The sequence below is a fragment of the Equus caballus genome, chromosome 6 (genome assembly GCF_041296265.1).
Source record: "Equus caballus isolate H_3958 breed thoroughbred chromosome 6, TB-T2T, whole genome shotgun sequence".
Taxonomy (NCBI): Eukaryota; Metazoa; Chordata; class Mammalia; order Perissodactyla; family Equidae; genus Equus; species Equus caballus.
Genome location: NC_091689.1, coordinates 48,931,877 through 49,076,055, shown reverse-complemented (window position 1 = coordinate 49,076,055; position 144,179 = coordinate 48,931,877). Strand labels below are relative to the sequence as shown.

General features: G+C 38.4%; 4 protein-coding genes across 13 annotated transcripts in view; 2 read left to right on the top strand and 2 right to left on the bottom strand.

Moving 5' to 3' along the window:
* LOC100061656 (alpha-2-macroglobulin) overlaps nt 1-53,700 on the top strand; it is a 71,935-nt gene extending 18,235 nt beyond the window's left edge. For 2 of the 3 annotated variants that reach the window (XM_014740695.3, XM_070270987.1), the window contains 26 exons: nt 138-299; nt 1,438-1,668; nt 1,881-1,944; nt 3,761-3,903; nt 4,769-4,918; nt 10,982-11,149; nt 11,625-11,706; nt 21,368-21,485; nt 22,091-22,319; nt 23,278-23,404; nt 23,671-23,792; nt 24,312-24,363; nt 25,988-26,071; nt 26,342-26,518; nt 26,750-26,837; nt 27,692-27,848; nt 28,168-28,242; nt 28,716-28,896; nt 29,673-29,896; nt 35,564-35,782; nt 36,041-36,168; nt 37,170-37,260; nt 37,908-37,976; nt 38,917-39,019; nt 39,999-40,040; nt 53,483-53,700. In XM_014740695.3, coding sequence (XP_014596181.1) covers nt 138-299; nt 1,438-1,668; nt 1,881-1,944; nt 3,761-3,903; nt 4,769-4,918; nt 10,982-11,149; nt 11,625-11,706; nt 21,368-21,485; nt 22,091-22,319; nt 23,278-23,404; nt 23,671-23,792; nt 24,312-24,363; nt 25,988-26,071; nt 26,342-26,518; nt 26,750-26,837; nt 27,692-27,848; nt 28,168-28,242; nt 28,716-28,896; nt 29,673-29,896; nt 35,564-35,782; nt 36,041-36,168; nt 37,170-37,260; nt 37,908-37,976; nt 38,917-39,019; nt 39,999-40,040; nt 53,483-53,538 — 3,342 coding nt within the window. In that variant the 3' untranslated portion in view covers nt 53,539-53,700. Of the gene's footprint in view, nt 1-137; nt 300-1,437; nt 1,669-1,880; nt 1,945-3,760; nt 3,904-4,768; nt 4,919-10,981; nt 11,150-11,624; nt 11,707-21,367; nt 21,486-22,090; nt 22,320-23,277; nt 23,405-23,670; nt 23,793-24,311; nt 24,364-25,987; nt 26,072-26,341; nt 26,519-26,749; nt 26,838-27,691; nt 27,849-28,167; nt 28,243-28,715; nt 28,897-29,672; nt 29,897-35,563; nt 35,783-36,040; nt 36,169-37,169; nt 37,261-37,907; nt 37,977-38,916; nt 39,020-39,998; nt 40,041-40,372; nt 40,518-53,482 lie in introns of those variants that run through there. The other variant, XM_014740696.3, reaches the window with a different exon arrangement.
* Nucleotides 53,701-69,412: 15,712 nt separating this feature from the next.
* Nucleotides 69,413-111,972, bottom strand: KLRG1 (killer cell lectin like receptor G1). Its single transcript, XM_023643107.2, has 7 exons — nt 111,881-111,972; nt 111,280-111,488; nt 86,900-86,950; nt 84,142-84,243; nt 81,965-82,134; nt 70,948-71,048; nt 69,413-70,595 (listed from the first exon to the last, which is right to left on the bottom strand). Exons 1-7 carry the CDS (start codon nt 111,970-111,972, stop codon nt 70,484-70,486), a joined length of 837 nt encoding a protein of 278 aa, XP_023498875.1. The 3' UTR covers nt 69,413-70,483.
* Nucleotides 111,973-112,033: 61 nt separating this feature from the next.
* Nucleotides 112,034-121,800, top strand: M6PR (mannose-6-phosphate receptor, cation dependent). 2 transcript variants are annotated; one of them, XM_001493463.6, is made up of 7 exons: nt 112,034-112,391; nt 116,879-117,058; nt 117,821-117,987; nt 119,300-119,409; nt 119,699-119,829; nt 120,665-120,791; nt 121,269-121,800. In XM_001493463.6, exons 2-7 carry the CDS (start codon nt 116,880-116,882, stop codon nt 121,389-121,391), a joined length of 837 nt encoding a protein of 278 aa, XP_001493513.2. In that variant the 5' UTR covers nt 112,034-112,391; nt 116,879; the 3' UTR covers nt 121,392-121,800. The 2 variants fall into 2 exon arrangements, with proteins under 2 accessions (XP_001493513.2, XP_070127086.1); XM_070270985.1 differs by lacking the exon at nt 119,300-119,409 and having other exon boundaries at nt 112,070-112,391.
* Nucleotides 121,801-122,958: 1,158 nt separating this feature from the next.
* PHC1 (polyhomeotic homolog 1) lies at nt 122,959-143,847 on the bottom strand. Of its 7 annotated transcripts, none has more exons than XM_023643106.2 (15): nt 143,688-143,847; nt 140,723-140,880; nt 139,552-139,662; nt 138,385-138,465; nt 137,712-137,861; nt 136,958-137,113; nt 131,122-131,617; nt 128,908-129,686; nt 128,183-128,330; nt 127,719-127,930; nt 126,991-127,105; nt 125,889-125,997; nt 125,524-125,674; nt 124,823-125,054; nt 122,959-123,979 (listed from the first exon to the last, which is right to left on the bottom strand). In XM_023643106.2, exons 2-15 carry the CDS (start codon nt 140,834-140,836, stop codon nt 123,825-123,827), a joined length of 3,009 nt encoding a protein of 1,002 aa, XP_023498874.1. In that variant the 5' UTR covers nt 140,837-140,880; nt 143,688-143,847; the 3' UTR covers nt 122,959-123,824. The 7 variants fall into 7 exon arrangements, with proteins under 7 accessions (XP_023498874.1, XP_005610971.2, XP_070127082.1 ...); XM_005610914.3 differs by having other exon boundaries at nt 136,958-137,089; nt 143,688-143,836; XM_070270981.1 differs by having other exon boundaries at nt 136,958-137,089; nt 142,453-143,739.
* Between the last annotated feature and the right edge of the window lie 332 nt (nt 143,848-144,179).

Here is a 144,179-nt window from a genome sequence, read left to right as displayed (position 1 = left end):
CAAGCTGAAAAAGCAGAGTTGGGGGAATGGGGGAATGTTTAGTTTTTAGACAATGTCAAAAAAGGGTTTGGTTCTTGTATTCCTTATGGGTGGTATCGTCAGATGGAATCTACAGCTTATTCCTTGTTCTATTATAGGTATGCCTAGTGGATGGGAAGGGAGTCCCTATCCCAGATGAACTCATCTCCATCCAAGCAAATGAAGCTAACTATTCCTCCAACGCTACCACCGATGAGCATGGCTTAGTGCAGTTCTCCATCGACACCACTAACGTTACGGATTCCTCCCTCACTGTCAGCGTAAGTCTGGAAGTGAGGACGTAAGAAACAAGGAGAAGCCTTGGTAGCAGAGCTGCAACCCAATCGTGCTTAGCTCAAGGAGAAGAAATTCATATTCCAAGTTGTCGTATTTTAGGGTGAAATACAAGAAGTTCTTGATAAATAATAAAGGTACCAGGGGAAGGACTAGAGAAATAACTGCCACACAACAAAGATATTCTTTTAAATATTATATTCCCAGTAAATAATTTCCTTTTATTTTCGTTCTGCTCTATATCTCTCAAGTTGATACCCTCAAACAAAGAAGGGTAAGAGAGTATATTTTATTTCTTTAATCAAGGATAGACGACACACGTATTCTCAAATTCATTACTTCAAAATATGATGTTCATTTTCTCAACCCACAAATGTCCACTGCATATTTGCCTGTACTGGGGACTGTGCTAGTGCCTGGTAAGAAAAATAATCATGGTTCATATTCTCATGGAGCTCATATCGTTGATGGTAGAAAGCTCCATTAAGTATTACTGTAATACCTGTGAGTGTTATAATCAAGGTATGAACCAAGTAGAGGAAAAGCGAGGAGAAAGTCTTCTGGGGGGGGTTAGTAAATGGGAAACATGAATCCTGAAGTATGAAAGAGCAACTACTACATGAGAGCATAGATAAAATTCTCACTCAAACCACTCCTGCAGAGAGCTTGCAGAGACCTTCCATGATCAGTCCAGAGTATCACAGTAGGGGTAACTTTTACCCATGCACAGGTTTTGCCATTCATTTATACAACTTAATAAACCCAGCTGGATAGAGACATCTACTTGCTGAAGATCACCTTATCGATTTATCACAATTATTCTCCTCAATGAGATTTCCTAGTTCCTTTGGTTCTGGTCTGTCTAGATAAACAGTCTATACGAAAGATACGGTTCACTTTTCTCTATTCAAAGGTATAAATACTTTCCTCAAAATCTTCTGAAAATCATGGATACTGTCAATTAGATCATTTAATCAACATAAGGGGGACTTTTCCCCCATTTTTACTAAGAAGCACAAAATTTGTAACTATTCAATCATATGGGAGAGTAAGCTTATCCAGCTTAGAAGAGACGTTGTTTGTAACAGGTTGTCTACAAAGTAGCATTTCTTTTTGTTTCTCCAGGTCTACCACAAGGAACAGAGTCCCTGTTTTAGCTACTATTACTGCATGACAGAAAAACATAAGCAAGCATACCACACTGCTAATCATGTTTTCTCCTTAAGCAAAAGCTATGTCTACCTTGAGGCTGTGGCTGGTCCCTTGCCCTGTGGCCAAATTCATACAATTCAGGCACACTATATTCTGAATGGGCAGGTCTTGGGGGAGCTGAAGGAGCTCGTCTTCTATTACCTGGTAAGTATTGACTCTTGAGTGGAGGATTAGAAAGGTGTATATGAGGCCAAAAATTATGAAATCCTTTCATTTCTTAACCATGCCTCTTTTGATACCTTGACTTTTCATTGGGCTAGATATCACCACCTGGGTCTCAATGATAAGTATGTTAATGGGGGACAAGCCTCATGATAAGTATGGTGATAAACTGAGAAAATAACTTTTATTTTAAGATCATGGCCAAAGGCAGCATTATCCGAACTGGAGTCCATATTCTCCCCCTGGAGCCAGGAAAGCGTGAGTGTTCCCAATTTACCAATACATCTCTGACTGAACTCCCTAGACACTCACCAATGGATCCCCAACAATTGAGCAAAATAGGGATGCTATGATGCTTCTTGTGTATCAACATTACATTCTCAACAGCCATAGCTCAATGCTCCACTGCCTAATGTAGGCTATACTATCATTAACTCAAAGACGGAAACTTCTCAAACATCTCAAACTGAACATCACCAACAATATTAAACACTTATCACTGGGGCTAGAATATCTGAAAATATAAAATATTCCTACATATACCTAAAATTAATAATCCATGTAGTCATACTAGGATTAACATCAAAAAGGTAAGATGTGTCATTTCAGTTTCTTTTTCCAATAAGATCTGGAGGCCGTTCACTTTGAATTTGACCATTCTGGCCACATCAATTTTTGACTGATAAAAAATGACGAGGAAGAACAGAACTATAAAGCATAATAGATGGAAGACTGAAATAGAAAGATTTTAGAGAGGAATAAAAAGTTGGGGAATTTAATGCAGATTAGATATTCTCCCACCACGTGTATGTCGATCATGATCTTTCATGTCAGTGAAATGTGTGTCTTGTTTGTTCATGTTTATTTAAAAAGCCCCCCTGAATTTTATTCAAATAAACATAAGCATCTTCTTAAATCACCAAGTATTTCTTCCTGCCTTGTTACTATTTCCTCTTTAAGAATGCTTTTCCCCTAAGTATCCACATGGCTAGTTCGCTCACCTCCTTCAAGGCTTGACTCAATTGTCACTTCCTCAATTAGGCCTATTCTGGATGTCCCTATTTAAAATTGTAACTTACCACTCAACCCTGGTATTCCCAATGTCCTTTTCTCCTTACCCTGCCCTATGTTTTTCTCCAGAGCACTTATAACATGTAAACATATTATCTATAATTTACTTATTTATTCTGTTGATTTATTGTCTTTGTCTTTCCACTACAATATAAACTGGATGTGGGCAGAGATTTTGGTTGGTTTTGTTTCACAGATATGTACCAATTGCCTAGAGCAGTGCTTGGTAAATAGTAGATGCACAAATTTGTTGACCTCCTTGTTGTTGCCCAATTTTAACAATCATTTAGTTATTTAACAAAAGTTTCAAATAAGCTATTTTTAAAAAGCTAAATAGAAATCATAAAGTACATTATTAAGAGATTATATAGCCTCAGGTTGGCCTAAAACAATAGAGACTTCTAATAGAGTATAATTTTCACTCAAAAAATATAAGCCCTCTGAAAATTGGTTCACACAAAAGATTTTTTAAAAAATAAGCCACAAGGTCAATAAACCAACTAAATGAGCAATAAACATTCACTAAAGAAAAAAATAAGCATATGTGTATTTGTAAGTGTTGATTGTTCCACTAAAAGAGTCTATAATTTCCAGTTCCATCTCTGAGTTTCACCACTGCCAGATTATCATCTTTTATTTTCCCTCCTCTTATCTGAGTTATAAATGTAATGACAATCAAGGTGGTTTCATTACTTGATATAAACAATAACTTCTAGCTAATGATGTTTAGGCTTGCTAAGCTTTCAACCAGATAGGAAATCACCATATGATTGGTCAGAAAGGATAAATAACATGGACAAACTTTTCAACAGTAAACCTTCTTAGTGGAAGATATCCTGCACTACTCTTTTCATACATTAACCATTAACACCCAGGCCATTAACAATGGATAGATGCAGAAACATCAATGTGAAGATATAGGTCCCCAAATCCCTATGTGTCCAGGTTTTCCTGTCAGTATCCTGGCCCCTAACCACTCCATCTCATTCTCTCTGTGCTCCAGTGAGAGGCCATTTTTCCATGTCAGTCCCTGTGGAGTCAGACATCGCTCCTATCGCTCAGTTGCTCCTCTATGCCATTTTACCTGATGGGGAAGTGTTTGGGGACTTTGCAAAATACGAAGTTGAAAATTGTCTGCCCAACAAGGTAGGTGATTTATTTCCTAAAATTAAAAAAAAGAGACGTGAGGGTAGGAAGGACATAATTTATTTTATAGACAAAGAAACTGAGGCAATAATAACTTAGTAACTATTGCAAAGTCATAAAATAATTTAATGGCAAGACCAGAACTAGGATCCAGGTCCCCCAATTCTTGATTTGTGCACTTTTTTTTAAGTCCCATCCTCTTTATTTATTATTTTTTGTGTGTGTGATAAAAACACAAGATCTATCCTTTTAGCAAATTATTAAGTATACAATACAGTGTAGTTAACTAAAGGCTATATGCTGTACGGCAGATCTCTAGGACTTATTCATCTTATATAACTGAAACTTTGTACCCTTTGATTAATGCCCACTGTTTTCCCCTCTCCCCAGCCCCTGGCAACCACCATTCCACTTTTTACTGCTTCAATCAGTGCCTTTCAATCACATTGTGCTGCCCTTAAAACACATCCAGTCAAGAGCCGTTCACTTCATTCCCCTGAAATGAGAGGAGAAGCATAGGTAAAGAGATAGATAGACAGACAGATAGATAATTGATAATTATATTATACTATTAGAATGACTGACATTTCACCTGAAGCAAATATATAACTGGTCAGTAAAAATAAGTAATTAACAAGAATATGTATCACTCCCGGTGCTCATCTGTTGCTCCGGCATAAACTGGCTTGTACACTAACTGCTCAATAAACCTCAGTGAGCAAAGACCCTCAGGACTAACTCTCTGACAATCATAATTTAGCAAAACAGATGTATGTTGAATAGGCAAATGACTGAAAAAATGTGAAGGGTTTTAGGCTGGTGATACCAGGTAGCTTTCTAACCTGATGATTACCCTTTCTCACAGGTGGATTTGAGCTTCCACCCAACACAGAGTCTCCCGGCCTCACACACCCACCTGCGAGTCACAGCTTCTCCTCAGTCCCTCTGCGCCCTCCGGGCCGTGGACCAAAGTGTGCTGCTCATGAAGCCTGAGGCAGAGCTGTCCCCGGCCTCGGTGAGTTCCCAGCAGCCTCGGGGGTCACGAAGGATCACGCAAGGATCCCAGAGCAAGGAGAACCCCCTGTTCAGTAAGGGGAATATTAATTTTAAATATTTCACATTTGTTTGAGGGTTAATAACTGTCAAAGTTCTTTAACATGTTATCTTATTCAATGCTCATGGCATCCCTGAAACATATCTTCATTTTAAGATCTAAAAGTATAGTTCAGAAAAATGTACCATTTATTAAACAGAAACCAAGAACAGCCAGTAAATTGCAGAGTTTAAATCTGATTTCAGATGTTCTGTCTCTACACCTATAGTCTCTCTGTTTTACCACTGCTGTCTCGATAGAGTCAAATGTATATTTTAATAACTTTTACTCTTAAGATACTCAGTATAAAGCCTATGAGAGTAATATTGGTTTTCGGGCACCAAAGCAAACTTTTTATAAAAACAAATTCTTACAAATTTCAGGAGTAAATAGGAGTAAAACAAAATAATAAAAATAAAGAAGGAGATTCTCAAACTTTTCAAAATTCTCAAAAGCACAACTGAAATCATAAGCTATTGGCAGTAGTCTTTCCGAGGTTAATTAAAATGTGAAAGTCTATTGGTTTTTATATTGGATTAAGACGAGCATTTATGAAGAAGAGTTATAGCTCTAATAAAAGAAAAAATTTTTTAAGAATCATCATTGGCATTGGTTGACATCATAATTTAAAACATGGAGTTTATACATAAATTTAAAAATGTATTTATTAAATTTTATTTAATTATTTATGGAATTATTTAACCAAGATAAGGCTGGGAATTTATCATTGTTTAATTCAAACAATGTTTAAATCAAACTAATGCTTAACTTAAACTAGTGTTTAAGCAATGAGAGTTTATGTTTCATATATAGCAAATTCTTTGGAAAACATATTACTAAAGTTCTGTCATTTATATTTTAACTTCCCCAAAACATGCTTGTAATAAAGGCTCTCTTGAGTAATTATTTTTATCCAAGAAATATATGCACTTAGTTTAAAAATGCAAATACTGTTAGAAGAGTTAGAACCAACAGACAACAGTTTTCAGGCTCCCTACCCTCTTCCTCATTCCATTCTTTGGAAGCATACACTTTCAACCATTTCAGTTATTTCTTCTGATATTTACTTCCATATTTCTGAAGTCTATATCCTTTGTTTATTCTTCATGTTTAACATTATCTATTGATGCCTATTATGAAGTAACATTTTAACTCTTATTATTCATCCTCTCTCCTCTCCTCATCTTGCCAATATAGTTGTATGATAATTTAGGTTAAATCCTTTCAATTTTCCTTATTATGACTATATAAATATTGTTCATCACTAAGCTAAATAGTATATTATGATTATATTTCACCTCTTACTTGTTTTTGTCTTTCCTAGAGTTTAATCATTGCCTTATTTTCATATTTCTTAGCGGTTTTTTTCCTTCCATTCTCTGTCTGTCTCCACATTCTCTCATGATTCTGTAAATAGTGTTCAATTCAATTCTATTAACTTCACTTCTTTTTTTCTGTTGGAGCCCTCCATCTCTTCTCTGTTCCAGACTGACTGTTTTCAAGGCCTGTTGCTCACTCTCATCCTTGAAGATCCCCTTCAAAGCTCTCCTGGTTTGGCCTACTGTGTCCCAGATCCCAGGACTTCTTTCTTCGTTTGCTTCTTCCTTTTGGGAGGGCATATCCTTCAGTAATTTTCTGAGAAAGAGAGCATGGGAGGTAAACTTTTTTGGGAACTGTGAATCTCTTTATTTACCCTAACAATTAATTAATACTTTGACTTAGTAAAGAACTTTAGTTAGGTAATCATTTTCACAGAGAGTTTTGAGGACATTAGCTCCATGGCTTTCTAGATCCCAAAATTGTTACTGAGATGCACAATGCCATTCTAATTCTGTCTTTGTACTTTGTATTGTTCTTTATTTTCTCTCTGGAACCTTTCAAAATCTTTTTTTATGTCTGGTGCCCTGAGAAGCCACAATCATGGGAAGGGTCTTGCTTCATTTATTATGATGGACATTATTATACTGAACATTCAATGAGTTATTTCAATCAAGAGCATAGATTCTAACTTTTTTGAGAGCCATGGACACTGACTACAGTCTGGTGAAGGCTATGAATATTGTTTAAATGCATAAAATAAAATACATAGGAATACAAAAGGAAGTACAATTTTCAAAATATTTTTATTTGATGAAGTAACATATGTGCTTCTTTATTATCACATTAAATAACACAATTCATCTAACATATGAGTTAGCAAGTGCTGAATATGAGTAAATATGGACACTGTCATGTCTTAGCCTAAATAGCAACACTACACCATGGGGTTATCTTTAACTCACATCCTTCCACATATTGGCTAACAACTAATTGTGGATAGGAACTACTGGAAAGCCACGTAAAGTCAGGGTCACCAGTGCAAGAACGTGCAACTTCAGTGTTCAGTGGTTGAAAGACGACTTGGTGCAGAGTTGCCTAAATGTTGGCCAGCCATGTTGCATAAGTATTTTTATATGGGAAGATAGCAATCAAAGACTTGTTTAATAGCTACTATAATTTTGAAGAAGCGATGAGTGTAGATAATTTTTCAAGATATCTGATCAACTATAACATAATATAAAAATATCCATGATTTCTGTTGGTAACAAAGTCATGAGTACTGCTGACACTCCTGTGGCCTGTAACTTAGATTAATAATTGAAAGAAATGTTAAATTTCAGTTAAATATTTAAGAAAATAAAGATGTAGTTTTCCCATCCAAACTTACAAACCTCTAAATTCTAACCCTGAACCCCTCTAGAGTCTGTGGATCCCAAGTTTAAAAAATCTGATCTAGAGGTTAATATCCTTTGGTTCTAGGACATTTTCTTTTTTTTTTTAAAGATTGGCACCTGAGCTAGCAACTGTTGCCAATCTTCTTTTTTTTCTTCTTCTCCCCAAAGCTCCCCAGCACACAGCCATATATTCTAGTTGGAGGTCCTTCTGGCTGTGCTATGCGGGACGCTGCCTCAGCATGGCCTGATGAGCAGTGCCGTGTCCATTCCCAGGACCTGAACCAGCGAAACCCTGGGCCACCAAAGCAGAGCACGTGAACTTAACCACTCAGCCACAGGGCCAGCTCCCAGAAATTTTCTTTATTTTTTATTTTCTCTTCTCAATTTCTCTGCTTTTTTTGTCTGAAATTGCTGCTAGTCAGATATTGGATCTCCTGGATAGATCCTCTAATATTCTTATCTTTTCTCTCCTATTTTCTTTTTCTTTCTGAGAGATTTCCTCAAAATTTACTTTTTATCACTTACAGATTTTGTTTTAAATTAGGTTTCTCATCCCTAATTTTCAAAGTTACTTATTATTCTCTGATTATTTTATTTTGAGAGTGTCATATTCTTGTTTCATAGATGCAATATCTTTTTCCATCTCTATGAAGATATTATAGGGTTTTTCTTTTCCTTTTGGAGTTTTCTTTTGCTTTCTGCATTGCCATTGTTTCCTCTGACTTTGTTTTGTCAGCTTGTTTTGGTCTCTGTCATTTATGTTGGAAAATTTACTGATGATCATTATCTGTTTATGCATAGTTAAGACTGAAGCACGTGTGTGTGTGTGTGTGTGTGTGTGTATGATGTAGTATAACATGAGTCAGACAACAGACAATCTCAATTTGTAGCTAACACACTGACGACTGTTGACATAAAATTATTTCCATGGTTATCTATTCATTTAAGTATTGTCATATCTAGAGCTATCCCCCAAATGCTTTCCAATCCTTACCTATCATTATCAGTGACTCCTAAAAGCATAAAAATAGTCCACAAAGGAAAAGAGAGTTCATTATGGCAGCAAAAAGTTCCCTTGAGATAAATGACAATGGAGAATATGGGATGAGGAACTTTCTCTTTGGGAGCTATCTTTGGGCCATTGATTGGTTCCTCCTAATATTAGGGTACATCTTTCAGCACATTTGTATCTCTGTTCTTATTAATACTCCCCACGATATTAGTGGAATAACCACTAAAGTCATGTGCCTGGGGACATGTCTGAATGCCAAATATAAGGTGACTTGGGATATATATTGATTCTATATTTTCTTAATGAAAAGAAACCAAAAAAGAAAAAACTCTGCCAACTTAAATTTATAAACCTTGATAATCATAGATAAGTTATTTCAATATCCACTTATAATTTGTTTATATTATTTAACCACACATATTCAAAATCAACATTACATTAAGATATTTACTAATTTAGAAATATGGTTTTTCCCACTCTTACATTTCATGAAACAATTTTATTCAAACTCTTCGCATTAATTTCTGATGCCAGTGTCTTCAACTTGATGATATTATATTATCTAATAATTTTCCAGAGCATATCATCTTTATTTCCACCTAAATTGTCTAAGATATGGCACTTTATTATTTTATTTATTTTTTTATTGAGGTCACATTGCTTTATAATATTGTATAAACTTCAGGTGTACATCATTATATTTCAACTTCTGTATAGACTGCATCGTGTGCATTGTGTTGACCAACAAAAGTGTAGTTGCCATCCATCATCATACACATGTGCCCCTCTGCCCTTTTCACCCTCCCCTCACCCCCTTTTCTCCTGGTAACTGCTAACCTGGTCTCTGTATCCATGTGTTTGCTTGTTTGTTTATCTTCCACATATGAGTGAATCATACAGTATTTGTCTTTCTCTGTCTGACTTATTTCACTTAGCATAATAACCTCAAAGTCCATCAAATATTTTGTATCTTGACATTTTCATTTTTATTTCAATTTAGTCTGACTTTTTACATCTCTTAAGAATAAAATACTTTGAATCTTAAGTCTCTATTTTCTATCAAGAAGGTTACACAAAGAGAAATTTTTAGATTTCGCATTTTTCAAAAGTGGAAATGCAAATTTTTTTACTATTCTTTGGACACGGGAAGTCTGTGTAACACTAATGGATTGCCAGCCAGACTGTTTTGTTAAGCATGTAAAAAGCAATAAACAATTCTTAGCTTGCATAATTCAAGTTATTCAACAAATAGCTACATTTCTCAGTAGTCCTTGAGAAAATTATTGCTCTAATCAAGTCTCTAAAAAGCAATAGAGTAAATGTTTATATGGTTAAGATCATGAATATACACCTATATGAAGAATGAAAAGTAAAACACCCAAACAGCTTATTTTTTATGTGAATGAGTACTACTAGTGGCTTGAGGTAAGATGACCAGCTAGAGCCATATCTCAGACAACTTAGGTGGACATAAAGTATTTGAGAGAAGGTTCTATACTATGAAAAACGTTGTAAAGACTACTAAAATATAAGGTGAAATTCTCTTTTCTGAGCAATAATTTGGCGGAAAACAGAAAATCACATCTTATATTTGAGCATTTATGAAATAACTGAGACTTTTGGATCATCATTGGATAAAAAAATGGTAGACTTCACATACCATGAATAATGTCTTGGATTACACTGATCTGACATAGATAGATGACAAGTGATGATTTATTTCCCATTAGAACAGGAGTTCATTTTTCCTATACGTAAGGGTAAAAGTAGGTGGATATAATCCTTTTAATAGTGGCAAGATTACCTTCTGCCTATTTAGATTACAAACCTAACTAAATCTATGTGTTTCTTGAGGATAAGACTCACAAAACTTGTTTCACTCTTTCACATAGTGAAAGTCTATTACTGACCGATTTATATTATATTACAAACATATATTATTGAATTTAAATTTTACATTAAATTTTATTAGAAATAATATCTCTCTCAAACATAAGGTACAGAATTTGTCTTTGAGCTCTCTCTTAATGTTCCTGTTAGTCTTGGGTACTTGGAATATTTTTAGTCTTTTCTTGAGCATGGTAAACACCTTTAGAACAAAACACTGTTCAAAAGAAAATATCTACAAATCTTTTTTATAGATCATGGATACACTCGAGAAATGATTGGTAGTGATCATACTGGCTCTTTTCTTTTCAGTGAGTATCATTCAAGAAAAGACAAGAAAGAGTTTTCCCCCTCTTTCCTCATTTTTTATAGGTATATAATCTGCTACCTGCAAAGGATTTTGCTGACTTCATTCATAGTTCAAATCAGCAGAAAGAGGACCAAAAAGACTGTATCAAACGTGATAATGTCTCTATTGATGGACTCATGTACTCTTCAGTGTCACACAGCAATGAAGAAGATGTTTACAGCTTCATGAGGGTAAAGCCCATTTTATCCATTAATATTCTGCCTTGTGAATTATTTAAGATTAATAGAATACTATATTAATAAAGAATATTAGAAAGTGCCCCTTCTGGGTCATTGTTTTTCTGCTGAGGAATCTGAAACATAGGTTAAGTGACTTGCTTAAGTGACATAGCTAATTATAGCAGAGCCGAGGCCAAGACACACTTCTGATGAATCTTGTGTTCCTTTCAACATCCTCTGTGGCTTTACAACACTAACTTTACAATGGTCAGCTTTGCCATGCTAAAGGATATGAGGAACAAAATTTGAAAAGTCTTCAAAGAATAAATTTCTATTATCACACTACTGCATCAAGTATTCTATTACTCTTCTTGATTATGTAAAATTATAATGTTATTAATTGGGTATGATAATTTTTTTATACAAAGGGGGGTTTTTATGTAATTTTAAATACTTATGTTTGATTTGATAATCGTTTTCTTTCCAGAGCATGGACTTAAAGGTATTCACCAACTTGAAGATTAAACATCCCAAATTTTGCCCTGATGATATAATTCACCAACCTCCAGGTAAAATAACAAATTAGTTTAAGTTTTGTATTAAGGGAAATGTTAACTATTTAGCAAAGATGATGAAAATGAAATGGTTGAGCAAGCATATTGTCCATACCAAGGAGAAATAACCTAAGATTACATGGGCCAAATTACTTGCCCAAAGTCATGGAGATAGTAAGTGGAACAACGAGAACTGGAGCCACTTCTTTTGATTGAGGTGAACACTACATTGCCACCCAACAACCAAAACGATAGACAGTAAGGTAAAATGTAAAAATTACTACAATAGGTGGACAAACAAGAATAATTCTGGGGAGTCGGAAAATTTTTCATAGAAGAGATGTGTCATATGGAAGGAAGAGAATTTTGACAATGCATGAGAGACAGGAGAAAAGAAAAAAAGACATTTCAGGCAAAGGAAAGAGTAACAAAGGAAAAGAAAAAAGTTTTAAGTCAAATTGCACTGCAAATGAAGCACCCTGTAGTCATTCTATTTTCTAACCACGTCTTCAATTTTTTAAAACTTCAGTCTTACTCCCAGGTTATTTATTTTCAGAGTTCACAACCAAACATTTTCCTTTCTGATTCTACCCACCCTTTTCAACATTCTCCAAAATATTGTCTTTCAATAAATTATTTTCATTGGCATAGTAAAAAAAAAAAAATTCAATTAGGAGCCAAAAATCCTGATGTGTGGCTTGCGGCAAGTCAATTCTCTTCTTTCAGCCTCAATTTTGTTTGGTAAAATGAGGGAATTAAAATAAATGTTCTCTAAATTTCCTTATTACATTTTACATTAATATGATGTGAGATATTCATATGAGATATTATGTGATGTGATTACAATATAGTCTTAGGATAACAACTACTTAAAGAATTGTTTCTTATAGTCTTTGATTTCTAACCAAACTTAAAGTGCTAGTCTATAAATAAACTCATAGCACAGCCAACCTGTTTTCAAAACATCATTCCTCTATTCCAAAATAAAATAAATGCATTCAAAGTATAAAATGCATTTCAAACAGAAGATGATACAGATTTTGAACATGTGCTTCTCAAAATGATTGGATCACAAGGATACACATATGATCAAGTTTATAGATAAAGAATAAATGAAAAGAAAATAATAATGGGAGTCCAAGGCCAGAAGAGACTATATTCAATATAAGAAATTTTCTAGGGTATGCGAGTTTACCAGAATTATTTTGATTTATATATTTCATTAATGTTTAATGAGAATTAAACATACAATGATGTAGTATGAGATAATCTGAAATCCCTAGGGAAATTTCTTGAGAAAACATTGCTTAAACATCTTTAAGAGAAACCACATATTACATTTGCACATGACACTGTATGGTGTAGATAACTTTGCTCTTGAGGATCAGCTAAAGAAAGACAATCATAGAGGAACCAAGCCCAGTGAAGGGGGAGAAAAAGCTGAGCTAGTGAGTGATAGAAATAATAAGATACAGATATAGCTTAAGCATGAAAATGAAAGTGTTAATTTAGTGCTTTCTGTCTGTGAATAGTGAAGATAATCTAAAGTATTTATGAGGGTAAGATAAATTACTCATCTTGATCCTACTTGAACAGTAAATAGAAAATCATTTGACACTATTTTATGGACAACAAGGCACCGAACTTGATTTGATAAGTTAAGGGTCACATTTAGCTGGTGAAGAAAAAAGCTAAAAAAAGTATTTGGGAGAAATACTTAGGAAGTTATTATCAAAGGAGTTAGCCATTTTTCATGCAACAATAATACATAAGACTGGACATTGTAAGAGAATTGGACAGGAAAACCAAAGTAACATAGTTAGTGGAAGATAATAAGAGAAGAAAAGGAAAGTGATCATATTACAGAGGAAGATTAACTGGTTGTAAAAATTATTACAAATTATAAACTAAGGCTTGTAATATGCTGCTAATGGCAGTGGTCTGGAGAAACTGGAGAAATTGAAAATAAATATGCAAAATATGGCATCCATGCAGGATACATTAAGACTTTCTTAAGCCCCAGATTTTCTTGCCTTTGTGGGTCCCTACTTTCATAAAAAAATATTAAAAATTGTTTTACAACTATGTTGGTATAAAGACAAATATAATTCAGGCTGGACTGTATTCATTTTTTCATCTTGATTTGAAAAGAAATTAAAACATTTTCATGGATCCCTAAACGTTTCAGAGGCCTAGGCACTGTGCCTACTGTATGTAATAGATAAATTGGCCAGCACATCTGCAGATACTTAAGCTACTGAGTGGAGAACTGAGGCACTAGAAAACACTGAAGAATGAAAGGTAAATAGAAAGTCAGAGGCCAAGTTAAGAGGTCAGTGGCCATGGTAGAATATCTAGAGAAATGAAGCTGTACAAATGCAAAAATTTCAAAACAAGAGAGGAATGGGGAAACAATCTCTGTATAGAATCTTTTTGTTATATCTGCTCTTTCCAAGTTATTTCTGAAAATAAGTCAAGTTATGAAGGAAATACTTTGTTAAAGGCCTTAATGCTGAATCTATACGTGTACATGTTCTGAGAAAATGCAGGCCAGAGAACCTCTGTTACTAATTCTAGGATTTTCATTTCCTGCCAGTACAACTCAAAGCCAATGTAATGATTCTGGTGTCATGATTTTCCTTTGCCCTACCAAAGGAATATACTTGAGGGGAACTTTTCCCTTTTGTCTCTTTTTGGTTCAAAAGTTCGTGCTTTTTTCTTTTCTTGCTTTTTATATGAATTAAAAGTAGATGTCAAAACATTGTGTTTGACAGCACGCCAACTAGCCACAGCAGTCACAAACATGACTCGCAGATGGGCAGGGGGTCAGCACAGCCCAGCAACATGCCCCAGAAGTTGTGACTCTACCCCACAGCTGGTCTGAGAGTGAGCCTCGCACACCAATGCACCACAGCCACAGCCCTGCCACAACAGAAGGGCACACACAGCCCACACAGGGGACATCTATTGAGTCCCTGGCCCAAGTGACCAGGGAAGATTGCACTTCTGGACCCCACAGGAAATCTCCTACATAAGGCCACACTTTCCCGACCAGGATAGGTAAATGATTTAGCTGATACATAGAAACAAATACAGAGAATTAGGCAAAATGAGAAGACAAAGAAATATTTTCCAAACAAAGAACAAAGCAAAACATCATAAAAAGAACTAAACTAAACAGAGATAAGCAATCTACCAGACAAAGAGTTCAAAGTACTGGTCATAAAGATGCTCACTGAACTCAGGAGAAGAATGAATGAACAAAGCAAAAACTTCAACAAAGAGAAAATATAAAAAGAATAAATCAGAACTCAAGAATACAATAACTGAAATAAAAAATGCAGTAGATGGAATCAACAGCAGAATAGATGATACAGAAGAACAGATCAGCAACTTCAAAGACAGGTTAGTGGAAATCACCCAACCAAAACAGCAAAAGAAAAAAGAGTTATGAAAAATGGAGACAGTCTAGGGGACCACTGGGACAATATCAAGTGTAATAACCTTTGCATTATGGAAGTCCCAGAAGGAGAAGAGAGAGAGAAAGGGGCAGAAAGCTTACTTGAAGAAATAATGGCTGAAAACTTCCCTAACCTGGGGAAGGAAACAGACATCTACATCCAGGAAGCATAGAGAGTCCCAAACAAGATGAGCCCAAAGAGATCCACAAGACACATCAAGATAATTAAAATGTCAAAAGTTAAAGAGATAATCTTAAAAACAGCAAGAAGAAAAACAAACAACAACTTGTTATGTACAAGGGAACCCCCCGTAAGACTCTCAGAGGATTTTTCAGCAGAAACTTTACAAGCCAGAAGGGAGTGACATGATATATTCAAAATTATATATTCAAATATATATTCATAGATGCTGAAAGGAAAACACTTACAACCAAGAATACTTTACCCAGCAAGGTTATCATTCAGAACTGAAGGAGAGATAAAGTGTTTCCCAGACAAGCAAAAGCAAAAGGAGTTCATCACCACTAAATCAGCCTTACGAGAAATGTTAAAGGAACTTCTTTAAGAGGAAAAGTAAAGACCATAACTTGAAATAAGAGTATACATGAAAGAGAAAATCTCACTGGTAAAGGCAAATATTTAGTAAAGGTACTGGATGAACCACTTATAAAGCTAGTATGAAGGTTGAAAGACAAAAGTAGTAAAATCAATTTATAACTATATTATAAAATTATAACTACAATAATTAGTTAAGGGATATACAAAATAAAAAGATGTAAAATATGACATCAAAACCAAAAATTTGGAGGAGGGAGTAAAAATGTAGAGTTTTTAGAATGCGGTCAAACTTAAGCAACTATCAACTTAAAGTAGACTGCTATATATATAGGTTAATATATACAAACCTCATGGTAACCAGAAACCAAAAACCTATAGTAGATACACAAAAAATAAAGAGAATCCAAACATAACACTAAAGAAAGTCATCAAACCACAAGGGAAGAGAAAAAGAAAGGAATAGAGAAGAACTACAAAGACAGCCAAAAAGAATTAACAGAATGGCAATAGCACATACCTATCAACAATTACATTAAATGTAAATGAACTAAATTTTCCAATTAAAAGACGTAGCATGGCTGAATGGATAAAAAAACAAGACCCATTTTTAAAGTCTATATGCTGCTTACAAGAGACTCACTTCAGATCTAAAGCCACACATAGACTGCAAGTGGAAGGATGGAAAAAGATATTCCATGCAAATGTAAATAAAAAGAAAGCTGGAGTTGCAATACTTATATCAGACAAAATAAATTTTAAAACAAAGGCTGTAACACAAGATAAAGAAAGATATTACATAATAATAAAAGGGTTAATCCAATAAGAGGATATAACATTTGTAAATATTTATTCACCCAACAGAGGAGCACCTAAATACATAAAGCAAATATTAACAAACTTAATGCGAGAAATTGACAATAATAGTAGGGGACTTTAATACTCTACTCCCATCAATGACTAGATCATCCAGACAGAAAATCAACATGGAACCAGTGGCCTTAAATGACACATTAGACCGGATTAACTTAATAGATATAGGCAGAACATTCCATCCAAAAACTGCAGAATATACATTTTTTTCAAGTGCACAGGGAACATTCTCCAGCATGGATCACATGTTAGGCCACAAAACAATCTCAATAAATTTAAGAAGACTGAAATCACATCAAGAATCTTTTTTGACCACAGTGTTATAAAACTAAAAATTGATTATGGGAAGAAAACTGGAAAAAACACAAACACGTGGAGACTAAAAACCATGCTACTAAACAACTAATGGGTCAATGAAAAAATCAAAGATGAAATAAAAAAATACCTTAAGACAAATGAAAATGGAAACACAATGTTCCAAGATCAATAGGATGCAGCAAAAGCAGTTCTAAGAAGGAAGTTTATAATGATATAAGTCTACCTTAGGAAACAAGAAAAATCTCAAATAAACCACCTAACCTTACATATAAAGGAACTAGAAAAAGAAGAATAAAGCCCGAAGTTAATAGAAGGAAGCAAATAATAAAGATCAGAGCAGAAAGAAATGATAGAGAGACTGAAAAAAAAAAGGAAAAAAATCAGTGAAACTAAGAGCTGGTTCTTTGAAAAGATAAACAAAATTGATAAACCTTTAGACAGACTCATTAAGAAAAAAAGAGAGAGGGCCCAAATAAATAAAATCAGAAATGAAAAAGGAGAAGTTACAATAGATACCACAGAAGTACAAAGGATCGTGAGACTACTACAATTATATGCCAACAAATTGGACAACGTAGAAAAAATTGATAAATTTCTAGAAATATATAATCTTTCAAGACTGAATCAGGAAGAAATGGGAAATCTGAATAGACTGATTACTCACAATAAAATTGAATCAGTATCAAAAAATTCCCCAAAAACAAAAGTCCAGGACAAAATGATTTCACAGGTTTATTCTACAAAACATTTAAAGGAGAGTTAATACCTATGCTTCTCAAACTGTCCAAAAAATAGAAGAGAAAGGAATGCTTCCAAATTCATTTTACAAAGCCAGAATTACCCTGATACCAAAACCAGACAAAGACACCACAAAAAAAGAAAATTACAAATCAATATCCCTGATGAGCATAGACCAAAAATCCTCAACAAAAGTTTACAAAATGAATTCAACAGTACATTAAAAGGTTCATACACCATGACTGAGTGGGATTTATTCCATGAATACAAAAATAGTTCAACATCCTCAAATCAATCAACATGATACACCACATTAACAAAATGAAGAATAGAAATCATGTGATTATCTCAATAGATGCAGAAAAGTATCTGACAAAATTCAACATACATTTATGATAAAAAGTCTCAATAAAATGGGTATAGAGGGAACGTACCTCAACATAATAAAGGCCATATATTACAAACCCACAGCTAATGTTACACTCAATAGTGACAAGATGAAAGCCTTTCCTCTAAGATCAGGAACAAAACAAGAATTCCCCCTCTTGCTGCTTTTATTCAATATAATATTGGAAGTCCCAGCCACAGCAATTAGACAATAAAAAGAAATAAAAGGCACCCAAATCTGAAAGGAAGATGTAAAACTGTCACTACTTGCAGATGACATGATACTATATATAGAACACCCTAAATACTCCACCAAAAAAACACTATTAGATTAATAAATGAATTCAATAAAGTTGTGGATACAAAATTAATATACATAAATCTATTGCATTTCTACACACTAATAACAAACTATCAGAAAGAGAAATTAAGAAAACAATCCCATGTACAACTGCATCAAAAAGAATAAAATCCTTAGGAATAAATTTAACCAAGGAGGTGAGAGATCTGTACTCTGAAAACTGCAAGATATTGATGAAAGACTGAAGATATCACAAATAAATGAAGATATACCATGCTCATGGATTAGAAGAATTAATGTTGTTAAATGTCCATACTACCCAAAGCAATCTACAGATCCAATGCAATACCTATCAAAATTCCAATAGCATTTTTCACAGAACTGGAACAAAGAATCCTAAAATTTATATGGGAACACAGGAGATTCTGAATAGCCAAAGCAATCTTCTTTTTTTAATGCTTTTTTGGCAAGGAAGATTGGCCCATAGCTAACATCTGTTGCCAATATTTCTCTTTTTTTTTTGCTCCCCAGAGCCCCAGTATATAGTTGTATATCTTAGTTGTAAGTCATTCTAGCTCTCCTATGTGAGATGCTACCACAGGATGGTCTGATGAGCAGTACTAGGTCCACGCCCAGGACCAAACCAGCGAAGCCGGGGCCACTGAAGAAGAGCACATGAACTTAACCTCTTGACCACAGGGCCGGCCCCAACAAAGCAATCTTGAGAAAGAAGAACAAAACTGGAGGTATTATGCTACCTGATTTCAAACTATACTACAAAATTATAGTAATCAAAACAGTATGGTACTTGCAAAAAAACAGACACATAGATCCATGAAACAGAATAGAGAGCGGAGAAATAAACCTATGCATATATTGTCAATTAATCTATGACAAAGGAGGCAAGAATATACAAGGAGGAAAAGACAGTCTCTTCAATAACAGTGTTAGGAAAACTGGACAGCTACATGCAAAAGAATGAAACTGAACCACTATATTATACCATATACAAAAATTAATTCAAAATAAATTAAAGACTTGAATGTAAGACCTGAAATCATAAAACTCCTAGAAGAAAAATGGGCAGTAAGCTCTTTGACATAGCTCTTAACAATATTTTTTCAGATATGTCTCCTCAGAGAAAGGCAACAAAAGCAAAAATAAACAAATGGGATTACATCAAACTAAAAAGCTTTTGCACAGCAAAGAAAATCATCAAAAAAATGAAAACGCAACCTACTGAATGGAGAAAATATTTGCAAATTATACATCCAATAAGCAGTTAATATTAAAAATATATAAAGAACTGATGCAAGTCAATATCAAAGAAATAAACAATCCAATTAAAAAATGGGCATAGACCTCAATAGATGTTTTTCCAAAGAAGATATACAGACAGCCAACAGGCACATGAAAAGATGCTCAACTAATCACTAACCATCAGGGAAATGCAAATCAAAACCACAATACAATATCACCCCACACATGTCAGAATGGCCTTATCAAAAAGACAACAAATAACAAATGTTGGTGGGAATGTGAAGATAAGAGAACCCTCGTGCACTGTTGGTGGGAATGTCAATTGGTGCAACCACTATGGAAAACAGTATCAAGGTTCCTCAAAAAATTAACAATAGAACTACCATACTATCCAGCAATTCCACTTCTGGGTATTTACCTGAAGAAAACAAAAACACTAATTCCAAAAGATATATGTACCCCTGTGTTCATTGCAGCATTAATTACAATAGCAAGATATGGAAACAAGCTAAGTGTCCATTGATAAGTGAATGAATAAATAAGATGTGATATATATTTGTGCATATACATACATACATACATACACACATACACAATGGAATATTAGCCATAAAAAAGAATGAAATCTTGCCTTTTGCAACAATGTGGATGGACCTAGAGGGTATAATGCTAAGTGAAATAAATCAGACAGAGAAAGACAAATATCATATGATTTCACTTATATGTGGAATCTAAAAAGCAAAACAAACTAACAAACAAAACAAAGCAGAAACAGACTCAGATAGAGAAAACAAATTAGTGGTTGCCAAAGGGGAAGCTGATGGGTGAAATAGGTTAAGGGGATTAAGAGATACAAACTTCCAGTTATAAAATAAATAAGCCATGAGCATATGATATATGGCATAGGAAATATAGTCAATAATATTGTAACAGCTTTATAAGGGGACAGATGGTAACCAGACTTATTGTCATGATCGTTTCGTAATGTTTATAAACATCAAATCACTAAGCTGTGCACCTGAAACTAACATAACATTGTCAATAATATCTCAATAAAAATGTTTTTTAATTTAAAAAAAGAAAGAAAAACATTGGGTTTGATTCTATGGATCTATAGAAAGAAAAATATTGCAAGAATTTCTCTGCTAATAATAGTGTTGGTGTTGTTCAGCTCTGGTCATTTGTTATTCAAATGATTCTTATCACAGCCACGTGGTATGTTGCCTGAAGGGCATTCTTATGGTTCTTGCCTCCTTCTAAGGTGAAAGTTACACCCTCTTTTTGGAAGCCCTCCCCAGCTACCCCAACTCAAAAGATATCCACCATTTTTCCTTTCAGTTCCAGCTTCACTAGGTCATACTTTCCCCTTAGTTTCACCATTTTACTTTTGACATAGATTCTACCCATCCAAAAAATGAGTGACTCAACACATTGTTTCCAGTGCAATTGTTTTAACACTTTAATTTTAGCAAGAAAACTAAATATTTAGCCACATTACAGTCATAGGTCACTTAATGACGGGGATACATTCTGAGAAATGTGTTGTTAGGTGATTTCATCATTGTGTGAACATCACAGAGTGTATTACACAAACTTAGATGGTATAGCCTACTACACACCTAGGCTATATGGTACTAATCTTATGGGACCGCCATCGTATATGTGGTTCATCATTGACCAAAACGTCAGTATGTGCCACATGACTATATTCATACATGTCACATTCTATGGAAATATCTTTCTCAGAACAGTGTATTCTTTTCTTCCATTGCAATATTCATAGTGGCACTTCCTTTTGTGGAATATAATGAGGTGATTGAAAATTTCCGGGTACAGCCATTTACTGAGACTGTGCGAAACTATTTCCCTGAAACCTGGATCTGGGACTTGGTAGTGGTAAAGTGAGTAACTTCCATTTTTGCATTTGCTTTGGATGTGAAAACATGATTTCATTATTTTCAACTATTTTTCTAATTAATTTCTGTCATTTCAAGGCAGGACCAGGCTAATTTATAAAACTCTGGTCTAATTATATTAACTCACTAATTAGAGACATATTTGTATTCCTGGCACTTCCAGAAAATTAACATGGTAACTAATTATAATCTAGCTTTCTCATGTTTAACATCGTTCAAGGACACATTGAACAGCAAACTTGAAGCAATCCTACAGGGAATAAACCATTTTTAGAATTATAATTTATAAAATTGTCAAATGGTATTTTAGAGAGGGAAGTTCAATGACAATTTCAAACCCATAGTCAGATTTCTAATGGTAGTACAGATTTTGAGGTGGTGTAGGGGGCATGACTGTGGTTAGGGAAACAGAACCATTGAAATACCTTTTACTTTTCCATCTTGGGCCCTGATTACAGTGTTAATTTCTATACCTTTTTTTTTTGAGAGGACTCAAAAGTATGACATTGGGTCACACTCATCAGTTACCATCTTGGAAATAACCAATTCACTTGCTTACTTTCTGTTCTTCACATTGCCATCCTCCCCAGCTCATCAGGTGTGGCCGAAGTAGGAGCAACAGTCCCCGATACCATCACTGAGTGGAAGGCAGGGGCCCTCTGCCTGTCCAGTGGTGCTGGACTTGGTCTCTCTCCAACTGCCTCTCTCCAAGCCTTTCAGCCTTTCTTCCTGGAACTCACAATGCCCTACTCTGTGATCCGTGGAGAAGCCTTCACACTCAAGGCCACTGTGTTGAACTACCTTCCCAAATGCATCCGGGTAAGGACCTTACCAAATTAAGCATGAACAAAAGATTGCACTTGGCCCATAACACCTCTTCCAGATCACTGAACTATCCCCTAACTCTGGTTGCATATATTACCGCAACAATAATAATCAGGTTCTAAGTTAGAAGGGACATAACTGGCATTTTTTTTCCCAAAAATATATGACACTGATTGTGAAACTATTGCTTGCAAACTCCAGATCTCAATTTTCTTTCATTTCTAAAGTTTTCAAAAATATTTTATTATAATCTAGGCTGAATGCCTAAAAATGACATAAGAGTCAGTACTGTTCAATCCTTTTACATGGGTTTTCTAAGTCTTCCTCTAAATTCCCATGACACTTTCTTAACCTCTAACTCTCATCACATTTACCCTGTGTAACATAATTCTTCTTTTTGGCATCTTCTATGTCCTGCAACCAAAAACACCTTGAGGACAGGAGCCACTTATATCCTAGAAGTGCCTTATATACATAAAACTTGCAACATGTTTTTAATTGAGTGAATGCATGAGTGTGTGGATTAAAAAAAAAAAAACACAAAGGAAGGAACTCCAACTGGACTACAGCCCCACAGTAAGCTGGGAGAATTCTCATGAGTCCAAACCAGTAGATAAACTTCCTCAGGACAACATGCTGTTGTAGATTTTTCCTATCCTCCATTACTGGCACCAAAAAACTTACTATATAAAAAATAGACAAATACATATATTTATATTGAAAATATTTATAGATATATATATGTTCTATATGAAGTCTATATAATTTTTTAATGTATATAGTAGCAGCTTATGTCATTTTCTCCTCCATACTTTCCAAAAGTGTTCTTCCTAGTGTCTTTTTAACACCAAAATTCACTCCAGGCTCTTTCACTTGCCCCATCACATACCTCAACTTGTTACCCTTCTAAACTCCTATCTCATGTGTTGCTTTGTCCCATGTGGGGCTACAGGTGAGTGTGCAGCTGGAAGCCTCGCTTGACTTTATGGCTATCCCAGTGGAGAAAGACCAAGATTCTTACTGCCTCTGTTCAAATGGGAGGCAAACTGTGTCCTGGCTGGTAACTCCCAAATCACTAGGTGAGTGAAAGTTCTCTGAAGGAACGCTCTCTACTCAAACATAATGAATATATGAAGGTTCCTTAAATTAGGTTCTCGTTTTTGGGCCCCACAAGCAGAAGACTCCAGCTGTTGCTTCTTTTGTACCTGTACTTGCCAGCCCCTTAAATAAGGAGCAAGCTTTTGAAGTGCTCACAAAACATAGGACACCTTGTAGATATTGGGGACTTAAATAGTACCAAGTCCCTGGGACATCTAAGCTCTGATCTATAGGTCCTTTCTTTCAGGGAATGTGAATTTCTCTGTGAGTGCAGAAACACTACAGTCCTCAGAGCTCTGTGGTAATGAAGTGGCCGTGGTTCCTGAAATTGGGAGGAAAGATACAGTTGTCAAACTTCTATTAGTTGAGGTGAGTAAGCCTGACTTGCTTGATAGCCATACTGAGTCCAGGAAACGGTAGTATTATTGACTTTATTATTGATCTTTGGGTAAAAAAGAATTAATAGGATAATACATGAACTCAGCATATTTCACAGCATATGACAAGTCCATGCATTAAAATAAAGTCAGTGTTTTGTTCTGTTTTTCCACTTGCCATTTAGCTATTTTCCCATTAGCTAAAAGTCGGACTAGATATATTTTGTACCTATTTCTTTTCCTTAGTTTGCACCTCTCCCCTCTGTTCCCATGACCCCTCTCTCTTTTTTCCTCTTATCTTTTTTTATTCTTGTTTCTATCACCTAGGCTCCTCAAATATCTCATACTTTTAGGCCTTTACTGCTGTGATAGATATTAGAAATTATCTAACTCAAGCCCATCACTCACAAGTAAGGAAGCTTTAGATCCCCTCTCAAAACTCATATTATTTTTTTTTCCCTTGGATGCTCAGTCCCTTCTCATCTCTGACTTTTCCTTCTTTCCACACAAGCCTGAAGGAATCAAGAAGGAATATGCCTTCAACTCCTTACTCTGTGCTTCAGGTAAGAGTCATTCAAAACAGTGATAAGAAGATAATAGCATTTTAAGTTACAACAAATTTTTTTCACACAAATCGTCTCATTTGATTTTTGCAATATTCCCATGAGAAAGCCAGGACATCAAGTACCTCATGCCCATTAGACAAACAAAGAAACTGAGTGCCATAGGATCAAGGTTCTTAACTGTATTAACGTAGCCATTAACAGCACAACGAGACTCAACTGAGACATACTCGTTCCTCACTTGTAGCTCTTTTCTTTAGAGTACAGGAACCTCTTCATCCAGCACAAGCAGGGCTTCAAAAGGGACCTCAGGAATAGCTAGGAAGAGTCAGAGTCAAAATGTATCAAGCTAATGGGAATAATATACAGAAGATGTGGTGAAGGGACATATATTTCTGATCTTAGAGCTTATGTAAAATCTAAGCTTTTTATGGTAAAAGACATTTCATACATAAACTGTACCAAATCATGAAAATATGGTTGTCATATTATTTTTTCTCTCCTCTTTGTGACATTATTTGTTCTTTTACCACTGTATACATAACAGTGAACTAGCCATTTGATATGATAGGAATTTATCATAAAAGATAAATCTTTCACTGAATGCAAACTTAACAAGGGCAGGAATCTTGTCTATTCTTGTTCATAACTGTATTCCCAGTGTCTAGAACAATAACTAGCACAAAGTGGTTGCTCAGTACACATTTGTTGAAATAATGAATAATTTTGATTAAAGTTTTTCATTATAAAGTAAGTTCATGAACTAAAATCTATTGTGATAAGAAACTTATAGTAGAGGTGAGATAAAGCAAATGATTTCACCAAAAGTGACAAACTAACATCATACTTGCATGTAGTACATTGGAGAAAATTGTTTTATAATTATTGAAAATCATAAAACATTTTTGTGTGAAAGGTAGAGGTATGAAGGGAGTCACTGGAGGTTAATGAGATTTGCTTATCTCTGAAATTTCCAAGAGTAGACTTTGTTGTTCTTGGTGCCGACAAGTCTATTCTGACTCTTAGCGACTCAGTAATAATAAAGGATATATCCTTACTCTGGTAAATTCTGCTTTCATGAGACTTTATCACTACAAACTAATCTACCTACCACCCCTCCCACACACACACTCATATCAAGGACTTCCTTGAAAGTAATATCCTTGAGTAGCTAGGGAAATCTACTGAAATCATAGCAACTGAGAGAAGTACCCTAGAACAGTAAAGAATCATATTTACTTTAAGCATTCAGTTATTCTTACATGTTGGATGTCTACTTATACATAAGCTAAAACTCAAGGCAAAAAAAATGCATTAGCTTCATATGGCTTTAAAACATTTTAAGAAGGCTTCAATAGGAGTAGATAATCATATATCACAGAAAACGCGGAGCTTTCTTTTGGATAGCTGCAGTGCAATGGATAATAAAAGATGATGAGACATAGCTTGGAAAGCCACTCAATACCAGGAAATGTAAATTTGGAATATTAGAATCAAGGACATTTTCTGAGGAAGTAACAAGTCCAAGTTTAACCTGCCTTCCTAAAACCACTGGCCCTGGACTTTTCAGAAAAGCAGACATCATTGATAAATCCTCTTGGGTCTGATTTGTTTGTTTACCTAGATGTCGGAGTATCTGAAAAATTGTCTCTGAAACTCCCATCAAAAGTAGTGGAAGAATCAGCCAGAGCCTCTTTCTCCGTTTTGGGTGAGTCACTTGGCCTCTGAAGAACTTGGTACAACCACCACCCCTCAGCTTTTTTTCAAATATTACTTTTAACTGCATTTTAGCTTTTCAACTTCTTTCTCATATCTCTATTTCTTCCCTCAATTTCTCTTTGGTTTCCAGCAGACCTGACCCTCCATTCTAGTTATAATTCCTTCAAGTCAGCTATCTTTCAGATGTGACTCTAATATGAATGTCTTTAATGATACTAGCCAGTTATAGTAGTTCTGACTTCTCATCTTTCATTTCCAGGTGACATACTAGGTTCTGCCATAAAAAACACTCAAAATCTCCTCCAGATGCCCTATGGCTGTGGAGAACAGAACATGGTCCTCTTTGCTCCTAATATCTATGTACTCAAATATCTGAATGAAACCCATCAGCTGACTCAGGAGATCAAGTCCAAGGCCATTGGTTATCTCAATGCTGGTGAGTAAAAGACAGAAACTTCACTTTGTTATGGTAAATATTCTCTCCACAAATAGGTTTCACATTCACTGGGCAAGAAAAGCAGTGTTATTGGTGGGTCCTGCATGCCCGAGAAACTAGGGCATGTCAGTGACCTCTGGCTTCTCTGGCATCTGCTTGCACATTTGGGAAACTTCTCTTTCTCTGCTGTGTCACTGGTACTTCATGGGCCATCTGAACCTTCTGTTCCAGGTTATCAGAGGCAGCTGAACTACAAACACAGAGATGGCTCCTATAGTGCCTTTGGGGACCAACATGGCAAGAAGAAAGGCAACACGTGGTAAGAAAAGGGTCCCATATGACAGACTTTGTACAAGCATTACACTTCTTATTCCTCATGGAAACTCTACAAATTACATATTATGAACCTCATGTTATAGAGGTAGAAACTTATGCCTAGTATTATTTAGTAAGCATCATCAGGTTGCACAAATAATTAGTGGCAGAAGTGAGACTCATCTCAAAGTTTATCTGCCTTGACTGAGAAATGCCTTTTGGATTCAACACTGTAAACTATTCTTTTTCATGTCTAAGACTCATCATAAGTAAAAAATCTGGCACTTTAAGTTATTTTCCAGCATCCAGAGATGGTAGAAACTGAGACTAGAAAGGCTACAGCCATTCTTCACACTCTAAGACAAAACACACAGGCAAATAAGAGGTAATAAATGAAAAGGAGATTGGTGGAAGGAAGGTGTGGAGGGAGAGTATTTAATTTTTTGAGGCAGAAAACATTGCCAAGAGGTTGATTCATATAGCAGGAGCTGCAAAAGAGACGGTTTTTCTCATCTACAATAGAAAATCCATGAAAGGGAGAAAACCTAGCATGAGCACGCACATGTTTTAGTCAACCACCTGAAAAAGGAAGATGGAGCCTGAATCTGTGAAGCAATGAGAAAGTGAACAAGAAAGTAAGGATCATTTGAAACCACTCGATAGTGAATTGACAGCAGATAGAGCCCAAAGACAGTGAACAGTGTCCTGGAGTAACAAAGAGAGATTCTCCAGCTCTAAGCACTCAGAGCTCCTCATACTGACTCCATGAGTGCTGAGCGGTCCCCACGAAGCCTGTGCATGTAAAGGTGCTACACGAAAACAAGTGGCCTCATCCCCCCACTCTTCTTCCTCCATCAGGCTTACAGCCTTTGTGCTCAAGTCTCTTGCTCAGGCTCGAGCTTTCATCTTCATCGATGAAACACACATTACCCAAGCCCTTACCTGGCTCTCCAACAAGCAGAAGAACGATGGCTGTTTCAAGAGTTCTGGGTCACTGCTCAACAATGCCATTAAGGTGACTGCTTTTGTAAGCTAGTTCTGAGCCTCCTGATCTCACTAATCCATGGCAATTTGTCCAAGGGTGAAGGTACATAAGAAGAAAGCACATGGGAATTCCTGAAGGAAAGGACTGGGGAGTATGAGAGGGCAATAGGGTGGGGAAATAAACCCACATGAGGAAAAAGAAATGAATCTTGGCTGGGAGTAGGGATGGATATAGATGAGAACTTCCAAGGAACCATGCAAGTGAAAGGACTGACCAGGAGGATAGTGGATATCTTCAAAGGGTTTTCTGAAGTAGAAATAATCTCTCTTTCTCTCTCTTATACTTACAGGGTGGAGTAGAAGATGAAGTGACCCTCTCTACTTATATCACCATTGCCCTTCTGGAGATTCCTCTCCCAGTCACTGTAGGCACCACATTATGTCCTCAGTTTCCCAGATTGCTATGAATCCATTGACCTATGGTTATAATAATGCTCCTCTAAAAGCGAAGTGACAGCTTTCCTTCTTCATGATGCTGATGGATTTGACAAAACAATAGGGACTTTAATCAATTCATCAAGGAGGATTCACTTATTCAGTAAAGACCTGGACTATGTGCCAGAGCTCATCCTGAAACACAAGGGCTCTAGCCCTGCCCTTATCAGTTTACATTTTAATTAGAAAGTAATTTTTTTTTAAAAAAAAAGAATGATTTCTATTAGGTTATGTGTTTTTTACCACTATAAAGAATGATTTCTAAAAAGATGGTCAGGAAATGTATAGAGAGATGAATGGATTTGAAAAGCACTGATATCACTTATCCTGTGGTCTTTATATTTATTCCAGGACCTGCTAAGACCCCTTTTCACTCAGTATACCCATTGTTCTCCCTTCACAGCACCCTGTTGTCCACAATGCCCTGTTGTGCCTGGAGTCAGCCTGGAAGACAACACAGGAAGAGGCTCATGGCAGCCATGTCTACACCAAGGCACTGTTGGCCTATGCTTTTGCCTTGGCAGGTGACCAGGACAAGAGGAGAGAGATACTAAAATCACTTGAGGAGGAAGCTATAAAAGAACGTAAGAGCATACATTAAGTTTTCCTCCTCACCCACCTCCACTGGATGGAAAAGGGGAATACTGAATTCCTGAAAATAACCTCCCTTTTGGTCTGCACCACTACAAATGCCAAGGTTTTTATGCAAATCCATGCATTAAGAAATCAATACTCCTTATATACCCAAACCTTCCCTGGAATATTATATTATAGACAGAACAAAACAGATAAAAGTAACATCACAGGAGAATTCGGGTGTTTCAATCTCCGTTTATTTACAAAGACAAATACAACTGACATTTATACTTTTCTGTATGGTACATGGATATGTATCAGAGTAACTAGAAGCTACTAAGAGCCATAGCAAAGAAACTGTCATCCATAATAATAGCTTCCATGTTTTACTATTTCTAACACAACTTTCTGAAATAAATTAGTAGGTTTTTAATTTTTTTCAACAAAGCCAAAACAATGACCAAATCATTTTAGGGTGGGAGCAAAGGAACCAACCAGTAAGGAAGTCATAGCTGCCTTTTCCTCTTCCAACTCTACCAGATCAACATTTGAAGTAGCTCAGTTCAAATCTTATAAATTTCTGTCCCTGATATTTCCCTCAACCACAATAGACAGATCATAGCAAGTTCCGATTTTCACTCCGGAATAATAAATCTAGGGATATGATGATTGAAGTATAAAACTTACTTCAGCTTTTGTTATATTGTATTTATTTCTAGATAGAAACATACAATCATACATTAAATGCCAATATTTTAATTCTTTCTTTATTCTTATCCTTAAGACAATGCAACACATTGGGAACGACCTCAGAAACCCAAGGCATCAGTGGAGCATCTTTATGAGCCCCAAGCTCCCTCTGCTGAGGTGGAGATGACATCCTATGTGCTCCTCGCTTACCTCACAGCCCAACCCACCCCAACTTCAGAGGACCTGACTTCTGCAACACACATTGTGAAGTGGATCACAAAGCAACAGAATTCCCAAGGGGGCTTCTCTTCCACCCAGGTCTGTGGTTCCCCCAGGATTCTTCCCCTTTAGAGTTAGGGTGCAGTGGGGAGACTTCAACAAGAGAGAAATGGGTTGCCTAAAAAATGATGTATGAAAAAAAGGGACTCACCTAAGTCTTTGTTCCCACTGCACCAGGTAGAACCTTCTTTCTCTCCTCTCCTAACAGATTCTCCTAATCTTATTTATAAATATATCCTAAAGGGAAAACTATTTTTCTCTACTCTCAACACTTCTGACAATGACTGCCTGGAGTCAGCAAAGGCCCCACAGGTTAATGGCTCAGTCCCACAAGATTGCCACTCACTTCAGATGCTAGTCTCAAGTCCAGGCCTCCTGACTTCCAACCAACCAGCTAGAAATTGCAGGTTGCCACGACCCCCTCCTTGGGTTTGATAATTTGCTAGAATGGCTCACAGAACTCGGGAAACCACTTTATTTACTAATACCCATTTATTATAAAGGATACAACTCAGGAACAGCCAAATGGACGAGATGCAGAGGGTAAGGTATGTGGGAAGGGATAGAGAGCTTCCATGTCCTCTCTGGGCACACCACCTTCCCAGCCCTTCTTGTCTTCACCAACCTGGGAGCTCTCTGAACCCCTTTGTTTAGGGTTTTTATGTAGTAATGGGTTTTACATAGGCCGACTGATTCAATTATTAGCCACTGGTAATTAACTCAATCCCCAGCCCCTCACCACCCTCCTTCAGGGGATGGGGGTGAGGGAAGGAGGGAGGTTGAGGCTGAAAGTTCCAACACTCTAATCACATGGCTGGTTCCCCTGGCAACCAGCTCCCTCCGAGTCATCTCATTAGCATACAAAAAGACATTCTTATCACTCCAAAGATTCCAAGGGTCTTAGAAGCTCTCATATCAGGAACCAGGTGCAGAGACCAAATCTATATTTCTTACTATGCCACAGATCCCCTTTGAGTTTTCTTAAAAGTAACAGAAACTCATACTTCCTCTCTCCATTCCCTACATTGGAGATCAATCAGGACTACAAGCCATTAACTTTATCATCCAGCCTGTCAAATATTATTTCTGAAAAAATACATCTAAGCTAATACCTTGCAATTTCCATTCTCAGTATTCTGAGTGTACATTGCAGAACTTATCTTCCGAGAAGTTTGGTGAAATGGTAGACACCTCTAAAGGAGAAGTTAAATATAGAGAAATGAAATTTCTGTTACCTGTGCCACCACAGTTTACAATTCACTTCATTCTCTCACTCTTCCCTCTGAAATGGATAATCTTCTTTATAATATTAAAACGCCCTCTGCACATTTTTTTTCTCTTTCTTTCAGTCCTATTGTCTGAGGGACAGTGTCAAGACTCATTTTTAACAAGAAATAAAAAGGAATTCTTTTTTTTTAATATCCAAGATCTTTCTATTTTTTATTTTTAAATTTTTTTACATGATTTTTTTATTGCCATAACATTGATTTATAACATTATATAACTTTCAAGTGTACATCGCAATACATTTTGAATTCTGAGTAGTTTACATTATGTTCACCACCCAAAGACTAATTATAGGGGCCGGCCCCGTGGCAAAGCGGTTAAATTCGCACATTCTGCTTCCGCTGCCCAGGGTTTGCCAGCTTGGATCACAGGTGCAGACCTACGCAGTACTTAGCAATACATGCTTATAAGCCACATATAAAGTGGAGGAAGATGGGAATGGATGTCAGCTGAGGGCTAATCTTCCTCAAAAAAAAAAGGACTAATTATAATCCGTCACCACACGTGTGCCTACTCACCCCTTTCCCCCTTTTTCCTCTCCCTTTCCCCTCTGGCAACCACCAGTCCAGTCTCCATTGCTATGTGTTTGTTTGTCATTGTTTTTATCTTCTACTTATGAGTGAGATCATATGGTATTTGACTTTCTCCCTCTGACTTATTTCACTTAGCATAATACCCTCAAGGTCCATCCATGTTGTCACAAATGGCCGGATTTCATAATTTCTTATGGCTGAGTAGTATTCCATTGTGTATATATACCACATCGTCTTTATCCATTCGTCCCTTGACCTGCATCTAGGTTGCTTCCAAGTCTTGGTTATTGTGGATAATGCTGCGAGAAACAAAGGGGTGCATGTATTTTTATGCATTTGTGTTTTCAAGTTCTTTGGATAAATATCCAGCAGTGGAATGACTGGATCATATGGTAGATCTAGTCTTAATTTTTTGAGTTAACTTTATACTGTTTTCCATAGTGGCTGTACCAGTTTGCACTCCCACCAGCAGTGTACGAGGGTTCCCCTCTCTCCGCATCCTCTCCAACACTTGTTTCCTGTCTTGTTAATTATAGCCATCCTGACGGGAGTGAGGTGATATCTCGTTGTAGTTTTGATTTGCATTTCCCTGAGAGCTGATGATGTTGAGCATCTTTTCATGTGCCTGTTGGCCATCTGTACACCTTCTTTGGAGAAATCTCTGTTCAGATCTTTTGCCTATTTTTTAATTGGGTTGTTGGGTTTTTTGTTGTTGAGACGTATGAGTTCTTTGTATATTTTGGAATATTAACCCCTTATCTGATAGATGATTTGCAAATATATTCTCCCAATTGTTAGGTTGTCTTTTCGTTTTGTTGATGGTTTCCTTTGCTGTGCAGAAGCTTTTTAGTTTGATGTAGTCCCGTTTGCTTATTTTTTCTTTTGCTTCCCTTGCCCAGTCAGACATGGTACTTGAAAATATGCTGCTAAGACCGATGTCAAAGAGCGTGCTGCCTATGTTTTCTTCTAGAAGTTTCATGGTTTCAGGTCTTACATTCAAGTCTTTAAACCATTTTGAGTTAATTTTTGTTCATGGTGTAAGATAATGGTCTACTTTCATTCTTCTCTTTTTTTTTTTTTTTTTTTTTGAGGAAGATTAGCCCTGAGCTAACTACTGCCAATCCTCCTCTTTTTGCTGAGGAAGCCTGGCCCTGAACTAACAACCATGCCCATCTTCCTCTACTTTATACACGGGACACCTACCACAGCATGACTTTTGCCAAGCAGTGCCATGCCCGCACCTGGGATCTGAACCAGCGAACCCCAGGCCGCCAAGAAGCGGAATGTGCGCACTTAACTGCTGCGCCACCAGGCCAGCCCTACTTTCATTCCTTTGCATGTGGCTGTCCAGTTTCCCCAACACCATTTATTGAAGAGACTCTCCTTCCTCCGTTGTATGCTCTTGGCTCCCTTGTTGAATATTAGCTGTCCATAAATGTGTGGGTTTATTCCTAGGCTCTCAAGTCTGTTCTATTGATCTGTGTGTCTGTTTTTGTGCCAGTACCATGCTGTTTTGGTTACTATGGCTTTGTAGTATGTTTTGAAATCAGGGAGTGTGATACCTCCAGCTTTGTTCTTTTTTCTCAGGATTGCTTTGGCTATTTGGAGTCTTTTGTTGTTCCATATAAATTTTAGGACTCCTTGTTCTATTTCTGTGAAAAGTGTTGTTGGAACTTTGATTGGGATTGCATTGAATCTGTAGATTGCTGTAGAAAGTATGGACATTGTAACTATATTAATTTTTCCAATCCAAGAGCATGGAATATCTTTCCATTTCTTTGTGTCTTCTTCAATATCCTTCAACAATGTTTTATAGTTTTCAGTGTATAGATCTTTCACTTCTTTGGTTAAGTTTATTCCTAGGTATTTTATTCTTTTTGTTGCAATTGTAAATGGGATTGTATTCTTAATTTCTCTTTCTGCTACTTCATTCTTAGTGTATAGAAACGCAACTGATTTTTGTATGTTGATTTTATATCCTGCAACTTGACTATATTCATTTATTATTTCTAAAAGTTTTTTAGTGGACTCTTTAGGGTTTTCTATATATAAAATCATGTCTTCTGCAAATACTGACAGTTTCACTTCTTCTTTTCCAATTTGGATCCCTTTTATTTATATTTTTCTTGCCTGATTGTTCTGGCTAGGACTTCCAATACGATGTTAAATAAGAGTAGTGAAAGTGGGCATCCTTGTCTGGTTCCTGTTCTTAGAGGGATACCTTTCAGTTTTTCTCATTGAGTATGATATTAGCTGTGGGTTTGTCATATATGGCCTTTTTTATGTTGAGGTATTTTCCTTCTATACCCCCTTATTCAGAGTTTTTATCATAAATGGATGCTGTATCTTGTCAAATGCCTTCTCTGCATCTATTGATATGATCATGTGGTTTTTATTCTTCATTTTGTTAATGTGATGTATCACATTGATTGATTTGCAGATGTTGAACCATCCCTGCATCCCTGGAATAAATCCCATTTGATCATGGTGGATGATCTTTTTAATGTATTTTTGTACTTGATTTGCTAGTATTTTTTGAGGATTTTTCATCAATGTTCTTCAGTGATATTGGCCTGTAATTTCCTTTTTTTATGTTGTCCTTGTCTGGTTTTGGTATCAGGATAATGTTGGCTTTGTAGAATGAGTTAGGAAGCCTCCCCTCCTCTTCAATTTTTTGGAAAAGTTTGAGAAGGATAAGTATTAAGTTTTCCTTGAATGTTTGGTAGAATTCCCAGGGAAGCCATCTGGTCCTAGACTTTTATTTTTGGGGAGGTTTTTGATTACTGTTTTGATCTCCTTACTGGTAATTGGTCTATTCAAATTCTCTACTTCTTCTTGGTCCAGTTTTGGAAGGTTGTATGATTCTAAGAATTTTCCATTTCTTCTGGATTATCCAATTTGTTGGCACTTAGCTTTTGTAATATTCTCTTATAATCTTTTGTATTTCTGAGGTGTCCATTGTAATTTCTCCTCTTTCATTTCTGATTTTATTTATTTGAGTCTTCTCTCTTTTTTTTCTTGGTGAGTCTAGCTAAAGGTTTGTCAATTTTGTTTATCTTCTCAAAGAACCAGCTCTTAGTTTCATTGATTTTTTCTATTTTTTTAAAAAGGAATTCTTAAAGGAGAGATCCTATGAGGCATAAAGTACATTCCCATAAAATGGTACTAATACAGCAAGTGATAAACCATGGGGAAGACTAGCATTATAAAGTTTTTCCTTTTATTTGATCAGAGTGCAGATGAGAGACTAATACATACTTATTGATCGCCCTGGTATCTCTCAAAGGCACATCAAAAGTAGCAGTTTAGAGGCTGGCCCCATGGCCAAGTGGTTAAGTTTGTGCTCAGTTTTGGCAGCCCAGGGTTTCACTGGTTCAGATCCTGGGTGCAGACATGGTACCACTTATTAGGCCATGCTGAGGCAGTGTCCCACATGCCACAACTACAAGGACCCGCAACTAAAATATACAACTATGTACTGGGGGGATTTGAGGAGAAAGTAAAGCAGAAAAAAAGAAAGTAGCAGTTTAGTGATGAGAAAGAGCAAGACTAGTTTTGTGGGAAGATAGGAGGTGTCATTGTGGGTTAAAAGGCAGAGGAAGAGGAATAGCAAATACAAATGAGATGAGCCTCATTCATATATACATTTCTCACTTGCTGTGGGAGAACTTGCTTGCTCTAAAGCGAGATGTATAGGGAAATGATGTGAACATTTTGACTCTGAGATATATCAAAGATTGAAGTCAGACTTGGAATTAAGACTCCACAGTTCAAATAATGAGGGAGAAAACTCCACGGCACCTTTGGAGTAGTAAAAATGAACTTCGGGAAGAGTCCAAGCCCCCAAAAGTTGACCTCTCCTGGATTTCTCATGCATCTCTTCCAGGACACAGTGGTGGCCCTCCATGCTTTGTCCATATATGGAGCAGCCACTTTTGCCGGAACTGGGGAAGCTGCTTTGGTGACCATCCAGTCTTCAGGGACATTTTCCACAAAATTCCAAGTAGAGAACACCAACCGCCTGTTACTACAGCAGGTCTCGCTACCAGACATTCCCGGGGAGTATAGCATAAATGTGTCAGGGGAAGGATGTGTGTATATTCAGGTAAGACTCTATTTGTTCCTATGACTAACAGCAGAGCATTGTCTGATGTAGCAACAGAAGGTGAGAGGATGGCGCAAAAAGACCGGGCAGGAGTCCACTGTGCTGTGCACAGGGTCACTAGGAGTCGGAATTGACTCCAGGGCACTAACAATTTATTCCTACCTGGGCAATAAAAGGACAAATCAGGAGAAATGAAATGGTGACAGATTGAAGGATCCTGTGGACCAGGAAACTGTTTCTGTTCATAACGTCCTACAGGCGGCTCTGAAATACAATGTTTTCCTGGAGAAGAAGGAATCTGCATTCGCTCTACAAGTACAGACAATACCCCAAATTTGTGACGGACTCAAAGTCCACACAAGCTTCCAAGTCTCACTAGAAGTCAGGTAAGACTGTCTGTCTCTATTATTTGGTTCTGAAAATATTAGCTACCTAGAACTCTTCAGTAAATAGACTCAAGGAATCCTAAAGTAACCCTCTTCATTAAGTTTTTGCTTTGTAGATGAAAAAAATTAGTGTCTTCACCAGTGTAGTCCATGAAGAACTTGAAGAGTTATGAGCTTGATTTGTCTGCCGCCAGGATTCTTTTATTACCCACCACCATTGTTGAAGAATAAATCATTTCTTTCAATTATACTTTAACATGGGCTCAATCTTCCTTCTCTCTAAAAGAAAGTCCTCCTAATCTTGTAAATTTTCATTTTTCTAGAGAAAAAGCATTCGCAATTCAATAATAGTCTTCAAAAGCTTTACTTGGAATAGAATCAGTGACTCTAGTTATAACTACAAAATCGAATGGATCTCAGATGAAAAGAGAAAGTAATATTCACAATCTGATCCATCATCAATAGACAAATAAACATATTTCATAAAAGCAAGATGTGTTAATTAAGCAAAGATATATACAAGTAGCTACAAGGAATATAAATAGCAGGCACAACTCTTATCTAACGGAATCTTATAATCTAGTTGTGAAGATAATCTCCAAATGGAAAAAAAAGATAATCACTAATCTGAAATACATAAATTAAAAAGAAGTGTCATATACCAGCGATTCTAAAATCTGGTTATTGTCCTTTATAGAATTTGTTTAAAAATGCCTATTTCCAGGTCCCACCCTCAAAGATTTAATTCATTATTTCTGGAGCTGTGCTCAGGCCTCTATGTTTCTAACAAGCTCTGTAGGTGATTCTGTTACATAGTCAGTTTTCAGAACCATTCACATTTACTAGAAAGGCAATATGTTTCCAGGGATGGAAAGGTCACTGAGGAAAAAGACAGTAGTTAGGAAAGCTACTTAAAGACGCCAGGTCTTGTGCTAGACCTTAACGGAGGGCAGGACTCAAAAGACAGCAGGGCCTATTTCTTCTCTTTTTTGTGTCCATAGCTACACAGGGAGCCGTCCAGTCTCCAACATGGTGATTGCTGATGTAAAGATGATATCTGGTTTCATTCCTCTAAAACCAACAGTGAAAATGGTAAGTAGATGCTAGGTATTTGAATTTTCTGTATCCCTAGTTTAAAAGCATATCAATAGCATCCTAATAATGTCAACTGTATCAAAGTAACATTGGTCCTAATCTAAGGAATCAAATTTATTTGGTACCAGATACATATTTAGCATCGTGCTAGTGCCAACACAAGAAATATAACAAAGATGTCTACATTCTAGTTAAGAACACTTAAAAATAGGCAAATGAAACTGTGAAATAACATTTTAGAGCAAGATATAATTAAATACCAAAATTATTGGTATAGTCTTTAAATACTGTGGGAATTCAGAGAAAGCTGAGATCATTGTTAGTTAGGGTGGAAAAAGACACCATCACAGATAATCTCAGATGAAGAGCTATCCAACTTGAGGATTCTTCTCCCTTACCTTCAAACAAAAGCCAAGGACATTTATTATAGTCACATGAATATTCTATCTTGCATCTAACATATTGGTATTCACAATTTTCTGTGTATGTTCCCACTTTATTAAACAAGTATCTTTAAACTCATTTAAAGGAATTTAATCCCAGCTTCTTTTATATAGATTTCAGTCCCACAGTCTGCTTGTCTCTTAGTACCCCAAGGGCTTCATTTACTCCGTAACACTGGTGATTTCTCTCATTTTCCTCAGCTTGAACTATCTAGCCACGTGAGCAGGACAGAAGTGAGCAACAACAATGTCTTGATTTATGTGGAACAGGTAAGGGCCCTGCAGGCCTGCTAGACACATGAGGGCAGATAGTCCTTTTAGGCAGCTCTCTGCATCTGGGAAGTGCATGATATGAGAAGAGCAATCATAAGGAAAGCCTTTTGGAAAAGCACATCCTTTCTGTTCCACTAGATAATATTTTAAATTGTCTTTCCTCGTTGCAGGCTTCCCTGGAACTTGGAATGTCAGAAGCAAGGGGGTTGGGAGAGGCTAGAGGATACAGATTTGTTCATACTAAAATGGGAATATGAGTATTTCTGTTTACTTCAAGTAAACACTGTCTCCCAAAAACAGGCCTGATCATTTAGAAGCGGTGTTGAAAGTTGCCAATTAAGGATAAGAAGGGTTCCCAGAAGTTGGTCGGTGATTATATCAACCTCACCTTAACATACATATACACAAAAAATAGACAGATAGATGGATGGATAAAAGGTGGTGGATAGCTATGCTATCAGTATAGATGTATTAATCACCGTCAGTTTTATCATAGAGTAATGCGATTGATTTCATTAGCAAAACAAGAACACCACTCTGATTTTGCATATGTACATTTATTTCTTGAAAAATGTCTGTTTTGTAGATATTTGGAAATATTAATATGGATAGAGTCAGTCTGCCAGTATAAAGAATGTCTTTCTTGCTATGAGCAGAGCCATGTATTGGGCATTATGGAGGAATACGAGTTGTCTTGTCTAAAAGACTGGTAAACTTTTCATTACCCTAAGGAGCCTCTTCTCTAGTTCTTCAAGTTCCTGCCCTAAAATCCATATCGCCATCCACGATAGTGAGCAGTTAGCAAGCACAATTGGTTTGAGATTGAAAGCTATCAGCCAACTAAGAATTGTTCTTCAAAGGAAGAAGACTGAATCATGCCAAAGAAAAAGAGACGAGGCCTCCCTGATTCTGGATTATTCTGTCTTTCTCTATTCAGGTTACTAGTCAGACACTGAGCTTTTCCTTCACCGTTGTACAAGACATCCCTGTAAGAGACCTGAAACCTGCTATTGTGAAAGTCTATGATTACTACGAGACAGGTGAGTAAGAGAGGACTAAGAACCCTCCATAAACTCGATTCATAATAAAGGAATAGAGTGTCACAGACATTTGGGAGTAAGTCCTGTTTTCAACGTTTTCTGTCACCCGTCCTTTTCACCTGTTACCTTGGCCTATAAAACTACTACAAAAACTACCTACAACATAAGCCTATCAATCCTGCAAAATTTTCCAAGGTACTAAGAGTTTTACAAAGAAGTGTTTACAGTTAGAGAGAGATATATAAGTCTCCTTAAAAAGATACTACAACAATGCGAAGCAATAAGCAAAAGCCTAGAGAATTATACCAATAATTACAGTAGGAAATTAGAGAGAGAGAACTATTGCCCGAGTGATCAAAGACCAAAGAAAGTAAAATTTGAGTTGGAAGATAAAGGGTAGGGGCATTCTGATTAATAAAGAGGAACATGCTGAGTGTTTCAGACTAGGTGAAAAGTATAAGAAAATATCATGAAGGAAAAGAGAAGCAAATATCAAAAGAGAACTGAGGGGCCAGGCCAGTGGTGTAGCAGTTAAGTCGGTGCATGCCGCTTTGCTGGCCAGGGGTTCACAGGGTCGGATCCCAGGCACGGAACTAAGACTGCTTATCAAGCCATGTTATGGCAGGCATCCCACATATAAAGTAGAGGAAGATGGGCATAGATGTTAGCTCAGGGCCAATCTCCCTCAGCAAAAAGAGGAGGATTGGTGGAGGATGTTAGCTCGGGGCTAATCTTCCTCAAAAAAAAAAAGAGAGAAAGAGAACTGAAAGGATACATGCCTACAGTTATCCCTCCTGTACTTTGCTTGAACAACTGTAGTATGAACAGCCTTTTATTTTTCTCCAGAGAAGGGAATTATGTCAGTGGTATCAAGAGTGGAAATTCAATAAAGCTTGCAGCCCTAAGTCAAAGCCTCTCCGTGAAACCTTGTCCCACTGAAGCTCCCATTCTTCAGTTTGTCTCCCATTGTGTCTTTCAGATGAAGCAGCTTTTGCTGAATACAGTGCCCCCTGCCACACAGGTAAGCAGTTTGCATCCCATTTTGCTCTCAAAGCCAGTCCTCCTAATACAAAATCATCTACGTCTTTTTTAGTTGATCTCAGATTCCTCACACTGCACAATAACACAGGAATATACATCTTGGAGGAGGAGCACTAACTCTGGAAGATTTCTCTAATTCCTTTATCAGAAGAGTCTATATTTATTAGAGGGTAGATATTTCATGGATCTTATTCTCAACCATAGCCAGTTTGGTTTCCTTTAGCAAACTCTGCTATTCATATCCAGTTAGAATTACATTCACTCCTTGTCAAGCCCTAAATCATCCTATTTACTCTCCTCTTCTCTCCACAGATACAGAGTAAGGAAAATTTGAGGCCCATCTCTATAAACAGGGATTTGCTGAAATCCCCAGAACCAAGACTCTTTAAAAGGATTGTTTTGTCTCTGCAATATAGATACTAAACAAGCTTGGTAAATAAATATATATTTTCAGAGAGCATTGATTCCTCACTCAGTACAAATTTACTCCAAGCTCACTCAGTGCCTTGCTGTGTATCCTGTATTTCCAATGAAGAAATAATGACATTCTAGTTGAGGTAATAACATATAGTATAAAACCGGGAATAACTCAAGATAGCCTCAATGTTGCAGAACCTCAGAATATTCAAAATAAGGTAATGGCAATCTGAGAAAGCTTTACATCCACAAAAGTTTGGGGTTTTTTTTTTTTTTTTTTTTTTTGGTGAGGAAGATTGTCACTGCACTAACATCTGTGCCAATCTTCCTCTATTTTGTATGTGGGATGCCGCCACAGCATGGCTCGATGAGTGGTGTATAGGTCCACACCTGAAATCCAAACCCATGAACCCTGGGCTACCAAAGCAGAGCATGCAAACTTAACCACTACACCACCAGGCTGGCCCCTCAAAAAAGTTTTTTGATGCACAGATTAGTGACACGAAGAATATAAAGTATGTCTAGTGGAAACACTTCTACAAAGGCAAAGAGTGTACTTTATGCCAGGTAAAATGACCAACCTGACTAGATAGGAGCTCCACATTTCAGAATTCTTAAGAGTTTAATTAATTAATTATGTTAAGCTGGGAGACAGAAAAATATTATGGTAATTTGAATTATGAATTAGCTTGCCTGACTTCTGGTCCAAAATTTGCCACTGACCTTTTGTCTGACTTTGGGTCAATCAGCTGAGCTCTGGATATCAATTTCCTGTATAAGAAAGAGTCTGATGTTATTGAAGTGATAAGTAAGTATGGGAACAAGTTTTCTGAGGAGATAAGAAAATGTAGAAGCATAAAAAGAGGTATAAGGGTTAACTTAATTTTTTAAAAAAGCTAATACTGAGTGTCTACCATCTGCTAGGCATTGTTCTAAGCATTTTGCTTGTATTATGTAATTCCATCCTCACACTCTATGATGTACATACTATGAGTAATGCCGTTTTTAAAATAAGAAAACAGGTTCAGAGAAGTTAAGAAATTTTCCCAAACTCTAAGTGATGAAGAAAGCAAGATTTAAACTTAGGCATTCTAGTGTCAGAGTTCATACCTTAACTACCTCCCTCTATGACTTAGCTGTGGGAAGGAGATCATTGTTTCCTCTTTTGAGATTTCAGATGATGGTGGGAGGCTAAAGGCAGAAAGAGAGATGTGTTCAAAGGAAGAGAAATGTACACAGGAGCAGAGAAAAGCGGGGGAAAATGGGGCAGAGGAAGCAGGAAGAGCAGAAGTTAGGGAGACCTGGGAGACCCTCAGGGAGTTCACATCTGAGACCTGCTGGTGTCATCATGTAGCATTTGTCCCTTTCTTGTGTGAAGCATATGGGATTGGTAGACTGTGACCAGTGTGGCCCAAGATTTGAATATGCCTTCCCAAAAGTCAAACTAGACTGTGGGAGGAGAATAGGAAACACCTACAAAATCTCTTGCTTAGAGCCTCTTTATTTATTTAAAGATTATGTTGGTTTCTTTTCTTTCTATAGTACAGAAAGGACAGAACGTTTCAGTATTCTGAAAAAGCTGGTAGACTTAGATGGGATAATACTATGGGATCCAAGATTCCTTCTCTGAATGATCACAATAAAAGGGTCAGAGAACCTTCACCCTGAGACTGGATCTGGCCTTACCCACAGGCCGTCTTATAAGAGGCACACACTAGCCCTCTGCTGTATGCCCCCATTGCAAGAGAGCTACATCAGCTTGGAGCCCAGATGTGTGGGGCTTCCTCCAAAATAGACACAAAGGAGAATCCCAACTTCATGCAATGAGTTAGAAGCATTCCAAGTGAATAACCAAATACCATTAACGTTGTACTTGGTGGGGAAGAAAGGAACAGAGAAAAGCCTGTCAATTGGTCTGACTCTTGATTCTGTGATATTTTTGTCTAATCACAATGAAGAAATGTAAGTGAGGCCCAGGACAGAAAGTAGAAGCAGCTCCTAATTTTGGTCTATGCTGAGAGAGTTAGGCCAGGCTAAACATTGAAAAGTCATGACAGTATTTATGAGAGTGATAAAAAGTGAGGCTAGAAAGAGCTCTTGAGACCGATTCATCAAAGGTCTTAAAAGAAGTCTGCATTTCATCCTATCAGTAATAGTAAGACAATGGAATCTTTAAAAACCGGATAGTGGCATGATCAGATTTGATTTAGGACAGTAACAAGCGGCAGAAAGGGGCTAGAGAGGTGGGGACAGGTGATCAGGTAGTTATTACAATGATCCTTATTTATCATGAAACATGTGCCTGGAAAATAGGCTGTGAGTATATTCTACTTCTTAAAACTGTATTCTTAATTCTTACCACTTAGGGAAAGCCAAAATGCTTTGCACCAATATGCCAAGTTCTAGACCAAAATGAAAGTCTACAAAGAAATTTTAAGACACTGGCCTGCTATAGATATCAGGTTCAGCTTCCTATGCAGTTTTTTCCAGAGTTTATTAAAAGCCATAACTGACACTAAGTAGCACTCGGGATCAACAATTCATGTGTTCCCAGATATGTGTCTTGATCCAAACTGGGATGAGAAATGCGGGATTACTAAATACCAAAATAAAGTTAGACACAGACTAGTAGGATTTTAAAGGGAAAACATTGAGACATCAGAGACACACAGAGCATGTACTAGATTCGTGCCTCAGATCCTGAGCGTTATGGTGAATGACCACCTTGGACTTCCGCGAATTTTTTTTTTAATGTGTTTCCCCTGCGCTTGTCCCTCAGCGGAAGCTCTGAGATCCTCTGTTTTCATGTACAGTAATAAAAGATAGCCACAGGGTGGCAGCAAAGGTTAGAGAATATGAGTACTGCTGGTTTACTAATTATAAAAACACTTTTTAAAAATTAAAAAGTTAGGCAAAGGGAAGAGAGGAGAGGAACAAAATAATTGTGGAAACTTAAAATAAGAAGATAAAATAATATCTAGCACAAATCATCCTTACCTGTGGGCAGAATTGCACTCACAATCTTGAAACAGCTGATTTTTTTTTGATTTGGTTTATTTTCTTAGAATTAGTGTATTCTACAAGAAACATTACACTTATTTGTTTTCTATCAATGAAATGTGACTCTAAACCCCAGCCCCATTGGACTGGCAGGAAATCATCTCACTTATCCTGGGGTTCTTCCACTTGGTGATCTAACGCAAGATCAAGGTGTCGCATCCCATCCCACTGCAGTCATCTGTCTGTAGTCCACATGACTTTTAGATCCACCCCTCTGTGGCCTCCTTGTCGATCTTAGGGATAGGAATGCTTGACAAAGAACAAGTGGCTGGGCCTAGCATCCAACCTTTCAGCTGCTCCACGCAGACCCTCCCTCTAGAGTAACCTGAGGAATCCACTGACCTCTTTCTGCCCAGCCTGAAAGAATTGTTTTAGTCTGGGGAAAGTCTTAATCATTTAGTCATTTTAGTAATAAACCTTAGTTTTTAATTGGTTTTCTTCCTTCTCAAATTCTGTTATTCCCCTAACTATTTATTGTTTTTTTATTGAGGTAACATTGGTTTATAACATTATATAAATTTTAGGTATACATCATTCTATTTCGATTTCTGTGTAGATTACATCATGCTCACCACCCAAAGACCAATTACAATCCATCACCACACACGTGTGCCCAGTTACCACTTTCACCCTCCTCCCTCCCCTCCTTTGCCTCTGGTAAACACCAACCTAATCTCTGTATCTAGGTGTTTGCTTATTGTTGTTGTTGTTGTTTTTATCTGCTACTTATGAGTGAGATCATATGGTATTTGACTTTCTCCCCCTGACTTATTTTGCTTAACATAATACCCTCAAGGTCCATCCATGTTATCCCATATGGCAAAATTTCATCTTTTCTTTATGGCTGAATAGTATTCCACTGTGTATATATACCACATCGTCTTTATCCATTTGTCCCTTGATTGGTACTTAGGTTGTTTCCAACTCTTGGCTATTGTGAATAATGTCACAATGAACATAGGGGTGCATATATCTTTATCCATTCATGTTTTAATGTTTTTGGATAAATACCTAGAAGTGGAATAACTGGACTATATATGGTAGTTCTATTCTTAACTTTTTGAGGAGTCTCCAGACTGTTTTCCATAGTGGCTGTGCCAGTTTGCCATCCCACCAGCAGTGTATGAGGGTTCCCTTCTCTCCACATCCTTTCCAACACTTGTTGTTTCCTGTCTGGTTAATTATAGCCATTCTGACAGGCATGAGGTGATATCTCATGGTAGTTTTGATTTGCATCTCCCTGACAGTTAGTGATGTTGAACATCTTTTTATGTGCCTGTTAGCCATCTGTATATCTTTGGAAAAATGTCTGTTCAGAACTTTTGCCCATTTTTTAATTGGGTTGTTTGTTTTTCTGTTTCTGAGATGTATGAGTTCTATATATTTTGGATATTAACCCCTTATCTGATATATGGTTTGCAAATATCTTCTTCCAATTGTTAGGTTGTCTTCTCATTTTGTTGATGGTTTCCTTTGCTGTGCAGAAGTTTTTAGTTTGATGTAGATCCATTTGCTTATTTTTTCTATGGTTTCCTTTGCCCAGTCAGACACGGTACTCGAAAATATGCTGCTAAGACCAATGTCAAAGAGCATACTGTCTATGTTTTCTTCTAGAAGTTTCATGGTTTCAGGTCTTACATTCAAGTCTTTAATCCATTTTGAGTTAATTTTTGTGCATGGTGTAAGAAAATGGTCTACTTTCATTCTTTTGCACGTGACTGTCCAGTTTTCCCAGCACAGTTTATTGAAGAGACTTTCCTTTCTCCATTGTATGTTCTTGGCTCCCTTGTCGAAAATTAGCTGTGTGGGTTTATTTCTGGGCTCTTGATTCTGTTCCATTGATCTGTGTGTCTGTTTTTGTGCCAGTACCATGCTGTTTTGGTTACTATAGTTTTGTAGTATATTTTGAAATCAGGGAGTGTGATACCTCCAGCTTTGTTCTTTTTTCTCAAGATTCCTTTGGCTTTTTGGAGTCTTTTGTTGTTCCATATAAATTTTAGGATTCTTTGTTCTGTTTCTGTGAAAATTGTTGTTGGAACTTGATTGGGATTGCATTGAATCTGTAGATTGCTTTAGGAAGTATGGACATTTTAACTATGTTCCAATCCAAGAGCACGGAATATCTTTCCATTTCTTTGCGTCTTCTTCAATTTCCTTCAACAATGTTTTATAGTTTTCAGTGTACAGATCTTTCACCTCTTTGGTTAAGTTTATTCCTAGGTATTTTATTCTTTTTGTTGCAATTGTAAATGGGATTGAATTCTTAATGTCTCTTTCTGCTACTTCGTTATTAGTGTATAGAAATGCAACTGACTTTTGTATGTTGATTTTGTATCCTGCAACTTTACTGTATTCATTTATTATTTCTAAAAGTTCTTTGGTGGATTCTTTAGGGTTTTCTATATATAAAATCATGTCATCTGCGGGGCTGGCCTGGTGGTGTAGTGGTAAAGTTTGCACATTCTGCTTCAGCAGCCCAGGGCTCACAGGTTCGGATCATGGGTGCGGACCTACACACCACCCATCAAGCCATGGTATGGTGGCATCCCACATACAAAGTAGAGGAAGACTGCCACAGACGTTAGCTCAGTGATAATCTTCCTCAAGCCAAAAAAAAAAAACCAAGGAATACAGGCAATGGATGTTAGCTCAAGGCCAATCTTCCTCACCAAAAAAAAAAAAAAAAGAATGTCATCTACAAATAGTGACAGTTTCATCTCTTCCTTTCCAATTTGGATCCCTTTTGTTTCTTTTTCTTGCCGGACTGCTCTGGTTAAGACTTCCAATACAATGTTAAATAAGAGTGGTGAAAGTGGGCAACCTTTCCTGGTTTCTGCTCTTAGATAGCTTCCAGTTTTTCTCTGTTGAGTATGATATTAGCTGTGGGTTTGTCATATATGGCCTTTATTATGTTGAGGCATTTTCCTTCTACGCCCATTTTATTCAGAGTTTTTATCATAAATGGATGCTGTATCTTGTCAAATGCTTTCTCTGCATGTATTGAGATGCTCATGTGATTTTTATTCTTCATTTTGTTAATGTGGTGTATCACATTGATTGATTTGTGGATGTTGAACCATCCCTGCATCCCTGGAATAAATCCCACTTGATCATGGTGGATAGTCTTTTTAATGTATTGTTGTGCTTAATTTGCCAGTATTTTGTTGAGGATTTTTGCATTGATATTCATCAGTGATATTGACTTGTAATTTTCCTTTTTTGTGTTGTCCTTGTCTGGTTTTGGTATCAGGGTAATGTTGGCCTCATAAAATGAGTTAGGAGGCTTCCTCTCCTATTCAAATTTTTGGAAGAGTTTGAGAAGGATATGTATTACGTCTTCTTTGAATGTTTGGTAGAATTCACCAAGGAAGTCATCTGGTTTTGGACTTTTATTTTTTGGGAGGTTTTTGATTATTATTTCAATCTCCTTACTGGTGACTTGTCTATTCAATTTCTCTATCTCTTCTTGATTCAGTATTGGAAGGTTGTATGATTCTAAGAATTCATCAATTTCTTCTAGATTATCCAATTTGTTAGCATATAGTTTTTCATAGTATTCTCTTATAATCCTTTGTATTTCCAGAGTGTCCATTGTAATTTCTCTCCTTCATTTCTGATTTTATTTATTTGAACCGTCTCTATGTTTTTCCTGGTGAGTCTAGGTAAAGGTTTGAAAATTTTGTTTATCTTTTCAAAGAACCAGCTCTTAGTTTCATTGATTTTTTTCTAATATTTCATTTACTTCTGCTCTGATTTTTATTTCATTCCTTCTACTAATTTGAGGCTTTGTTTGTTCTTTTTCCACTTCCTGCACTGTTAGATTGTTTATTTGAGATTTTTCTTGTGTGTTAAGGCAGGCCTCTATTGCTATAATCTTCCCTGTTAGAACCACTTTTGCTGTATCCCATAAATTTTGGCATGTCATATTTTCATTCTCATTTCTCCAGGTATTTTTTGATTTCTCCTTTGATTTCTTTATTGATGCAATAGTTTTTCAGTAGCATTTTGTTTAATTTCCACATATTTGTGGCTTTTCCAATTTTCTTCCTGTAGTTGATTTCTAGTTTCATACCATTGTGGTCAGAAAACTTGGTATTATTTTAATCTTTTTAAATTAATAAGTTAAGACTTGATTTGTGGCCTAGTATGTGATCTATCCTGAAGAATGTTCCACATGCATTTGAAAAGAATGTGGATTCTGCAGTTTTTGGATAAAGCATTCTGTATGTATCAATGAACTCCATCTGGTCTATTGTGTCATTTAAGGGCAGTGTTTTCTTATTGACTTTCCATCTGGATGATCTATCCATTGGTATAAGTGGCATATTAAAGTCCCTTATTATTGTCAATTTCTTCCTTTATATCTGTTAATATTTGTTTTATATATTTAGATGCTCCTATGTTGGGAGCATAGATATTTACAAATGTTATGTCTTCTTGTTGGACTGACCCTTTTATCATTGTGCAATGCCTTGCTTTGTCTTTTTTTAAGTCTTTGATTTAAAGTCTATTTTGTCTGATATGAGTATTGATATCCCAGCTTTCTTTTCATTTCTATTTGCGGGGAATATCTTTTTCCATCCCTTCGTTTTCAGTCTGTGTGTTTCTTTAGATCTGAAGTGAGTCTCCTGTAGGGAGCATATATGGGTCTTGTTTTTTATCAATTCAGCCACCCCATGTCTTTTCACTGGAGCATTTAGTATGCTTAAAGTCATTATTGATAGATATGTACCTATAGCCATTTGTTAGTAGTTTTCTGGTTGTTTTTGTAGTTCTCTATTCCTTTCTTCTTCTCTTGGTCTCTTCCCTTGTGGCTTGATGGTTTTCTTTAGTCCTACATAAGTTTGAGTTCCTTTCTCTTTATTCTTGTGTATCTATTGTAGGTTTTTGTTTGTGGTTACCACAAGATTCATATATATCAAGCTATACATATAGGAGTCTATTTTAAAGTCATACATGCTTACATTCTGATGCATTCTAAAAGCTCTACATTTTTATTCCCCACCACCACCACATTTTGTTTTTGATGTCATATTTTATGTCTTTTTATTTTCCATTACCCTTAACTACTTATTGCAGTTATAGTTGATTTTACTACTTTTGTCTTTTAACCTTCATACCAGCTTTTTAAGTGGCTGATCTATTTCCTTTATCAAATATTTGCCTTTACCAGTGAGATTTTTTTCTTTCATATATTTTCCTATTTCTAGCTATGGCCTTTTCTTTTCCTCTTAAAAAAGACCCTTTAACATTTCTCGTAAGTCCAGTTTAGTGGTGATGAAGTCCTTTAGCTTTTGCTTTCCTGAGAAACTCTTTATCTTTCCTTCAATTCTGAATTATCACCTTGCCTGGTAAAGTATTCTTGGTTTAAGTGTTTTCATTTAAGCACTTTAAATATATCATGTCCCTCCCTTCTGGACTGCAAAGTTTCTGCTGAAAAATTAGCTGATAGTCTTATGGGGGCTCCCTTGTATGTGACTTCTTGTTTTTCTCTTTCTGCCTTTAATATTCTCTATCATTAATTTTTGCCATTTTAGTTATAATATGTCTTGGTGTGTATCTCTTTGGGTTCATCTTGTTGGGACTCTCTGTGCTTCCTGGACCTGGGTGTCTGTTTCCTTCCCCAGGTTAGGGAAGTTTTCAGCAATTATTTCTTTTTTTTTTCTTTTTTTTCCAAGGAAGATTAGCCCTGAGCTAACATCCACCAATCCTCCTCTTTTTTCTGAAGAAGACTGGCCCTGAGCTAACATCTGTGCCCATCTTCCTCTACTTTATATGTGGGATGCCTACCACAGCATGGCTTGCCACACAGTGCCATGTCTGCACCTGGGATCCAAATTGGCGAACCCTGGGCTGACAAAACAGAACATGTGCATTTAACCACTGCACCACCGAGCTGGCCCCTCAGCAATTATTTCTTAAATAATTTTTCCCTCCCTTTCTCTCTCTCTTCTGGGACACCTATAAAGAAAATATTAGTAGGCTTGATGTTGTCCCAGAGGTTCCTTAAACTATCTCTTTTTTTTTTTAATTCTTTTTGCTTTTTGCTCTTCTGACTGGATGGTTTCCACTAGTTTGTCTTGCAGATTGCTGATCCTTCTTCTGTATGATCTAATCTGATGCTGATTCCCTCTAGTGTATTTTTCATTTCAGTTATTGTATTCTTCATCTGTGATAGGTTTTCTTATATTTTCTCTTTGTTGAAGTTCTCCCTGTGTTTCTCCATTCTTATCCCAAGTTCAGTGAGCATCTTTATGACTATTATTTTGAACTCTTTATCAGTAAATTACTTATCTCCATTTCATTAAGGTTATTCTCCAGGGTGTTACCTTGTTCTCTCATTTGGAACATATTCTTCTATCTCCTCATATTGTTTGGCTTTCTGTGGTTGTTTCTATGAATTAGGCAAAACAGCTACTTCTCCCAGTCTTGAAGGAGTGGCCTTGTGTGGGATCATCCTCTCCATAAACTGTGTGTGCCAAGGCCACCCAGGTTAGCTGGTGTGGCCCAGTGGCCTGAGGCATGCTGTGGTGGTCTTAGCATGCCAGCTAGAGGATCTGGCCCATGCTCCAACCTGTACTATCAAAGTAGAGGGGAAATACTAAAAATGGCACTGGCCAGCACCTTCAACCCCACAGAAAATTTCAGCAATTCCCTGCCCATTTGGCAGACACTCTATGGTTTGTAAGTTGATTTCCTTTTCATATAGTCTAGGTGCCCTTAAAACTGCTGTTTTTTTCACTGTGCCCCAGAGTGGGCAAGCCTGCACATGGACCTCTCAGTGATATCCCTTCCTGCTATTGGTTGCTGTGTCAAGAGTGGAGTTCCTCTTGATATTGTGTCTTTGTCTCTCCTACTTGTCTCTATGTGATCCCTCTATCATTTGTCGTACAGAAGCTGTTCAATCAGCTTTCAGTTCTTCTTCAGGAGGAATTGCTCTATATATAGATATAGATTCCATGTGTCCATGTCACCATCTTGGCACCCACCTTTTGCCATTTTTTAAAATAAAATGTCTTACTTCTTGTCTTAATTTTTACTTCTCTAACTACTAGAGAGTTGAAGCATCTCTTCACATGAGCCATTAGGATTTCTTCTTTTGTACATTACTATTCATGTAATTTATATGTGTTTGTATTTTTTTATTTCATCAATTCGAAATTGCACATTTTTATCATTTTAACATCCCTGAAATGGGTACACATCTTACAATAGATAATATCTATTTCATTTATCTACTTTTGCATAACAAACCACCCCAAAATCCAATAAGTTAAAACAACAACAATTTTATTACATTTCAGTTTCATGGATTGACAGGGCCTAGCTGGGTGATTCTTCTGATGGTCTTGCCATGGGTCTCTCATGAAACTGCAGGCAGATAGCAGCTAGGACGAGAATCATCTAAAGGCTCCACTCGGATTCTTAGACAGCTTAGCCTCTCCCTCTCCATGTAGCCTCAGGGCTTCTCCTTGTGGTTTCTCTAACAGAGTAACTAGATTTGTTACCTGGCATTTCAGAGCTCTCAAGAGCAAAGCTTCCAAGAAAATAAGGCAGAAGCTTCAAGGTTACTTATGAACTAGCCCCAGAGGTCATGTAATATCACTTTTATCATAGAGTCAGCTTATATTCAAGAGAAAATGAAACAAACTCCTCATCTTGAAGGAGAAGCAAGATCATATTACAAAAGAGTGTGTAACTGAAGAAATTGTTGTGGCCACCGTGGGAACACCATTTACTAAACCTGCTATTTGACTTCAAAATCATGTCTTTCCCACATACAAAATACTTCTAGGCTCTCCTCTGAAAGTCTCATCTTATTACAGATAAGTCTAAGATCTCACCATCTAAATCAGGTGTGAATAGGGTTTGGGGGTGAAGTTCCTTAGCTACTACTCTTTAAGTACAGTTCCTCTTAACCTTAAGACATTTGAACTTAATAGACAACATATCTAACCCCAAACAAACTCAGTAAATGATGGTGAGACAAAGAAAGGATAAGTGCAACAAATATTCAGTTCAGATTCAAAAGTAGAAAAAATAGACTCCACTTCTTGGTAGGGTGGGGGCAAGGACATAATGCAAAAGAGCATGTGGCTCATCAAATGGTACACTTCAAATAGGTGCAGTTTATGGTACATCAATTATACCTCAACAAAGGCATTTGTTTGTTTGTAAAGAGTATGTTTGATGGGCAATGTGCAGGCATCTTTGGAAACACAGTCTGCCACAGCATTTTACACAGTTGCTGTCAGGTAGGCAATGTCATGATGTAGTCATCATTCTTTCTTCATAAATGAACTTGGCTGTTTTCCCATTGACCTTCCTACTGAACAATTTTAATCTCTCAATGTTTTAGTCAATGAATCATTTAATAAACATTTGAAAAAGGAATTGGAATTCTGATTGTTCTTTGAAACATGCCACTGACAACTGCTGGTAAGATCAAAAGAGTGTTAAGATGAAGACCTGAAGAATGGTTGTGAGCTTGGCAAACAACCCCAGAGACAGTAGTGAGGCACTCGGGAAATGCTGCATCACCAGCACCACATGACGTCACAGACCGCAATATTGTATATAAGAATGTGAAGTCCGAAAGTGAGTCAGAAGAATTGCTGTCTAAAAGAAAATGAGTTTTATGAATGCTGAATGCCAGAAGTGGGCACGGGAGGGAAGCACAGAACAGAAAAGCTAGCTGCCATTCCAAATATATAATTGCTATTTAATGACAGGACAGTAAATATTGAAGTTAAACCGTATGGAAGTGTCATTTTTGTAGCTCCCAAAAAGTCAAATAGTGAAAAATCTTCTGATTTCCAATCTAATGTTTCCTACAGAATTCTAAGGAAAGATTTCCTGAGTTGGATAGTACAACACAGAAGGCACTTAAACAAACAGAAAAAAGGACAGCACAGCATTTGTCTGTCAAGATGGGGCAGAGGAAATTAAATTACATGTTATTCTTTAAGGACAGAGAAAGCCTAGGGACCCCCAGCACTGTGTCTGACTCTGTGATCATTCAGTGCCATACACTGAAATTATATATACGTGATTATGAACCATTCCAAAATGATAAAAGATGAGAACTCAATTCTTCCCTATTTTTTCTCCTTTCTGTCCTACTTTTCAGAAAGTTTAATTTCCTGTGATCAAATGTTGTGCCTTATTAAGAATATGATGTATTTGTTTTATCCCCTTTTGTTCTTTTTTTTCACTAATGAGCCTCCTACTACTGATATTTCCAGTTTCCTTACTACTGAATGTTTTTTCTTTCCTACTAACTCACTATCATTCTGTCACTACTCATTACTGTCATTCTGAGACTAGTGTCCATAACTGGCAATAACTTGAATACAGTGCACAGGCAATCTTGCTAGTCAAACAATCCTAGATCTCTGTCTTGAAAATGTACAGTGACAAAGGGAATGATTGGCCACAAATGAACTATTTGTATCTGAGTAGTAAAAATAATGCATGAATTTTTCCAGAATCAAGGCAATAAGAAAATGTTCTTTCCTCTAGTGACTGAATAAAACAGATTCTCCCTTTGATTGGCCATTCAAAACAAAACAAAATCCTGCCCCCTGAAATGGCCTTGGGATGAGTACTTTAGCAACTGCCATTATCACTGCAATCATTGGCTTTGACCACAAGAGGGCAATTAAAACCAGTAATGAGACCATTATACATCAGTTCTTAAAGTGATGGCTTAGGAAAAGAGAAGAATCAGAGGAAAAGGTAGTGGGATAGGAAAAAAAATTTTAATGTTTAAAAAAACATAAAATTACACATGTGTAGAGACAGACCATTTTGTCAATCCTCAATTTCTGCGTACACAAATTGATATCCGAAAAGTTTAAGCCAATCTAAACTAAAGGTTAATCGTATAAGCAATTCAAGATTTTCTGCTTACATTCCTCTGAGTTCTGATCCTTGTTTCCACAGACCAGCAGTGGGGAAGCGAGGCAGCCCTCCAGCCTCAGGAGAGGCTTAAGAGTTGAAGCTTCCCTGATGAAGAAATTCCACCTGTGCACAGCAGCTTCAGCTCCTGCTGGAGAGTTCTAGCCTGTCCTTCCTGACAGCCTGCCTCTGGACTTTGGACTTGCCTAGTCAACTCCACAACTACATAAGCCAATTCCTTACAATAAATTTCTTGATATGTATCTCCTACTGATTCTGCTTCTCTTGTTGAACGTGACTTATATAATACCCAGATACTACTTATCTCACATGCAACACTTCTGTGGGTTTTAAGAGGTCCCACACGCAAATAGATACACCTCTGAGAAATTTCTGCACTGCAACATTTCCTGATACAGATGATATACTCTCTGGAAGGTCTCTTAACTTTATCTTAACTCTCAGTTTATGGTGAAACATTCCATATGACTTCTTTCTTGTGGGTTTCCTTTGTCTCACAGGAAGTCCTCTTAGACAAAGCCCTTTGTAGGTAACTCAAACTCCATTCCCTTCTTCTGCTTTCTCTCTGGGCTCAGGGAAGCTCATATGCAGACTCAACAAATAGTGAAATTGCAGCTCACATCCACTGCAGCGACCCTTTCTTACCCTGTCATTAGGGGCAATTTCTACTAGCTTCCCACTATCCGACCTCCCTTAGCAACATCCAGACGAAAATTTCTATGCCCTCCACAATAAGGGACTTACATGAGGTTCTTCCAAGCACTCTCGTGTTCTCCAATCAGCCCCAAAACTGCAGATTTCCATAGCTGAGCAAGAAAGGGCCAGGGAGTAAGACTCTGTCCATCTCCAGTGAGAAGTGCCCAACCTCTCCCAGGTGCCCTCTAGATGTCCCCACTCACCAGCAATCTCTTCATCCACAAATTCTTGCAAAGAATTTGCCTCTGTAATCAGTCTTTATCTTTTTCTTCTGTGGGCTGTTGGCAATTGTCCCTAGACCAGTTTGGAAAGTCCTAAGGGGTGTGTCTAAGGACTCTTTTTGGAATATAGAACTTTTCATCACCTACCAGTCAGTCTCAGCTTTAGGTTTCAGCCAAAATTTTGAGACCACATAAAAAAAGTCTCTCTCTAATATTCTAGTACTCTCATCGCTGGGTAAGTTTTTGCATTCTCACAAAAATCGATCATTCATAGGTAAGCTTCCATCCAGAATTTTGTATCTTTAAAGATCATTCTAGTCTCTCAGCAATGTTTTCCACTTGTGGCTCTATTTCTGAGTCTAGGGATATTTGATGAGTCCTCGAGTCTGTCAGTGAGTATGTGCAGTGCTCTACGTTGGTTCTCAAAGCCTCCTGGAAGAGCCTTCATAAATGTAATCATTGCGCTCATTTAATTGTTTCACTGGCAGAGGCACCAATTTTCTGTCCTTGACACAACAATGCCAACTCCAGTTAGTTCCTGATGCTTCTATAATTATGCCTTTCACTAGAGGTCAATTGTCTTATACTCTCCCTTAACTAATTTAATCTTAGAATGGAGAATGAAGGACTTCAAATGATATAAAACCCAGAATTCATTAAAGAAAAGATGGTAAATTTGATATGTAAAATCCAAAACTTTTAACTAGGAAAAAAAAATCCCATCATACACAAGTTAAGAGAAAAAATAAGAAACTAAGACAAAATATTTTCAGCCTGTATCACACTCAAATTGCCAATTTATTTAGTATATAAGGAACTTTTTCTTACAAATTATTTGGGAAAATATCAATATCCCAATTTTTTTAAAAAAGAATGAAGACTGGGGCCAGCCCTGTGGCCAAGTGGTCAAGTTTGCGCACTCCGCTTTGGCAGCCCAGGGTTTCACAGGTTCGGATCCTGGGCACAGACATGGCACCACTCATCGGGCCATGCTGAGGCAGCGTCCCACACAGGTCAACCAGAGGCACTCACAACTAGAATATACAACTATTTACCAGGGGGCTTTGGGGAGAAGAAGGAAAAAAAAAAAAAACAGGATGAAGGCTATGAACTGTCAGTTTACAGAAAAGGAAATACAAATGGCTCTTAAGCCTGTGAAAAGATGCTCGCTATAATTCTTCATAAGAGACATACAAATTAAAATCATAATGAGAAACCATTTTTTACCTCTCCAATCAGCAAAGATCAAAACGCTTGATGAAAACTGTGTTGGTGAAGATGCAGAGAAAATGAAATTATCACCCATTGCCGGAGGGAATGTAAATCCACAGATTTATGTAGAGCAACATGGTAGCTGCCAACACGTCAAAAGCACAAAACTACATCTGTAGAACTATAGTCATTGCTGCTTTGTTTGTAAAGGCAGAAGAGAGGAAATGATCTAAGCCTCTATTAACAGGAGACTAGCTAAAGAAACTGTTAAATCCATAAAATAGAATTCCATCCAGCCATTAAAAAGAATGAGGTAGTTGTAATGTGTATAAACACAGAAAGAGTCAAAATATATTGTTAATTGGGAGGAAAAAGTAAAGTTCAAAACAGTGTTATACTATGCTACAACTTGAGTTAAATGTGTGTGTGCGCGTGCTTGTGTACATAAATGCTAGTATATGAATAGATTATACATAGAAAAGAACACAAAAAGTCAAACGCATTTTTCTCCAGGGAATGGAACTGGGTGGACTGGCAGTCAGAGGTGGAAGCAGAGACTCTGTTTCCACTGATATAGCCCTTTGAAAGTTTTGAATTTTATACTGTGAGCATGCACATCTTCAAAACACAGAAAATAATTTTAAAGAAGCAACACATGAAGAGAATCACACTGTGACAAGAGCTTTGAGGGAAGTAAACAAGTGGATGTCACAGAGAGTTTGGAGATTTTAGATGGAATGAGTATATGGGATGGCTAAGCATAGGCTCAGAGAAATTAAGCATTTTAGCCTAAAGTCATACAGGAATTATTAGAAAAAGGTTTTGAATATAGGTTTGTCTTGTTGACTCCAGCATCAATGCTCTTCCTACTCTGTTCCCACTGCTCTCACATGGGGACAAGGCATTTTTCTAAGGAAAAATAGACAACAAATGTCCATGCAAAGAACCAGTGTAACTAACAAGTTTCAGAAAGCGAGCATTCTATACTTGTCACGGCCAGCAGCATTCAGATGCAAAGAGTTGGTTATAAGTTGTGCAGAGTCTTACAGTCAGGAAAAATTCCTTAAGCAAAAAACATGAAGAACTGAGAGAAAAAAAGAACCTCCTACTAGCTCTTACTAGGGATCTACAGAGTACGTTCTATCCAATTGTGGAGAGATGTCATGTACCCAATAGTTAGCTTGAGACCAAATAAGTGAAGGCAGCCCGGGGCCACAAGCGCCATTGTAGCTAAGACAGGCCAAAACCTTACAACAGTCTTGGCTTCCATTACAAAATCTGGAATGTGTACATGAGGTCACTGACCCTATAGCCACGTGACCAGAGATGCAGCCTTTTTGAAGACAGGCAGTACATGTTCTTAGGTGGGCGAAAAAAGAAAATACAGTTTTTGAGAGTAGGTGTTAAAAAGGGGACATGAGAGGAGAATGGAGAAGATACACTAAGTAGGGTAATCCAATGCACAAAAGAGGCAGTACAACCACGGTCTAAGCTTCCATCCACCTGCAGCTGGACCAAATGAGTCCTCCACCTGGGATGCGCTCTGCAGAACCCCAGGTCCAAGTGAACCGTCAACCCAGATACTGCCTCACTGACATTCTAGCTTGGCAGTTGGGTTGGAGGGTGCAGGTTGGTTTCTTTTTGTCTTTATTATTATTGTTTTTTAGTTATACAGCTAAAGAGAAAAATGCTCTCATCTTAAAAAGTTTGTTCTACAGGAAAAAAAAGAAGGGAAAAGGTGAAGGAATTTATTTAATCATTTTGATATTGATAGATATGTGAATTGTTTCTAATTTTTCCTATTGTAGAAGTGCAATAAAATTCTTTGTACACTTGTACAAACATTTCTTTAGAATCCATTGCTAGCAGTACCAAGTGTATACACTGACCAGGCCAAAAGCAGTTAGAGAAGCTGGGTAGGAGATAGAACCAGCACCTCATCTGAGGCAGCAGGAAATGCCCAGGCCTGGCCTTGGCACCTGTCCACACTCTTGTCCCAGTCCTGGCCTGGGCCTCCACAGTTTGACTGTTCTCTCACTGCCCCTGCCAGTAAATCCCACCTGCTGTGTCCACTGTAATCCCTGTTACACTGAAAACAGCTTACCCTATATTATTAACCTTTATGCAGAATATTCCCACACTTCTTTGCCTTAACTGCAACCCAACTGTTTTCAAAAACGATGTCCTCTCAAAATGAGGGCTGCTACATTTCCCACAAAGTTGGAAGGGGGTTGGAAGTAATGAGAAGTGGAAAGTCTGCATTTCTGCTGCAGTTGTGTTGTTGTTAGTCCCTTCACTGATTCCAGACCATTATTTCTTCATCACACAAAAATGGCTCTTTGAAGAGAGAGTGGTGGGTGGTTGTACAACATTGTGAATGTAGTTAATGCCGCTGAATTGTATACCTAAAAATGGCCAAAATGGTAAATTCTATGTTATTTCTATTTTGCCACAATAAAAAAAAAAAAAATGGCTTCTTTGAGGCACATGCCATCTGCCTACCCCATATTCTACTCCTTCTTGTCATTATCATCCTCAAACCTGTTCCCTCCCTCACACTGATCCGGGATTTTGGCCTGGAACTCAGTTGTCTTCTCCATTCCAAGTTAGACATACTCAAAACAGCAAAAATGAGTACAATGTAAAACAAAATAATAATAATGATAATAATATAAACTTATTAGGAAAAAGTGTTGGAAAATGTATGTAAAATCCCAGGTAGGACATTCTAGGTGGAATATCAGAATCCACAATGGGAGGAGGAGGTTCGGGGGAATGAGAGATTTCACTTTATTAAAACTTAAAATTCATGAAGAGAAAGAAAAAAATCTCTATGATGTTTAAAAAAAAATAGAAAGAAAGAAAACATTTACAACACATGTGACTGACAAAAAGGTTATCCCTAATATACAGAGTGCCTACAGACTGATAAGAAAAAGACCAAAAGATAAAACCTAATAGAATAAATGGCCAAGAGATATGAACAGGTAATTCAGAAGAAATAAAAATAACAGATTAACTTGAGAAGACACTCAAAGACACCAGCAGTTAGGAAAACACAAACTATAACTGAGATATACCATTCCTCCTCCTCCCACACACAAAAAATAATAATAATAATTAGCCAAAATTTAAAACATTGAGACCACGTGGAGCTGAGAAGGGGGAGGATCAGAATGCTCACCCATTGCTGGTAGGAGTAAAATTGCTTCAGTCTTTTTGTAATCTAGTAGTATCTACTAAAATTTTTAATTTGCCATACATTTTGGCCCATGACTCTTTTAGTAATGTATTACAGAGAAATAGGGTATATGTACAAAAATATTCACTGTAGCATTTATTTCTTCTCATATACTATTATTCTCAAATCTTTTCCTATCCAGTATGTTCCTCACTTTAGGGTTCCCTACTCTTTGAGTTTCGTTTGTCTACTTCTGGCTACTTCTATTTTCTGACACCTTTTTTTCTCCCCTGAAACTACCCTGTAAAATCCCCACCTTTCATCATTCCTACCATTTGACTTCCCTGTTATTACAACTAGTCTGGCACAGGCTGTTGTCAATAATCATGCAACAGTGCAGACTGAAATCACTAAAAATGTATGACCTCCTGCCTCACCTGAGCTCTCAGTGCTGACCAGCAATGTTGTGTCTCTAGGTAGATGTTTCTTTTTTCCCTTTGTGGAAATTCTAAATTCTTCCTTCCATAGATCCCAAACCTGTCACTTCCTTCTTCATTCTTAGCATATGACCTTGTCTTTTATTTCACTGAGAAAATGGAGTTCACCAGGCAAGAAGAGTCTACATTTTCTCCCCTATAACTTATACAAACATTTCAGAATCCTCATTCATCCTTCTCCCTTCCATGGGAGAGGGGGCACTCTTTCCACTCAAGGTTATTCTTCGACTTGTGCTTTGGGTCTCATATTCATCCACTGCCTCAAGGATCTTGCACGCATTTTTAATCCTCCTGTTCAACTGAATTTTTCACCTCAAGTTATAAACACGTGCTGCTCTCTCATCTATATATGAAAATATATCAGCCCTACATATAACCCTTTATTCAGATATTATCTCCTTCCTTTCTGCCATAACAAACATCTTAAAAGAGACTTCTAAACTCATTGTTTCCACTTCCTTAACTTCTATTTATTTGTCAGCTCACTGAAATTTCACATCTTTCACCAGCACACCAATGATGGATGATGTCCAATGACTTCTATATTGTCTTTTATTGAATACTCTTCTCTCATCATGTTACCGTACATCTCTTTAGCATTTTATACTGACAAATACTCTTTCCACCTTGAAAATCACTCTTTCCTTAGCTTTCTTCACATCACTTTCTTACTCTCTCCTGTGTGCCTGAATAGTTTTTTCCCCCTCCCTTTAATTCCATCCCCATCCCAGGACCAACATGGAAATAAAGACTTTACTATCATCAAAGTTTTGCCATGAGAGAAGATCATTACCAGCAAGGGAAAGATTTATCTTATAGTTGTGCCAATGTGAAGAACCTGAAAGACCTTCTCCTAAGTAAAAACTCATCATTATCCTTCTAGGATAGAGCCAGGAGTGAAAAGTTATCATGATCATGAGGAGCCCCCAGGAACCCCATTCACCTCACCTTTGCTTGATGAGGGTATAGAGAAATAAGCACTTCAACTCATACATTGCTGGAGAGTGGGCCCATTTGAAAGTATCCATTGACCCAACAATTCCCCCTGATATATTCATACAAGGACAAAATAACATATGAATAGGATATTTATCTGAAATCTATAGGAAAAATCGTAGGACCTAGAACAGCTAAAAACAATTTTGAAAAATATAAAAACAAAATTGAAGGACTACACTACCTTATTTCAAGACTCACTATAAAATTATAGTGGGGTAGAAGTGAAAGGATAGACATATAAATAAATGGAACAGAAGAAAAAATGCAGAAATAGACCTACATGTATATGATCATTAATTTTCAACAAAGGTATCAAGGAAGTTCAATGAACAAAGGGTAGTTATTTCAGTAAATGGTACTGGAACAATTAGGCATCTATAAAAAGAAAAAAAATGACCTCAAACCATACCTCACACCACATATAAAGGTTTGATCAAAATAGATCACAGGCCTAAATGCAAACCTAAAACTATAAAATTTTTAGAAAAACATATAAAAGCAATCTTTGTGACTTTGGACTAGGCAACATACAAAAAGTAAAAACTATAGTATAAAGATTGATAAACTACACCTCATAAAAATTAAAAATTCTATTTTTTGAAACACACTGTTAAGAGAATTAAAAGACAAGCCATAGACTAGGAAAAAATATTTGAAAAGTGTATATCTGATAAGAACTTGTATCCGGAATATATAAAGAACTCTGAAAACTCATTAATAAGCAAATAAATAAATGGGCAAAAATCTCAACAGATACTCCATTAAAGAAAAATATATGAATGGCAAATAAGCATATGAGAAGATGCTCAACATCATTAATCTTTCAGCAAATGGTAATTAAAACCACAATGAGATACCACTATGTACCTATTAGAATAGCTAAAATTAAAGACTGACCATACCAAGTGTCATTGAGTATGTGAAAGAAATAGAACTCTCATACACTGCTGGTTGGAATATAAAATAATACAACCACTTTGAAAAAGAACTTGGCAGTTTGTTAAGAAGTTAAACATACACCTACCATATAATCCAGCCATTCCACTTCCTAAGTATTTACTCAAGAGAAAAGAAAGCCTATGTCCATACAAAGATTTGTACCAAATGTTCATAGCAGCTTTATTTTTCATAGCCGAAAATTGGAAACAACCTAAATGTCCATCAACCAGTCAATGGATAAACAAATTGTGGCACATTCATATAATGGAATATTAGCAATAAAAAGGAATAAACTATTGAAACATACAACATGGATGAATCTCAAAATAATTATGTTGAGTGAAAGAAGACAGAAAAAAAATACATACATAAATGAGTCTGTAAAACTCTAGAAGATGCAATCTAATCTATAGTGACAGAAAGTAGATTGGGGTTGCCTGAGTGTGGGCAAGTGTTGGGTGACAGGGAGGAAAGAGAGGGAGGACTTACAAAAAGGCATGAGAAACCTTTTCAGGACAATTGATATATTCGCTAACTTTATTGTGGTGACAGATTCACAGGTGTATCAAAATTTATCAAATTTTACTCTTTAAATATATTCAGCTTATTGGGTGTCAGTTGTACCTCAATAAAAGTGTTTTTAAAGGGGGGAATAACAAAAGACGTTGTCACAGTAATCTATGTGAACAACAACAGTGGCTTGGACTAGAGTTAAAAGTGGAGATGGAGAGAGAGTGACGTTAGCAACATGGTGGTGTGAGCTCACCCAGGACTCTCTCCCCTCCAAATTACAACCAAAAAGAGCAACTGCTTTCCAACCAAAAAAAAAAAAAAAAATCCTAATAACAGAAATCGTCGGAGACCCACAGTAGCCAAACAAGGGAGGGCAGAGAGGCTGGAGCCGCCCTTGGAGGAGCTAGAACGGGGTAGGAGAGAACTTCACTCCCTCCCCTAGAGACTGGGATTGCTGCCATGGGTGAGGGAAGGAGCGGGGAAGGGGCCGTGCACCCAGGGATCATCCAGGACTCCCACAGCCCGGGCAGTGGAAACCCTCTAACGGGGGAAAGCTTTTGCGTGGGGTAACCCCAGAAAGTCAGGGCCCCGGGAGACCAGACAGTGAGAGCTGATGGAATCCAGGTCGGCACTCGAGAGAGAAAGTGCCCCTCCTCCCCCAACCCAAGCTGCATGCCGCCATCACGGCTAAAGGTGGAGGGCTCAGAACACGTGGCTCTCGACCTCCTTCTAGTGGCGACAGGTTGTAACCGCAACCGAATAATAGGACCATGTGCAAAAACTGCTCCTCTACCATCCAGCAATTTATAAAAGCTCCAGTCCAAAAGGAAAACAGTAAAAATACAGAAGTATGTCCTGAGGACTTGGAAATAGGTAAACTAAGTGAAAATGAGTTCAAAATAGCTATCATCAAAATACACAATGAGGTAAATGGAAATATGGAGAAACAACTCAACAAGTTCTAGAGTTACTTCACAAAAGAGATTGAAACTATAAAGAAGAATCAATCAGAAATACTAGAGATCAAAAATACAATGGATCAGATAAAACAGAATACGGATTCCCTGAATGCCTGTGTAGACACCATAGAAGAGAAAATTAGCATAACTGAAGATAGACAGGCCGAAAGGCTCCAGACAGAGGAAGAAAGAGAACTAAGAATTAAAAAAATGGAAGAAAATGTCTGAGAGATAGCTGACTCAATGAGAAAATGCAACTTAAGAATAACAGGAATTCCTGAGGGCATGGAAAGGGAAAGTGGAGCAGAGAGTGTGCTCAACGAAATAATAGAAGAGAACTTCCAAAATCTAGGGATTGAGAGAGGAATTGTGTGGAGGAAGCTTTCAGATCTCCTAGATTTGTCAATGTAAAAAGACCTACTGCAAAGCATATAGTAGTAAAAATGGCAAAAATGAATGACAAAGAAAGAATATTCAGGACAGCAAGGCAGAAGAAAATAACCTACAAAGGAACTCCTATCAGACTTTCAGCAGATTTCACTACAGAAACCTTACAAGCTAGAAGAGATTGGAGTGACATATTCAAAATTTTAAAGGATAAAAATCTTCAGCCAAGAATACTCTATCCAGCAAAAATATCCTTCAGATACGAGGGAGAAATTAAATCTTTTCCAGACAAACAAAAGCTAAGGGATTTCACAGTCACAAGAAATCCTCAAGAAGGCTCTCATACCTGAAATAAGAAAAAAGGAGAAAAGGGTCACAAAACACAGAGTAGGGAGACAAACAGATAGAATTGGAATAGGATAGCAAATATTCAACTATAGCATTAGGATAAAGGGAAGTAAATCACCAAAGCAAAGACAATCTTATCACTTTAACTACAAACTCACAAAACAAGTTGGAATAAGAGATGAAAATAATAATTTAAGAGGGGAGGAGGAAAGGGACTGAAACAGTCTAGGCTAAGGAAGTAAGAGACCACCAGAAAATGGACTATGTTATACACGAGATTCTGAATAGAAACTTCAGGGTAGCCACTAAACTAAAAAACAGAACAGAGACACAAAACATAAAAAAGGAAAAGTCTAAGAAACCCAGCATAAGAAATTGCAAAAGTCAATGGGTAGGCTAAAACACACAGGACAAGAAACAAAGGAAACACAGGAAAACCAGAAAACAAGCAACAGAATGACAGCATTAAACCCTCATGCATCAATACTCACGCTCAATGTAAATGGATTGAACTCTCCAATAAAAAGACACAGAGTGGCAAAATGGATTAAAGAACAAGATCCAACAATTTGTTGCCTCCAGGAAACACACCTCAGCTCCAAGGACAAACACAGGCTCAGAGTGAAGGGGTAGAAGACAATACTCCAAGCTAATAGCAAACAAAAGAAAGGAGGTGTCACAGTACTTATATCAGACAAAACAGACTTCAAGATAAGGCAGGTAAAGATACACATAGAGGGCCAATATACAATGATCAAAGGGACACTTCATCAAGAAGAAATAATGCTTATAAATATCTATGCACCCAACACAGGAGCACCAAAGTTCATAAAGCAACTATTAACAAACCTAAAAGAAGATATCAAAAATAACACAATAATAGTAGGGGACCTCAACACCCCACTCACATCAATGGACAGATCATCCAGACAGAAAATCAACAAAGAAACAGTGGAGCTAAATGAAAAGCTAAAACAGTTGGACTTAATAGACATACATAGAACACTCCATCCAAAAACAGCAGAATACACATTCTTCTCAAGCGCACATGGAACATTCTCAAGGATAGACCATATGTTGGGAAACAAGGCAAGCCTCTACAAATTAAAAAAAAAAATTGAAATAATAACAAGCATCTTCTCTGATCATAATGCTATAAAGCTAGAAATTAATTACAAGAAAAGAGCTGAGAAAGGCACAAGGATGTGGAGACTAAACAATATGCTATTGAATAAGCAATGGATCATTGAACAAATTAAGGAAGAAATCAAAAAATACCTGGAAACAAAGGAAAATGATAACATGCCATACCAACTCATACGGGATACAGCAAAAGCTGTATTGAGAGGAAAATTCATCACAATACAGGCACAGCTTAACAGACAAGAAAAATCCCAAATAAGCAATCTTAAACTACACCTAACTGAATTAGAGAAAGAAGAACAAACAAAGCCCAAAGTCAGCAGAAGGAGAGAAACAATAAAAATCAGAGCAGAAATAAATGCTATTGAAACAAAAAAGGCAGTAGAAAGGATCAATGAAACAATGGGCTTGTTCTTTGAGAACATAACTAAAATTGACAAACCCCTAGCCAGACTTACAAAGAAAAAAAGAGAGAAAGCTCAAATAAACAAAATCAGAAATGAAAGAGGAGCAATAACAAGAGACTCTGTGGAAATACAACAGATTATAATAGAATACTACAAAAAACTATATGCCAGCAAAATGGATAACCTAGAGGAAATGGATAAATTCTTGGACTCCTACAATCTCCCAAAGCTTAGTCAAGAAGAAGCAGACAAACTGAACAGACCAATCACAAGGAAAGAGATTGAAACAGCAATCAAAAGCATCCCAAAGAATAAAACTCCTGGACCAGACGGCTTTCCTGGGGAATTCTACCAAACTTTCAGAGAGGATTTAATACCTATCATTTTCAAGCTATTCCAAAAAATTAGGGAGGATGGAACACTTCCTAACACATTCTACGAGGCCAACATCATGCTGATACCAAAGCCTGACAAGGACAGCATGAAAAAGGAGAACTACAGGCCAATATAGCTGATGAAGATAGATGCAAAAATTCTCAACAAAATTTTGGCAACCTGAATTCAACAATTCATCAAAAGGATCATACATCATGATCAAGTGGGATTCATACCAGTGGCACAGGGATGGTTCAACATCCACAAATCAACCAACGTGATACACCACATCAACAAACTGTGGAATAAAAACCACATGATCATCTCAATAGATGCAGAGAAAGCATTTGACAAGATCCAACAGCCATTTATGATAAAAACTCTGAACAAAATGGGGCTAGAAGGGAACTACCTCAACATAATAAAGGCCATATATGACAAACCCACAGCCAACATCATACTCAATGGGCAAAAACTGAGTGCCATGCCCCTGAAAACAGGAATGAGACAAGGATGCCCTCTATCACCACTCTTATTTAACATAGTACTGGAGGTTTTGGCCAGAACAATTAGGCAAGAAAAAGGAATAAAAGGAATCAAATAGGGAGGGAAGAAGTGAAACTCTCGCTGTTTGCAGACGACATGATCTTATATATGGAAAACCCCAAAGAATCCATTGGAAAAATTTTAGAAGTAATCAACAACTACAGCAAAATTGCAGGGTATAAAATCAATTTACATAAATCAGTAGCATTTCTATACTCTAATAACGAACTAACAGAAAAAGAACTCAAGAACACATACCATTCACAAGTGCAACAGAAAGAATAAAATACCTTGGGCTGAATTTAACTAAGGAAGTGAAAGACCTATACAACGAAAATTACTAGGCTTTTCTGAAAGAAATGGATGATGACATAAAGAGATGGAAAGACATTCCATGTACATGGATTGGAAGAATAAACATAGTTAAAATGTCCATTCTACCTAAAGCAATCTACAGATTCAACGCCATCCCAATCAGAATCCTAATGACATTCTTTACAGAAATAGAACAAAGAATCCTAAAATTCATGTGGGGCAACAAAAGACCCCGAATTGCTAAAGCAATCCTGAGAAAGAAGAGCAAAGCTGGAGGCATCACAATCCCTGACTTCAAAACATACTACAAACCTACAGTAATCAAAACAGCATGGTACTGGTACAAAAACAGGTGCACAGATCAATGGAACAGAATTGAAAGCCCAGAAATAAAACCACACATCTATGGACAGCTAATCTTCAACAGAGGAGCTGAGGGCATACGATGGAGAAAAGAAAGTCTTTTCAACAAATGGCACTGGGAAAACTGGAAAGCCACGTGTAAAAGAATGAAAGTTGACCATTCTTTTTCCCCATTCACAAAAATAAACTCAAAATGGATCAAAGACCTAAAGCTGAGACCTGAAACCATAAGGCTTCTAGAAGAAAATGTAGGCAGTACACTCTTGGACATCAGTATTAAAAGGATCTTTTTGGACACCATGTCTTCTCAGACAAGGGAAACAATAGAAAGAATAAACAAATGGGACTTCATCAGACTAAAGAGCTTCTTCAAGGCAAAGAAAAACAGGATTGTAACAAAAAAACAACCCACTAACTGGGAAAAAATATCTGCAAGTAATACATCTGACAAAGGCTTAATATCCATAATATATAAAGAACTCACACAACTCAACAACAAAAAAATCAAACAACCTGATTAAAAAAATGGGCAGAAGACATGAACAGACATTTCTCCAAAAAAGATATACGGATGGCCAATAGGCACATGAAAAGATGTTCATCATCACTGTGCATCAGGGAAATGCAAATCAAAACTACACTAAGATATCACCTTACACCCATTAGAATGACAAAAATAACTAAAACAAATAGTAACAAATATTGGGGAGGTTGTGGAGAAAAAGGAACCTTCATACACTGCTGGTGGGAATGCAAACTGGTGCAGCCACTATGGAAAACAGAATGGAGATTCCTCAAAAAATTAAAAATAGAACTACCATACAATCCAGCTATCCCACTACTGGGTATCTATCCAAAGAGCTTGCAGTCAGCAATTCCAAAAGTCCCATGCACCACAATGTTCATTGCAGCATTATTTACAATAGCCAAGACATGGAAGCAACCTAAGTGCCCATCAATAGATGATTGGATACAGAAGATGTGGTATATATATATAATGGAATACTACTCAGCCATAAAAAAGAACAAAATCGTCCCATTTGCAACAACATGGATGGACCTTGAGGGAATTATGTTTAGTAAAATAAGCCAGATAGAGACAGACAATCTCTGTATGACTCCACTCATATGAGGAATTTAAACATGTGGACAAAGAGAACAGATTAGTGGCTACCAGGGGAAAGGTGGGGTGGGGCTGGGCAGAAAGGGTGAAGGGGTGCACCTACAACACGACTGACAGACAATAATGTACAACTGAAATTTCACAAGATTGCAACCTATTGTTGACTCAATAAAAAATAATAAAAAAAGTGGAGATGGAGAGAAGTAGTAAGACTTAAAATATACTTTGGTGGTAAACATGAGAAAATTTGTTTCACTGTATTGAGTGAAAAAAAAAAGAAATCAGAAAGCTCTTCATCTGGAATCTGAACAACTGAGTGGATGGTAGGGTCACTTCCTGAGTTGGGGAAGATTTTGGAATAGGGATGTGTAACAGCATATTCATCCCGTCATTGTTTGTGATAGCAGAGAAACAAAGGCAAACTAGGTGTCCGTCATTAAGAGAATGGATACATAAAATGGAGACTATGCAGCAGTTAAAAGGATGAATTACATGTACGTAGCACAACATGGAAGATCTGAAAAACATAACGCTAGTGGAAAAAGTAAAATGGTAAGACATATTTTAAAAAATCACTTAATTAAACATGAAACAAATGAAGAAGAAAACGACATATTTTATAAGGATACAAACAAACTCAAGGACGATGTCAATCAAAGTATGCTCCTGTGGAGGAAAGGTGAATGGAAGTGGGGACACAGGAATAAGAGGAAGGTAAGAGAACATGAGAGATGCACATACGGACTGATGAAGACGTGGCCCCATGAACTGAGGAGTATGACTAATCACTGTACCCGAGGTCCAAAAAATTACTTATTAAAGTACAATAAAATAACAAAAACTAAAATGGACAAGAATCCAAGTTTTTCTACATTACAAGGATTATAAACAATCTCATTATTTTTACTTTTCCTAAGCCCTCAGCTATCATGTAGCTGTGACCTCCATGGAGATTTTTCCCTCTCTGGATTTTGTTCATTCCTATTTTTTTACTACTCTTATTATCTTTAATAAACATCTATTCCAAACACTTCATGTCCTAGATAACTTTAGTCCATAATGTTCACCAAAAGGATCAGTTGTGCAGTGCAAGTGCTGATAGAAAAATTTTGGTTTCTAGTTTTACCAAACTTTATTTCACTAGGCAGGGTAAATGAATTGAGTCAATAACCGACCCTAGCCCCCAATAAATAAATCTAAGGAAATAAGCTATTTCTAATGTAATGTCCTTAAAGGGGACAAAGCAGTGAAGAACTGGACCCAACTCTGATGAAAGGTGGAGAAAATTCTTACAACAGGACTGAATCCTAGTGACACAGGAGAGCTGCACACATCCCGACTGTTAGGGGAGAATTTAGGAGACTACTGTACTCATTTGTTTCTTTTTGAATAAGTAAATGAGATTGTACACCCTGGAGCAGCCAAGCCATGGCACAAGTGGAATCACTATCACAACATCCTTAACCTAATCAAGGGAGTCACCGTCATCACATCCAAGAGACATCCCTCAGCCCCAGGACCAAAGGTAGGAGATCATAAGGAGATGGGATTTTGTTTCCACTACTTTCTCCTATGAACATTCTATCTAGATTAAGCTGGCCCTTTGTCTTTTGAGCATCAGCCACTGAATGCTCATAAGGGTAGGATTAGGGAGGATTAGGATATACTGTGTTTCTTGCCCTTAATTCCTTTAATTAACTTGTGGGGTAACGAAACAATTGGAATAAGAATTTTTAAATTCTTACTTTTTATTAATCCATTCATTTATTTAATATTCATTGATACAAACACTATTTTAGGTGTCTGAGATACAATGGTGGATAAGACACAGTCCACGTCCTTAAAAACTACGAAAGAGAAAGACAAGTAAACAGACTACAATCCAGCGTCAACAACAGTAAGAAGTATGGTCCCTTTCATTACTCCCTCCAATATGTTTAAACAACATCTTCCCTCCTTATCTATGTCCAAATCCTACTAAAGAAAAATAATAAGTTTTTCTCATTTTTGAGGCATTAGTGCCTAAAATAATTTGAGAATCAACCACATAAACTGCTTCCGTAAATTTTCCTCTACAAAAATGCCTTGTCAAAGAGACCACTGTTGTAAAATCAACATGCAAATCACATGTTCACAACATGGAAAAAATATAGTCACACATTGTTTCATTCAACCACATCTACGCATATTCAGAAAAACTAAATTCAGTCAAGGCCAGGTCTTAAGTAAGTGTGAAGAGCTGAAGACCAGACAGCATCACCCTGCTCTCATCTACTTTCATAATTTATTTTCTCACCATTAGCATTATTCTTTAGAATAATGCTTTATCTGCAAAGGGCCACTGTTAGGATAAAAATATATTATCAGAGAAAAGTAACATGTCAACCCATTAATGCACATAAAAACCCTCTGCTACATTAGCAATAGTATATATTTGCACAGATTTCATTAGATCAGCTCAGAATATAGCATATAAAAGGTATATTTTTGACTGAGATGGTGGGGGTGAGGATGAAGGAAGCAGCATTAGTCACTAGAGTGAAAAATACTAAAAAAAACTTTATCTATTTCACAAATTTGCCTAGATCTGGTTTTTAAATTGTTAAGATAATATCTAAATACTCTCAAAGTCCACCAATAAACCATCAACCCTGGGGAAGCTGCATTTAATCTTGCATCTAATGCCATATCCTCAAAGGTTCAGCATTCACTATATATATATATATATACTCATGGCTATCCCAACACCCAGAGGCCAGCTCCCCCTTTTAAGGGAGTCATATGACAGATCTGACCATCTGTCAAAGTCTGACCTTCTTACAGACCCAATGTAAAGGAGCTTCGCAGCTAGAGGCTTGGAGACCATTTCCGCTGATGGCACCACACTTCTGTACCAAGCTGTTTGAAAGAATCCTGTAAGAAATCAGACAAAAATCAATCACTTAAGGTGACACGCAGAGTAAAGGAATTATAAAGCATGAAGGAATAAAAAATGAGCAAATTCTTTCTCCCTATTCAGGCCCCACTACTCTCAGCTCCCAAAACAACAGAACAATAAAAATTGCTAATTAGCCTCTCTGTAAAATGCCTTTTTTGTTTTTTTGCCCTTATCCACTGTTCATTTCCTTCTTTGTTCCCAATTTCCTTTCCTCTCTGCTCCATCTGCTATCCTTTATATATTTCCCCAGCCACATAACTTTTATTTCCCTTTTCTCTCTCTCTCTGTTTTTTTTTTTTTTTTTTGCACTCCTTTGAAGCCCCTTACCTTGAGAAGTTTAGAGTTGATCCATCTTCCCACCTCCAGCCAGAATTGTTCCTCAGACCAATCCAGTAAAATTTCTCATTGAGGAAACTTTTGAGCAGGTTCTAAGGGAAAGATCGAAGATGATGAAAAAAAGTAAGCAAGATGCAGAAAATCAAAGAAAAGACTCAGTGTCATGGTCAAACAATTATTCTTTTACACCCTCTCTCATCACCATTATTATGGAATGCGTGTTTGTGTGCCCCTGAAACTCGTATGCTAAAGTTCTAACCCCCAATGCGATGGTATTTAGAGGTGGGGCCTTTAGGAGGTAGTCTGGTTTAGATGAGGTCATGAGGGTGGAGCCCTCACTAATAAGGGATTAGTGTCCTTATAAGAAGCTAATATAGCTCTTGGACTTCCCAGCCTCCAGAACTGTAAGACAGAAATGTCTGTGGTATAAGCCACCCAGTCTACGGTACTTTGTTAGAGCAGTCTGAGCTGACTAAAACAACCACTTACTCCAAATAACTAATCTCTCTTTTAAATTCCAATTCTAAAGCTTTGTTGATTGCAGAGTGGAACACTTCCTAGAATTGAACTTTATGGCTACAACTGCATTCTTGGAACACGACAGATAATATAAATATAACACCTCTACCTTTCATTGCAACTTCCTCCTTGACTGGATGGAGCAATAACTTTGAAAGAAAAAAGTTAAATACCGCTGCAGAAGTAATCAGGTTTCTCATTATCATAAACATGTAAATTATTATTAAGCCTGTGGAAACATACTTGGTTTTTTCCCACTAAACTCTCATTTTCCAAGTCCTCGTCAATCTTGCATATGACAAGGAAAAAAAACAGTTCTTAAGGAAACAAGCTTAAGGTAAAGTTAACTTGGTTATATCCATGCTACTCCTAGAACGGAGATAAAAGATTCTTTGCTCTGTAGAGTCTGACATTCAAATGAAGGAGTTTTATTTCCTAAGGATATTGCCTCTACAAATGAAATAACATAAAGGATAAATCCCAGAAGATTAATTTTGTTGTAGAATTTGCTGTTAATGCAATGAATATATTTCTCAATAAATGAACTACCACCTTGAATTTGAAAACGGCTTTTGTTACAGAGAGTTTCACTGTGATGTTGAAGTTTTGATGTGATGTTAATGTTGACAAGTATTGTGTTTATTTGTGAACAGGAAGGACAAAATTGTAAGTCTGAAAAGCAAAAAATAGATGGAAGACCATTACATATAAACTAAAATGCTCAATGTTTTTATCTGTTTTAGAGTATGAATGAATATTCAAAGGTATTCATATGTGTTTTAACAGATACCAAATCCTCTGGGTTATATGCGGTGGGCAAGTATAGATGTGTGAAGTAGCATTCATGGGCACTGATAACTGATGTCTCTGTGTGTCCAACAAATACTGTATGTATTGATGGGGTCCAGGGCATGCTGCCCCAAGATGCGCCACTGTGGTATGCGGATTATTTCAAGCTGAAGACAATAAAGGCTCAGACTCAGCAAGAACATTCGACCTTTCCCCCCTAACTGCCTAAAACAAATTTAAAATAAAGGCCTGTCTCCAGGGCAGGCCATCACCATAGATAACTTTGGGTTCCGGTAGACTGGGAGGACACTTGCGAAGCCCACTCTTATCAAAGTTCTATTTACCAAACATTTGCTTTTCCATTTCCATGTGGCTTGCCTTCGTACCCTTTTGAAGCCCCAAATCATTACCCCAAATCTCCTCCTTGTCTCTTAGGTAAAGATACTTAAACAGGCAGCCTCGGCCAGTTGGCTGAGTTGCTCAGTTTGCCTGAGCCTCTCCCATGTATATATGTTATAAAGCTTTGTTTAATTTTCTCCTGTTATTCTGTCCTATGTGAATTTAATTCGTTGTCCAGTCAGAAGGACCCAGAGCGGGTAGAGGAAATGTCTTCCTCCCCTACAGTATAATTAATGAGATAATTGCCTGGCATCTTCTCTTTACTCTATTTCTTCTTATCCAATTCCCTGAATCACCTCAAATACCTTGTGAAGGAAAATGGAAAACTAATAAGAAAGCACTCAAATTGTTCCTTCCCTTTTGTTCCCAGGAATCTTGTTTTGTAGTGTTTTTGCTTGGTTGCTTGGTTCGTTTGCTTTTCTCTGTGTTAGAGCTTGATCTAACAAATGTTAAAAAAAAAAAGCCCCTAACTTGTTCCCGTGATCACATATTTCCTGACTAATCATTTGTTTTAAGCCTCCTTCCTGTGCTGGTGCTTTGAGGTAATCTGCCATTTCATCTGGCAGTGGTCATCACACAGAGCATCACATTCTCAAATTCAATGAACTTGCTTCGATCTCTCTCCTGTCTCTGTAAACTTCTATCCTTTGGAGGAACAGAAGCTCAAAGAAGGGCAGTGACACACTACTTCTCAGTAATTTAGTGGTAGGCCTTGGACCAGAACCCAATGCCCCAGCATGTCCTCCACTGTGATAACCCATCCCTCTGTAACTCAGCTCTCTTTCTAAACTGCACTTACACTAGCCCTGAAGAAATTGTGAGACTTCTAGGATGTTTATTGGCACATTCAGCAAGCTAAAAGACTGTACATTCCCTTTGATAAAGCAGGCCAGGATGACAGCTTAAACAAATATTATAATGTTGGATCCCAGAATTAGTTACTAAGTTGGGCCTGTGTATCGGGGAGAGTCCTCATAGTGCCCCAGAACAGGCTGATGAATGCATAATGATGTCTATTTCTCGTTATACCCACGGTCAGATATCCTAAAACCTGGGCATTTTGCTAGAAAAGGGAGACCCAAGGTGGCAGAGTACGCCTGGATTACCTTCAGGCTATCTGAAAAACCTCCTTTAGAAGTTTTTGAAAATCAAAGACAATTATTTTTCTTCTTCAAGTTTCAGGAAAAAATATTTTTAAACTTCCTAATTTTGCTGCAAAGTTATACATTTTTGTTCATTTAAACATATCGATATTTTCTAATGACAGTTTAATTCATTAAATACCTTTGGAATAAAATACTCTCTTTTATCCAGGAACTACTAAAAAAGCAGTGAAATTTCAATGCTCTATAATTATTATGATACCATCAGATGTTCCATTTTGACGACATTGTTTTTATTCCACTCCAGGAAGATGGGTGCTAAAGAGTAAGAATTCAAGAACTGTGCTCTTAACGGTATCTCTGGACTAGTTCCCTTTACCTACTTGGAGACTTTCACTGGAATGGATAAAGAGTTTCTCTTCTAAAGTCAAGAGAAGCATAAAGCCTCTTTGCACTCCCAGTAAAGACACTAAAGGAGGTTGTCTTGGTCAGTTCACGGTGCTATATCACATTACCATAGGCTGGGTGACTTAAACAATGGACATTTATCTCTCACAGTTCTGGAGACTGGGAAGTCCAAGATCAAGGTGCCAGCAGATCTGGTGTCTGGTAAGATCCTCCTTCCTGGTTTGCATATGGCTGTCTTCTCATATCTTCACAAGGCAGAAAGCAGAGAGAGGCAAGCTCTCTCAGGTCGCTTCTTCTAAGGGCACTAAGCCCATCATGAGGGCCCCACCCTCATGATCTAATTATTTTCCAAAGGCCCCACATCCAAATGCCATCACACTGAGGATTAGGGTTTCAACATATGAATTTTGGAAAGACACAAACATACAGTTCATAAGAGACAGAACAAGTCTTTTGTGCTATTTCCCATGATCAGATAACTTATATTTTCTCTTGGATTTCATTTGAAATTGGATTCCAATCCTGGATTGCATTCCAATCCTAGTTTCCACTGAGGACACGTGGTTGTCGTAGCTTCTAGATGAAGCATTTGAAAAATCAGTACAACTTGTTTGGCAACACATCCTTCCCCAAAATTCTATCTCCTGTGATAGCTTTGTTCTCTCAGGTAGAGTATCCAGAAAACAATTAAAAACAATTATGCCTTACATTTGTATGGTACTTTAAGGCTTACACAATCCCTTTGTATTCATTCTTAATTTCATTTGAAATGCCGGATATGCAGTAGGGCATTCAGGACAGCAAAACAAAAACAATATACTGGAGTCCACCACTCGCTCTGTCCCTGCTATCTGAGGACAAACAAACGGCTTAATCTGGCTGACCCTCAGTTTCCTTATGAGGATTTAGCTCAGATATTCTCTAGGATTTTTTTCCAGTTGTAAAATTCCTGACAACCCTGGAAGGTAGGAAAATATTATCATCCTCATCTTTGTAGATGAGAAAACATGTCCACATGGGTGAAAGGGCTTACCCAAGGCTCCTTAGTGAATAAACATCCAAGTTTTCTCTCCCAGTGCTAAACTTTTGCATTTTATCAAGTTTTCCCCTGCTAGTAATAAATAAGATCACACTGTGCCCCTGATTAATGCTCTCTAGTGGTTTCCCTTTTCACACAGAATAAAATCTAAAATCCTTATTTATTACAAGGTCTTACATGATCTAGTGCCTGCCAACCATTTATTCACTTACTAGGTTCCAGGCTCCCCCTAGATTTTCACATGTGCTGCCGTTCAGGTCTAGGCCTCAACTCAAATGCTACCTCCTCAGAGAGGCATTCCTTAATTGGCCAATCTAAAATATCTACATTCACTATTATAGCATACTGCTTCATTTTCTTCAAAGCACATATCACCATATTTACTTGTTTACTTCTTTGTTGTCTGTCTCTCCTCTGACTAAAATGCAAGCACCATAATAGCAAGAACTCTTGCTTACTACTGTATCCCCAGCACCTGGAAAAATATATGAAATGGTGTTCAATAATATTTATAGAATTAAAGAACGTAGAGTCAAGTCTTATGCTGCAAGAGGCTAAAACCTTTTGAACACAAACTCTCTGCATTTTTCACTTTACCCACATCGAGTACTTCATTGTGTAGGGTGGAGGTAGGGAGGTAGACTGAAGAGAAAAGGTAGGGTAAGATAGATGAAATGACACCCTAATTCAAAATAGCTTGAAATCTTTCATGTATTTCTTAACCAACTTACTTAAAAGGATTATTTAAATGAGGAAGAAATGAGTTTTTCCTCATTTCTCCACGGAAATTGTAAGCAAAACAGTCCATTTCATTCTTTCTTTCATTTCAAGGAGAGGAATGACAGCTAATAAAGTACAGAAATGGGTAAAGACTTGCTCAGAAACCTCAGTTAGAGTCCGAAGAGCTGGGATTAGATAATGCCCACTTACAAACTCCACTCCTGCACTTTTTTACTACACCCAAGACCCATACAATTCTAAGTGACATGATCAGGCCAGTTTACTACTCACTGGGGGAGCTGGATAGTGAAAATGTTCACTATGTCACTTTCACTTGAAAATCTTCCCACTTGAAAGAAGCCTTTAAAATCAGATGCAATTACCTATGTTCTATGTACACATGGACAGTGTGTGTGTGAGTGTGTGTGTCTGTGTCTGTAGAGCAGCACAAAAGTAGAAGGAAGAAGAAAAGGCATTAACTCAAAACTCCTGTCCTCCGAAAAGGGTGTTAAATAGAGCATTTAGGTGTTATGTCACTTTAGAGTTTGTAATGTTTGGTTGCATTTTAGAGAAAAGAAAATGCAAAATTTAAAAGCAAGATGAAGATAGAAAACAAACAAATGAAATCAGGTACATTTTTTCTTTCCTTTTCCTTTAGGGCAATATTTATACCTTACACACATGCGCGCGCGCACACACACGCACACACACACGTGCTTTTGCAGGTAATATTTTTAAATTGTAATTAAAATATTATTAAGGCATAGAAAATATTCCATGACTTCCAAAATCAACATGGCTTATGACATACATCTAAGTTAGTTCAATCTATATGGAGAAAAACTAGTAATATGTCAAAGCTACTAAACTGGTTAAATATTTTCATTTTCATATAAATATGGCTATAGCTGAATATAAATTGGAAATAAGTAAATTTTGTCGAAGAATATAAAAGTAGTTAAGCAATAATAGGATAATACAGAATTTTTAAAAATAAGTATCTAGAATAATTTAATGTTTGGAAAAAACAGGAATAAAATAATACTATGTGATAAAAGCAGCACATAAAGACAGGCTGTCCTAAAAGCCTAAAAACTTAAGATAAATGTCTTTTTTTCTTTTCTTTTGCTTGAGGAAGATTGCCCCTGAGCTAACATCTGTGCCAATCTTCTTCTATTTTATATGTGGCGTGCTGCCACTGCATGGCTTGATGAGCAGTGTGTAGGTCCACACCTGGTATCCAAACCCACAAACCCTGGGCCGTCAAAGCAGAGCACATGAACTTAACCACTATGCCACCAGGCTGGCCCCGGATAAATGTATTTTTAAATAGTATGTCTGTTATATTTTCAAATCATATCATTAATATGTTTTTCTTCAATCTCCAGACACCTTTTCAGGTGAAGTTTAAACCAATGAATGCAGTTATTAATTTGAAAAAAGTACATTACAGAGCACCCATGAAGTCTAAAATCAATTGGAATCCATAGCTTTAAATTTAAAGGTATTTCACCTGAAAATATTTCTGGAGGTTTAATAAAAACACATTGAGTATATTAGTTGAAAATGTATCTAACATACTGTTTAAAAATAAGTTTATCCTGTGTTTCCAAACTTTTCAGATATCCTGTAGCATGTAAACATTGATTACTATCATATAAGAACGTGCACATACATTAAGAGATTTCAAAGGGAAATTTGATAGGCTACAAATTACTACAATTTAATATTGATACAAATTTTCCCTATAATTCTGTGTATGTGTACAATACTAAAAGCAAATAAGACTTGCTCTGTAAACTAGAGCACTGTCTTTAAAAGACAGTGAAAAATTTCCCACCAACAGGTGAATGGATAAACAAAATGCAGTATATCCATATAATGGAATATTATTCAGCCATAAAAAGGAATGAAATTCTGATACATGCTATAGCACCGATGAATCTTGAAAATATGCTAAGTGAAATAAGCCAGATGCAAAAGGACATAATAGTCAAATTCAGAGAGACAAAAGGCAGAACAGTGGTCACCAGGGGCTGGCAGGAAGAGAGAAGGGGAGTTGTTTTTTAATGGATACAGAGCTTCAGTTTGGAATGATGAAAAATTTCTAGAGATGAATACTGGTGATGATCTCACAATAATGTGAATATACTTAATGTCAATTGTACACTGGAAAATGGTTAAAATGGTAAACTTTATGTTATGAAGATTTTACCTCAATTTTTTTAAAGTTAAAAAAAAAAAAAAGATAGTGAGAGATATCCTAACCTACATCCTACACCAACACTTTGGTGTGAAAGTCACATTGGTTGCTTGATCTGCTTATGAAGGAAGGATGACAAAAGACATATTACCAGACTACAAAGACCTCCAGAGTAAAATAATTCTCCTACCATCTACCCTGTGTTTCCAGACATTTCTTTCAATCTTCTGACATACCACTTCAGATTTCCTATAAGAGAAATACTAAATTCAGCAAGTCAAATTTCTCTGTGATACATATTTTACTGAAATTTCATGTCTTAGGAGACAGAAGAGAAAAACAAAAGTTATTTTGACTTTGAGCTGTATTCTGAGCAACAAGGAGAATTAGTTCAAGTGGAAAAGAAGAAAAACTAAAATTAAGTGATTCCTACTATGTCAAAGGAACTTCCAGATAGATTTTTTCATTTAATATTCATAACAATTCTGGGAAGTTTTTTTCCCCTTTGTACGGGGGGAAATTGAGAGTCAAAGAGGTTAAGAAAATTGCTGAAGTTCACATAGCTAGTAAGCAATGTAGTAAAAACAAATTCATGAATGTCTAAAAGAAACTAAGCCCTTTCCATTACCTGATTCTACTGTAAAATATGGGGAAAAGTGACAGTTACCATAGCATTTGCATTGCAGTATCCAAAGAAGGAAATTTCAGATATAATTAGATGTAAGCCCTAAATACAAGAAAAGCCAATATCAAAAGTTCAGAGAGAACACAGGGACAATCCCAGTCATAAACTCTAATAGGGAAGATGGTTATAGTTTAATGAGTGGTTGTTAAAACAATAGAGTCTGATGATATAATCTCAAATTATGATAATAAAGAAGAAAGATACTGTGGGGTGAAGAGCATCAGGATAGATTGAGGGAAACCAAAGTATTTCTACAGGAAATTCTCTAGTCAACATAGATTTTAGAATAACACACTAACAACTATAAGAAACAAATGCTAAGAATTTGAATATATATAAAGACCTAAAGATAAATTCAAAGAGCAAAAAGAATAACAAAGGGCGGATGCAATAATGTAAAGAGAAAAATGAGGAAATAACAGAGCAATTCAATTTCAATTTTGTTTTTATTTTCTCAAAAATAAAATAAATCTTGAAGTCCAAGATAGAAAAAGAGATAAGTGAGCATCTAGCTATTTTAAATATATTTAAATCCCAACAGCCATATAATGAACCTTCCAGATTTCAAATTCAAATAATTTTTAAAACATCTATAGAAAAGAAAAGCCACCAGAAGACAATTAATAGGAAAAGTTATCTCATTTTTCAGCATCCACAAGATAGATCCTGGAAGCTCGTCAAATACAATATTTCTGTAAGTGACTTTAAAAGGTGGGCTGAAGTAGATTTTAAAATCTGGCTCTGAAAAAGAAAGACTGGCTCTGACAGATCTGTAGCCTTGAACTTGCTCATTATCTCTTCTGAATTTTACTCACTCCTTAGTGAAATGGGGATGTGGAGTTCTACATTATAGATATGCTGTTAAGATTAAGAATAATATACATAAAATACCTGGCACACAGCAGGTTCTCAATACATGGTAGTTTCTATTCTTAGATTCTTAGGGGTAGATTGTTATTACGTACTTTGCTATAACTGATCAAAGATAGAGGTCGATTATATATATGTATCTTACTGAAAGAAGACTATTTAACAGCATGAGAGGTATACTTCTTTAGCCTTGTAGCCTCTAGCATATACCAACTTAACTTCCTAGCAGTATTCTCCACCAGTAGAATGCCAGTTTGAAAAACTTGTTTTAATAGATCCATATACTCTTTTGGTAGCTATTCAAACCTAAGGATGATACTAGGAATATCAAGCATATCTTCAAATAGGTTATAAATCTTGCCTTGAGAACAAAAAAATAACACCACCAGTACAAGAAGGATCAGCAGATCAGATATAAGTCAAGCTGGTTCTCCAGAATCTGACAAAGGCTGAGGAGAAGAAAAAGAATTAGGCCAGAGAACCAAGCAAGATTCCACAGGAATGTCAGAAGCAAAACTTATCTGTGGTCACTATTAAATCCATCAGGGATATTCTACCCTTTCCAGTCCTGACTTGAGTTAACGGACCTTAAGAGGAAATAAACCAGTTTTGGAAATGTAGCCAATCTAACTCTGTGCAGCTTACTCAGCAATAGAGGCAGGATTCAGGGAAAGTGAAGAAAAGAAAGGAAAGGAAAAATATCTCTAATACTACTACATTCCTCTGGGAGACCTCAGAGAAACACAAATATCCCCAACTCCCAGATATTCTGTGTCTTAGCCCTTTTCCTCCTCATCTCATGATCACACTGTGTAATTTATAGTAGCTGCTACACCACAATCCTCGGCAGCAGCGTCTTGCATTATGACTCACTACTCTGTTTATCAGTATTTGCCCAGCAATGCTTCAAGCTCTTTGCTCACTTCTGCTATTGACTTCAGTCAGCTCAAGTCCTCAGATGCAGCTATATCAGAGTGTGAATACGAGTTGCAGCAAAAAGGTCCAGAAAGTAAGGTTATAATTAACAGATGTCATAAAACCAAGATTTTATATGTCTAATGACAAACCCCAAAGCATTCTGCACCTACTTTAGGGAAGGAATAAGGAAAAGTAAGCCACAGAGGTGGACTGATTTAGAGTTAGAGTCTATGCAAAATTTTAAAGGATTGAGTATTCCTTTGTCAGAAAACAAGAATTGAGATGCTTTCATCTTTTCTTAAAATAGGAAAACATAAAATTTAGGTTCTATATGTTCTCCCCAACTGCTTTAGAATAATTACATCTCTAAAATTCCCCAAGGAATGTTAATATAGTTGAATTCTTAATAAAGTGTTTTCTGTGATTTGATTCTACCCAAAAAAAAAATTACAGAAAGCAATATCAAAACATAAAAATTAGCATGAAATTAGCACTAAAAACCTAACTAGGATATCTTATTTTCTTTGTATATGTTGTTTACATTGACAAGTTAGAACTGGATTGATTTTTGTACCAGGTTACCTCAGGATGTCAATTCCTTGCATTAACTTGAGATGCTCTAGGATTAATAAAGAGCTCTCCTCCAGGAGACTGCCGGGTGGACAGGAAGGAACAGAGTCCTGTGGGAAGTGGAGCCCACCAGCTTAGCTCTGCAAGGAGTTTAAGATCACACATGCACGCACACACACACACACACACACAGTTTCCTTCCTTCTTGCTCAACTTTTTGAAACTGCTTTCTCCTCATGCCCCATCCTCCACCGCAAACGTTTCCTAGCCTGGGACTTACTGGATTCCAATGAATGAAGTAAAAATGTTAAAAGAGGCATTTAAGCCCTTGCATGGTCTCTTTGTCACCATGCTATCTCTCTTCCCTTCCCTCCCAAGTCCACTGGCTCTTGCATAAGAATCAGCTGCTTCTTTGTTGTTGGACACGTATGTTTCTGGATCTAATATATCTTTTAATTAGACCTGCATTTCTGGTCTTAATTCCTCTCTGTAATACTCACATCCTTCTATCTCCAGCACACACATATACACACATATATGCCTATGCAAACATCTAGGTTTCTATAACTGTGGGTTGCTGGGGTGAGGCAGGGAACAGATAAGGAGTGGGGAAAGAGAGGGAAGAAGGCAGGGGTAGAGGGGGAGAAAAGAAGGGAAAGAAAGAGGAGAGAGAAGGAGAGGGAAAGGGAAGAATATTCCTTTTGCTCCTCAAAACAAGATGCATGACACATTTGCACAGTATTCACCAACAAAACAAGCTACATTTTCTAAATGTTTGCCTTTACCATTTCCTGCTTGTCTGTAAACATGAGGAGATGTGAGTCTTTGCCTAAGCAGAATTTCAGACTAGAAGTCCAGTTCTTTGTCTCCACTGAGAAGTAATAACAGTGGTCACCATACCTAATCCAGAGGTCTGGGCAGCTAGGACAGTGGGCACAAGTGGAGTACTTGGAACCTAGAAAGGAAAAGGACCTGGTTCACATCTTTATGGACCACTCATTCTTGGAGATGAAATGGGAGATAAAACGGAATACGGCCATCCCAGTGTCTTCCCTGCCCTACCTAGCGTTCATTCTGAATGCCTATTAATGCATGACCTCAGATTAAGTTTAGAGAAATGCACAACAATGTATCAGGAAGGGAAAAATTACCCCTTTCCTTTCTTGGTTCTTTTGGCTGGCCAAATTAAAATGACATAAGGCAGATTAACAGCAGAAAATCAAATTTAATTACATATGTACAGGAAATCCACATTAACATGAGAGATTCCAAAGACAGTCAGGCAAAATGAAGTATATATATCATTCGAGACTAATGAGAAGGTGGATTTGGAAGGGAAGGCAATTCACAGGAAGAATGAAAGGGGTAAATGTTCAGTAAACAAATGTTTCCTGGGCCATCCAAAAACAATGGGACACAGAGAGGACTTGGATCAAACAGGCCTTGCCAGGTTCCTCCCTGTCTACCACACCTAGTTCATATTAAACTATAGTTATCTATGGTGATATCTCCCTTCCTGGAACAGGTCCACTATCTGAATTCTTTTAGGCAGTTAGCAGGAAGGGCAAAGTTTCTTCCTAAGACTTTTGGGCCTCAATTATTTTCAGCTCAAAATAATCTGCATGCCAGAGTAGTACATCTTGGGGGATTCATTCTGAACCCTCACTAATGCATGGCCTCAAATTAAATGCCCTCACAAAGTCCAACTCCATCACTACTACTGTACATTTCACTAGACAACGATATGACTATGACTGAAGGAGCAGGGAAGGAAATGTGTACAGTCTTGCTGGGGACTGTGGAGAGAGCACATTACTTGTGCTAGAGATCTTTATGCACATGTGGTATACATATCAGATAAAATAATTGTGCATTTGCATGATATGTATCAGCGTACTGTCCATATAGGCTCAGGGTATAGATAATGTAACTACATAATGTACATTGCTTAAATAAGGCAGAATCTTTCAGAAACCCCAACCTCAACCTGACACCCCATAATAGTGTAGAAGAAAAAAACAGAAACTAAAAAGCGCAAACTTAACTAGAATGAAAGGTCATTCTTTTTTTTATAATCACAAATATGATTGTCTATCATCATTGGAAATTGGATAAAAGACATACTTCAGCAAAAAGAATTTACTCAAATATAAAAAAAAAAAGAGTTTCTGACAGAGAAGGGTATCAGATGCTAAAGTGAAAAATGATACAATTCTCCTCACTGAGTTCTTTTAAGAACATTCTCATTCCTTTGAAATGGTCAGATTAGAGTTCTGTGAAAATGAAAGGGAATGGAATAAGCTTTCGAGGTAATTTCCACCAAGATTCCATTATTCTATTGATTTTCTACTTCCATGAAACATATTTGTATAAACTCACCATAAGCACAATTCCACAATGGCCAAGTATGAGCCATTATATCAAATGAGCACATGTGTAGATATATAATTGCAGAATAGGTTATATATCTATTCTAGATTTAGGAATTTAAAAATGGGGAACATAGTCCTTTTTAATGGAAAGATTAGGCCTTCTATGGGAAGGCATGGCATGTGACCAATATAGGGTTCTGGAGATCAAGCTATAAAGTTGGCCCCTTATCCATTTGTGCTTTTTCCACACAACTGTGACATTACCCAGCCAGTGGAAAAATGTTTATGATGCAACATAAAATTAAAAAGTAATATACAAAATCATAAGCATATTATGATCAGAACTAGACCCAACCTTAGTAAGAAGAAAAAGAAAGGCAAGGCAGATTTTAGAGGACTGGATTGAAATTCTGTTAAAAGAATAAATACTTACACAAATGCATGGACCCAAAGACTAGGAGACTATACCCAGGAAATGTTATTGTGTACAAGTGGTGACTTATTTTGCTGGAATTATTTTTCATTTTTCAAATTTTCTGTTATGTTATGTTGCTTTCATAACACAAATCTTGGTTTCAGTTAGCACTTACCCTGGCACAGAGTCCACTGGAATAGCAGCAAACTTGCCAGAAGGGCACTCAGAAGCCCAAAAGCTACTGCCACATGGCAAGAGAGAAGGGACCTGGAAGAAGCTGCAAGAACAGAATTCAAAGCAAAATTCTGAGTCAGACTGAAAGCTGAAGGAGGAAAAGTTAGGGAAGGAGATCTGGGATCTTGAAGTAATTTTGCCTAGTGGGAAGTGAACCCCAGCCCTAAAGATTCCTTTCCTGGATTTGTCAGAGATTTGCCTTAAAGCCTAGGGTGGCCACCCACATCTTTATCAAGGAATAGACTATATTTGTCAAGTTCAGGATACTTTTTCCTTTGAAAATGTGGCTTACGCAGTCTCATGCCTTAGTGATGAGAATATAAATTGATACAACCTCTTTGGAGGACGATTTGGCAATGTCTACCAAAATTGCAAAGGCATTTACCCTTTGACTCAGAGTTTCCCTTTGAAAAGTTTCCTACAGATATTCACATATGTATAAAATGTTGTGTTTATAAGGCTGTTCATGGCAACAATATTTGTAGGAGGAAAAGACTGAATTCAACCTAAATGTCCATCAATAAAAAACCAATCAAATACATTCTGATATATACATAAAGTGAATATGCAGCTTCTAACAAAGGTTGGGAAAAAAACCAAAAAAATGCTTTTTTTACAGATATTGAGGTACTTTCAAGACATATAGTTAAAGGAAAAAACATTCTACAGAACAACGTATGCTATACACAAGAATCTGATAACACTGTTTGACTCTGCAGAGGGGAAATAAATCAATGGGGACAGAGAGAGGAGGAAGACTTTTTAAGTTATTTTCTTTTGTATCTTTTGAATTTTGAGCCATGTGATATATAATCTATTCAAAATTTAAATAAATATAGTTTAAAGGAAAATAAAATAACCTACATCTCAGAAGTGCTTTGTAAACTGTCACTATTGGAAGAGTAATGAGTTTAGGTTGATACCATTGTTTATGGATGGGACACTACTTCATATTAACTCCGTTGCATAAACCTACAACTAAGAATGCTACTTTTTTTATTTGGAAAATGGAAATTTTTTTTTTACCCAAATGTTTATTTCCAAATCATAGCAGTCTCATACCCCGATAGCATAGGAGTTATGTGTGAAGAGCAAAACTCTGTAAACTAAGATATTTAAGTTCTAATTTTTAATCCTTTATTTGGTAATCTTTAATCTGGAAATTGGAAAATTGATTCTGTCTCTTTGGGCCTCACTTTCCTATTTAAATTTTACATAAATCATCCTGTAGATATGTGCGGGTATCTATGACGCATTCTGAACTTCTCGAAAGAAATTCATAGTGAGAAATACCTTTAAAATGAGAGAGTTCTGCATGATAAATATTTGGACTGATAAATTCAAAAACACTAGGTTTCTAGTGACATCATAAAATACATATATACTATAGAAGAATATTTAATGAAATGAATGTTGATTTAGATATGCAAAATGAAAACAGGTATCAAAACATAATTGTATTTGTGTAATGACAATCTGATTCAAACAATTAAGTTAAATTTTTTTAAATGTTTTTAATTTACTTAAAAAATATACATACTAAAAGCCACTTAGTGGTGTACATACAGTAGAGTCAGCATAGAAAGGCAAAAATGTACAAAAACAGTGATGCTGATGATCGCCATGTTGTAAAATTACTAGTGATTTTTATTTTCTTATATCCGCTCTCACAGTTTCCCTATTTTCTATAATGAACATGTAATACTTTTGAAAAAGATTTTTAATATCATTTTAAAGTTTCCAATCCATTTCCCCATTCTCAAATAGAGCATCCTAGAGTAAGAATGAATAAAAAAATGTGTAATATGTACTGTACATAAACAAAAAGCCACTTGCCTAGAAATCAAAATAATGATACTCAAGTTCCAGTTGTGTGACCTTGCACTTATACTTTAAAATGTACATTCATGGGGCTGGCCCTATTGCATAGTGGTTAAGGTCGTGCACTCTGCTTAGGTGCCCCAGGGTTAGCCGGTTCAGATCTGGGGCACAGGTCTATGTTTACCAAACCATGCTTTGACAGACATCTCATATATAAAGTAGAGGAAGATGGGCCTGGATGTTAGCTCAAGGCCAATCTTCCTAAAAAAAAAAAAAGTACATTCCTTTTGACTTAATAATTCTATTCCTTAAAAATTAGCACAGATATAATCCAAAAGAAAGAAAAATATATACAAATAAAAATTCCCAATGCTGTATAATTTATAGTAATAGAAATAAATCTAAATGTCAAAGTACACTGGAATGATTTAGCAAATTATATAGCAATGCTTTCAAAGAATGAAACCAAAAATTATAATAATAAGGCTATGTAGCAAAAAGAGAGAAAGCGTATGGAGCTTACGTAACTTGCAGGAGTTTACTCCAAGCATTACTAAAGAGATAAAGTTCTCCCAACAAAGTTCTTGCTTTAGTTCAGGAGCAATAAAGAATAACAGAATTGCCCTAGATTGGGTTTCGTAGATAAGATCATAGAGGTAAATGGTTAGAAAAGAATCTACCTGAGACCTAAGATCAGATCCTCCACCATATACCAAATTTTCATACTCCAACTCTAGACTTTAAACTGAACCACAAGTATTTCCTCAAATTACCCTCAATTTTTCTACATCCTATACACCAAATTCATTCTACCTCCCATTCATCCCTTAGCCTATGGTCACTATGCACAGTTTTCCATACTAACTTGGTTAACTCACCTTTTGGCTGTGGTCTGGAGTCATTCTGGGCTTGGCGTTCAGTAGACAACTCTAATACGGAATAAATAGCATGGTCAGTCATTTCCATCTAAAATCTTTCACGTTCAGTTAAAAGAGTAAAATTATAGAAGTGTGAGGAGACATGCGTCAGTCAGGAAACACCCCAATCTCTAAACTGCTAGCAGGAAACTTGAAGGTTTGTTTGAAAAAAAATGGTCCAACATGACAAAAACAGAAGCAACCTTCCAGGAAATGATTCAAATTCTGGGACTGCCTATAGAAATTAATATTCTAAATTGTGATTTTTTTTTGCTTCATCACATTCTCTAGATGTTCATTAAATACGTATTAAATTGATTCCCCATCTCACCTAATTCTATTGAGAAAGGAAATTTGCTCTTCAGTCCAGCAATTTCAATTATGGAAACCGGAATAAAAATGAGAGTGGTTCCTAGCTATGAATTTATCTCAGATTTTGTATTTGCTTTGTTTCTTTTTGAGAAAATAGATGCACATAAAATGGGACTGATTTCATTGTTTCTTGGACCTTTTGGGTAGTGATACATGATAGAGAAATGGATTATCAGCTGCATGTGCCTTGCATCATGGGAGAAATGAACTACTGCCCAGATCTATGTTTTGTGAATATGCTGTATCCCTGTGTTCCCCCAAACATTCTCCCAGCTGTGCTCTAATCTTTACCCTTCACAGTGTCAGAAAGTCCAATACATGTTCTCTCCTCATTCTCTTGTTTTTAAAGACAACTATAAAGGGGAACAAATGAAATAAGTACATACTAAAGTGTTAGCAATTTATTTCTAATAGGAGAAAAGTTAATAAAAAATTAAAGTAAGGAACACAGAAAGGGAATTGAAACTCTAAGAACAGATAAGTTCACTAAAATAGAATGTATAAAGATAGAAGAGAAACAGGCAGAGCATATTAATAAAAACTAATAAAGTCCTGTTTTCAGCCACGGCAGAGTGATACTTTGACCTCCAGCCAAAAACTATACATGACAAAATACAGGAGGGGACTGTTTTCAGGCACAGAAAGACAGACAGCACTGTGATCCTTGAGAGAACAGAACACTCAAAGCTGAGCGCTACAATCACCCTGGTGTTCTTCCTAGGGCCACTTTCTGGCACAATGAATCCTGAACAGAGCAGCAGTCTCCTTAAGCTGAGGAGGCAGAGAGCCACGTTTTAAGCTGCTTATGTGGCTAGAATTTGCAGGGCAGGGTAAGTGACAAGAGGGAGCTGCACAGAGAGAGATGTTCAGAAGACTGCATGGGAATTCCCTATAGGTCTCTGGCTAAGAGCTAGGCTGCACAGACAGAGGACATGATTCTGCACATCCTAGCTGAGGTGGCCCCAGCAGGGCTGACAGCTGAATAGTGAGATCAGAGGTGGTGCAGTGCTGACCAGCTTGAACAAAGAAACGAAACAAAGTTTGACAAAAAAAAAAAAGATCCACCAGTAAGTTAGCAGCCTATGAGAACAAATTTTGATGCCCTTAAAAGGAAGACAACATAAACGAAATGTGTTCTATTCCTACAATGGAACATTATCCAGCCTTAAAAAGGAAGGAAATCCTGTCACATTCTACCACATGGATGAACCTTGAAGACATTATGCTAAATGAAATAAGCTCATTACAACAAGACAAATACTCTATGATTCCACTTACATAAGGTATCTAACGTAGTCAAATTCACAGAAACAGAAAATAGAATAGTGGCTGCCAGAGGCTGGGGAGAGAGAAAAATGGGGAGTTGTTTAAGGGTTATAGAGTTTCAATTTTACAAGATGAACAACTTCTGGAGATTGGTCGAATGAAAATGTGACCATACTTGCATTAGTCTGCTTAGGCTGCCATAAGAAAATACCATAGACTGGGTGGCTTAAACAACAGAAACACTGGAAGTCCAAGATTAAGGCGCCTGCAGGATTGGTGTCTCATGAGAACTCTCCCCTTGGGTTGCAGTAGCCGCCTTCTCACTCTGGTCTCACAAGGCCTTTCCCTAGTGCGTGGGTGCAGGAAGAGGTAGAGCAACCAAGCTCTTGGGTATCTCTTCTTATAAGGACACTAATCCCATTAGATCAGGGCCCAACCACCATGACTTCATTTAACTTTAATTACTTCCTTAGAGGCCCCATCTCAAAGTACAGCAAAACTAGAGATTAGGGCTTCAACATAGGAAGTCAGGGTGGGAGGGGACACAAATATTTAGTCCATTACAATAGTTGACACCACTGAACTGTACACCTAAAAATGGTTAAGATGTTTTAAAAAAGAAAAAAAAAAGGAAGGCAACATAGGAATCAGTGCTCCTCAAGGAAATGACTAATTCTAGGGCCGGGGAGGAAAAGTGCAAGATGAGCCTGGAAGCACCTTTTAATCTCTTAGTGCTAGAAAATAAGGAAGTACTCAAAAACAAAACCAAAAACACATGAGAGCACTTCAGGAGGGCACAGGAACCAACCTGAAAATGCTCCTAATGGCCATAAATTAAACAATTAGAGCAACAAAATAAATAATAGTACTGGATTATAACCCAGGAATTTTAAAAAAATCTATGAATCCATACTGAATCATTTTTATTTGTTTATTTTTGACAAAAAATATATTTAAGATGTACAACATAAAGTTTTGATATAAGTATACACTGTGAAATGATTACCACACTCAAACTAATTAACATAACCATCACTTCCAGTATTTACTATTTTGTATGTGTAGTGAGAAGATTTGAAATCTACTCTCTTAGCAAATTTCAAGTATATGATAATTATTAAATATAATCACCATGCTGTGCATTAGGTCTCCAGAATGTATTCATCTTATAATCGAAAGTATATATCATTTGATCAACATCTGCCCTTTTCCTCCACCCACTAGCCTCTGGTAACGACCTTTCTATTCTCTGTTACTATGAGTTTGACTTTTTTTTTTATTCCACATAGTGAAATCATGTGAAATATGTCCTTCTGTGTCTGTCTTATTTCACTTAGATAATGTCCTGGTTGTAAATGGCAGGATTTCCACTTTTTATTATAGATAGATAGATAAATAGATAGATCGATCGATCTATCGAGCTCTCTCTCTATATATATATTACTAGAAATAATGCTGCAATGAACATGGCAGTGCAGATATCTCTATGAAATAGGGATTTTATTTCCTTTGGATATATACCCAGAAGTAGGATTGCAAGAACATTTTTGTTCTTTCATTTTCAATTTTTAATTTTTTGAGGGGCCTCCATACTGTTTTCCATAGTGGCTATACCAATTTGCATTCCCATTCATTTTGTTGATTGTTTCTTTTGCTGTGCAGAAACTGTTTAATTTGATATAGTCTCACTTCTTTATTTGTTGCTTTTGTTGCCTGAGCTTTTTATGTACATTCCAAAACATCATTGCCAAGACCAATGTCAAGGAGGTTTTTCCACATATTTTCTACCAGGAGTTTTACAATTTGTGGTCTTACTTTTAAGTCTTTAATTCATTTTGGGTTGTTTTTGTGCATGGTGTAAGAAAAGGGTCCAATTTCATTCTTTCGCATGTGGATATCCGATTTTCCTAACATCACTTATTTAAGAGACTATCCCTTCCCCATCATATACTCTTGATGCCCTTGTCAGAAATTAGTTGACTATATATACGTACAAAATGGAATGATGTGGGCAAAATGAAACTGCTCTTCCTACCGTTTTTGTGTGGTTATTCGCAAGTTTTTTGCTCTACTGTGTTGCTGACGCTTCTTAAGTGAACTCCTGAGATCTCCCAGAGCTATTTTCATTTGTGGATAGCTATGTAGTTGTTCTTTGTGGGGGGATGGCGGCCAGGGTCTCCTCCTCTGCCATCATGGTGATGTCACTCCTCTGAATCCATACTCATTTAAATAAATGATTGAATAAATAAATAAATGAGGGATAATTTATAAATCTTCCTTACAGAAATTCCACCTAAGATATGCAGTATTCCCCCCTCATGATGTGCAACTTAATTCTCCTCTCATCACACATTAACAAGCCTTAATGACTTACTTCCAAAGAATAATGTATGGATAGGGGAAAACAGTAACTTTACAGTGAAGAAACCTCGAAAACACAACCTCAACCCCATGAACAGAGTTAAACATGTGAACCACCACTGATAAGTCTCGTTGTTATCATGTACCCCCAATATTTCACCAAAACCCATAACCTCAGTTTATATGTGAGAAAAAAAAACAGATAACTTCAAATTGAGAGATATTCTCCTAAATAACTAATCAGTACTCTTCAAACATATCAAGGTCAGAAAAACAAGGAAATACTGACAAAGTATCACAGACCAGAGAAGACTAAGGAAATACAAAGACTAAATGCAAGGTGGTATCCTGCATCAGATCCTGGGACAGAAAATGCACATTAATGGGAAACCAGCGAAATTCAAGGAAAACCTGGAGTTTAGCTAGTAATAATATAGCAGTGTTTATTTCTTAGGTTTCACAAATGTACCATGATTATTTAAGATGTTAAGAAATTATTTAATTTCCCAATTCCCATTAGGGAAATGGGATGGAGGGTATGAAGGAATGCTCTATACTATCTTTGAAACTTTTCCATAAATCTGAAATTATTCCCAAATAAAAGTTTTGTTTAAAAAAGAATGACAACATAATGCAGACTCCCTATAACGTAATATATTTAATGTCCAGTATACACTAAAAAGTTATTACAATGCAAAGAAATAAGCAAATGTGGGTCATAGACCAGAGAAAAATCAGTAAGTAGAAAAGAAACTTAAGATGACATGAATGTTGGAATTAGCAAACAAAAACTTTAATAACTATCTAAACATGTTCAAAGACATAGAGGAAAAATATAGTCATAATGAATTTAAAAAAAAGACTCAACAGAGAAATAGAAAGTACAAAAAAAAGAACTACGTGAATATTCTAAGACAGAAAAGAACAATATCCATAATTTTAAAAAAATAACTGAATGGGATTAACAACAAATTGGGGACGACAGAAGAAAACGTCAGTGAATGTGAAAATAGATTGCTAGAAATTATCCAACATGAAAAACAGGAGAAAAAATGAACATAGCCTCAATGACCTGTAGGACAATATCAAGCAGTGTTAGTAAAGTCTCAGAAATACAGGAGAAATATAATGGAGCAGGAGAAGAATTCAAAGAATTAATGATTAAATATTTCCCAAATTTAGTATAAACCTTACAGATATCAGAAACTCAACAAACCCCAATCAGGATAAATAGAAGGAAAATCATGCCTAACAACATTAAAACAAAACTGCTGAAAAACAAAGATAAAGAGAAAATATTGCAAGCAGCCAGAGAAAAATAACACATTAACAGAGGGGAACAATGACATGAATGATAACTGAATTCTCATCAGAAACCAAAAAGGAAAAAAACAATGGAATGCCATTTTTAAAAAGATAGAAGAAGAAAACCACTATTAGTACAGACACTATGGAAAACAGTATGAAGATTCCTCAAAAAAACAAAAATAGAACTACCATATGATCCAGCAATACCACTTCTGGGGAAGTATCTAAAGGAAATGAAATCACTATCTCAAAAAAATATCTACACCCCCATGCTTATTGCAGCATTATTCACAAGACCCAAGACATGGAAATAACCTAAGTGCCCATCGATGGATGAATGGATAAAGAAAATATGGTACATATAAAACTATAAATATACATATATATTTATATATGTATATTTATATATATATATATACAACAGCATATTATTCAGACATAAGAAGGAAATCCCGCCATTTGTGACAACATGGATGAAACTTGAGGGCATTATGCTAAGTGAGATAAGTCAGACAGAGAAAGATTCTACACTTATGTGTAGAACCTAAAAAAAATGCAAACTCATAGGAATAGAGAGTAGAATGGTGGCTGCCAGGAGCAAGGGGGTGGGGAAAATGGAGAGATGTTGGGTCAAAAGGTACAAACTTTCATTTATAAGAGGAATAAGTTCTGGGGATCTAATGTACAGCATAGTGACTATAGTTAACAATACTTCATTGTATACTTAAAATTTGCTAAGAGTAAACTTAAATGTTCTTGCCACACACAAAAAAAGAAAGTAACTACGTGAGGTGATAGATGTGATAACTAACATTATTGTGGTAATCATTTCACAATATATATGTGTATCAAATCATCACATTATACCCCTTAAGTTTACACAATGTTATATGTCAATTACATCTCAATAAAGCTGGAGGGAATAATACTACCAATCCAGAATTCCATATCCAGCAAAAACATCCATCAAAAATGAAGAGGGAAAACAAAAACAATTTCATAGTAAAGAAAACAGAGAACTTGTCATAAGCAGTCCAGCACTACAAGAAATGCCAAAAGAAGCTCTTCATACTGAAAACAAATGTCACAAAATGAAAACTTATATCTGTAGGATTGAAGAAGAGCAGATATGGTAAATATATAGGTACATATAAAAGATTGTGCTTATTTTCTTTTATCCCCTTAGTTTCTTTGAAAGAAAGAACAAAGAAAAAAAAAACATATAAGGCAAATTATAAACAAACAGCAAAATGATAGACCTAAAGTCTACCGTATCAATAATTGAATTTATCATAAATGGACTAAACATATCAAAGAAGTGACAGAGATTGTAACACTAGACAAAAAAAGCCTAAACCAACTGTATGCTGTGCATAATGCATGCACTTTAAATATAATGACACAAATACATCGAAAGAAAGTATGGAAAAAGATATACCATGTGAACAGTAAACAAAAAACCCTGGAGCATTGTATTAGTTTATTATTGTTGCCGTGACAAATTACCACAAATATAGTGGCTTAAAACAATGTACGTTTATTCTCTTACAGTTCTGGGGGCCAGAAGTTTAAAATAAAGCTGTTGGAAGACTGCCTTCCTTCTGGAGACTTCAGAAAAGAATCCATTTCCTTGATTTTTCCTGCTTCTAGAGGCTGCCTGAATTCCTTGGCTTGTGACCCCCTTCCTCCATCTTCCAAGTACATGACCCCAATCTGTTTGTACCATCATATCTCCTTTTTCTGACTTTGAGTCTGCTGCCTCCCTCTTATAAGGATGGCTGTGATCACAGTGGACCCCCCTGGAAATCCAACACAATCTCTCCATGGCAGGATTCTTAATTTAATCATATCTACAAAGTCTCTTTTGCCATATAAGGTAACATATTCACAGGTCCCAAGCATTAGGACATGGACATATTTGGCCAGGGAGGCAGATATTATTCAGCCTACCACAAGTGGTTATATTAATATAAGAAAAAATTGACAAGACTAAAGAGGTATATGTCATAATTATATGAAGCACAGCATCAAGCATACACAACAACGTAAATGAGTATGCACTTAATAACAGAACTTCAAAACATGAAGCAAAAAGTGACAGAATTAAAGGGAGAAATAAACAAATCAATAATCATAGTTGAAGATTTAAACACTCCTTTCTCAGTAACTGATAAGACGATGAGACCAAAAAAAAATCAGTAAGAATATAAAAGATCTAAAGAATAGTACCAACCACCTTGGCCTAATTGAAATTTACTCAACACAATGACATTAAAAAATAACAGAGTAAACAAGCCTTTCAAGAATAAGTAGGATGTTCACCACATAAATTATATATTGGGTAATAATACAAGTTTTAATAAATTTCAATATATTAAAATCTTAAAGATATGTTTTATGACCACAGTGGAATCAATAACAAGAAAAAACCTAGAAAATTCCTAAATATTTGAAAATTAAAGCACATACATAATCATCAGGGAAATACAAATAAAAACCACAATGAGATAGCACCTCACATCTTTTACAATGACTATTATCAATAAAACAAGAAATAACAAGTGTTGGAGAGGATGTAGAGAAAGTAAACCTTTGTGCACTATTGGTGGGAATGTAAATTGGTGCAGCCACTATGGAAAACAGTAAGGAAGTTCCTCAAAAAATTATAATAGAATTATGATGTGATCTAGCAATTCCATTTCTGAGTATTTATCTGAAGAAAACAAAATCACTATATCAAAAAAAATCTGCAACCCTCACATTCATTGCAGCATTATTTTCAGTAGCCAACACATGGAAACAATCTAAATGTCTATCAATAGATGAATGTATAAAGGAAATGTAGTGTAAAGGAAATGTATTTACAGATGGACAGACAGATAGAGAGACACAATGTAATATTATTCAGTCATAAAAAAAAGAAAGAAATACTGCCATTTGTGACAACATGGGTGGACCTTGAGGGCATTATGCTATGTGAAATAAGTCAGACAGAGAAAGACAAATACTGTATGATCTCACTTACATGTGGAAACAAAAAAAAAACAAACTCATAGAGAAAATAGATTCATGGTTGCCAGAGGCAGGGTTTGGGGTGAGGGAGAAAGATGAAGGTGGTCAAAAGGTACAAACTTCCAGTTATAAGATGAATAAGTCCTGGGGATGTAAGGTGCAGAATGGTGACTACAGTTAATAATACTGTATTGCATATTTGCAAGTTGCTAAGAGAGTAAATCTCAAAAGTTATCACAAGAAAAAAATTGTAACTGTATGGTGATAGAGGTTAACCAAACTTATTGTGGTAATCATTTCAAAATGTATATATATATATCAAATCATTATGTTGTACATCCAAAACTAATACAATGTTATATGTCGATTATGTCTCAATTATTAAAAATAAAAACAAGAAAAAAGAAAGCATTAGAGAGGCAAGACGTTTCAGAAACTCACTGGTACTAACCTGAGCCTTTTTCATTGACATAACAACAAAGATAATTTAAAAAGGGGAAAAGACAAAAAAAAAGTTCTATTAGAATAATTAAGATGACTTTTTGTACGCCTGAAAAAAAAACACACACACACACATACTTCTAAATAATTCATGGGTCAAAGAAGAAATAATAAACAAAATTAGAAAATATGTCAAACTGAATGGTTACAAAACTATAATATAAAAATTTGTAAAACAGTAGCTTAGAGGGAATGTTATAGCTTTAAATGAATACAAAGGAAGAAAGATTTTAAATAAATAGCCTAAGTTTCTAATTTAAGAAGACAGAAAAAGAAGAGCAAATTAAAACCAAAGTAAGCAGAAGAAAGGCCAGAATTTAAAAACATGAAAACAATAAAAGGGAAAAAAAGCAATAGAGAAATTAACACAGCCAAAATTTGGTTCTATGATAAGATTATTGACTGATAAATTTCTAACAAGACTGATCAAAAAACAGAGAACACAAATTATGAATATCAAGAATGAAGAGGATATATCACTATAGATTTTAAAGACATTAAAAGGATAATAAGGGGCACTGATGTCAGCATCATGGTGGAGTGAGCTCTCCCCTTAGACTCTCCCCACTAAGAAACAACAAAAAGAGTGTTCGTATAACAACAGAGGACATCCACACAACACAAAAGATGTCTGAGAGATCCACACAACCATACTTTTGAAGGTGGAGGTGCTGGAAGGAGGTAAGGGGATCTCCCCTCCCTCCCTAAAGGCAGAAACCCAAGACACTTTACTGCGCCTGTCTCTGAGAGGAGGGGGGGAGGGGCAGCCCTCCATGAGAACACCTTTGCTCTCCAAGTTCCCTCACTGCCCTTGGTAAAACCCCAAAAAGAGGTGGCTAAGGTATTTCCAGGGTGTCTTCATCAAGCCGGCACCATGGGAGAGCAGACACCAAGGGTGGAGCAAGGGTCCCCCAGGACTGCACAAGTGAAAGAAAGTGCCCCTCCTCCTACCTGGTGCTCCAGCTCAGCCAGTTGGCCAGAGCACCCAAGCAAACAACAGAAAAGCAGCAGCTGTGAGTGAGGGAGCCAGGGTCACAGCAGGCTCAGAATACACAGCTCTTGACCCCTACCCAGTGGCATCAGGTGGAAGCTGTGACCAAATACTATCACTATGCAGAGGCACAAATTCATCAAACAATATGAAAAAATATTTTAATACTCAAGACCCAAAGGAAAATGACAAGCACCCAGAAATTTGAAGGCACAAAAATTCATAATCTAAATGACAGAGAATTCAAAATACCTATCATAAGAAAACTCAATGAGTTAAAGGAAATACAAACAGATAGTTCAATGAAATCAGGAATTTCTTCACAAAAGAGATTGAAACTGTAAAGAAAAACCAATCAGAAATGTTGGAGATGAAAAGCACAATGGATGAGATAAAGAAAAATCTGGACTCCTTGAAACAGAGCTGATACTATGGAGGAAAGAATTAGCAGTCTAGAGGACAGAAATGTAGAAATGCTTCAGATGGAGGAGGGGAGAGAACTAAGACTAAAAAGAAATTAAGAAATTCTCTGAGAAATATCCAAGTCAATCAGGAAATGCAACATAAGGATTATAGGAATTATACAGAGCAGAAAGCTTTTTCAAAGAAATAATAGCTGAGAACTTCCCAAACCTGGGGAAGAAGATGGAAATACAAGTGAAAGAAGCTAATAGATCTCCGAATTACATAAATGTAAAAAGACCCTCTCAAAGGCATATAGTAGTAAAGCTGGCAAAAGTCAATGACAAAGAAAAAATATTAAGGGCAGCAAGGCAGAAGAAAATAACTTACCAAGGAACTTCTATTAGGCTTTCAGGGGATTTCTCAGCAGAAATCTTACAGGCTAGGAGAGAGTGGTATGACATATTCAAAATTCTGAAAGACAAAAACTTTCAGCCAACAATACTCTATCCAGTGAAAATATCCTTCAGATATGATGAAGGAATAAAACCTTCCCCAGATAAACAAAAGCTAAGAGATTCATCACCACAAGAGCCCCCTACAAGAAATGCTCAAGAAGGACCTAATACCAGGAAAAAAAAGAGTGTTTATGAAGCTTTGAGCAAGGAGATAAATAGGTAAGCAAAATCAGAAAATTGCAGCTCTCCATCAGAACAAGTTAGCAAACAATTATAACATTACAGATAAAGGGAAGGAAAACATCAAAAATAAATGTAATCTAATCATTTTAACCACAAACTCAAAATACAAGATGGAATAAGTTGTGACAATAATAACTTAGAAGGGGAAGAGGAAGAAGGTGGAATCGGCTTAGGCTAAGGAAATAAAAGGTTATCAGAAAATGGACTAACTGACCTACAAGATTTTTTATACAAACTTTACGGTAACCACTAAACAAAGTATGAGAACAGAGACACAAACAATAAATAAAGAGAAAACTAAGAAAATCATCATAGAGAACTACCAAACTGAATTGGTAGGCCAAAACATATGGGATGAGAAACAAAGGAAATGCAGAAGAACCAGAAAATGAGCAATAAAATGGCAGCATTAAGCCCCCATATATCATAATCACTCTAAATGTAAAAAGATTGAATTCTCCAATCAAAAGAACAGCATGGCTAGATGGATTAAAAAAACAAGACCCAACAATATGTTGCCTCCAGGAAACACATCTCAGCTCTAAAGACAAACACAGGCTCAGAATGAAGGAATGGAAGACAATACTCCAAGGTAACAGCAAACAAAAGCAAGTGTTGCCATACTTATATCAGACAAAGGAGACTTCAAGATAAAATAGGTAATGAAAGACAAAGAGGGGCAGTATATAATGATATAAGGGACATCCCACCCAGGAGACATCACACTTATAAATATATATGCACCCAACACAGGAGTACCAAATTATACAAAGCAATTAATAACAAATGTAAAATAAGATATTAATGACAACACAACAATAGTAGGGGACCTTAACACCCCACTTACATCAAAGGATAGATCATCCAAACAGAAGGTCAACAAGGAAATAGTGGATTTAAATGAAAACCTAGACCAGATGGACTTAATAGATATATAGAGAACACTCCATCCAAAATCAACAGAACACATTTTTCTCAAATGCACATGGAACATTCTCAAGGACAGATCACATATTGGGAAACAAGGAAAGTCTCAATAAATTTTGGAAGACTGAAATCATATCAAGTATGTTTTCCAATATAATGCTATGAAACTAGAAATCAACTACAAGACAAAGCTGGGAAGGTGACAACCATGGGGAGACTAAACAACATGCTATTGAACAACAAATGGATCATTGAAGAAATTAAAGGAGAAATCAAAAACTATCTGGAGACAAATAAGAACGAAAATACACCATATCAATTCATATGGGATGCAGCAAAAGCAGTCCTAAGAGGGAAATTCATAGCAATACTGGCACACCTTAACAAACAAGAAAAATCTCCAATAAACCATCTTAAACTACACCTAACAGAATTAGAAAAAGAAGTACAAACAAAGCCCAAAGTCAGCAGAAGGAGGGAAATAATAAAAATTAGAGCAGAAATAAATGAAAATGAAACACAAACAACGGTAGAAAAGATCAATGAAACAAAGACCTGGTTGTTTAAGCAGATAAACAAACTGACAAACCCTTACCAGACTAAGACAAAAAGAGAGAAGTCTCAAGTAAATAAAATTAGAAATGAAACAGGAGAAATTACAACAGATACCACAGAGATACAAAGGATTATAAGAGACTACTCTGGAAAACTATATGCCAACAAATTGGACAATCTTGAAGAAATCAACAAATTCTTAGACTCATATAGCCTCCCAAAACTGACAAGAAGATAAAGAGAATCTGAATAGACCAATCACAACTAAAGAGATTGAGGGGCTGGCCTCGTGGCATAGCAGTTAAGTTCACACATTCCATTTCAGCGGCCCGGGGTTCACCAGTTCAGATCCCAGGTGGAGACGTGGCACTGCTTGGTAAGCCATGCTATGGTAGGTGTCCCACACATAAAGTAGAGGAAGATGGGCACAGATGTTAGCTCAGGGCTAGTCTCCCTCAGCAAAAAAAAAAAAAGGAGAATTGGCAACAGATGTTAGCTCAGGGCTAATCTTCCTCAAAAAAAAACTAGAATAAAGGGGTCAGCCCCATGGCCAAGTGGTTAAGTTCACGTGCTCAGGTTTGGCAGCCCAGGGTTTTGCAGGTTCGGATTCTGGGTGCAGACATGGCACCACTCATCAAGCCATGCTGAGGTGGCATCCCACATGCCACAACTAGAAGGACCTACAACTACAATATACAACTATGTACTAGGGGGCTTTGGGAAGAAAAAGGAAAAGAAAATATTGGCAACAGATGTAGCTCAGGTGCCAGTCTTTTAAAAAAAATAAAATAAAACTACACTAACCTTACACCCTTTAAAATGGCTATAATCACCCAGACAAAAAATAACAAATTTGGAGAGTATGTAGAGAAAAGGGAACCCTCCTACACTGCTGGTGGGAATGCAAACTGGTGCAGTCACTACAGAAAACAGTACGGAGATTTATCAAAAAATTAAAAATAGAAATATCATATGACCCAGCTATCCCACTACTGAGTATCTATCCAAAGAACTTGAAATGAACAATTCAAAGAGACTTGTGCACTGCTATGTTCACCACAGCATTATTCACTATAGCCAAGAAGTGGAAGCAACCCAAGTACCCATCAACTGAGGAGTGGATAAAGATGTGGTGTATATATATATAATGGAATACTACTCAACCATTCAAAAAGACAAAATCATCCCATTTGCAACAACACGGATGGACCTTGAGGATATTATGTTAAGCGAAATAAGCCAGACAGAGACAGACAAACACCGTATGATTTCACTCCTATGTGGAAGATAAACTAACACATGGACAAAGAGAACATCTTAGTGGTTACTAGAGGGGAAGGGGGTTGGGGATGGGCAAAAGGGGTGAAGGGGCACAGATACATGGTGACTGACAAATAAGAACGTACAACTGAGATTTCACAACATTATAAACTATTATGACCTCAATTTTTAAAAAAGCGTTCACTAAGTGAGAGTAGCCAGACACAAAAACTCTGTATTGCACAATTTCATTTATATGAAGGTCTAGAAAAGGGAAAAGTACAGTGACATAAAACAAGTTAGTGGTTGCCAGGAGCTGGGGATTGGGGGTGAGGGGCATGGATTCACTTTGGAGGGGCATGAGGTACTTGTTGGAATGATGTAAATGTTCTATATTATGAATGTGGTCATCGTTACACTACCGGACATTTGTAGTGTACAATTTTAAGTGTTAAAATTGGTGAATTTGCTCATATGTAAATATACCTCAATAAAGATGATTTTTAAAAAGTAAAAAAACAAAAAAGGATAATAAGGTTATAATGTTCTCAACCAATGTTACCTCAATAACAAATAAATAAAAATTAAAAAATAAAACAAAGAAGATAATAAGGGAATATTAAATCTGTATGCCAATAAATTTAACAATTTAGATAAAATGGAAAAATTCCTTGAAAAACACAATTTACCAGACTGACACAAGAAGAAACAGAAATTTCTGAATAGTTCTCTTTCCAATGAAGAAATTGAATTTGTTAATATAAACCTTCCCATTAAGAAAGCTGCATGCTCAGATGACTTCAATAGCATATTGTATCAAACTATAACACAATTCCTTCAGAAAATAGAAAATAAAAGTACATTCTCCAACATTTTTTAGGAGGCCATCATGACCCTGATATAAAATCTGCCAAAGAATTACAAGAAAACAAAATTACAGACCCCAACCTTCATGAATATAAACATCAAAATCTTAAAAAAAAAACAAATCTCAGCAAATCAAATTCAGAAAAACATAGAAGAGATAATTCATCATGACAAAGTGTGGCTTATCCCAGAAATGCAATGTTGGTTTAACATTCTAAAATCAATTACTTTGATTTTATAATCATGCCATCTGAAGCAGAAAGAAAGCATTGAAAAAATTCAAAAGCCATCAAAAGAAAGATGATCAGCAAAAGAATAAAAGGAAATATTTTCAACCTGATGGTGTCTTCTACAAAAAACCTACACTAATAGCATACTTTAGGTGAAATATTGAATGTTATCCAATAAGATCAGGAACAAGACAAGGATATCTAATTTTACCATTTCTATTCAACATTGTACTAAAAGTTTTAGACAGGAAAATAAATAAAATATCAAAAGAAAGTAGAACTTACCAGTGAAGCCATCTGGGCCCCAAGTTTTCTTGGTGGGAAGGTTTTACTACAAATTCAATTTCAGGTTATCTGTCTTTTCTCAACAGTAGTTAGTGTCTTTCAATGAATTTGTTCTTTTCATCAGCAAACTTTTTCTGTAAAAGGCCACATAGTAAACATCTCAGGCTTTTCTGACAATACAACCTCACAACTGCTCAACCCTGCCATTGCCATACAAAAGCAGCCACAGATAAGAGTAAACCAATAAGTGTGATCGTGTTCCAATAAAACTTTATTCACAAAACAGGTGGCAAGCCAGATTTGGCCCACAGACTATACTTTACTGACCATTGATCTAAGTTGTCAAATTGACTGGCATAAAATTGTTCCTATTACTTTATTGTCCTTCTAATGTCTGGAGGATCTATAACGATCTCACCTCTCTGATTCCCGATACTGGAACTTTGTGCCTTCCCTCTAATCAGTTTGTCTAGATGTTTATCAATTTTATTGATCACTTCAAAAACCAGATTTGGGCTTCATTTTCTCTGTTGTTTTTCTGTTTTCTATTCTACTGATTTCGTGTGCATCTTTATTAGAGCCTTCCTTTTGCTTACTTCGGTTTTAATATACTCTTCTAGTTTCTCAATGTGAAAGCATAGGTCACTGATTTGAGACCATTCTTTTCCAAAATAAGCAAATGCTATAAACTTGTCTCTAACCCTACATTCCTCAATGTCCTCAATGGTTGATATATTTTCATTTTCATTCAATTCAAAATATTTTGTAATTTACCTCATGATTTCTTCTTTGACCCATGGGTTATAGAAAATTTGCTGCTCAATTTTCAAATATTTGGGGATTTTCCACATGTCTTTTCATTAAGATGTCTAGTTTAACTCTGTTTTGGTCAGAGAATATACATTGTATAATTTCAATTCTTTTACATTTATTAAAACTTGTATTATAACTCAGAATATGTGTTATCTTGGTAACAGTCTGTGTGTACTTGTAAGAGTATACATTCTGCATTTGTTGGTTGAAGTGCTATATTAATGTCAATTAGTCAAGTTAGTTGATAGTGTTGTTCAAGTCTCCTACGTCGTTGCAGATTTTCTGACTATGTTAATTATGAGTGGAGGATATTGAAATCTCCAACTATAATTGTGGATTTGTCTTTTTCTCTCGAGTTCTCTCAGATATTCCCTCATGTATTTTGAAGCTATTGGGTAGAAACACATGTCCTCTTGACGATCTGACTCTTTTATCCTTCTGCAATGTCCCTCTTTATCCCTGGCAATATTCCTTGTTCTGAAATCTACTTTGCCTAGATAAGATAGGCATTCTAGCTTTCTTTGGATTCGTGTTTGCATGGTATTTCCATGGAAAGTACTTCCATCCTTTTACTCTTTTGTTTTTGTAGACAGCATATACTTGGGTCTTACTTTTTTTTAATCTAATCTGACAACCTCTGCTCTTTAATTGGAGTATTTAGGCCATTTTAGATAAGGTGATTATCATTGTAGGTGGATTTATATCTACCATCTTGAGATTTATTTTCTATGTGTTTGACTTTCTTTGTTCATTTTTCCCTATTTTCCTGATTTTTTTAACTGAACGTCTTTTATGATTCCATTGTACCTCCCTTATTGGCTTGTCATTGATATCTTTCTCTTTCCTCATTTCCTCCTTTCCTTATTCCTTCTTTTTTTCCCTTTTCTTTTTTTTTTTTTTGATTGTTCTAGGGTTTCCATTATACATCTTTAATCATGTTCTTCCTTTAAATAGTACCATCCTACTTCATGTACATCAAGTGACCCTTACGAGAGCATGCTTCCTCTCCCTCTCCCTGGCCACGATCATACATTTTATTTCTACATATGGTACAAATTCCACAATAGATTTTAATATTTTCCCTCTAATCAGTCATTAATCTTTTAAAGATATCTTTTAAAATTAGAACAAAACTATTTTATATTTATACACATATTTATCATTTCTAATGTTCTTCATGCCCTTGTATAAATCCAAACTTCCACTTGGTATAATTTTCCTTCTGGCAGAAGAACTTCCTTTAATATGTCTTTTAGTGGTCTGCTTGCAATAATTCCTCAGCTTTTGTTCATCTGAAAAAAATTTTAGTTTGTCTTTATTTTTTAAAGGTACTTTTATATGTATAGAATTCTACATTGACAGGTTTTTCCCATCCCTAAAATAGTACTTTAAAAGTATCTCATTTCACCTGGCTTTCATAGTTGCTGATGTGAAATACGCCGCTGCGTATTTTTCCCTTTGGCTGCTTTTAAGATGTTCTCTTTGTCACTGCTTTTCAGCAGCTTGATAATAATGTATCTTGGTGTACTTTTCTTCATTTCTTCTGCTTGATGTTCATGGAGCATCTTTGACTTATGAATTTATAGTTTTCATTAAATTTTGAAAAATTGTGGCAAATATATTTTATGTCCTCTTTCTGAAACTTTAACTTAAGTATGTTAGATTGCTTGATGTTATACCATAGGTAACTGAAGCTCTGGGCTTTTTTAGGGGGAGACAGGGGTCTTTTTTCTCCATGTGTTTACTTTGAATTTTTCTAGTAACATGTCTTCCAGTTAACTAATCTTTCCTTCTGCAGTTTCTAATCTACTGTTGACTCCAGCCAGTATATTTTCATTGTACCATTTCAGATATTGTATTTCTCATTTCTAGAAGCATGATTTGGGGAGTTTTTTAAATATCTTGTATTTTTCTCTTCATCATGTTCAATTTTCCTCTATCTTCTGAACATAAGGAGTGTACTTATAATAGCTATTTTAACATCCTTTCTGTGAATTCTCTCATCTTTGTCATTTCTGGGACAGTTTGTATTGATTGATTTTTCTCCTGGTTATAGTTCATATTTGCCTCCTTCTTTGCATGCCTGGTAATCTTTTGCTGGATGCCAGACATTATAAATTTTACACTGTTGGTGCCAGATGGTGCTGTGTGCTTTTAAAAGTTGTTGGCTTTTGTTACTGGACACAGTTAAGTTACTTGGTATCAGTTTGATCCTTTTGAGGCTTATTTTTGTCAAGAATTAGTAAGAAAGGGCAATTGCAGGGCTCACCTTATTTATTTCCCTTCTCTCAGGAATTACTGTCCTGTGCTGCCTATTGTCTAGTATCTGAAAACCACTGTTTGAAATATTTTGCAGTTTTCTAATTGTTTAAGATGAGAGAATAAATCCAATCCCAGTTACACCATCATGACCAGAAGCAGAAATCTGAAAGAAGCAACTGCCAAAATAAGTAAACAGCAAGGTTACAGGATATACTGTCAAAATACAAAAATCAATTGTATTTCTATATACTACTAGCAAACATTTGTATAATAAGTTTTTCACAATAATTTCATTTATAAAAGCATCAAAAAATATAAGTACTTGGGAATAAATGTATCAAATGACATGTAAGACCTCTACACTGAAAACTATAAAACATTGCTGAAAGAAATTAGATAAGACCTAAATAAAGAGTGTATCCTGTCCACGGATTGTAAAATTCAACCTTGTTGAAATGTCAATTTTCCCCAAATTTATCTTCAGATTCACATTCAACCCAATTATAATCTCAGCAGGATTTTTTAAACAGAAATTGATAAGTTGATTCTAAAATATATACGGAAATGCAAAGGACCTAGAAAAGCCAAAACAATCTTGAGAAAACAAGGAAGACTTATACTATCTTACTTCAAGACTTACAGTAAAACTAGAGGAATCAAGACAATGTGTTGTTGGCATAACTAACAAAGATCAATGGAACAGAATTAAATCCATAAATGGAACTACATTTACACAGTTAATTGATTTTCAGCAAAGCTTCAAAGCAATTTAAGGGAGAAAGAAGTCAGCAAAGAACTCTATTTCTATGTGGAAGAACCATGTTTCCATGTAGAAAAAAAACTGACCACAACTCTAACTCAATTATATACAAAAATTAATTCAAAATTGATTACAGACACAAACATAAAAGCTAAAATTATAGGGGCTGGCCCAGTGGCGTAGTGGTTAAATTCATGTGCTCCACTTTGGCAGCCTGGGGTTCCTGCATTTGGATCCCAGGCATACACCTACACACCACACATCAAGCCATGCTGTGGCAGCATCCCACATACAAAATAAAGGAAGACTGGAACAGACGTTAGCTCAGGGACAATCTCCCTCAAGCAAAAAAAGCAAAATTGGCAATGGAGGTTAGCTCAGGACCAATCTTCCTCACCAAAAATAAATATATACATATAAAGCTTCTTAGTTTTATAGATAACATATATACAACACAAATGCCCATCAAAAGAACAGATAAACAAGTATGAAATATTCATATAATATAATACTATCCAGCCCAAAAAAAACCCTGCTACTGATATATGCAACAACAGAATCTCACAGATATATTGAGTGAAAGAAACCAAATGTAGCATGTGATTCAATTTTATAAGAAATTCTAGAATAGGCAAAACTAATCTATGCTGAAAATTTCAGAGCAATAGTTGCCTCTAGGGCTCGGAGAAATGACTGGAAAGGGGCATGAGGAAATTTTCTTGGGTGAGGAAAATCTAAATCGTGATTACAGAGAGGTTACACTTATGACGCATTTGTCAAGATTCATTGACTTGTACACTTAATCGTTGTGTATCTCGTGATTTATAAATTTTACCTCAACAACAAAAATGGAACTTTAAAGAAATATTGAATTCTAATTAGCAGGCTAGTTTTATACAACGATATGGTTTATCAGTTATAAAACTACTTTCTGTGTTTTCTTGTGTGAACAAATGTGTAAACATATTGGGTATAATGAGAGCCTGGTGTCTCACTCTTGGAAAGATGCATAGATTTCCTAACTGTCTGCTGAGAGGAACCAAAGCAGTGACACACAAGTAGCAAAAAACACACCTTGTAATCAGTTTCTGGTTGCTCCATTCCATTCTCCACTAAAAGGAACCAGGCCCCCTTAGAAAAATGACTGATTGTAGGCTAAGAGAAGTAGAAGATAAACATGGAACATCTATGTGCCCAAAGGTAAAGAATTGCTGCGGGCTGGCCCTGTGGCTGAGTGGTTAAGTTCGCACACTCTGCTACAGGTGGCCCAGTGTTTCGTTGGTTCAAATCCTGGGCGCGGACATGGCACTGCTCATCAAACCACGCTGACGCAGCGTCCCACATGCCACAACTAGAAGGACCCACTAGGAAGAATATACAACTATGTACTGGGGGGCTTTGGGGAGAAAAAGGAAAAAAAAAATCTTTAAAAAAAAAAGAATTGCCAAAAAAATGATGGGGACATGTCAAAAGGACAAAGGAGTCACTGTAGAGGCCCCCACTGGCAGTTCAACAGTCACCCACACCCTCCACCAATTTTTCTGTCAATTCATCAGTGGGCTGCATGTTCCTGTGACAGGAACCACACCCTTTCTTCAAAGGTCTGAATCTCTACCCTGTGGTTGGGGAAGGGAGTACATCCTTTAAGTTTCTAAGAAGGAACTCTTAGCCCTAGAGGTAAGAGCTGCACTTTGTAGTTGCTGCGTCTGTATAACGTAGAGTCCTCTTTAACCCCTTTTACTAATTAATTATTTTTTACTACAAAACAATTCTTTATACAAACTTTTTCTTTAAAATCACTGGTGTGGTACCTGTCTCCTGATTGGATCCTGACAGAGATTGGGACACATCATTTCTCTCTTAGTTCTATCAAAAATTACCTAAATATAATCATGAGGAAGCATCAGACAAACACAAAAGGAGCGACATTCTGCAAAATAAGTGACACGTACTTTTCAAAATTTCAAGGTCAAATAAGATAAAGAAAAATTACAACTAACTACAATGCATGACTGTGGCTTGGCTTCTGCGTTTGGGGAACAGGAAGTAATTATAAAGAATATTTATTGGGACAACTGGTGAAATTTTGAATATGGACTATTGATTAGATAATAACATTGGATCAATGTTCTAGTTCCTAATTCTGTAATTATACTGTCGTAATGTAGGAGAATGTCCTTATTCTTAGGAAATACAAATTGATGTACTTCATGGTAATGGGGAAATTACTCTCAAATTGTTCAAAATAAACTAGTGTGTGTGTGTGTGTGTGTGTGTGTGTAGAGAAGAGGGGAGAGAGAGACTAATAAAGCAAGTGGGACACTATGTAAACAACTGGTGAATCTAGGTAGAGTGTATGTGGGAGTTCTTCGTACTATTCTTGCATCTTTCCTAAAAACGTTAAATTACATTAAAATTGAAAGTTATCAAAAACAACAAATACATTTAATCCTTGAAATGTTAAATGTGATCATTTTAAAAGGAAGGCATTGGGGCTGGCCCAGTGGCGCAGCAGTTAAGTGTACACGTTCTGCTTCAGTGCCCCGGAGTTCACCAGATCGGATCCCGGGTACAGACACAGCACCACTTGGCAAGCCATGCTGTGGTAGGCGTCCCACAAATAAAGTAGAGGAAGATGGGCATGGGTGTTAGCGCAGGGCCAGTCTTCCTCAGCAAAAGAGGAGGATTGGCAGCAGATGTTAGCTCAGGGCTAATCTTCCTCAAAAAATAAATAAATAAAAGGCAGGCATCAACAAAAGTTCAAAATTGAAAACTGGTTCAAGACGGCAAATTGAATACATGCACAACAGGACTGAGAAACTACTATAGCGGAGGATTAAATTTTCCTTCTACCCTTCTAGGTCCTTTGGCTGCTCTGATAATTAAATTGACATAAGACAGATTAACAGGAGAAAATCAAATTTAATTTCAGATGTACAGGAGCCCCATAAAAATATGAAACCCAAAGGTGGTTAGACAATTGAGGCTTATACCCCACCCTGAGCTAAGGAAGGGGACAGGGCCAGGGGCTTCAAAGGGGAGGAGGGCAATTCACAGGAAGATGAGAACAGGTGTTCAGTAATCAGATGTTTGCCCTGCCATGCAGGTCAGTTTTTCAGATAAAAAGTTATCTCTAGTAATAGCTCTCTTTCTGGGTCAGGCCCTTCATCTAAATTGTTTCTGCAAGTTAAAGTTTTTCTCGAGTCTGCTGGGTCTTGATTACCTTCAGCTCAAAAGAATCCACTCACTGAAGTGGCGCATTTTGGGATGGCATATTCTGCTCCCCTTCACTACCAAACAAATTTCAAAAGCTCCCCAAGCAGATCAGAAATTGTGAGCAGGTAGGACGTATCCGACAGTGAAACCAGAGCAAAACCTGTGGCACAAAATTCAAACTGAATAAAGCTGTTGAGAGGTTAAAAAAGCCATTTTCAACAAAGCCTCCAGCTCAGAGTCAACAAACAAGCAGGTCTGGGACAATTATCAAAACAATGAATTGAAGGAAGAATTCAGAATACCTAGATCTTTCAAGCACGCTCCCCTCTTTTGCTTATACTAAACAGGAGGCATCCTCAGCATTGGAATTTTTGGACAAAACTCCTAGAACTGCTTTCTAAACAAAGTGAACAATTTACCTCGTATGTGGGAGGCAGGTGTGGGTATACTGTCCTTGTTAATGATGAGGCTAGAGAGAGGCAGAGGAGAAAGGCAAGAACCTTGAGACAGCTCTGACGCACATAGCTCCCAGAATGGGCACTGAAGCCTGAGAAGCAGGGAGGTGACCCAGGTTATTTGCAAATGAATGGAAGGGGAAGCTGTCCCTCTCTCCCACTCCCACAGAAGACAAGTTATTCAACCTACTCAACGGGATTTCTGAACCTTTCCCCACTTTCAACATGCATACTTCCCTCCCTCCAGCCCAGTGTTACTCTAGGCAATGAAATGACCAAGAGGCAAGATTTCTGAAATCAAAACTTGAATTCACCAACAAATGAACATCAATTCTAGAATGAAAGCTCATTGTAAAAGGGATTTTTGTCTTTTTTCTCTGCTGTATCCCCAACACCTATAACAGTGTAATTGCTCGGTAAATACTTGTTGAATGAACTGATAAAAGCAAGTCAATAGAAATAATTTACACGCTCAACACTAATGGAATTGCTTAAGTTGCAACCCACACAGCTAACTATTATGCAACCATTAAAAAAATGATTTGTAAAGTTAGTAATATTGAAACTGAGGATGGAGTTAAAATTTCCCTTGATTAGGGTAAAACTGTGCCTTGTACCCACAAAGTTAACATGGGAAACAAAACGAAGTTTCTGAGCTTGCCTTGCAGAACAGTAGGAGGATCGCTGATAAGAAAGGAACTTCCTGACAGCCCCTGCCTGACTAAGCATCTTGCAGGAGCACTGAGAAGCTAAAATGACTGATCGTAAACTCTGGAATCATACACTAAAAATACACGGAATGCAACACATGGAACAGACAGTCACACCTGTGCAGACTACTCCTAGAACTTCAATCCCAAGGCCACATGTTCCCCCTCCACTACATAAAACCCCAAATAAAAACTCTTGCTTGTAGCTTCTCGGAGAGTTCTGGATTACAGAGTTAGCTGCCTGTTATCCCTGCTCAGCATTTTGCAGTAAAATTCCTACTTTCTTCCACTACACCCCGTGTCAGAGATTGGCTTGCTGCGCAACCAGTGAGTGAACTCACTTCACGTTTGATATCAATATGGAGAAACATTTGATAATGTTAAAAATTTTTTAAAGTAAAAGAATAACATACTCATGAGGGAAATACGTAACCTCTTGGTGGGCTTATGTATTTTTGTTTTGTTCTCTGTGTTTTCTGATTACAAATTACTTTTATTATTATAAAGAACCTCATCTTTTAATTTTCTTATTTTTCCCTTGAGAACACATGCAAACCCAACTCAGATATGATTACCACCTAGCCTGAACTGAATGAACCAATTAATAAACGAATGCAGGATCCTGCACAGTCGGGATAAAGTAATGCTTGAGAGCACGGACTCTGGAGACTATACGCTTATAAATCTAACACGCCTAAATTATGGAGCCTGAATTCTGACTCTGTAACTTAACAGCTGTGGGACCCAGGGTAGTTACTTAGCCTCTATCAGCCTTAATCTACTCATCTGCAAAAGTGGGATAAGATTCTTCCTCATTAATGTTAGTGTGAAGATTAAGCGACTCAATACTCATTTAAAGCACTTACAACAGTGCGGGGCACCACAACTATGCGAGTGTTAGCTTCTATTATTACTGGATTCAAAACACTGCACTTGCTCTGCTGAGGAGAATGGAAATCAAAATCCAGTCGCCATCAGCAGAGACAGGGAGGCACAAAAAAAGTGACGTGGGGGTCAGAGCAGAATGAAATCAGGCTAAAGCCAGGTCCAAGCAAGAAGCGGGTATTAGGAAGAAGGAGTGACTCACTTTGCAAAGAGTGACTCCAGGAAGCCACAGGAGAGACGGCATCTGAACCCACTTCCAAGAACGAGTAACACTCCACCAGGCGGCTAGTAAGAGATACGAGGAAGACCGCCAAGGAGCTCGGCAAAGACGCAAAGACTAAAATTGAGTTGCTCGTTGCCCAGGACACCAGAAATGCGGAGAGGATGGAGTGACCAGGATGCATAACCAACCTGTGGTGAACAGAAGCGGTTACAGAGTGTTTATCATGCAAAACGCCACCAGACGGGAGGGGAATGATAAAGATAACAGCAACAATAACAATAACTACGCCCAAGGTACTAAACTGTAGAAAGGAAATAAAGAACAAAGGTGTGGTTGAGAAAGCCAAGATGACCACGACCCATCGCTCTCCACCATCCCCTATGCGCCAACACTGGAGACAACGAGGCCGGGGCCGGCAGACGGAGAAACAGCGTCCCCCACAGGCGGCGAACGGCCTGGAGCAGCCCCGGGAGGAAGGGAGTCAGCGCGAGAACTACAACTCCCACCGAGGCTGCACCACAGGCCCGGCGGCAACTTCCGCCTCCGCCCGCCCGCACGTCCCCTCTTCATTGGGACCTACCAGGGAGCGGGCCTGGCGCGTGACCACGCGTGACCCCGCGTGACTGGGACCCCTGAGTCGAGAGGCCTGGAGGCGGGACTCTGGGGCCTCATTGGTAAAAAGGCGACCCGAAGAGGTGGGACTAAACTTGAAAATCTCGATAGTGATTGGAGTTCATGAGATAAGGGCGGAGCTAGGAGAAAAACCCCCAGGATACTGGCCAATCAGCGTCTAGGATTATCCGGGGGGACCGGGAAGGAGAAAGGGACGAAATGGTTTTGCGGTCACACGCCGCGGGGTCTAGTGGGAGGAGCAGTTGCCCAGCGGCTGCCTGGCGCTTCCTGTTTCCGGTTCCCAGAGTGGAGCACCGCGAGGTTCCTGGGGGAGCGCTGGCCTTTGACACGAGCTCTGGGACCGGGGTCTGCAGTTGGCCCCTTGCTGGCTCTGTCACCTTGCCGGCCCTGTCCCCTTGCCCCAGACAGTTATTCACCCGGCCATTCTGAGCTTTGGCTTCTCCCCTTGCCCGTGACACGTGAGTATGAGGGGCGTGGACGAGGAGGGGGCTGGAGAACGCCCACACCTCGGCGTCTGTGACACGGCCCGGGGTCTCCCTTAGCCAGGGTTTTAGCCAGACATCCGGCTAAGGAGCCCTTGGGCAGAAGGGAGGCGGAGGCGTGAGGGCAGGGAGTCCAAGAGTCCCGAAGGGAGTGAAGTAGGAAGGACCTACCAAGACCAGAGAGGGCATTTACGTGAGTTGGGAAGGCAAGAGGGAGGTCCCTGGGTATGGTGTCCGTTTGAGGTCTTCCTGGACCCCTGTAGAAGGAATTTTGCCCGCATCGTGGAGGCAGGTAAAGTGGCATCATTTGGAGAGAGGGTAGGGCCCTGTGCAGTTGCAAAGTCAGGAGATTAGACGGAATGAGAATTTCTAGAACCCTGGAAGAAGTTTGAGGGGGCTGCCTATACTGTATGGAGAAGAGTAGCTGATACAGGGGTTATCTTGTGTTCCTCTTTGTAGGGAGCTTCCACCCGTGGGACACAGAGCTACTTCTCTGTGGCTTTTCAACAGTGGGCCTTTAGCTAATTAGAGCTGCTCTTCTACAGTGTAGGCTGCTGGAGACAGGAGATAAGGGCTGCTACGTCAGAAATGAGCTAGAGAGAAGAAATTAGCCATTGCATTGAAAGATGGAAAATGCTCAAGGCTAGTCTTGAAGGCTCGGGAAGTGAGTGGTACAGAGGCCCAATGATGTAAACTGCTTCCTAGTTCCTGGCTTAGACATTGGACATTCCATTAAAGGACAGTTTCTTAGCATCACCAAGTAGATCTATCATTATAGAACAAGAAAATTGAGGGGGATTTTCAGAATCTTAAAGTCCTACCCCTTGTGGGCACATAGGTATGGTGACAGATAAAAACTAGACTATATTGATGGTGAGCACAATGCAGTCTCTACAGAAACTGATATATGATAATGTACCCCTGAAATTACACAATGTTATAAACCAAGATGACCTCAATAAAATAATTTTTTTAAAAGCCCCCTGTTTGCAAAGTACCTAAACAAACTCCTGCACCTTGAGAATCTATTTGTAGCACATTTAAAAGGGACTCCCCAGCCCAGCCCTCGGATTTCATACTCTTCCTAATACATTTTTGCACTCCTATATTTATCAGAAGTTTTCCAGCAAATATCTTTATGCCGTGAATCGTCCAAGTTCCCCCGCTGACTTCATACATGTTTAATACTTGTCTAACCTAAGGCAAGTAACCTCTAAGCATCAGTTTCCTCATCTGTAAAATGGGAAAAATTGTACCTAGTTTTCTGGGTTGTGAAGATTAATGAACATAATCTGGATAAAGCACTTAGAGCATGTGTCACTGAATCAAAGAGAAGCAACGCAAACATAGAGCCAAACCTTAAGCAGGAAAGAGAACAATATAAATTTATTCTCATCCTAACTGTCGAACCAGTAAACAAATACTGACTGCAGGTGTTTAACTCGTCATCCTTTACAATTTTGTGAGATTCTTTGTTCTAATTTGGAAAAAGAAATCTTCAACTGTTAACAAATAAGGGACTACCTTTGAGGCCAGAGAACACAGCCTTCTGTGTGAGCATCCCTCCAGAAAACTGGTCCTGGAAAGAAAAATCTTGAAAGCCAAGAATGTTGAAACTTTAAATTAGGTCCTGAGAGGCTATAAGGAAAATGGTGTGCTAAAGTAATCAAATAAAAGGATCTCTTAATTTCTTTTAGTAACTCAGCTGGTCAAGTTGTGTATTGAGCAATGAGTTAATTTAGGGAAGGTAGGAGTTTGAGTTCTTTATTCCACCTCCTGTTCAGTGAACTGTTTGAGGAGTCACTTCCCCTTCTTGCTTTGTCAAAAAGAAAGCGAAGCTTTGTCTGCCTGCTCTGATCCCACAAAAAATAATGTAAAAGGGGATATACTTACAGGTATAACCACTACAGTGGTTCAGTGTAGACCACGAGCTCTGGAGCCAGACTGGTTCACTCCACTAGCTGTGTCTCAGTTTTCTATCTGTAAAATAAGGACAATAATTGTATTTACTACATGGGGTTGTTGTAAGGATTAATTAGTTAATGTATGTTAAGTGCTTTGAACAGTGCCTGGCAGAAGGCAGACACTCAGTGTTAAGTGTTTCCTATTGGTGCTTTAAATGTGTTTATGGGGGCCTCAGGCTTTATGGCTGGCTCTAATTATTCTATGGAAACACCTTATTAATATTACTATAGTGAACTGATGTATGGAGTATACAAAGTCAGGGAGACAACTTCTCAAGCGTTTGTTGCCCTGGTGGAGTGTGGGAAACAGGTCAAATGTAAATTTGTTTGAGGGAGTGGAGAAAATTCATTCAGGGCTCAGAACTTCCATTTTCCTATCTTGAAACTTATTAGTAGCCATTAAATTCTGCCTATGTCAAGTTTTGTATTCTTAAAATGCAATGGAGTCAGTGGACCAGCATGAAAAAGAGTTAGAGGGCTTTAAAAAGTATTCGAACCCAAGTCCAGACTTGTAGTATAGAAGCATTTTATTATAAATGAGAAAGGTTTGGAAGAATTAAATCTTTCTATCAGGAAAATTAGTGATCCTGTTATGAAATTAACAAGTAGCAGTGAGCTGAAGGATCATTAATGGATACCAGAGTGAAGTCTTTCATTCCTAGAGCAGTAAATTGTGAAGTGACTTGGTGATTCTCAAGGGTTGTCAGCAATTTGGAGTACAGAAAGACAGCTGTACTTACTGGAAATCTAGAAATTCTTGAAATTTGTGACTTGTAGAGCCTGAGGTGAGTTTGGAAAACTTCTTCAAACCACTCATTTTGACCTAGTGAATGTTCTCCTTCCTGTAATTTAAATGATTGAATGATTTTTCAGTGATGAGACATTAAAGTAGATAAATGTCAAGTTTTAGATGCTGTGGCTATGTTTATCTCTATTCCTCATTCTTTTAAAGATTTCGTTTTTCCTGTTTCTCCCCAAAGCCCCCCGGTACATAGTTGTATATTTTTTTTAGTTGCCGGTCCTTCTAGCTGTGGCATGTGGGATGCCACCTCAGCCTGGCCTAATGACTGGTGCCATGTCTGCCCCCAGGATCCAAACCAGCGAAACCCTGGGCCGCCGAAGTGGAGCGTGCGAGCTTAACCGCTCGGCCACGGGGCCGGCCCCTCTGTTCATCATTCTTATGATGAACATAAGAATGTTCAGTATGAACGAAGACTGTTGGATGCTCCTGAATATTGACATGAGAAGTTAGGGCCCAAAGTATTCAAGTCTCTTTCTCTATTTTACACGTTTCTTAATAACTTTCAACCAGACCACATCAAGTATTAAATTGTAACTTGAGTGTTATTCTAGGGACAGCCACTGGTTTAAGCCGTGTTTATGAACTAGTTGTAAAATTTAAATAATAAGATATCTCAGTCTAACTTTTCATCAAACAGTAAAGCGGCAAGGCTGTCTACACCCGGGGTGTCATAATTAAGTAATCCTTTTTTGCTCTTTTGTTCCTCTTTTCTCACCCCTATAGTATGTTCTGAAGGACTCACCTACGAATTAGACTGAAAGTCATATATATATGAGTTTCCTGATACAGATGCTCTTGGCACACAGATAGTAAGATTTACTATTTGTTCCATATGCCAAAAAATCTTACACTTTCTGCATAATCAAAATAATCTTCCTTGGTGGCACTTAGGTATTACCTAGGCAATTGGTTGGTCCTTCTGACAGTTTCTAGGACAAAAAAAATGTGTCTTTCTCCCAGTAGAGCAGAGGACTTGGTAAACTCCCTTGAAAGTGAAGATATTCTTGTTTTATACACACCTCGCAGAAATTATCAACAACAGTCTATAGACACTAACCCCTCACCAAGGCCGATGCTGTCCTTGCTGTTAAATGCACATTGTGCCCCTATCCTGAAGAGACACAGGAGGGACAGCAGCTGAGCGATGGCGATGGTGTCAGACAAGGGAGTCAGCTAGGAAGAGGCTTTCAAGATAAGTTTTAAAAAGATAAAGAGAAACCTAGAGACTTAAGGATCCAATTCTGAATATTAAAGGACAAGAAAAAATAACTTGGATGAGAGCTAAAAGCTTGAAATCAACACCAGAAAATGAAACCCAGCTTCATAATAAAGAAGAAAACTGGCTAGTGTAAAATAGGAGGTGGGGGCTGGCCTGGTGGCGAAGTGGTTAAGTTCGTGCACTCTGCTTTGTTAGCCCAGGGTTCACAGGTTTGGATTCCAGCTGTGGACCTAGCACCATTCGTCAAGCCATGCTGTGGCGGCGTCCCTCATAAAGAAGAGGAAAATTGGCACAGATGTTAGCTCAGCGACAATCTTCCTCACAAAAAAAAAAAAAATAGGTGATGGGTGGAAGATGAAAAGGCAAAAAAATATATGTATACCATTTATTTATTACACATTCATATATGCTTTCTCTCTTTCCCTTCTCTCCTGATCCTCCCCCACTTCCTCAACATGCACACTCTCTCTCCCAAAAGGATGTTCCCTTTCTCAAGCTGGTGGAGGACTGGACTGCTACTGCTGCTATTCCTGGCTGTGGCAGTAAGAGAATCCTGGCAGACAGAAGAAAAAACCTGCGACCTGATAGGAGAAAAGGGTAAAGAGTCAGAGAAAGAGTTGGCCCTACTGACGAGGCTGAAACCACTGTTTAACAAGAGGTAAATGAGAAGAACCTTAAAAGGGCTTGAGAAAATATTAAAGAATCTCTTCTTTCTCTTATTGATTTTTAGTATTACTCCTGAATATGGAGGGAATACATTTATAACCTCCTCTAGGAGACAGTTCTCATCTGAACTTTAGCAATATTGGTCTTATTTGGCCATGATATCTTGCTTTCTTTTATGATATAGAACAAATTCTTAGCCCAGTTTTTAGTAGTAATGTGCAGTTCTCTTATGCAGAAGAGAAGCTATTTCCAAGACTGGACCCAAGAGACCACTTGTAGGAATTAAAAGCATTATTTGATGCTTCCCTATAATAGGACTTAAAAAATATCAGATAAACATATTTAGGCCCACACATGTCACCATAAGTGTCGGGAATCTCAGGTATATAAATCTGAAGATGATTTTTAAGAAACAAGGGAGTATCCCATAAACAGACCCTTATGTCATGGGGCAATAAGAGCTAACATTCTACTGTAGTCTAGAGCAGGTATTCCAGACATATCTAGGATATCTAGCTGTCTTGGGTGGTGTATTTTAATCAGTCATGATCAAGAATTAGGCTGGTCCATCAGGGTCATGGAAATGTCATGATTGAACAAATATTATTTACTATTATATTTAGCTGTGACATCAGATAAATAAATTAAATATAATTTTTTTCTTTTTTTTGGTTAAAGGAAGAGAGGCTGTTCTTCCTAAGGCTGATAGCCCGTAACTCTCCTGTCCTTTCTTTCTCCTCACTTCTCCTCACAGCTTTGAGAGCACCGTGGGCCAGGGTCAAGAGACATACAGCTACATATTCAGGGTGTGCCGGGAGGCTGGCAACCACACCTCTGGGGCAGGCCTGGTGCAGATCAACAAAAGTAATGGGAAGGAGACAGTGGTTGGGAGACTCAACGAGACTCACGTCTTCAATGGAAGTAAGACTCTCTCTGTTGATTAATTGATCCCAAGTCAATCCCTCTGACAATCCTGTATGTCTCATCCTTTCCCAGTCTCTTCAGTACATCATAGGGTATGTGTGCTTCAGCACACCTGAGACTGAACCACAGCCCCTCTGCAGCCAAGGCTCGACACTTATGTGTTTGTTTTTACCAGTTAAATATTGAGATCAAGCTTTTTTGCAAACCAGTCTCCAAAACTTTCCCTACCAACTTGTGTTATGGTGATAATATTTCTCAAAAGTCATAAAATCATATTGCTGGAAAGGACTATGTGAGCACCTATGGTCTAATTCCTTCCCTTAAGGAGATAAATAACTAAATTCTCCAATGCAGATATTTGCTGCTATAAATAATGTAATAAAAAATAACGTGAAGAGTTTGGGGCTGGGGTCAGAAGACTGGTGCATGTGCTTTTTTTTTTTGTGAGGAACATTGGCCCTGAGCTACCATCTATTGCCAGTCTTCCTCTTTTTTGTGTTTGAGGAAGGTTGTCCTTGAGCTAACATCTGTGCTATTCTTCTTCTATTTTGTATGTGAGATGCCACCATAGCATGGTTTGATGAGCAATGTATAGGTCTGCGCCTGGGATCTGAACCCGCAAACCCTGGGCTGCCAAAGCGGAGTGTGCAAACTTAACCGCTACGCCATTGGGCTGGCCCCAGAAGACTGGATTTTTGACCCAGCTTATGTTTACTTGTCCTATGACTTTGAAAAATCATTTCACCTTTTTGACTTTGTTTTCTCATATGCAAAATTGGAAGCAGAATCCTTACCTTATTCACCTCACATGATTGTTGAATCAAATGATATTTTGCAAAAGAAATTTGAACACAGTAAATACCAAAGGAGAACAGAAGCTTCCAAATCTTAAAAATCATCCACTTTGAATTCGTCTGTGGCTAATTTTAAATCTTAGGCCTTCCCCTGCCACCAAGTAATTGTATGAAACTTCTTTTTTTGATGTTAGCAGATGTTCAGAAAATGTGAGTCATGTTAAGGTATGGATCATAATTGTTTTGCACTATCAGTTGCCTGCCTTTAATGTGAAAAATTAAGATTTTTCATATATGAATATCTGATTCTTACTTGTCTTAACAAGGGAAAACAAAGCTGTTGTAAAGAAGCAGGGTTTAGCTTGGTATTACTGGTGTACAGAGCTCATACTAATGAGGATTATTTTAATTAAAACCAGTTTCATTGAACTCCTCAATTCCACTCTACTGTAGTCCCCAGGTCGGCCTCTGCTTTCCGCCTCCCCCAAAGCTCCATTTTCCTTGTCCCTCCTCAGGTAATTGGATCATGCTGATCTATAAAGGGGGTGATGAATATGACAATCACTGTGGCAAGGAGCAGCGTCGTGCAGTGGTGATGATCTCCTGCAATCGACACACCCTAGCGGTGAGGCACCCTGGGGCGTAGGAGCCTAGAGAGGAGATGGAAGGACTGCCCTGAGGTGGGAGAGAATTTCCAGAGGGGACAAGATATGTTGGGATGGATAAGAGAAAACTAGAAGTTCAATTTTTCCCTATGTCATAGACACCCATCTCCCTTCATACCTGGAAAATAGGTTATTGAACAGCAGAATGCAAATGTTTTTTGGATTTTGTGGGGTTATTCATTTTTTAGATAGGAGTCAAAAGAAAACGCTTTACCACATAAAGGTTGTGTTCTGTCCTTTCATCATCAGGACAATTTTAACCCTGTGTCTGAGGAGCGAGGCAAAGTCCAAGATTGTTTCTACCTCTTTGAGATGGATAGCAGCCTGGCCTGTTCCCCAGAGATCTCCCACCTTAGTGTGGGTTCTATCCTACTAGTCACGTGAGTACTTTTTCCTTTATCAGTCCAAACCTCCTTTTTTTTTCCCCCCCAGGAAGATTAGCCCTGAGCTAACCTCTGCTGCCATTTCTCCTCTTTCTGCTGAGGAAGACTGGCCCTCAGCTAACATCCGTGCCCACCTTCCTCTACTTTATATGTGGGACGCCTACCACAGCATGGCTTGCCAGGCGGTGCCATGTTCACACCCGGGATCCAAACCAGTGAACCCTGGGCCGCCAAAGCAGAATGTGCGCCCTTAGCTGCTGCAGCACTGGGCCGGCCCCAAACCTTTTTTTTTAAACTCAGAAATTACTTGGTGATGGTATATGGGCACAAATGTGTGTGTTATACTACACAAATTGTGTGTGTAATTGGAGGAGGAAAAAGTTTGTGTGAAAATCCTCTTTAAACTCTGACTCTGCAAGTTTAAAAAATGAGATTTAGTATTTTGTCCCCAATAAATATTTGCATTTGCAGGTTCTTTTTTCCCCTCTACTGAAGGACTGGACAGTTTTTAGAACTATCCCATTAGATTATTAGAGCTTTTGGAGAAGTAGAATCGTGTATCTAATGGTGACTGTTCTTGGCTATAAGTCGGTCACACAGTCTTATTTTTTTCTGAGCCTTTTGCTTTTCTCAGACTGACAGCTCTCTAACTGGTTTTCCAAGGAAGCTACCAGCCCCATTTTTCATGTAAGATCACTACTCTGTTTTTCTTTTTCCATTTTTACAGAACACAGCTTAGGAAATAGCTAACAATGAATATAGAAATTATCTTTGGTATGTGAGTTTTACTGTTTCCCGGTTTTTAAGGATAGATGTCTTTCTTCCTCAACAGGTTTGCATCACTGGTCGCTGTCTATATCATCGGGGGGTTCTTATACCAGCGACTGGTGGTGGGAGCCAAGGGAATGGAGCAATTTCCCCACTTAGCCTTCTGGCAGGATCTTGGCAACCTGGTAGCAGTAAGTAGCAGAGGGCAGCTGGCTGAGTCTGTAGCCTGCATACAAGGTTGAGTGACCAACCATGCTGGTTTGCCCAGACTGGGGGTTTCCTGAGAGACGGGACGTTGGGTGCTAAAACCACAAGTCTTAGCAAACCAAGACAGTTGGTTACCCTAGCACACAGCAGTAAGTGGCATAGCATCTTAGTGTCAGCTTGCTAAGACTTGGCTGGAAGAACAACACTGTTCCTTAGATTTAGGAATCTGATAGAGCTATTAAGAGGCCTATATGAGGGGAAAGTGAGACATACTTCTAAGAATTTTTCTATTTCCCCTAAATTCAGTGTAGGCTAATCCTTGGAGCCTTTTGGTTTTCTCTTCATTATCCCTGGAGAAGCTAGTGCTTGCCACATTCTTAGACATAAATACACTTTGCCTTTTTGCCTCCCTAAAGTTAGTAATTCCAAATTATCATTTCCCTCCCTTTCTTTTCTTACAGGATGGTTGTGACTTTGTGTGCCGTTCTAAACCCCGAAATGTGCCTGCTGCATATCGTGGTGTGGGGGATGACCAGCTAGGGGAGGAGTCAGAAGAAAGGGACGATCATTTGTTACCAATGTGATTGCACTTTAAATGACCAGCTTCTTCAGTCCCCCAAACCAAAGCATACTCAGCCAGATTTCTTAAGCAGTTTCCACTCCAGTCTCTCATCTCACCCTTAATATTGCTCTTGCTTTCCAGTTTGCTTTTGGTTTGCAGCCCTTTCTCACTAGTAGAAATGCCTTCCCTTTGTTCCCTATTTTCTGTTTTTCCTCTAGAGAGGTACACTGTAAGGACACAGATAATATAAAAGGGCCTGTGACAACAGAGGCTATTGCACTGTCTCTTGGTATCGGAAGGTACAGGTAAAAGTTACAGTGGGCAAAAGGGTATGGCAGGCTCCTTAACCCTTTCTTTTTTAAACACATTTTCCACAAGTTTTTGAGACACTGGATTTAATTAAAAAAACAAAAAAAAGCAAGGAAACATTATTTATACAAGGTTTGATTGCTTTCATGCTGTTACTCTGTGCCCTACAGTAGTCTCCATGAGAATCTGGATGCAGTTTCTTGCTGCTTGGAACTACTTTGCAGTGATTACTTGGTTACCATCCAAGCACTGCCACTTGGTCTGAGCCTGGAGATGCTGAAGACTTGCTTCTCCCACCTCTGGTATTAGGATGGGAAAAATGTGAAATTTCCCATTTAGAGGATAAGGTACCACCACATCATTTGTTGGCACTGGAGTGACTTTATAGCTAGAACTGGGCCCCCGATTTTGTGGTCTTGTGGTTATTAGTCCATATGTAGCCAAAATGCCTAATGCAGAAGTCCAGTCTGTTGGGAAAGGGAAACTGAAACTGACCTCCTATGCTACAGGGGTTCCAGAAAAGGGACATCTGTTTACCTTGTAGTGGAACCTCCTTGATGGCTTTCTTCTCCCACTTATACTAAAAGCTGGCAAAGCTTTTCTTACTGCTAGGATGTTTCCCTTACCAGTATTTCTAAACATATGTTGCACTTTCTTCTCAGGCATGTCATTTAGACTCCTCCTCCTCCCCCCCCCCCCCCCCCGGCCCCCATCTTCTGGAAAGGGAATGGAAGCAGAAGTGGGATATCTAGGGCTCCATCATCCTCTGCTCTGGTGTGGGATGCTGCTGCACCTGTCCGTGCTTCTGGCTCAGGGAAGTATCTTCTTGCCCACAGTATTTCTGTGGGGAAAGGTTTTTAATCCTCTGATGCTTCCACCTTTCTGTTTAGGCCATGTGCCCAGAAACCTGGCCTGATCTTTCTCTAACAGTGAACCTGGGCCAGTGAAGAGTAACATAGCTCCACTGGACACAGCAAATGGAACAGGCAGGGGCCTTTTATAGCCTTTAGAGAAGAAAATGAAATTATTTCACCTTTGGACTTTTAAGTACTATTGGAATGATTTTTTTTCTTCCTAAACAGGGAAAATAATGTTATAAAAGCATTTTTTTAATTTGTTTGCATCCTCCCCCACACTGGTGTTTTAAAAATGCAAAAAAAAGAAATACACTTTTTGTACAAAAACACTTAAAAGATTAAAAAAAAAAAAAACATGTTGGCCTAATCATTTGTGTGAAAGAACATGGTAGACACACTGGAATGGAGTAAGAGACAACAGACTAATTTTCATCCTTTTACTGAGGAGAAAAAAAATATTTAATATTTTTGTTGTATAAGGAATAGCGCCTAAGGCAAGGACTTACACTCCTGACCTCAGCCCCACATACTCCTGTTTTATAAAGCTATAGGACAGAGCAGAGTTGGAATTGAAAAGAAAGATAGGATAGAAGAAAACAGATAAATTGGGAGGGAGCAGGGGGATGCAGAAAGAATGACAACAGCCACATGTATGCCAAATATTTTTAGTCCCTGCAGCAAATCAGAATGATGCCAGCCAAGTCTATACACTGGCTGGTAACCCTGCCATGGATGCAGGAGAAAATGTTCAATACTAAGGGAGTGAGTGACGACAAAGAAAACTGGGCCACAGCTACGGTCTGACAGTCCAGAAGGAAGAGAGGGAGTACCAGATTTTGCTACTTGTGTGACACAAGCTAGAAAACCCTACCTCTCCCACTGCGGAGGCACAGCTACATTCCACCCATTTGTCTGCCTTACCAGACTGTCTGTTCCTCCTCTGGAGAACTGAGACCCTGCCTGGACTCTCCACTCCAGGATAAGGCCAAGCAGTCCTAGTTCTCTAGACTGTCTCTTTTATAAAGATTGGATTAGGGTAGATGAGAACGGTGAGAATTGTAAAGGTTTTAAAAAATAAAGTAGAACCCAGAGAAAATGTCAAAGCTGCCGCCATGTAGCACCAGCAACCAATTCTTGCATTTTTCTTCCCTGTCTCAGTAATCCCCTCTACAGAAGATTTACATAATTGGAACAGCTCTTTTCTTCCCTGTAAAGTCTCTGCTGGTACCAGGTTATAACCTGGACGGTGGGGAGGGTCTGCCTTAGGCTGGTTTGTGCAAGAGGGCCACTTAGGTCTCCTTGAGGACATTTATCTTGGCGCAGATCTTGAGGGCAGGGCCCAGCTTGATGTTCATGGCACTCATAAGATGTTCCTCTTTAAGTAATAAAAGGGCCTGTCCATCAATCTCCTGGGAACGAAACTCCTCTGCAATCTCTTGGCAGCCTAGAAGGAAATGGTTGGAATGTGTGTGAGTAAGTACATGGTAGGACCAGAGGAAATGAGGGGGCAACTAAAGATGAAAAGACGGAGACCCAGCCACGGTTAATCCCAAAGTACGTGTAAATTTAGTAATATAAAGGTCGTAGATAGCAAGCCCTGGAAGCAAAATGAAATCAGAGAGGGCAACTGGCTATTTAAAAAAAAAGCCAAGATAAAGAACGACTAAGTTGTTCAGCCATAGAAATAACTTCATTCAAATCGCTTGAGGAGGGGGGAAAGGAAACAAATATATACCTTTTCTTGTACACTGGCCAAAAAACGCAAGAGTCTTTGTAACATTTTTGCTTAAGGGCCCAGAATTCAGACAAATAGCAAGAATAGGGTGACTGATTTTCTTTTCTGAAGAAAAGCATCCCTTTGTCAAGAATAGTTTATAAACAATTCTGCCATGAAGAGAGTGGGACAACAATGGCCCCTTTATTTCCTAATCCCTTCTTCACTGAAGAAAGTCTTTTATCCATGGTGGGTATCACAATCACACCCAAAAATATACTTTATCCAAAAATTGTTGGTAAGAAATATGGCTGAAGCATAATAAAAAATGAAAATCAAACATTGCAAAATTGCTGACAGAGTAGAGGACAGTCAACCAGAAGGAAATTAGGAAACCAGGTTGTGAGCAAGTAACTTAAATAAATATGAAGACTAGAGCCTTGGTCATACCATACTTAAGCCTCTACCATTTAAATGTCAGTTATGTTCCCTGTTACAAAGGCCCATGTGGGATGGCCTAAAGAAAACTAAGCATATAGGTGACCTGGGTTCTGTTGGATAGGCCCTCAGTACCTTGTAGAGAAGCGATAAACTCATACACCTCCTCCACACTCCAACGGCTCGGATTACTGGACAGGAACACAGGGTTGATGCCATGTAATTCTGGTGTAGGCGGAGCTGTATTGGGGTTCCCCAGGTCACGTTCTCCATGCCCAGCTCTCACTGATAAAGGCCCAGGAGATGTTGGAGAGAGTGCTTCATCGTAACTGGAATTATCTGAACCCCGGCTAGAGTCCTCTTGACCCTATAGAGAAAACCGCGAACAGTGAGGTCATGAATAATAGCATCCTAAGGTCTCCTCTCCCCTCTCCAGCCACCCTGGGTTTATATTGGGTTAATACTGGGCATAGAGGAAAAACTAATCTTAGTACTAGTGAGAGAATTTGTACTTCATTTGCAAATGCCTGAAGTCAGCAGTCTACTCTCGAGTGCCTTTCAAGTATAAACTATATCACTTTCCTGATTCTCCCCTTCTACCAACTATCGGTCTAGATTTTCTCTACTCAAATACAGCATAAGGATTAATGGATACATGAACTAGTAGCAATCAGGTGAGAGGAGACTAAAGACATCAGGATCTCTAGGAATTTGGAGTAACATAATGTGAAACCAGAATTCTGGTCTCATACCCTTTTACCTGGGCAAAGGAACTGTCCTGTAGGAGAAGAAAAAGGCCCATTCTAAAGGTAGCTGGCTCTGCAAGGGAAGCTCACCCGGTGGCGCTTGCCCTGGATCTTGGCACGGGCAATGTCAGAGGAGCTGCGGCGGGGTCCACGCCGACGAACACGAGCGTAGTTGGCTTCTTGAAACTCTTTCATTTTTTTCCTCTTGAGCCGGAACTGGTGGCTACAGCTCACATTATACCTACACGTCAGAGGATATACAGCATGTCAAAGGTGCTGTAGAAGACCACTTTGCTGCTCCCCTGCACTAAATGTGAACTGGTACTTTGAGAGCTGATTTGGGGAAGAGAATAAAAGCAAAGGAGACATACCAGCTGTGAGATGATTCTGGGGAAGGGGTGTAATTTTAGGAGGAGGAATCAGTGCCGAAGGGGAGGAGGAGGGTGCCTGCGTACCTCTTAGCGCAAGTCATGGAGCAGAATCTCTTGGAGCCGCGAAACTGCTCTGCAGGGGCGTACTTCCCACAGTACTCACACTTCAGGAGATTCGCCTTCTTATCCAGCTCTGAAAAACAAGGCATCCCTGGAAAGCTGCCCTCTGTTTCTGCTCCTGCACAGGCCATCACTGGGCCCACAGCCGGACTCTAATTACTCTTGGGGTTTGCCCCCAAAGACCCACACAGCCTAATTGAGAATCCCTAAAACAAATTAAAAACCCAAGACCATAAAGACATGCCCCTCAAGAACATCAGTCTTCCCAGCCTTAGCCAGACTATTTCCATTTTACATGACTAATTTTATCCTAATTCATACACTCAGATTTCAGACAAAACTGCACTTGTTAATAGGAGAGAACAACTAATTACTAATGCCTAGAAAGATGATTCCTCTCCCACAAAGTTTCCAAAAGCGGGAGGGAAAATGTAAACAAAAATCCTTAATATAGATCACAAAATCAACAAGAGTCCTTAATACAGATCATAAAATCTACAATAAGGAAAACTGGAAATTAAGAAATATCCTATTTTAGATCATCTTTTGAAAAATATATCCTTATAGTAAATAATTCAACAGGTTACTTTAACTTGATAAAATTCCCCTAATCCTGTGGAACTCTTTTTGTGTGATTCTACATATTCTGTCACACATGGTTTCTGGGGCCTGCCCAGTGGCATAGTAAGTTCATGTGCTCCACTTGAGTGGCCTGGGGTTCGTGGGTTCGGATCCCAGGTGCGGACCTACACACTGCTCATCAAACCATGCCATGGTGGCGTCCAACATATAAAATAGAGGAAGATTGGCACAGATGTTACCTCAGGCACAATCTTCCTCAAGCAAAAAGAGGAAGACTGGCAACAGAGGTTAGCTTGGACAATCTTCCTCATCAAAAAAAAAAAAAAAAATATATATATATATATATATATATATATATGTGCTTCTGTATGTGAATGGACTTCATATAATTCCCACTTTAAATAGATAATTACTATTTGACAGAGTCCTCAAACACATCTCCATGAGCCTCCTTCCCCAGATGGGTCTCTACATCAATACTTACCAGCAGATGGGCTGTCCCCTCCCAAGGGGCCACCTGACTGATTCTCATTCAGCCCTGTCGAGAGGCCCGTCTGTAGTGGCTTCTCAGACTCTTTCAGTAACTGAGAACAACCCACCTGTCCCAGAAAAAGTTGAGAGTTAAGTTAGCCTAATTCCTTTCTGCTTCTCTATAGCTTTTCCCAGCATTTCTCACCATCATGTCTTTACCTAGATCTCCGAGTTAATGACCAAGTCTGGTTCAGAGAGAATCATTTTCAATATGGCAAGCAAGAGTCTTTAACTGGGTTTTTTCAGATAAGCCACTGCAGAACAGGTTCCCAGCCCGGCTCCCTATTTTGTCCTTTTCCCTCCTAGGTTGAATGGAACGCACTAGGAGTCAAGATACCTGTGTTCTAGGCCTGGTTCTGCAACTCGTAATACCTAGAAAAGTGCCTAACTTCTCTACCACAATTTTCTTCATTATAAAACAACCTAGTTTGTCTAACTAAACATTACAGCTTTAAAGGGCACTTTCTTCCTTTTCTTCTTTTCCTAACATTTTCATTTTCTGGTCTCCATGTTCTTTCCTTTTCTTTTCCCTTCCTTCTTTACAACTAACCATACAAACAGTAGAACTGAACCATTCTCTAATTAAATAGTTCTGAGCCTTTTGATTGTAGTGGAGTTTGAAAAGACAACAATCATACCAAGCCCCTACTTCAAAGTCCCACCTTACAGTCCTGCCCTCACCGGGAAAGGTTCTGCTCCTTCCTGGATAACGAAGCCTTCAATGATGTGGGTGAGAATCTGAGGCTTCACAATGGCCTGTGGGGGTCTTGAGTCACCCATCTGTCTGGACACCATGGCTAGCGTAGGAGGTGGCGCTGATGGGGCAGGAGCCAAGGCTACTAGTTCACTGCTTGGGGTATTAGCATTCACACTGGTCACTGGTTCAGCTTTCTCTGGAAAATAAACACAGATTAAGGAATAGATATGGGATGACATGATTGATCCATCTATTAGCCAAGCCAGCCTGATCTCCCACAATAATACATGTTCATCTCTGACCATTCATCCTGGATTCCCTGCTTTTGGATCTCCTCATTTGTCCACCAGTTCAGGCCCATATTCTACTGCGCCAGATGTATTTTTATCCCCCTCAGAGCACTGCTCTAATCTCTGCGCACTCCAACAGCACCGTGGAAATCAGTTACCTCCAAGACTACTCTTCTCCTCCATGACTTTTGGGCTCTCTGCTACTGGAGATGCCTTGGCAGGAAGCATTGAACCCAGTGTGGAAACGTCATCTCTCTCCTCCTCAGACTCAGCCTTGCGTTTGACAGCCAGTGTCTGAGGTTTGCCCTATAAAGTGAAGAATAGGAAAGAAACCAAGATTCATGAGTGAAGGATTAAGGAACTACAATTACTCCCATACTGTCAGAGAAAACCTTCTTAGTTCCAGATTCCCCAATTTGTGTACTTCCCATGGTACACTAAAATTCCTGGTCTTTCCCAAGAAGTGTAATTTCTATATCAGGACAAAAGAAAATGCAACATCATTTAGCCCTTACCCAGACTTCACAACCCTGGATTCATTACGGCCCAACCAAGAACTGTTGTTTTTCTAAAGATTGAGTTAAGTGCTTAAGGCTATCTTGATCTAACTTAGTACAGATCTAAAAATCCAGAGTGATTTCAGGAGCAAATTCAGGAGTATGAAGTTCAAATCTTATATACAGTAATGTCTGTCTCCTACAAAAGGAACAAATAAATACCAGTACCTTAATCTTTCACTAATGTCTCTCTCTTACAGAAGCAGATAAATACTAGTATCTTAACCTTCCCAATTCTTTATTCCCCTAAGTTAATCTCTATTTCCACTGATCCCCAAGTCTACTCAAGGGTGACAGCGCCCTCAAAACCATCAGACATCACTCACCGGCAGGTGCACAGACTGCATGTAGAAGGCAGCAGGGACCTGGGCTACAACAGGTGAAGAGGTGGTAGCCCCACCCTTTACCACATGTGCTGTCCCCTGCACAGGAGCAAGGGTCATGCCAGAGGCCAATGTGGGAGGGCACTCCTGCAGTGCACCAGGAGTCTGGGATGAAGGTGGCGAGGAGGCCAAATGGGCCTGACCAGGCTGCACTGTACCTGGCATCCCCCGGGAAGTAGGTACAGCGGCTGCCAGCTGTGCCAACCCCAAAGCCTGTGCCTGGGCTGTACCTGGCTGTCGGGTGCCCACAACTTGCACAGGAATATGGGGTGGTGGTTGCTGGGTAGCTGACATCTTAGCAGCCCCTAACTGAGGAGGCTTGATAGGTGCTACAGGTGGTTTGGACTGGATGGGGATGGGCGGCTTGGGGGTTGGATCAGGTGGGAGGGACATGGGTGAAGACTGAAGCATAGGTTGAACAACCAGGGTTTGGGCTTGCTGCTGGGACTGGGAAGGTGGGACCTGCTGAGTAGGTGGGACCTGTGGTGTTTGAGGGGCAGTGAGAGTTGTGGCTTGCTGCTGTGGCTGCTGCTGCTGCTGCTGCTGCTGCTGCTGCGCCAACTGGAGGTGTGTGGCTGTGTGGAGTAGCTGGGATTGACGGTGCTGGAACTGTTGCTGGTGGTGGATGGCAATCTGCTGCTGGATTACCACCTGTTTCTGCTGGAGGTGGATCTGTTGCTGTTGCTGAATCAGAGAATGGGGCTGGATCTGTGTGTAGGTGGCTACAGGAACAAGCCCAGGATGGAACAAAGAGGAAGAAGAGCAGAAAATAATCACCTTCATAAATTAAAAGTAAAGTCATCTTTCCAAGGTGTACCTAGTTTTGGAATCACACAGTGAATGGAACTCTAACCTGGAAGGACCTGAGAGATCACCATTCTGACTCTTTCCTCTGAGTCAGATGGTCAGTAATACTGACCATCTCCAGTCTTAAAGATCTCAAGGAAAGAAGTCCTTTGCTCAATCATTTAACAATCCTCAGTAATTTCTTGCATTTATCTAACTTTTATTTTCATCATTCTACCTAAATTCTATTACTTTGTACTGAGCAAAGAAGAATGGCTGGTCCATCCTCTACATGCTTAGACTCTGAGTTCCTCAAGCGCTGAGTCCGTTTTACTCATCTGTACATCCCAAGAACCCAGCCCGGTGCCTGGAACGTGGGAAACACCGAATAGTCACGGAAAGAATCAATGTCCACAGAGGTAAAGACACCAACATCTTCCCATGACTACCTCGGTTTTAAAAGTCGTCAGTCTAGGTTGCCACCTACGAGGAGTCATAAGAGGCAGCAGCTGGAGGCTGTGGCCTTACCCCGTTCCCTCCCGTTAACAGAGCTGACCATCCCGCGCTCAAGATTCCACCACGCTGTCCAGAGAACGTATGTGATATGAAAGTATTCTGGAACCAGAGCGCTGTAGCATGTCAATACTAGGTATTAGTAATACAACTGACAATTAACTGTTACTTTTTGTGAGTAAATTATCCAAATATAGTAACAACTAAATTGCTAGAAACAAAGAAGGCAAAAATATACAAGTAATAAACACACATATAACTATATCTAACCAAGTCTGAAAGCAAGTATAAACTATTTGGGGTTATTGTTATTATTATTTATTCTTTTTTATCCTGATCACTGACAGAGTTGATCACAGGTTGACTATATTAAACACCATGTCTCTACTTGCTAGTCCTAAGTGCTGTAAGGCACTTACACTGTCTCTGCTCTACACTGGGCTGACTAACCACCACTAAACAGTGAGGAGAGAATTCATCCCTTGGGCTAAATTCTAAGTGCCACGACCGGGGAATCTGCTTTTCAAAGATGCAGCCCTAGCACCTCCTAGAACCTAGCAGGCAATTCAGTAGGAACTGGGTGAATGAATGGGTAGAGTGAATAAACTGAAGAACTCAGGGCCTAAGACAGAGAGGACAAGACAATTTGTAAACGACCGCTGCTGGTGGAAACAGACGAGATCCAGCTGTTCCCTGTCCTCCTGTCTCCCTGGACTAATATGATCAAAGCTGATGTGATTCTCTTTCCTTCCACTACTCCAGGTCCAAGAGAAACAGGAAAAAAGGCAAAGAAATGCACTCTAAAGATTTCAAGCAAGCTCTGAGAGAATAATGACATTCTGAGAGGCGACAGCCTACCTGAGCTAATAAGGGTCTGGCTGGGAGCAGGTGTAGCTGTCCGTGTCAGGTTCATGCCCACATTCTGCTGACCAGACCCATCTGCTTCCGCCTTCTTGGCCGCTGCACTTTCTGCTTCTGTCTGGCTGCCCTGACTCACAGTCACTGTTTGGGCTGCAGGCAAGGGCTGCACCACTCCTGTGCCCTTCCTGGGACAGCTCCCACCACCACCCATTCCTGAGGAAGGTAACTGCCCCAAGCCCCCAGGTGCCTGGCCACCTCCACCTGGACCCATGGGCCCTGGGATGCTATTACCACTGCCTCCACCAGCCTGACTAAGGTTGAGGGACTGGCCTGAGGCCCCAGAGGAAGCCTGCGCCACAGCTAGGGCCTGGCTAGAGGCCTGGGACAGGCTAGAGACAGGGGAGGCTCCAGGAGGAATGGCCTTCTGAGTAGAGCCTTGCATTTGGGGTCCTTGGGCTGAGGCCTGTTGGTTCCTCACTGCCAAGTTCTGCACCTGAAAGATAAGAAGATGGATTGAGAAACAGGGAACAGGAGGCACTGAGGTCAAAGAATTCTGTGACTGATTCAGAAGCAGTGAAGATGGCTACAGATATTCCACAGCCTACCTCAACTCGTACCTCCACCTTTACAATTATATATATTAAAGGCCTTCCAATCACCCAGAGAGGAACTCTTGAATCGTATTTGGTTTTTTAACCTCCTCATTCACTATCAAATCTATCATCAAGTTTGGCCATTTATTTCTTCAAAATGTCTCAGATTTTCCCTTTCCTCTCCATTCATTCATTCAACAAATACCTACTATGCCTCAGGTACCACACTGGATACTGGGAATGCAGGGATGACAGACACAGGCCCTGCTCCTAATGAATACTTTCTACAAGGGAAGAAAGACAAGAGAATCACCAATAATCATTATCCTACTATGCAGAGATACGCACAAAGCGCCACAGGAGCAGAGAGGAGGAGGAAGATTCATTCAGACTAGAGAGATTAGAGGAGACTTGCTAAAACAGGTGACGTTTCATCTGAGACCCAACAGGTAATGGTGAAGGCAGGAGTTTGAAGACATAGGTAAGAACATTTGCAAGACCACTGAGCCAACAAATAGCACAGCATTTTTGGAAATTATAAATATTTCATTATATTTGGGGTGCATTAGAGGGAATGGCAAGAAATGAAGCCAGGAAGGTAGGCTGAGGCTAGGGAGGTAGCAAAGTGCCAGATTTTGAAGGGCCTGGTATGTTAAAACAAGCAGAGTCTGGACTTTATCTGTCTTCTTCATGGTTATATTCCCAGCACCTAGCACAGTGCCTGACACATGGTAAATTACTCCAAAATATGATCAGAGAGAAACACTGAGGAGCACTTCACTGATTATAGGAAGTCACTGATGAATATTCATCAGAATAAACAGGATCAAATCTATAGTTGAAACCATTCTTTTAAACATTGTAGACGTAAGTATAAATCAGTACAACCACTTTGGAAAACAGTTTGGCATCATATCCTGAGGCTGAACATTCACACACCCTCTAACCCAGGAATTCCACAAAAGAAACTCTTGCTGTGCACAACAGGAGGCACGTGTTCACAGAATGTTCATAGCAGCGCTATTCACAGTAACAAATGCCTAGAAACAATCCAAATGGCCTTTATCAGAAGAGAAGATGAATGAACTGCACTAGATTCACACAATGCAATACTACACAGAAATCAAAATTAATAAAGTATAATGACATACAGTAATATGGGTGGATCTTGACAATAAGCTATTAAGAAAGCATTTCCAGAAAGATTACATACAGCACAAGTACCTTATAAATTTAAATACAAATAAAACAGACATACACATAAAATGAAACAGTGTCTGGGATTTGCTTCTAAACAATCCACAGGGGCAGGGAAGGGGCCTGGATAGGCTGGCCAAATATTGATAAATGCTGAAACTGGATAGAAAGTACACAGGGATTCATATTTTTTTCTATTTTTGTATATGTTTGAAATTTTCTAAAATAAAAAGTACTTTTTAGAAATATATGTAAATGCAATAAAACTATATAAAAAGGGACACAAGGGAAGGATGAACCTAGGAATCAGAATGATCGTCACCATGGGCAGGGACAGGCAGTGGATGGAACTGAGGATTGCTTATTACATTATTAAAACTTACTGAGTAAATAAATAAAAGCGGGCCACGAAGGGACAGTGATGAGAGGACGTCATAAGCCAAGGATTATATTTATCAAATTCTGTATACCATAGGTATAGTTAAAAATAGTGTTAGTAACAACATATATTTTCTTATTTAAAAAAACTTATTCTGATAGTAATGTGGAAGAGGATTAGAAGTGGATAGGATGAAGCCAAGAGACCAGTTAGAAAACTAGTACAGTAATTCAGGTGAAAAATAAAAAGAACCTGAATTCAGGCAACAGCAGTAAAGAAGAAGAAATGATAGGTTTTGAGAGAGATTTACAAGAATCATCAGGATTGGGTGCCGGGACACTTAATATTATCAGGTAATTACAGTTTTTTTCTAATCACCTTCCTTTCCATAATGGCTATTTAAAATTTTCCTACCCTCCCTGTACCTCAGAACTGCTTCCTTTTTCCCCTCTCACTCTTCACCCCTGCAGAGACAATAAAACCATTATATGACATGATACTCCATCACTTCCATCACCAAATCTACACACTCAGCTGCTAAGCACCCATCACTTCTCCTTTCTATGCTTCCTCCTATCAAAGGGCAACCCTTCACTATGCTCAGGATCCCATCCCCTCCACCTTCTCAAGAAGCTTGTATTATCAATTCTTTCCTGTCTCTTCAACCTCTCCTCTATCGGTCCCCTCCCATCACCATGGTCTGAAGCCCACCTTCATTTTGCTTTCCTGTTACTGCTGAACTCTTACTATTTGTTGACATTCACTGCATCTATTCCCACTTGTCAAGCATACTCTTTTGGCTTCAACTCCCGCAACTCCACTGAAACAGCTCTCCATGCATCTTAGTAAATCCATCTTTCTTGCCCTCTCTACTGCATTTGACAGAGGACCCCTGCCACTTCTTGTAACATTCCGTTCCCTTGTCTTCATGACATCACAGAATCCAGATTTTCTTGTCTGTGTCACTCTTCCCTACTCCCCTTTGCCAGCCCATCACCCTCTACTTGACCTTCAACTGCTTGTAGTCTGCTCTATTTTCTAAGGGCTCGCCCTACCCTCAGGGCTCCATCTTAAAGGCTCCTCTCTTCTCAGTCCATACCATCTCCCTAAGCAATGTCAAACACTCCCTCGGCTTCAACATCATCTCTATGTCTACTACTCTCCAATGTTTATCTCCAACTCAGACCTCTCCTCTGAGCTCAAGCACCACATATATAAAACTGCCAACCCAATACCTCCTTGCGGATGGCTCACAAACCCTTTTAAGTCAGCGTGTCCAAAAGTGACCTTCGCCCTAAATCCACTTCCCCAATATTCTTCATCTCATGAATAGCACTACCAGCCACTTCACTGCAGTGTCAGATCTCATCTCTGCCATCTCCCTCAACTCCCCCATCCACTGAATCAGTTCTCCTTTTTCAATGACTATCTAAGTTTTCCCCAAATCTATTCATTTCTGTCCATCTCCATTGCTATCGCCTAATCCAAACACCATCTTTCCCCTAAACAATTATAACGCTGTCGTTCTCCCTACAGTCACACCCACACAATTTCCATTTATTCTCGGGAGGAGCCAACACAGTCTTTAAGAAAAAAAAAAAATCACTTCAAATCTCTCCACGTCACTTGCATGTTTGCAATCCCTCTATAGCTTCCCACTGCCCTTTGCATAAACCCCAAAATCCTAAACACAGTCTCCAAGGCCCTGCAAGATGAGGTTTCTCCTCCCTCTCCAGCACCATCTCCATCCCCATTTGCCAAACTGCAGGAACACAGGTCTTCTTTCAATTCCTCAACTATATAAGGCTCCTTCCCTTCTCGGGGTCTCTGCACTTAAGGTTCTCCTGCTTTCACCACTCCTTCCATGTCTTCACTCGACTAACTTCTACAGGCCTCGATTTAACTGTCACCTCCTCAGGGAGGCCTTTTTGACATCTACCCCCATCCCAAGGCTAAATTAAGTTCCTTTCTATGTTTTCAGAACACTCTATACCTTCTAATGAAGCAATTATTAAACCATTGGATTACCTGTTGAATGTCCAGTGCTTCAATGATTTATCGTCTCTGTCAGTCTAGTGATCATGCCTGTCTTGGGCATTCCAGGCTAAGGAATGTCTGATGCGTAACAATAGCTAACACTCGCAAACACTCCTATAACCAGGCGCTGTTCAAGCACTTCACATATCAACTTATTCAGTCCTCACAACACACCCTGAGGTAAGTATTTTATAATAGCTATTTTATAGATGAAGAAACTATGGCAAAAAAAAATGTCAGGTCATTCACCTAGGTCACCAAGTAAGTCGTGGAGTTGGAATCTGACCCAAACATCAGATTCACATTTTCAACCACTACTCTGTCCCTCCACATATTGACACTCAACTATGGAGGAATAACTAGATGGATAAATGAAACAATTGGATCTGGAAGCAGTCTCGACCTCATGCTCTGATTCCACTGCTGTCACCATAGTCTAAAACAAGTCTTCCCTTAGAACTCTATGACCCAAGAAGTTCTTAGCAGGTTCCCTAATTTCTTTCTTCTCCAGGCACATGATCCTACATGATTCTTTCTAAAGTACTTTCCTTGTCCTATTAATCCGCTGATCAATAGGCAGCAAAGACCTCTGCTACCTATTAAGTTACTTGGCTTTCGGAATTCTCCCGAACAATGCCCTTTCTACCATCAGGCCTGTTGTCTCCACTTTATCCACTCATCACCAACTCATATTCACATTTATGAATTATGCCTTTACACATGCTGTTCTCTCTCCAGTTTTCTTCTTACTCCAAATCAAATCCTACTCATCCTTCAAGAGTATCCCAAAAGGGATCTCAAGAGGGATCCCTTCAAGAGGATCCCAAGCATCCCAAAAGTCACCGAAAGTAATGCAGCCAACTCATCTCTAAACTCAGATGTCACTCAAAGTTAGTATCATTTACTTCTGCACTTTTTTGTTCTCTAAGCTCTTTGAAGATCTGACTCATTTCTTTTCAATTCCCCAAAGTTTCGAACATATATCTGTGCACAGAAATAGAAAGAGCTCAATATTTACTTGCTAAAAGATAACCTAAAAGACTGAAATAAGTATTATGAGGTCCCAGTTGCATCCCATCTGTAAGAAACTAAAAAATTTAGGCTCAAAATAAATGTATCTTTTGGGGTAAGGCATGGGAAGCAATGGTGAGGAAGGCTACACTGAGAAGACAGTGAGCAGAAAGAGACAGCTGGAGAGCTACAGAACTCATAAAGAGAAGGAATCAGCATTCTTCCAGCAACTCAGCCAGGTCAGCTTCACATCTATCTACAAGTAGAATTCCCTCAACCATCTCGTATCTTCCAGAGGCGGTACTGCAAGGAGAGAGAATTAAGACTTCCTGAATAAAACTGAGCCAGGGAAGGATAAAAGAATGGTAAGAAAATCTACCCTCTATTAAGAATAAGGCTTCCCAAATTCACAGGGCTGTCTTCAGTCAAATCTACTTTCCTTCCTAACTCAAGAGTTGTAAGGGATTCAAGTTCTAAAGAAATTAAGAAAAGTGGGGGGGAAAAAAAAGAATTCTGCAAAGTGGTAATGGGCTAGAAGGGTGTGCCCTGGTCCATGGTAGTTCCCTTCATCCTCCCCAGTGCCCATCCACACACAGGTCAAGTGGTTGCCACTGACCTGATCTGCATCTGTATGAACTCCGGGAGACTGAGCAGATGGCACCTCCTGCTGGACTGCAGCCACTGCCCCGTTAGGCATCAGGATGAGCTGGGAGGCTAGAGGCACATTCCGGCCCAGGGTCCGGTTTACCTGCAATAGGTTTCCCAGCTGTGGCTGGCAAGGAGAGGAGGAAGAGGAAGAGCAGAGGAAAGAGAACAAGAGGAAAAGAAGAAAGACAAAAGAAATGGAAGGGAAGGACCACAAGACAAAATAAACAGAAGATACGAAACAGCTAAGCCCTGTGCCCCTTTCCACACCAACCCCGGAGACCCTTATTCTCCATATGTGATGAATCATCCAGAAGAAAACCTGGAGTGTGTACAAAACCATAGATTGATAACAAAGAGTCAAACATCAAAGAAGCTGAGACAATGAGGGTTTTAGAACAAGTATTTATGTACAGTAAGTAGACAGGCTAAGAGATAACTTAGAACTTGTGTACTTGAGCCACAGGGTTAAAGATCAGACTACACCTGACGCTAATTTAGTCAAATGTTAAGGAGAACGTCCTCTGACTTAGGATTCTCAATGTAATGTGCAGCTACCTGTGCATAAGTATCACTTCTAGAGGCAAACAAGGCAAAGGAAGTAGATCAGTTTGTCTTAAAACATCTGGGCAACCATAGTTAAATAAAATAGCTTTCACTCAAGTCCCTGCCAGGGACAGAACAATTATGCCCCTGGGACAATGGTGGTTGCGTCTGTGGCTTACCCGTAGATACATCTGGGCCTGGGACTGGTTGAGGGGTGGGGAGGTGGTGTTCCCCAGTAGCACAGATTGGGTCAAAGTGGTAGCACTGGGAGAGCTCACACTCTGGGATCGGCTGATGAGCTGCGCGGCCGACGTGGTGGCCAGATTGATCTGTGTGGTATAGAAAAGAACCAGGACTAAGGATTGGGGAGAGGTAAACGGAAATGCACACGACTGAGAAATTCAGAGTGACACGGTCAAGAACAGAATATTCACTTTCAAAGGGTTAGGAGGAAATGAAAAATGCCTTCCTATTCATAACTATCATCCTGGCTACTATGGGGTATTACCAAAGTAAAGACACTAGTCCCTAAGAACTAGCCTAACAGTTGAGAAGGCAAAGGAAGGAAATGGAACAGATTTTACTTCTCACTGAAGGGCCCAAAGATTATTCCCTTTCCTTTGTCATCTCTTCTTCTCCAGGATTTTCTTCCTCCTTTCTTAGACCTCCTCATTAAGACCCCAAATAGATTCAAGTTGTTTATTTTCCCCTTTACTAATATTCTCTACGTAAAAGCAGTAAACACCATTGATGGCTCAATAAACACTCTTCAGATCAGCTGCATAAAGTAGTTTAACCCAGAGACAAAGACCCAGGGGGAGAAGCCTCTCAGTGGGGAGAAGCAGTACTCACTGAGGCCTGGGTGGTGGTAGTCTGCTGCTGTGCGGTGCTGGTGTTTGGAGAGCTGGCCTGCCGACTGGCAGCAATTGTGGCCTGTTAGAGAGGAAAGGAAACAAGGAAGAGCAGAAACAACAAAGGAAAAGGCTCTGAATCTTCCAGTAATAAATCACAGGCACAAAACATAATAGAGATCTCAGGTAAGAACCAAGAGACTCGCTATGGAATACGGAAAAGTATACTCACTATCCCAACAACCCTCACATGACCACATATGCCAACCCAGTAATTCCCACAGAACCCTCCTGGGCAGGCAGGCAACCTGTCCTGCTCCTCCCGCTTTCTTTTAGGTGGAAGAACCTGGGCTCAGGTCACACCATGCGTTGCTGATAAGTCTAGCCCAGAGGTGTCCAATACAAATACAACGCGAGCGACCTACATAATTTTCTACTGTGCACACTTTTTTTTAAAGTGAAAAGAAACAGGAAAAGTAAACTTTAATATTTTATTTAAGCCAATATATCTCATTTCAACATGTAACCAATATAAACAAACTACTGAGATATTTTACATTTTTTTTCACATTAAGTCTTTGAAATCCAAAATCTTATTGCATCTCTCAATTTGGACTAGCCATATTTTGAGACCTATTTTTTTTTTAAAGATTGGCACCTGAGCTAACATCTGTTGCCAATCTTTTTTTTCTTCTTCTTCTTCTTCTTCTTCCCACCAAAGCCCCCCAGTACATAGTTATATACTCTAACTGTAGGTCTTTCTGGTTGTGCTATGTGGGACACCGCCTCAACATGGCGTGATGAGCAGTGCCATGTCTGCCCTCAGGATCCGAACCAGTGAAACCCTGGGCCACCGAAGTGGAGTGCACAACCTTAACCACTCGGCCATGGGGCTGTCCCCTGGAGTGGCCCCTGGACTAGTCATAGAGGCTAATGGCTACCAGCTTGAACAATGCAGGTCGAGAACATAGCCATTCTACCTGTAAAAGGTAGTTCTCCCATAGTTCTTATCGCAACCCCAGAAGCTAAGATCTATCCACCCTTCTACAGGAGGACAGGAGGCAGAGGAGACCGTTTCCAGCCTCGCTTAGGGAGGACACAGTATGCCCCTACCCACCTGTAGTGCCTATCCCCTCCCTCTAGGGCCAGCTGGCTGCTGACCTCTCACCTGCTGGACGGCAGCCAGGCTATGCAGCTGGGCATTGCTGAGCTGCTGCTGAAGCATGAACTGGTGGAAATACTGAGCCGCATTAGGCTGACGCTGCAGCGCCTGCAGGGCCTAGGAGGAGAAAGAGAGGATCAACTCACTTAGAATGAATCACTCCTAACTCCTATTCTATGCAAATCACTGTGATCCTGTGAAGGGACACACTGGGAAGAAGAGAAACAAAAGAAGACAGGAGTCTGGTTAAATCACCAACACCTGATTTGTCCATTTTTATATTAGAACCAGTAAGTTCACAGTCCTCAAAAAGTGGAGAAGCAATTAACTCTGCTATGCTCTATTCTTGTATATAAAGAAAAGTAAAGCAGTGTGATCACATGAACTCTTCTTCCCCAAAACGGAATCTGGAAATACACGGTATAGCAAAGAAAAGAAACGGGATGAGACAGGTCAAAAATAAATAGATGTCGATTAATGTAAAGAGAAGAAAACAAAAGACCACACTCTAGCAATACAAAAAAGGTGACAGGGTCCTAAGAGGTTGAAAACGATGAAAAATACAGTAAACAGTGACTTATGAAAGAGTCTACCAGGTAAAATTTTCAAATAACTGGCATTTTCAAATATCTACAGTACAATGCTAACAGATGTTTATAAAGATGATACTGGTAATTCAGCTTTAGTGTAAACTTCAGAATATTACTTTACTGTTATTCTTTAAAAATTAGAACTATTCTTATGATGTACATAGTTATTCTAGTAACCCAAATATTTTAAGGCCCCATTCCCAAGCAGACTTTTAAAAACATGGAATTTGCTATTTGTCTAAAAATAAAACTCTAAAGTGTTTCATACTTCAATTACTGAGGATGATTTACAAGAAAGACCAAAGATTAAAAACCTGACAATCCATGATGAGAAATGGTTACTTAGAATCTAGCCACATGAACTGAATGGTATAAAAAAACCTTAGTTTAAAGACTGAATCTCATTCTCTGCCTGCTTGCTTAAACTGTTGTAAACGAAGATTCTCAGAGCTGGAAGGGACCTTAGTCATCACTCAATCCAACTCCCCCAGTTTGCTGGAGAGGAACTAAGGGCGACTATCTTCCAGCATCTTTGCCTACCCCGGGCCAATACTCACAGATCACAGCCCCTCAGAGCTGAGCCTCACCTGCACTGCTTGTCGTTCATACAGTGACATCTGAGCTATCTGGGGCCGAGAGCTGCCCCCAGAGCTGGAACTCCCATTGGTGGAGCTAGAGTTCTGCTCACTCTCAGTCTCCATGATAGTGGTCCAGGGTCCCCAAGGCTGGTGCTCTGACTCAAGACCTAGATGGAAGTAGCAAAGGATTAAAATTTACACCTGATCTCAAACTATTATTTCCTGCTATTATTCAAGTTATCTAAGAATCCTCCTCTTCTTCCATAAGCCATGATTTCTCAGGTTTTATAACTACCAAAGCTGCAATACATTCCTACAAGCATATCTTCCCCACACTATCTTTTGAAGCTATGCAGTGTCTCAAAAGAAACAATCTTTACATATTCCCTCATGGCTGTCACTAAATATAAAAGGGGCAGAATATAAGACAGCTCCTCATAATACTAAGGCCACCTTATATTCCCAGAATACTTTTTAACAATTTAAAATATTCCCCATTAAAACTTACTGTTATCTCATTTTTATCTGCATCTGCAACATCATTATCAGCCATCATCTTAACAATGGTCAGAATTTACTGAGAAGCCACTAGATGCCTCCTTTCACCTGGCTGGGCTCTTCACCTCCATTATCTCTCAGAGTGCTTTTAAGGGAAATATTACTATCCCCACTTTACAATTGTGGAAATGAGGTTTTCTAAGGTTAAAGAAGTCGTCCCAGTAAGTATCAAGTCAGTACACTAGCATGTTTCTTCTTCAAACCAAAAAAATAAACCTGTGGGTAAGGTAGTGTCACTCAGTTTTGAGTACTCATTGTCCTCATTTTATGGAGGAGGGGCTGAAGATACACCTATGTTGAATGCATCATGGAAAGTCTTAAAACTAGGAGGTAGAGAGCTAAGCCTACAGTTCATGTAGCCCAAATAGTGGCCTGGTTCCAGCTCAGGCTGCTAATAACAACTCCTTAGGCATGTCACTTTCCCTTCTTACACCTCAGTTTCCTCACTTGCAAAGAAAACTTCACAACTGAATGTAACGTAACATTTTAATAAACGATTCCCAGGTATTAAGCGTGTTAAATACACAGCAATGGAAATCTTCAAGAAAAGAAAGATTCAACTTTTTAGTGCACTAAAGTGGTCAGAATTTACCCTCTAGGGGCAACACTAAAATTTGCAAAAAGACATGAAAACATTGCTAAGATCCAAGCAAGGAGACAGGAGATGAGAAGCAAGAAGAAACATACCGCCAAAGCAGCAGCAAATGACAATAAGGTTTTTCAATTTATTCTTACTTTTTTTCTCTTTTGTTACACCTAGACACTACATTCTCTACTTTTGAAGCACGAGGCCACTAGAAATATCAGGTCAGCAAAGCACTATTTGGTTTAAATGTAAACATCAAGCCAGAATTCCTGCTCAGGGCCGTCAACAGTTTTATTAGGGTCAATTTATCTTAATGATTGCATGCAAAACAAAGTAAATAAAACCAAACCACTTGGCCTTAGAAATAGAGTTGGGGAGCTTTCTTATTATTCCATTTCCAGTAGAATCTGATCGCATCATCATCATCCCCCAAGAACTCTACCCATCTCTCCAGTTTCATGGAGGAATAGTAAAATCACTGAGAACATGGATATAGCCCAAGCAGTCCACAGGACGGAGCGTATCAGCATCAACTCTAGTCTATCTTCTCCCCACATCTTTTGCCAAAATATCAAAGCACTGAACAGATACAGACCCATGAATCCTCATTATCAGCATGTGAAGAAAAAAAGTGGGTAACGATTAGAGGCAGCACAGCACAGTCGCACAGATCTCTGGACTTAGCTCATTGGACTCAAAAGACATGAGATCCCTTTACTAGCTGGAGGGAACTTTAATTCCTACATTCATAGGTGAAAATGCTAATAAACTGTATGACCCCTCAGCTCCCCAAAGACTTATTAACATTTTTTTTTCAGATTGTGAAATGGAAATAGAGATGGAAAGGGAGCAACTTAAAGTCTTTACTAGAATCAGGAGAAATTGTCATCCACACGAGGGTTCCTAGATCCCAAGCACATATATCTATTCATTTGTGATCAATGTTGGGACAGTAAAATTAAGCACAGAAAATGAAGACAACAAAAAGTTTAGGAGGCACAGTGAATTTAAATTTTCAGAATTAAACTAGAAGAGAAAGAGTGAGAAACTGATCCACAGAAGTCCCCAAACAGCTAAACCCCGGTCATCCTGAAAGGTAGTATTTGGGTGTGTGTGGGCTGGGCTGGGAGGAGCACAGAGCTAGAAAGGGATATTGAAGTGGACCTGGTACAGGGCCTACTGAGCCAAGAGTTGGAGGAAACCAGTTTTCCTACGCATAAAACTCTGTCTTGTAGAAAGGATGGGGCAAGGGAAGGGAGGCGGGAGAAGGGGCTGTGCCAAAGAAATGGAAGTAATTTGGAGACTAGGGATAGTAGACGACCGGGGGTCCTTGCTGTATATAGAACCTTGATGAAAACGAGGTTCCAAAGAGGAATCAAACACACCGGGGCAAGGGGGCAGAGAGAGCGGTGCCAGGAGGGAGCTGACCCAAGACAGCAGGGAACTGTGCTCACTGATAGCCGGGAGACAGGCAGGAGAGAGACAGACAGAAGTCAAGGAATCGGAGGCTGAAGAACCCAGCGGACCATAAAAAGCAGGGAGATAACTAGACAGCATGCTTGGATGGGAGAACCAAAGTCAGAGAAGGAGAAATGAATGAGAAAACGAGCAGTCAGCAGCAAGGAGGGTGCCGGACGGCCAGCACGAAGCACAGCGAGCGGACTTGGACAGCAGAGCCGAGCGACCGCAGAGCGCAGCGCTGGAGGTGGGCAGGGAGGGAACTGGGGGAGGTACCTGGGGCGTTACACAGCCCAAGGTGGCTGGAGAAACATCCCCGCGCAGCCAAGCCCCCGAGCTCCTGCCCTCCCCAGCCCGCCGTCGCCCGGTTACCTTCGCGCCCGGCTCTGCACCCAAGCGCTCCCGGGGGGCGTCCACTTCATGTGCCGGGCTCCCCGCTCGCCAGGCTGGGCGGGGGGCTCGCTCGGCCTCCGCGGCGGGCTCCCCTCGCCTCCTCCCCTTCCTGGAGGGGCGGGGGCGCCGAGGGCGGGGTGGGAGGCGCCCGGCGCGGCCGCGGCTCCCCGCCCCTCCCGCCGCTCCGGCTGCGGGCCCGGCCGCGGCTCTGCCAGGCCTCCGGGGCTCGCGGCGGGCCTGTCACTTCCTGCCGGGCCGAGAGGGTGGGGGCGGCAAGCCGGGGGCTGCGGGCCGGGCTGGAGGAGGGGGCTGGCGGGGAGGTGCTTCCGGGGCAGCCGGACCCCTCCCCCAGCCCACCCCCTCCCCGCGCGCCCTCCCCCTCCCCGCGTCCCTCGTTTCCTGCCGGCGCCCGTTGCCATGACGACGCCGCTCCCGGGCCTCTGCGCTCTAGGCCCCGGGGTTTTTTTCCCT

What these genes read in the sequence shown, in the direction of transcription:
- KLRG1 (XM_023643107.2), bottom strand. Translation starts at nt 111,972, where the DNA reads ATGAGGCCCCAGAGTCCCGCCTCCAGGCCTCTCGACTCAGGGGTCCCA. An exon ending in CGCGCCAGGCCCGCTCCCTG is followed by an intron (nt 111,489 to 111,880) that starts GTAGGTCCCAAT and finishes TGTTCACCACAG; the next exon opens with GTTGGTTATGCATCCTGGTC. An exon ending in CTGGAGTCACTCTTTGCAAA is followed by an intron (nt 86,951 to 111,279) that starts GTGAGTCACTCC and finishes ATTCCGTATTAG; the next exon opens with AGTTGTCTACTGAACGCCAA.
- M6PR (XM_001493463.6), top strand. Translation starts at nt 116,880, where the DNA reads ATGTTCCCTTTCTCAAGCTGGTGGAGGACTGGACTGCTACTGCTGCTA. An exon ending in AAACCACTGTTTAACAAGAG is followed by an intron (nt 117,059 to 117,820) that starts GTAAATGAGAAG and finishes TTCTCCTCACAG; the next exon opens with CTTTGAGAGCACCGTGGGCC. An exon ending in GGTTCTATCCTACTAGTCAC is followed by an intron (nt 119,830 to 120,664) that starts GTGAGTACTTTT and finishes CTTCCTCAACAG; the next exon opens with GTTTGCATCACTGGTCGCTG.
- PHC1 (XM_070270980.1), bottom strand. An exon ending in GCCTGGCTGCCGTCCAGCAG is followed by an intron (nt 138,466 to 139,551) that starts GTGAGAGGTCAG and finishes CCTCTCTAACAG; the next exon opens with GCCACAATTGCTGCCAGTCG. An exon ending in GGAGAAGAGTAGTCTTGGAG is followed by an intron (nt 127,931 to 128,182) that starts GTAACTGATTTC and finishes TTTATTTTCCAG; the next exon opens with AGAAAGCTGAACCAGTGACC.